At 40.5% G+C, this 144179-nt stretch overlaps 1 protein-coding gene across 2 annotated transcripts; it reads left to right on the forward strand.

The window, feature by feature from the left end:
- The first annotated feature begins 539 nt into the window (after positions 1-539).
- Positions 540-71676, forward strand: ston2 (stonin 2). Of its 2 annotated transcripts, XM_063007413.1 has the most exons (7): positions 540-570; positions 20406-20550; positions 22715-22876; positions 34077-34250; positions 59699-61546; positions 67937-68139; positions 71368-71676. In XM_063007413.1, exons 2-7 carry the CDS (start codon positions 20472-20474, stop codon positions 71443-71445), a joined length of 2544 nt encoding a protein of 847 aa, XP_062863483.1. In that variant the 5' UTR covers positions 540-570; positions 20406-20471; the 3' UTR covers positions 71446-71676. The 2 variants fall into 2 exon arrangements, with proteins under 2 accessions (XP_062863483.1, XP_062863484.1); XM_063007414.1 differs by lacking the exons at positions 540-570; positions 20406-20550 and having other exon boundaries at positions 22797-22869.
- Positions 71677-144179: the final 72503 nt, after the last annotated feature.

Raw genomic sequence — 144179 nt, forward strand, 5'->3', positions numbered from 1 at the left:
TGCAAGTGAGGTGAATTGGAGATACTAGAAGATTTACTTTATTTGTCATATATACATATACAGGTGTACAGTACAATGAAATTCTTTCTTCACATATCCCAGCTTGTTTGAAAGCTGGGGTCAGAGCGCAGGGTCAGCCGTTGTATGGCGCCCCTGGAGCAGAGAGGGTTAAGGGCCTCGCTCAAGGACCCAACAGTGACTGCACAGCAGAGCCTGGATTTGAACCACCAATCTTCCGGTTGATAGCTATTACTAATTTGCTAATACTAAATTGTCCATGACTGTGTTTGACATTAAACTTGTGAACTGATGAATCTTGTGTAACGAAAAACTACCGTTTACGTCATGAATGTAAACAAAAATCCTAATAAATGAATGAATGAATGACCACACTCTCAGCTCATGCAAAATAGCCCGAAATGAATAAAAATAATCAATCTGGCAACATGGTGGGAACTCGCAACTTAAAGTAGCGCTCTTGGAGCTGACCAATCAGAGGTCAGTGGGCGGAGCTTCGGCATAGATTTATTGCTAAAGCACAGAAAGCTGCTCGAGCTGCGTCTTGTTTAGGTAAGAACTAAAACCTAAAGTTAATTATTATTAATATAGTTTTAATGGTTTTATTTCTATATTTCTCTTTACTTTACCGGATTACATGGTATTAACCTGTGTATGTGTGAATAATGTGTAAAGTTAGTGCGTGGCGGTTTATTGTAAGTGTAAGTTTGTGTAACAGGTTGCTGCTGCTGCTGCTGCTGTGCACTTTGTTTACTGTTCATCATTCTCACCGCTGTTCTGTTTTAAAACGTTTATTTTTAATAGTATGACGTACTGCTTTCTTACACTGATGTTTTCATTTATTTGTTATTTTCACTGAGTTTTACTTACGCGCGTCATCTTGGTCAGGGTCGTGGTGGGCACGGCGCCACCCAGAAACAACAAGCGCTGGGCTGGGATACATCCTGGACAAAGCCTACAGACCCTTAGAAGCAATTTAGATCAATCAGTTGAGCTTTTTCATGTTTTCGAATGGGAAGGGGGTGTATGGAGAACATACAAAACTTCTAACTGACAGTCAGGGCCCATGTTGCTCTACCAGATGTGCCACTGTCCCCTCCCTGTACTGATAGACACTATGATATGCATTTATTCTGGTTCTTGTTATACATTTAGATGACCTTACATGTAGATGACTTACAGCCAAGCAATTAGGGGTTAAGGGCCTTTCTCAAGGGCCCAACAGTGGCAGGTTGGTAGCAGTGGGGCTTGAACTAGTGCCCTTCCGACTACTAGTCCAGTTTCTTAACCACTGAGCTACAACTACCCTGTAAGAATGTAGGCTGTTCGTTTTATTTTCATCTACTGCTTTCTCCTGGTCAGGGTCAAAGCAGGTCCGGTTCCACCTGGACACACTGGGTGCAAAGCAGCCTCCCCCAGTGTGTCACTAAAATACGAATTAAATTTAACCTTGATCATAGTATAGTGTACATTTTAATTTACATTTTCAGTGTTTAGCAGATGCCTTTATCCAAAGTGACTTACAGTTGTGACAGTATACAATTAAGCAATTGAAGGGTTAAGGGCCTTGCTCAAGGGCCCAGCAGTGGAAACCTGGCAGTGGTGGGGCTTATACCAGCAACCCTCTGATCACTAGTGAAGTATCTTAACCACTGAGCTACCCCTGCCAGTGTGTGTTATTGCATTGTGCCCAATGTGTTCATGTCTGTATGTTCTGTAAACACTAGAGATGCATGAGTACCGATACTGGTGTCGGGTATTTGCCCGATACCGCGCTCATTAACTTGTACTCATACTAGCAAACGAGGCTCCGATACTAAGCATCCGATACCGTGTACCTAGTGCACGTTGCTGCGTTATGCCTGGTTCACACTACACGATTTTTGCCCTGATTTTCGCTCGCCGACTGGTCTGCGCTAGATTTGCCGGCTCGGGAGCGACTCGGCGTTCGCTCGCCGATCAAAACTCGGCTCTCGATCGCTAAGTGTGAACCATCCAACAACTCGATCCGACCGGCTAGCCGAGCGCTCGGCGACCGGATCGAGTTTTCTAGCATGTCAGATATCTGATCCAATAGGTATTGGTATCGGTATCGGTATCGGCAAGTACAAAAATACATGTACTTGTTCTATGTTGGGAAAAAATGGTATTGATGCATCCCTAGTAAATACATAAACAAAAAATTCTATAGCCATCTGTGTCTGGGAGTCCAAATGGTCCTCGGTCTCTTGCTCCTGTACGTTAGGAGAAAAGTGAGATGAATAAAAATAAACAATTCAGTTAATTACACTGGATCAGCAGCTGCATTAGGAGCGAGTGCTCTCTTGGAAGCCATAAACACCATTCAGTCTGGATAGGAAACAGTTAGGTCAGATACTAAGAGCAATGACAGCAATTTTTTTTTTTAAACAAAATGAAACTGAAGACAAATTATGACGAAGTTTCCTTTTATTATTTCTCTTAAAAAAATGAAATCTTTTATTTATCTAAAAAATGAATGCCCTTTTATTATTGAGGTAGGTACAAACTATGCAAAACAATGCTGCACATTTTCCTTTTTGTGTAAAAAAAAAAGACAAATGAAAATTTAAAACAAATCCCACATTATATAAATAAATGAATAATACAAATAAAGAAAGTATCCTCACATAAATAAATTTGGCTGGAAAATCCCGTACAACTCTGTGTAGTGATGTCAACCAGGCGAGCAGTGCCCTCTGCTGTTTAAAGTGAATATCGATTCATTTTACATGAATTACCGATTCGAACCGTGGCACTTGTGCACCGATTTTTAACTGTCTTGTGGAGCATCGTTACATCCCTTCACCTGACGATGCTCACAATATTCAGCAAGGTCTTGTATCGCCCAGTGCTTTTAGACTGACTGCTATTATTCCTAGTATCTCTTTCAGCCCTTATTTCCTACTCGTTTTCCTCTCAGTACATGTCTGGCAGAAAAAAAGATAATAAAAGTGTTATTAATGAAATTAAACAGCAGGGATGTGTTAGTGTCGCTTTTATACATTTGTAAAACTGCTAAATAATTGATTTGGTTGTTCTGATTCAGTAATGATTTTGCACTAGGAAGTTATTTTTTTTCTTTAATGTCAGTGTTTATACGTTGTTTGGAGGTATATTATTGTTTTTCTCAGCAGGGGTAACTAGAGTAAATCACTAGTTACACGGCTATGATTAAATTAGGTGCTTAATGTGAGGAATGCAGCCCACATTTTTCTTTCATCAACCAGAACCTTGGTGAAGGAGGAATTTACACTGATCAGCCATAACATTAAAACCACCTCCTTGTGTCTTTATTTATTTATTAGGATTTGATGGTCATGTTTTACACTTTGGTTCCGTTCATGACAGGACAGGTAGTTACATGTTACCCATGATTCATCAGTTCAAGTTCAACGTCAAACACCATCACAGAAAATCTGGTATCTCCAGTTTACCTAACCTGCATGCTTTTGGACTGTGGGAGAAAATCGGAGGTCCTGGAGTAAAACCCACGCCGGAAGAACATGCAAACTCACAGAGCGGATGTGCTTAGAGTTTGGAGTGTCTGTATGAGTTTGCTCCTGGTATTTTACATCCCAAAACATGCAAAATGTGGATTTTTGAAGAGTTTGAATCCCAGCTCTGCCATGCAGCCACGTTTGGGCCCTTAACCCTCTCTGCTCCAGGGGTCTGATGTCTGACCCTGTGCTCTGACCCCAACTTCCAAACAAGCTGGAATACGCAAAGAAAGAATTTCATTGTATTGCACACTGTATATGTACATATGACAGATAAATTCATTCTATTCTAGGGTGTGCCCAATCCCCACCTGTGTAAAGCTTAGTGCACTTCATTGTTCTGCTGTCAGATGTGCATTAGGTTTGTGTCTATAAAGAGAGGTCAAAAGGCATATTCTGTGATTTTCGACTGATGACCACAGTAGGTCTTGTCTTTCTGTTTTGCTTTTTAAAATATGTGGCCAGAACTACTTTTTCTTTTTTTCTTTTGGCTGCTCCCATATTTACTGATTGCCACCTTTTTAAATGCTGGATGCCCTTGCTGATGAACTACTAATTTTTTATCCAGGCTTGGGACCTGCACTGAGAGGCACTTCTTAATAGCTAGACTATTCGGCCACCCACCTCCCAGACATAGCCAATCATGTCTGTTTAGACGACCGACTGGCCAATAGCATCGCTGAGATCCGGGGTTTGTAGTGGGTGAGTTTATATGACCAGAATTCCAGTGATTGATGATATTTGAGAGCTTGTAGCAGGCTATTTATAGCTCATGGATTAATTGTACATTTCAATTATTAGTCTTGTTTTTTTTGTACTTGTTTTTATTAGTAAATCTTTAGATGCTGCATAGGACACAGCAAACTCACCCATACCTACCTGCTAAAAGAAGACCAGGCCCTCGCTTTACCCCTCTGTGGATCAGTGGCGGCTGCTGGTCTTTCAAAGAGGGGAAGCTCATTGTCGGCTTACATCATAACATTTTTCAATTTATTTATACATAAATTCTGCCCTCCATTCCTTTTCTAGAAAATGGCCTGTGATCCTATCGAAGAAATGGGTTGCAGTTTGTCTTTCGACTTCACTTGCAAAATCCGCGATGGGACTGAAGCTCCCAGTGATTAAGTGAAGGTGTAGAGATCAAAATAGCTGTCAATCAAAACGGGATTCAGCCTTTCGACTGATCCTCCAATCTTGCAGAAGCTCCGCGTCCAGACCCGCCCACAGCTCCATTCACCCCCAGAGACGCTCAGCGTCCGGGGGCGGGACAAATCGTGGCATTTATCCAATGACCGTTCCATGCAGTCCCGTTGAAGTGAATAGACGCTCAGCTTTTACGGGTAAATGAATTGACGCTACGCGAATGTATGAGAAGTTAACAAAATCGAGTCAGTCGATTTGTGATAAGTAGCTGATTCTGAACGAACTCGTCTTTGAGATGAACGTGTTCTAACGCATTTGTAGTCAATTACATTATAACACAACTGTACATATTTGACAATTTAAATTTTTGACATTTTAGGGGAAATTTTAGAGAAATCGCCACTGCTGTGGATCAAGAACTTCTATCAAACACGTGCTCTATTCATGCCAAAATATGAACACCACCAGAACAAATGCTATCATACAAACAACAACAAGTAAATCTTCACCTAAAAAGTGCTTGAATTCTTATGTCAAGTTCACACTACACGACTTTATGATTTGTCGGGTCGCTGTACAGTTCACATTACACGACTGAATCTCCTGCACTCAGGAGTCTTTTAGTGTATTTTTCACACTACACGACTGATCGGCGATCAGGAGTTTCACACTACACCATCTATCACCAACTGGAATCTCAGACAAGCTTCTCTGGTCTCCCTTATTAAAGAAAAAAAATTATACCACGTCCAAAAATGCACGTCAACAAGTAGCGAGAGATCAAAGTGTTTGTGCGCTGACGTGCTGCGTGAAATCAAGGGGGGGAAATAAATGAATGAATCTGAGTGGATCTGGCAACACGAACAGCATGGATTGTGCAAGTTAATTAATACTTTTGTAATGCAGCATGGGTATTATGTTTTGTAGAGGATGATCAAATCAGAAATACTGTAAAACGTGTGTGTGCCGGTGTATTCTGATATAAACTATATTAATTAAGCTCCTGTCCCACCTGTTTACACTCGAGATTCGGGCCAGTGATAGCTCAGTGGTTAAGGTACTGGACTAGTAAACAGAAGGTTGCCGGTTCAAGCCCGCCACCACCAAGTTGCCACTGTTGGGTCCCTGAGCGAGGCCCTTAACCCTCAATTGCTCATCGTGTTCCGCTCATTGTGTAAGTCGCTTTGGATAAAAAATGTACACTCCTCACCTGCATTTCCCCTCACGCTGTATCCTGCGTTCTCATTGGCTGTTCGACATGTCACTCATTCCCAGTCGTACATCTCGGATCAGATATCTGACGTGCTAGAAAATTGAATCCAGTCGCCGAGCGCTCGGCGAGCTGGTCGGATCGAGTTGTTGGGTAGTTCACACTTAGCGATTAAGAGCCGAGTTTTGATCGAACGCAGAGTTGCTCCCGAGCCGGAAAATTTTGCGCCGAGCGAAATCTGGGCAAAAATCATGTAGTGTGAACTAGGCATTAGATGCACTAGCACTTAAAACGCCATATAAGTTATGAAAAAACAATTAAACCCTACACTCTAGTAAAGAAAGCAAATCGACCCCCTGCTATCTATTCAGCCATGATAATAGCCATAGCAGCTTACATGGCATTAAGAATTAGACAAACAAACAATAACTCTTTTGACTTTCTCTACTTGTAGTGACTTGCTCACTACTGCATGTAAATATCAGAACTGTTTGATGAACAGTTAAGCACCTCATGTTATTAAGATAAATAATAAAGTACAAGGCTTTCCAGGGTTTGTTTCAGGCTGCTCTCAGACACACCTCTGAGGAAGCACGTCTCAGTCCTAAATGATGCAGTGGAGAATAGTGCACTTGCAGTGTTGTGCATGTGAGCACAGATCTATAAAGAGGTCATCGCTGATAATCTCGGTTAATCAGTCTCCATCACCTGAGGGGAAACCGAGCAGCTGGTGAAAATCTCTTTTATCTGCTTCAGTCGTCCAGCGTGAAGCTCACCGGCCTGGTACAGCTCACCTGCATGATTACAAGTCTGTATTAGGCTGGGCATTAACCCTAAATCCATTAACATGGGCACCTACCATATATGGCCAATTATGCCCGCTAGATGGCACCCAGCTGATCGGAGGCAACACCGAGTTTCGAACTGAGGAGTTCAGAAAAAGCGGAATATCACACCTGAGCACCTGACATTAAAGTCTTAATAAAATAAATAAATACAATAAAACTGCTGCATATTATTTTAACTCGCTATAAAATTCCTTAATGCCTTTTAAACTAATGTAAACCCAAGTACGGTTCTTGTGAAGCTTTATGAATTAGGTTTCAATTGCCAAGAAACCACAAACAAGCCTAAGATCACCACGTGCAATGCCAAGCGTCAGCTGAATTTGTGTAAAGCACACCACCATTAGACTTTGGATCACTTTATCACTGAAAAGTATGACCGGTTTCAGTTTGGCAGATGCCAGCAGGACACATCCTGCCTGAATGCATAACCCCAACTGTAGGGTTTGGCAGGTAGGGGAGCTCAAAGGGGTTAATGTACTGGACTAGTTATTAAACCATTTCAAGTTCAAGACCCATCACCTCCAAGTGAAGGTCCTGGGTTCAATCCCTAGGTGGGGAGGTCCGGGTCATTTCTGTGTGGAGTTTGCATGTTCTCCCCGTGTCTGCGTGGGTTTCTTCCGGGTGCTCCGGTTTCCTTCCACAGGCCGAAGACATGCAAGTGAGGTAAATTGGAGATACAAAATTGTCCATGACTGTGTTGGATATAACCTTGTGAACTGATGAATCTTGTGTAATGAGTAACTACCGGTCCTGTCATTAATGTAACCAAAGGGTGTAAAACATGACGTTAAAATCCTAATAAACAACAACAACCCCTTTGTGAGTGAGTGAATGTGTGATGCCCCGCGATAAAGTGGCACCTCAAGTGTGCACTCCAGCCTTGTGTCTAGTGTTTCTGAAATAATCCTAATAAACTTTAGTGTCCACTTTTGAGTCCCTGAGCAAGGCCTTCACTCTTAGTTGCTCAAATTGTATTCAGTCATCATTAGACGGTTTTCCATCCACCAACTTTTTGCGAATTTTGAAAATGCGCATTAAAAAACCTGGATGGAAAAGCTCAAAATTCGAAAGAAGACCCAAATATCGCAAAAAAAGTTAGAATATCGCATCGCCGAAATGCAAAAAAAGGGGATGGAAACGGGTTTTGCGAATAAACGATGACGTTTCAAGCTCTAAGTCACACACACACACACACACGTGTATATATATATATAGTATATACACACTCTACAGGAAGGGCCAAAGTCGGCTCTATTTTTTGAGGCGCCTGAGGTCCTTCAACATCTGCCGGACTATGCTCAAGATCTTCTATGAGTCTGTGGTAGCAAGTGCTATCCTCTATGCTGTTGCATGCTGGGGAAGCAGGCTGAGGGTGGCAGATGCCAACAGACTCAACAAATTGATCCGCAAGGCCGGTGATGATGTTGGTGTGGAGCTGGACTCTCTCACTGCAGTGTTGGAGAGGAGGACGCTGTCTAAGCTGCAGGTTATTATGAACAATGGCTCCCACCCACTTTATGACACGGTGATGAGACAAAGAAGCACATTCAGTGCATGACTCATCATACCAAAATGCACCACAGAGCGCCACAGGAAGTCTTTTCTACCTGTGGCCATCAAACTCTATAATTCCTCCCTTAATGTGTGACACTTCAGTTTTCATATGTGCAATATTCAGTTTTCATATGTGCAATAATAATAACGTAAGCATTTTAATTATTTAATTGTGTGTATATAACTTTTTAACTTTAACTTTAAATTTTTTTAATTTAAAACTTTGTTTTAAGAGAGTAGAGTGTTTATTATTTTTACATAAATGGGTGCTACTGTAAAAAACTGCAATTTCCCTCTGGGATCAATAAAGTATTCTGATTCTGATATATATATATATATATATATATATATATATATATATACGTATATGGTGTGGTATGTGGTGCGCTGCGTAATTACGCTGTTCTATTTCTTCTGCCACCTGCGCATTTGGTAATACGACGTAATGTTTCATTCGTTTTGATGTCTTTGCTTGGCATACAGCGTATACACTACGGTGAACTATTGTTACGCCGAACGTCTCGCCCACTACTCTGTACTCCGCACAAGTGGCCGGCTTGTACAAGGCAATAGCAATCCTCTTTTCAGTTGGCACGGGTGGCCGGTGACTGTAAACTTTTGGCTCTACAGATGACCCGATCATGGTGCATAGCTCATCAAAGGCTGATTTTGACATTCTGAAATTCTAGATCCAAAGCTCGTTTGAAAAATGGTTCTGCACAATGTGCTCCCAAAATTGTTTAGTGCGTTTACGTTCCTAGATGCGAGGTGAACGTCGCCGTGGCACGGAGATTTGAGCCCACATTAGACGGGCCATTGCTCGTTCTGCCCGACGTCTCTCACGTGATGTAAAGGTTTTTTCGCATAACTGTAGTTGATGGAAACGCAACATTTTCCGCTTTTTTTTCTGCTGATATTTCATAAATGCGCACTACACTTGCGAAACGTTTGGATGGAAACCCGGTCATTGTGTGACTCATTGGATAAAAATGTCTGCTACATGCCGTGAAAGTAAAAGTGAGGTTTGATCTGCTGCTGTTTTTGATTGTTTGAGATGCACCACTTAGTTCCAGTGAAAGAGAAATCCTACAGCTGCAGCTTGTACTTCCATTCTAGTGAGTTATTTCCCTTTAGCTTTGTAGCAACAGTTCAGGAAGGACTTTTTACTGGCCTGTTCAGTGCCCTGACCTCAACCCCGTTCATTTTTAGGATAAGTTGAAACATCCGCTCCAAGCAGGCTGTATTACCCACAATCAGGGTTTAAACTTTAGTGCTCTTGTGAGTCGGTAGAAGAGAATCTTTCCAGGCATGTGCACTAATCTGTAGTTACAGCCGTTCTATAAGAGGGAAAGTTGCTGATGAAAGAGGGACAAACACCACAGTAAAGCTTATAGTGGTCCTCAAACATGGATTTCCACACGTTTTATAAATGATTAGCAAAATGTCAGTCGTACTTTATGCTGTTTGTTTGTTTATTAGGATTTTAACATCATGTTTTACACTTTGGTTACATTCATGACAGGAACGGTAGTTACTCATTACATAAGATTCATTAGTTTGCAAGTTTATATCAAACTCAGTCGTGGACAATTTTGTATCTCCAATTCACCTCACTTGCACGTCTTTTGACTGTGGGAGGAAACCCACGCGGACACGGGGAGAACATGCAAACTCCACACTGAAAGGACCCGGACCGTCCCACCTGGGGATCGAACCCAGGACCTTCTTGCTATGAGGCAGCAGTGCTACCCACTAAGCCACCGTGCCGCCCCGAACTTGATGCACACTGGGAAGCTGCAAAATTTAAGCACTGCATTACTACATTTTTGCCATTTCGGCCTCATTTAAGTAAACAAACATAACAGTTGTCTGAAGAGTGAGTGTCTTGTACTGCAGGGAAACCCTGGGTTGTGACCCTTGGGTGGGTTGCGAGCCAAAAACATCAGTCACAGAGACAAATAATAATGATTTAAATAAATTAATTTTAACATAAACGTGAAATAAACTTGTTAATGAGTGCCTTCTTGTGGATGCTTTTACGTTACATTTTGTAAACCACAGTAGGACCAGATAGCCAGCAAAAAGTATATTTTGTGTTTTGTTTTAGTGAATTGTGAACGCCTTTATTTGTCATGTATACATGTGCAGCTGTGCAGTACAACTAAATTCTCTTTGCTTATCCCAACTTGTTTGGAAGCTGGGGTCAGAGCGCAGGGTCAGCCATCGTACGATGCCCCTCTAGCAGAGAGGGTTAAGGGCCCAACAGTGGCTGCATGGCAGAGCTGGGATTCGAACTCTCAACCTTTCAATTGATAGCCCAAAGCCCTACCCACTAGGGCTGCAACTAACGATTATTTTAGTAGTCGACTAATCTGACGATTATTTTTTCGATTAGTCGACTAGTCAACGATTATTTATGTCATACCCTCCATCTCTGCCTTAACATAAAACCCTGTTATGTTATTTAAGTTCCAATATCAAATTAAAATAATGACCCATGGAACATGAATATGAAACTTAAGCTTGATAGTTTCATTAAATATATTTGAAACATTAATACACAATCACAATAAAAAAATTCAATGAAATAAGAAATCTTTGGACAGCATTAGAAACTGTTATGTTTCAGAAGTTATCACTCTGGAAGTCAAAAAACATTTATAACATGTCGTTGAGAAACTTCTCTTCTCATCCACACTCCACTGCTTAGTGCTATTAATAGAAAGAGCAAAAGAGAAAGCTGTATTAATTATCACAAACTGAAGGCTATGTGTCATAGTTTATTACAAATAGTGTACTGGCTATGCCAACTAAACCATAACAGGTTAAATATCTTAACTGAATTATCTGCTGAGCTAACTAGCTATCATTAAGTGGGTGAGGCTTATTATTTAGAATGAATGCTCTCATTAACGAGAGCAAAAAATATGGAAGACGAGGCAGGGTAACGTTAGGCTATAATGTTAAGTTATATAACGTTACTCATATAAATGACTGATTAACTATTGCACTTAATGCGTTAGCTAGCTAACAAACCTGAAAAATAGCGAACTCTTAGGAAGTCATCACGGCTGCAGGGTGCTCGCGTTTCACCATAATGCTGGCGTGAAACCATAACTCTGCTCTGTAGTGTCGGCGTCCAGCTCGTTTCTTTGGGTTATTTTGGCTGAAATGCTCCTGAAATACTTTAGAAAGTTTCGGTCTCTCTATCTTTGCGTCTCTGTCTTCATAAACTCCCCGCTGCGCCATGGAAGCGATGCTGCGCCCCCTGCAGTTCCTTTAGTGCGTTGCAATAATAACGACGCGTCGACAATGAAATTCCACGTCTACAAATTTTTATAGTCGACGTTATCGATTATGTCAACTAATCGTTGCAGCCCTACTTCCCACTAGGCTACCAGTGTCCCTAATGCACAGAATGGTTCCACATTAGGTTCAGGAACTGGAACAGAACCGGTTTCACTGTGTTATGATGCATTGTTTGTGTCGCCTGGGTCGCAGTAAAAATAATGAACAAAATGTGGATCACTTAAAAAAAAGTAGCGGTTAAGGTACAGTACTACCCCACCGTTGCCAGGCTGTTTGAGCAAGACCCTTAACCCTCAATTGCTTAGACAATATACTCTCACAGTACTGTAAGTCACTTTGGATAAAAAGCACATGTTAAATGCTGAAAATGTAAATGTAGTGTTGTATTGCTGTGTTGTATTCCGTTCTGGAGAGGTGTGGTGTTTTTATCTTGGCTGAACTGGCTGAGGGAGGATGAAACACTCCTGTTATTATGCAAACAGCATTAGGATAACGATCAGTGTGAACGTCTCTAAGATTCAGCTCTGAACAATGCCAAGTCCAAAAATGCTTTGTGTGGAATACACACGCAAGTTCTAACGGGTGTAGAAACGACTGATTCAGTTGAAGATAGTTGAAGAAAGACGACTGAAGACCCACCTCTTTACTAAGCACCTAGGCTGAGCAATAACATGCATACTATAATAACTAACATACTATAGCAGATTATTAAAAACACCTTTGTTCTAACAGAGTTTCAGCAGATTTATATCATTGGACTGTTGTCTACTTAAACTACTTAAAGTGGGTGGCACGGTGGCTAAGTGGGTAGCACTGTCGCCTCACAGCAAGAAGGTCCTGGGTTCGATCCCCAGGTGGGGCGGTCCAGGTCCTTTCTGTGTGGAGTTTGCATGTTGTCCTCGTAGGTTTACTCCGGGTGATCCGGTTTCCTCCCACAGTCCAAAGACGTGCAAGTGAGGTAAATTGGAGATACAAAATTGTCCATGACTGTGTTTGATATTAAACTGATGAATCTTGTGTATCGAGTAACTGTCGTTCCTGTCATGAATGTAACCAAAGTGTAAAACATGACGTTCAAATCCTAATAAACAAACAAAAACTACTTAAAGTAGGAAATGCCAGGCTGCCACTGTTAGGCCCTTGAGCAAGGCCCTTAACCATCAATTGCTAAGACATAATACTGTCACAGTACTGTAAGTTGCTTTGGATAAAAGTGTCTGCTAAATGCTGAAAAATGTTAATGTAATGTAGTTGGGAACAGCTGAATATCTGCTAAAACCCACTCCAGCTAGTGATAACTTTCAGTTCCTGGACATTAGGTAGTGTGAGGCTGGAGGCGTTTATGTTGTTTATATGGAGTGTAAACATACTTGCTTGCTTGGGCAATGCGTTCATGGAGAAGTGAAACTTTTTTTAGAGCTGGGATCTAAACTCTGGCAGGAACATGGGGGAGTCTGTTACTGCCTCAAAACAACACTAGGACTTCTGTGTCACCTTAAAGTTTAAGAAGAGCAACAGGTTGATGTATTAATGCAGATTATTTAGTTATAAGCTTAAACATTGTGTGAGTAGTTGGACGAATTCAAGAATTAAGTTTGTTATTAATCTACTTTAGCAAAACCTTTTTATGTTAGCTTCTCCTGTATTTAAGGGTTGTCACAGCAGATCTGGTCCTCAGACCAGACCTGGCACAGTACCCTCCTAATGCCAAGTTCACACTACACCACTTTCCAAGTCGTCAGGTCGCTGTACAGTTCCCAGTACACGACTGAATCTCTTGTAATCGGGAGTCTTTCAAGTCGGTGTGTATTTCACACTACACGACTGATCGGCGATAGGGGGTTTCACACTACACCATCTATCACCGACTGGAATCGCAGGCGAGCTTCTCTGGTCTCCCAAACTACGTTTAGTCACGAAAACAAAAGTGAGAAGTGACGAGAGGTTTAATGATACCACGTCCAGAAATGCACGTCAACAGTGGATTTGGGCTATGTGGCCAGCATGGATTGTTCTGTAGTGAATTGGAGGGTAATAAATATTTTTCGCAATGCAGCGTTGGTGTTATGTTTTGTAGAGAACAATAAGGTCAGAAATACTGTAAAACTCGAGTGTGTGCCCCTATCCTTTTGCTGTCATTTTTACAACTCCTCCCCTGCGTTTCCCCTCACCCCGTATCTTGCGTTCTCATTGGCTGTTCGACACTGCACTCATTGCCAGTCGGGCGACTCGTATCCAGATATCTAGCAAGCTAGATATTTATCTTCAGTCGCTGAGCGCTCGGCGAGCTGCTTGGATCGAGTTGTTGAACAGTTCACACATAGCGATTAAGAGCCGAGTTTCAATCACCGAGCGAACACTGAGTTGCTCCCGGCGAGCGAAAATCAGGGCAGAAATCATGTAGTGTGAACTAGGCATAAGTTTATCTGGGCTTTGGACCAGCACTGGGGGGAACAGTGACTGGTGCACCTGCAGGTGACAACCCCTAAATACAGGAGCACCTGAACTAAAAATATTGCCAAAGTAGATTTATAACCAACATAATAGACTTCTTTGGCCATTCCCCTTCTCTTGGACATTAGCCAATCATGTCTGTGCACACACCAATCCAGCCAATAGCATCGCTGAGATTCTAAATGTTACAAATTGTAGGATCTGTTGTTTTTTGTTTTTTTTTACCTCCCTGACCAAGGCTGGTCTTGCTCAGATACCCAGTTAGGACAGTCTGCCGATTTTAGAAGGGTTTAAGGTTGTGCTGAAGTCAGGGAACACTTAAAGTCTTAGATACGATTAAGCAATATCACACGAGAGGGAGTGCTGCTCTACTAAATATCAGCACGCTGTGATTACCTAATAATCGGTGTGGTTACCTAATCACAGTGTGCTGATATCCAGTAGAACAGCACTCCCTCTTGTGTATTATCGCTTTTATATAGCAGTTTTACAAGTGCCATTTATTTAGCATTTAGCAGTAATAAGTGACAACCGATTATTGTAATTTCCTTCTTTAATTGTTTATTTCACTCCGCCAACACAGATAGTCCTGGACTGTATACAGGCAACACAACAAATATATTTCTGCACTGTAGATACTCCTACTTGGTTTGACAGTCGCTTTGGTGGCGTGCTTGATTCTGATGAGTCAGCATAATCACACAGTACATTGGGCGTCATTTCCTGCTCTCCATGGATGGTTCCAGTAACTTTTTAGGCTTCTCGCCTAAAAAACATTCATAGGTAAATGAATTCATAGTTATTTGTTGAAGTGAGTTCATCATTGCAGTGCAATCTAAGCAGTAATGATCATTAATGTATCTAATTAACTGTTATTACACCTGTAAAGCAGAATGATATATAAAGTCCCCGTGCTTTTATACTGTACATCACCAGGACGCCTCCTGTCCACTCAGATTACTTGGTCAGATCTAACTGTTGTATATTGTTTTATATCCCAGCCCTGATCTATGACAATTTGACCATAAAGGTCCACAGACAGTTCCATGGACTTCATGGCTTGTTTTTTTTGCATCCTGGCAATGCAGTCAATCGTGGGCCCATAGGGTGCATTCACATGGAAGCCACTAGCCTCTGCTCAGATCGCTGCTTTGCTTGGCATGAGCGGTGCGGTAAAACGTCATCAAAGTGTGAATATAAGACGAATCTGCATTTGTGTGGAATAACAGTCAGATCTACTTTAAAGCTCCACATGTATCTGTGTTTAGCTGTATTTTTCTCCTGTTTCACTTTTAAACCTGTTACAGCTCGAGGTTCTGAGAAATTGTGAGAATCAGATTTTCCAAGAGTCTAAAACGCTTATTATTAAAAAAGCTTAACATGGTTTAATGTATTACATTTAAATTTAATTTAATGTAAAAAAAAAAACTAACGGTCAGAGTTTACAAGATTCATCAGTTCAGAGTATCTTTCCAAAGTCAAGTCAAGTCAACTTTATTTATATAGCGCTTTTTACAATATACATTGTCTCAAAGCAACTTTACAAAATCCAGGACCAACAGATACAAAAACCCCTGTTGAGCAAGCCGAGGGCGACTGTGGCAAGGAAAAACTCCCTGAAAATTACAGGAAGAAACCTTGAGAGGAACCAGACTCAGCAGGGCCCATCCTTCTTGGGTGGCCTGGAGGATACTTTAAATAAATACACGATTTACACAAATCATACAAACACAGAATTAAATGATCTAAAAGTCATAACTGGTAATAAATAGATAAATAAACAATTAAATAATAATAGAGTTGTTATCCGCTCTAGTCTTCAATAAAGTCTGTAGTGATTTCTTGTCGTTGCAATTACTCCAGACCCGTCACATCTGACAGGAGCAGCATCGTTGTCCCGGCAGTCTCGACTTTAATCCTTAACCTCGGCGGGTAAACAGGTTTCCATCAGAATGCCCTCGGGGTAAAACAACAGAGAATGTAGTTAATAATGTACAATGCTAGTTGACAAACAGTTTTACAGAGAGTTTTAGACTCCGGCAGCCCTAATTATTACAGCATAACTAAAAGGGAGAGCGAGCAGGTAACAAGGTCATGAAGGCTTTCACAGGACATCAGCGCCCACCTCCCACACCGTCATCAAACCTGAGTGATCGGACAAGAGAGGCAGGACGACAGCAACCCAACATCCCTGATCACCACAAGTTTCTATGACCAAGAACCCCCAAGCCCTGCGCCTTTGTCTATATTAATCAAAAGCCTGAGAAAATAAATATGTTTTCAGTCTAGACTTAAACATTGAGACTGTGTCCGAATCCCGAACAGTGGCAGGAAGATTATTCCAGAGTTGTGGAGCTTTGTAAGAAAACGCTCTTCCACCAGCTGTGGTCTTTTTAATTTTAGGAACTATAAGTAACCCTGCATCTTGTGAACGAAGTGGACGCGCTGGGCTGTAGTAATTAATAAACTCACTCAGATACTGTGGAGCCAGACCATGTAGCGCTTTATAAGTTAGTAAAAGTATTTTGTAATCAATGCGAAATTTAACTGGCAGCCAGTGTAGAGATGATAGAACAGGAGTAATATGGTCAAATTTTTTTCCAAACTATTTTCAATCAATTCAGATCGCAACAGTTGGACACCAGTTAAGATCTACTTACATCTTAAAGATAATTGAAACAAACAGGATACATCTGAGTGCCACATCAAGGGGGCTGAATACTATAGTGAATAAGACAGTTTCTTACTTTCTCATTACTGGTGATTAGGTGTAGCTTGAAGGGTAAAGATTACATTTATATCAGTTTAAAATGAAAATTTCTAAGTGGCCCAACAGTGACAACTTAGTGGTGGTGGGGACCAGCAACCTTCAGATTACTAGTCCAATACCTTAACCACTGAGCTACCACTGCCCAGTCCTACTTAGGCAGCTGCACAGCGGTTAAGGTACTGGACTAGTAATCAGAAGGTCGCTGGTTCAAGCCCCACCACTGCCATGGTTGCTGCTGTTGGGCCCTTGATCAAGGCCCTTAACCCTCAATTGCTCAGACTGTATACTGTAGCTGTACTGTAAGTCGCTTTGAATAAAGGTGTCTGCTAAATGCCGAAAATGTAAATGCACTTCTGTAGACTCCCAGCCGGCCCATAGGACCACTGAGATTTTAGTGTTGTTTGTATATACATTTAGCTCATCAGAATAATTACATTACTGCTCTAAAGTGATCAGTTCAAGCTTTTTCTCTTCACCCTTGAAGCTCTTGGCTTTAGTTTCTGGGTGTATTTTCACAGCAAACAAACCGCTAGACTCTTTCAATCAATAGTAGGTGTGAAGTGTTTCCTTATGAAGTTGACTTAACTCCTCATAAACAGAGAAGGACTCGCTTTGTGTCCACAGAGCCGGAGCAGGGGCCTGTGTTATAGCATGTGGCTGAATTACAGGAAGAACATCTCCCAGAATTCTGATTATCAACACACATTACTTAAGGAAACACAACATGACACTTTGAACTGTGTTTCCGGTAGGATCTTTTTGTGTTTCGGAGAGAGGACAGCTGCCTTTCTCCTCCTCCCTGGAATGTAAGAAGATTGATAAGAGAGGTTGTCAGACTGCTTACAGGATGTTTTTACTGTCTTTAAACTTTCTGGAGCTTCAGTAGCCATGAGACCAGAAACTTTGCTGGTTCTCAGAGAATTCTGATGGTGGTTTGCACTGGAGACCAGGGCGATTTAAGCTTGCATTTGAAGAGAAGGGTTCTGGGTAGAATTATCAGTCTGCACAATAGTAATGTAGCAAATTGCATTGTGTTAGGTTCGTATCAGACAATGCAGGCTCTTCTGTGTGGGTTATGATGAGTTTCAGCAGTTTTGGCAGTGTAACGGGCTCTGTCTGGACACGCTCCGTGCTGACTCAAGCATCAGACACATTTGCACAGCTCTGATGTTTTGACTGCCGTTGCTAACTGCTAGAATTCCTCTCTGTTCTGGGACTCGAGCTGAGGAAACCTTTTGGCAGTAAAATAAAAGTCAGACTGGCTGAAAAAAATGTCCAGCAAATGTTTGTACTTGTACTTTGTTTAATGATCAAATGTTAGCTTTTAGCAGGGTAGTGTAAAAATGCACCACAAGACTCATGTCTTATAAACAAGGCTGCAAAATGCTAATGATGGGCATTTAATTTAGAGTCCTTTTAATGCTTGTTTTTTTGTAATATATAATAATCGCTCTCACTCATGCCCCTTTTCCACCAACGCGGAACGGTTCCGGTTCTGGTTCGCGAACTTGATTTTGAACCGGTTCCGCGTGTTTTCACCGAAAAAAGAGGTTCCAGACAGCGAACTAGCATTCTAATCTGGCAACTAGGGCTGCAACTAACGATTATTTTAGTAGTCGACTAATCTGACGATTATTTTTTCGATTAGTCGACTAGTCAGCGATTATTTATGTCATACCCTCCATCTCTGCCTTAACATAAAACCCTGTTATGTTATTTAAGTTCCAATATCAAATTAAAATAATGACCCATGGAACATGAATATGAAACTTAAGCTTGATAGTTTAATTAAATATATTTGAAACATTAATACACAATCACAATAAAAAAAATTCAATGAAATAAGAAAGCTTTGGACAGCATTAGAAACTGTTATGTTTCAGAAGTTATCACTCTGGAAGTCAAAAACATGTATAACGTGGTTGAGAAACATGTAAATGCTGTCTGTGAAGACCTCAGCCATCTGAGGGGAGCATGAAACTCTTCTCTTCTCATCCACACTCCACTGCTTAGTGCTATTAATAGAAAGCACAAAAGAGAAAGCTGTATTAATTATCACAAACTGAAGGCTATGTGTCATAGTTTATTACAAATAGTGTACTGGCTATGCCAACTAAACCATAACAGGTTAAATATCGTAACTGAATTATCTGCTGAGCTAACTAGCTATCATTAAGTGGAGGAGGCTTATTATTTAGAATGAATGCTCTCATTAACGAGAGCAAAAAATATGGAAGACGAGACAGGGTAACGTTAGGCTATAATGTTAAGTTATATAACGTTACTCATATAAATGACTGATTAACTATTGCACTTAATGCGTTAGCTAGCAAACAAACCTGAAAAATAGCGAACTCTTAGGAAGTTTTCCTAGTCGCTAAGTTGGCAACACTGGCAACACAGAATACTGGGTTTTTCAGTGCGAACCGTGACGTAATCGGTGGGCGTGTCAAAGAGTAGATGTTTGGGTGCTTTGCTAAACCACTGTGCTGCTGTTTTTTATGGAGCTTAATGCTGCACTTTTATCTTTTAAAGTTGACCTGATTAAATTTTGAGCCAGTTTGCAGCTGATATTTTCAAAGCGCCTTAAAAAAGATGAACTGTGTGATATGACGTGGTAAAAGTGACCCGGACAGAACGAATAACGCTTAACGTGAAACATAAAGTGTAATTTGGCTTGCTGTACTAAAACAACGACCAATGAATTTGGGCAGTACATAGCACTTATAAACAGTACGTAGCACTTATAACCAGTAATAACGGTGAGAAATGTAGTGTTTCTATGTCGTACTTTTAGTACATTCAGCCACGTTACGCTTTATTTTTTACGTGAAGCTTTTTCGACTCTCCCGAGAAGATTTAAAGATTCAAAACGCTTCTCACATAAATGAACTAAAGAAAACAACAACTGGGACAAACATGTCAACATCTTCTTATCACCAATAGCTGATCGATGCTTTTTACATAAAAACGAACATCTGTAACAACAGCACAAATGCTCGCACATAACCTACACGCTCCGCCATGATATTACTACTCTTAACTTTCGTTAAGTAACGCCCACCGTTGATGATGCAGACTTGGTTCCCAAAAACTGGTGGAAACGCGGGTCGGTTCTCTACAGAACACCAAGGTTCCAAGAAACCTGAACAGAACCGGTTCAAGAACCATGGTTCTTTTGGTGGAAAAGTGCTATCAGAAGCCACACTGCAACATTTTTATTTATTCTTATGTATATAAACTGACTTAATTCCCACCCCACATGGGTGACCTCATAAATGCTCGTTTCACTGATTAAACAGATCAAACTTGCACAAAGTCTTATGGTAGGCCTTCCCAAAAGGTTGAGGGCTGTTATAGCTGTAAAGGGGAGGTAAACTTCATATTAATGTCCACAGTTTTGGAATGGTACGAACACGTCATTAACACGTCCACATACTTTTGACCGTATAGTGTATTTTGTAATATTAATGTTATATTGTCATATTACTCAGATCTACATTCTGTTTGATTCCAGTATGTTAAAAGAATGTGTTTAAAAAGCCGATGTTAGAACTTCTGTTTCCATCTCAATTCTCCAGCACTGATGGACCTGGAGGGTTTGAAGGACTAAGGAAGCGACTCTGAAGCAGCTGGGCATCATCTTTATGGCGACCACAGCCAGCAGTGGAGCCGTCACTGCCCGTTCAGGTTGGGTGGCATTCACCAATGAGCCTGGGCACACAGGTACGTGAGACATGTTAAAAGGCTCGTAGCATTTCTTGGAGATTGCCGTAGACTTGCTGACACACACCAAACATGTTTCAAACTTTTAAAACATTGCAAGTGAGGAGACCTCACATAACCTTTTACTTTTTTACAGTGAGTGTTATTAATGTGTTTGAGCATGCAGGGTTTTTGTTTTTGATGATGATTCCTGAAGCATGCCTTTTGGATATGAGCAATTACACATGAAATCATTTTCTTTCGGCTTCTACCTATGATCTGTGTCTTCTTGGAGAGAGAGAGAAAGAAAGAGAGAGAGAGAGGTTTCTACTGTGTGAGTTTTGCAGGGGGTGTGTGTGTCTGCCACTAGCCTTGGTCAGATATGGAAGAAGATAAAGTCTAGGAATTGGATATGACCTAATTGGGGCAAAAAGTGGAAAATACAAAAGAATAAAAGTCAAGCTCAATTTTCATGTTCTGTTTCTGTTAATTGGTTGGCATGGTGGCTGGGTGGGTAGCTGTGTCTCCTCAAAGCAAGAAGGTCTTGGGTTCGATCCCCAGGTGGGGCAGTCTGGGTCCTTTCTGTGCTGAGTTTGCATGTTCTCCCCGTGTCTGCGTGGGTTTCCTCCACGAGCTCCGGTTTCTTCCCACAGTCCAAAGACTTGCAGTCAGGTTAATTGCAGACAATGAATTACCCTATAGGTGAATGTGTGTGTGTATGAGTGTCTGCCCTGCCATGGACTGGCACCAGGGTCCTGGTCCAGGGTGTTACCGTGTGTCTTGTGCGCATTGAAAAGCTGGGATTGGCTCCAGCACCCCCTGTGACCCTGATTGGATAAGCGGTTACGAAAGTGAGTGAGTTTCTGTTAATTTGTACACCCTTATAAGTAGAGAATTCAAGTACTTGCACATTAAAAAAGTAACCATATCAAAAATAAGTCAGTTAAATAACAGACAGACTGACCCAGTTAAGCTCTTAGGTTGTTAACTTCCCAGCTGGCTAGGTGCTCTCCCACTGTACTGCAACAAATGTGTGTTGCCACCTGTGTGAGGAAGCCAAACATGTTAATAACAGCACCACCTCTCAAACTGTGGTGTGACTAATAGGTTCACGTTCAAGAGGCTTTATTGTCATTTCAGCCAATACAAGTACTTACCTTGTGTACGTTGTGAATTGGTTGGCTAATACACCCGTCAGAGGGGGCGTTTGTTATGTTCAAGGTTCTTCTCGTTCAGGGTAGGGGTCTGCAGCAGTGGAGGAGAGTTACATCTGTGTAATTGTATATGACTCGATTGGAAAATTAATAAATAAAATAAAAACATTCAACTGGTACTTTAGTATTTTCTAATTGTCTCAGAAAATTGTCATATAACTGAGCTCTACATTCTGTTTGATTCCAATATTTGCGGGTAGCACTGTTGCCTCAGGTGGGGCGGTCCGGGTCCTTTCTGTGTGGAGTTTGAATGTTCTCCTTCGTGTCTGTGTGGGTTTCCTCTGGGAGCTCCTGTTTCCTCCCACAGTCTAAAGATGTGCAAGTGAGGTGAATTGGAGATACAAAATTGTCCATGACTGTGTTGAACGTTAAACTTGAACTGATTAATCTTGTGTAACCAGTAACTACCGTTTCTGTCATCAATGTAACCAAAGTGTAAAACATGACGGTAAAATCCTAATTTAAAAAAATAAAAAATCACCCGCACAGCGTGGTTTATATTGATATATACGTATGCATGCATCGATATCCGTAATACTTCGTCTTGTAATTGCAGCAATCATGAGGAATCCCCTCGGCATTCTCACCCTAAGCTGAGCCAGTTGTTGTCCGTATAAGCGCCCGGCCTGCTGGTAGCAGATCTGAAATTCATACTCGCAAGTTCAAGATGCTAGCATATGTGATATATAATGCAAAAGCAACTGATGCACAAAGCCTGCCTGACTCAACCTCAGCATACGGAAGCCTTTTATTAGCCTCTTATGTCCAGTAAAGTAGAATATGGGCGTTTATAGGGCATTTGGTGAGTGAGTGTATCGTCAGCTTGCTGTGAAACTCCCACTGTTCGAGCTCAGTGTACCATAGAGACGAGACTGTGTGGGAACATCAGAATACACTCTGCTGGATGTAACACCAAACTTCAGCAGTCTGTTTACCCTCTTCTCACTCTTTCACCCCTCCCCTCTTCCCAGACAAGCACAGCGGCATGCAGATGACCGGTGTGACTGAGCCTGTTCTGGACTCATCTGAGCGGGGAGACTCTCCCACCAGGCTTGTGATGCAGCAGAGCGGCTGGGTACAGTTTGATGACAAGCCGTGGTCCTCGTCCTCTTCTCCCTCTCTCCAGGTAAAAGGTATGATGCCTCCAAAACTGCACTGAAGTTTTTTCTAGTTGACAATTGCTTTAAACTTCTTTGCTAGGTACATTAAAAGTCTAGATATTAATGCTGCAAAGTGAAAATGTCCTTTAATGCTTGCAACAAGGATTCATGGTAAACAATATTGCCTTAGTTTGATTATGCATTGATTAGGAAAAAAATAATATTGAGGATGCTTGAGCTTCCTGGAGTTCTGTAAGTTCTGGAAGACAGAATTACTAAATAAATAAGGAATGCTTACTCATAAATAATGAAAAAAGCCACTAAGCCACAGCGAATACCTTAAGCATACCTGTCAGTACCACTGGCTGAATGTTGCGCAAGTCGTAAGTTAATAAAGCCCCAAATCATCCTTAAAAAGGTGTGTCACACAATATTTCCCAACATGCTCTCAGCCTGTTCATAAGGAAGAGAAACCCAGCTCTGGGGTTCCAATCTCGGCTCTGCTACCGGTCGGCTGGGCGCCATGTAGCGGACACAATTGGCAGAGCCTGCAGAAGACAAAGTTGGCCATCGAGTTTGCTGTGTGGGAAAAGACCAGAGTAATAAGTGGGTGGGGTCTTCAAACGCTTTGCAAGGACCCTGGTTAGCAGCCCGAGGCATCTGTGCAGAAGTGGATGAGCCTCATGTGCGAATCCACCGGGGCACAGGTGAAAAAGTAGGGGTCAAGGGACTGCGCATGTGTCGGGGGGCGTGGAGCAGGTGAGATAATTGAAAAAGCCTCTAAGCCACAGCGGATACCTTAAGCATACCTGTCAGTACCACTGGCTTGATGTTGTGCAAGTGGAAAGTTAATAAAGCCACACATTGTCCCTAAAATGGTGTGTCACATAAAATTTCCCAACATGCTCTCAGCCTGTTCATAAGGAAGAGAAGCCAGCAGTCAGTTAAAAAGAGTTGAAGGGGGTTTGAATCTCCGCTGTGCTACCGGTTGGCTGGGCGCCATCTAGCGGGCACAATTGGCAGTGCCTGCAGCAGACAAAATTGGCCATCGAGTCTGCTGGGTAAAAAAGGACTGGACTTATTAGTGGGTGGGGTCTTAGGGTGCCTTGAAAGGCCAGAGTCGTCTGTACAGAAGTGGAGGAGCCTCGTGTCCAAATCCGTGGGGGTGTGGAGCAGGCGAATATACCCTCCTCGATCGCGATCGGGGCTCTCCAGCAGCGGAAGACTAATTGGCTACACTAAATTGGAAGAGAAAGGGAGAAAATACATGAATAAATAGAAAAAAAAACTACAGAGTTGAAGGATGACCTGAAAACAACAGGAACAACAGTTACATTATGGGCTACAGGCAATACACTGCACTGGGGGGGGGGGGACTAGTTGGAAAAGAAGAAACATTCAGAGAACACTGACTCCTCTAAACTGATTGAATGTGTGAGTAAGTGTGTGTAGCCCTACAAAGGTCAGGTGAGTGTATTCCTGCCCCATGCTTAGTGTTATCTTCTACCCTGATTAGGAGTAATAATTTAGTCTGAATGAATGAATTGACTGACATTTTCATTCACATGCGCATTCACATGAGAAGCGGCAAAACCACTTTTGCGCCGTTTTTTGCGCTTGCTCTACGTTTACCCTAGTGAACTTTGACTCAGTTTGCTGTTGACCTTTCCAAAGCACCTCCAATGAGATGAACTGCTTCATGTGACATAGTAAAAGTGACTCGGACAGGGCGAACAAAGCTTAACGTGAACAAAACTAAACATGACTTATTGTATTCAAACAACAACCGAGGAATTTCATCAGTGGAGAGAACTTATGAGCAGTGATAATTAAGAGAAGTTTAGTGCTCCTGTCTACTTCTTTTAGTACATTAAACCTTTAAAGCTTTTTTAATGATAAAGTTTTAGACTCTTAGAAAATCTGATTCTCACAATTTCTTAGAACCTTGAGCCGTAACACAAGTTTAAAAGTGAAACAGTGAGGAAGATCCAGCTAAACTCAAATACATGTGGAGCTTTCAGACTGGATTTGACGATTATTCCACACAAATGCAGATTCGTCTCATATTCACGCTTTGATGACGTTTTACTGCACCGCTCAAGCTGAGCGCTGAACAAAACAGCAGTTTGTGCAAAACACTTCTCATGTGTGTGCACCCTCAGCCTTATGAGGGTCCAGCACCCTGTATTCCTGTCCCATGATTAGTGTTTTATCTGCTACCCTGATCAGCAGTAAGCATTTAGCCAAAATGAATGAATGAATTGACTGACATTTTCATTACAGTCAAACCAAGACGCTAAGAATTAGGTTTGTAACCAAAAGCCCGTGGGCCGTTTGGTTTCCCTCAAGATAAAGAAAAGGTTGAGAACCACTGGCCTCAAGGTTCACAAAGATCTTGTTAAAAAACCACAGCTGTTTGAACACACACCCAGATCAACAGACAGATATAATTCAGCCCTCACTAGCGGTGGTAGTGTCGGTTCACTCTCAAACTCGCTCTTATGAGAGCGCCAAGAGCAACAGTACAGCCAAACCCTTCTAATTAAAGTCACACTGAGTTTATCTCTCTGCCTGCACTTGCTTTTGAGCCGCCTGAGGGAGAGTGATGGTGCATCAGAGCTCTTTACGACCAACTCGTTGCATGATCGTGCTGAATTCGAACTGGTTCCTCATTTCTGTTTTAGAGCTTTATTGATTTAGAGTGAATTGAACTTTTATTGTGTGTTTTATTATAAAGTATGTGAGATGAACTACCAACTGTCTGAGTTTGGTAAACAAACTGTTTTAACCTATTTTAACGTCCTGTCTTGCAAATAGAAAATGAATTTTTCAGTAGGACTCAATAGTTAAAATTATTGACATAAAAACTTTAGTTGACTAGTCAGTCGTCTTAATATCTAAAGTTAAGGGCAAGTGTTTATACATTTCATTACACTTGTAAGGTACATTTATGTAGTGACAGTCTTGAAATTGTAAGTATTTTAACTAAAAACTTAAATGTAATTGGTTTAATTGGTTCATAAAGTTAAATATTTTTTAATCTGAATTTGTGGGTCAATTGTAGGTCTCTTAGCTCAGTCCATTAACTACTTTTATATGTACAGTGAAGCCCGAAATTACTCATACCCCTGGCAAATTTTGACTTAAAGTTACTTTTATTCAACCAGCAATTTTTTTTTTGGACCGGAAATGACACAGGCGTCTCCCAGAAGATAATAAGACGATGTACAAGAGGCATCATTATGGAAAAAAATATTTCTCAGCTTTTATTTACATTTGAACAAAAAGTGGCATGTCCAAAATTATTCATACCCTTCTCAATAATTAATAGAAAAGCCTTTATTGGCTATTACAGCAATCAAACGCTTCCTATAATTGCTGACCAGCTTTTTGCATGTCTCCACTGGTATTTTTGCCCATTCATCTTTAGCGATGAGCTCCAACTCTTTCAGGTTGGAGGGTCTCCTTGCCATCACCCTGATCTTTAGCTCCCTCCACAGATTCTCAATTGGATTCAAGTCAGGACTCTGGCTGGGCCACTGCAAAATGTTAATGTTTTTGTCCGCTAACCATTTCTTCACCACTTTTGCTGTGTGTTTTGGGTCGTTGTCGTGCTGAAATGTCCACTGGTGCCCAAGGCCAAGTTTCTCTGCAGACTGCCTGATGATGTTGTTGAGAATCTTGATGTATTGATCTTTTTTCATGATGCTGTTTACTGTGATTAGGTTCCCTGGTCCATTGGCTGAAAAACACCCCCAAATCATTAGGTTCCCACCACCATGTTTGACAGTGGGGATGGTGTTCTTAGGGTTGAAGGCTTCTCCTTTTTTACGCCAAATGAAGGATACATCATTGTGGCCAAACAATTAAATTTTTGTTTCATCTGACCATAAAACAGAAGACCAGAAGTCTTCTTCTTTGTCCAGATGAGCATTTGCAAAGGCCAAGCGAGCTTTTGTGTGCCTTTTCTGGAGAAGTGGCGTCCTCCTTGGTCTGCGTCCGTGGAACCCAGCAGTGTGCAGTGTCCGTTGGACTGTCTGCCTTGAGACGTTGCCACCAGCAGAGCCCAGATTCACCAGGATGGCCTTGGTGGTGATCCTTGGATTCTTTTTCACCTCTCTCACTATCCTCCTGGCCAGCACAGGTGTCACTTTTGGCTTCCGACCACGTCCTCTGAGATTTTCCACAGTGCGGAATGTCTTGTATTTTTTAATAATACTTTGCACTGTAGCCACTGGAACTTGAAAACATTTAGATATGGCCTTATAGCCCTTTCCTGACTTGTGAGCTGCCACAATGCACAGCCGCAGGTCCTTAGTGAGCTCCTTTGTCTTAGCCATGACTGTCCACAAACCAACTGCAGAGAGTTGCTGTTTTTCACCTGTTGAGTTGATTAAAACAGCTGTTCCCAATGAATCATGGTAATTAGGATGCTTTAGAACAGCTTGGACTATTTGGAATGGTATAGAACTTTGGATTTTCCCATAGACTGTGACAGTTTGAAAAGGGTATGAATAATTTTGGACATGCCACTTTTTGTTCAAATGTAAATAAAAGCTGGGAAATATTTTTTTCCATAATGATGCCTCTTGTACATCGTCTTATTATCTTCTGGAAGACACCTGTGTCATTTCTGGTCAAAAAAAAAAATTGCTGGTTGAATAAAAGTAACTTTAAGTCAAAATTTGCCAGGGGTATGAATAATTTCGGGCTTCACTGTACATACATACATTGGTCACTGAATACTGTACATACATACACACATGCACACAAATACTGTACATACATACAACCCCTGGCAAAAATTATGGAATCACCACTCTTGGAAGATGTTCTTTCAAATGTTTAATTTTGTAGAAAAAAAATAAATCACAGACATGCCACAAAACTATCATTTCTCAAACTGTCAACCCTCTGGCATTAAGAAACAATAAAAAAAGAAACAAATATAATAGTTGTGGTCAGTCACAATTGCTTTTTTTTTTAGATCAAGTAGAGGAAAAAAATATGGAATCACTCAAATCTGAGGAAAAAATTATGGAATCATTAGAAAACACTGCACCATTATTACTTTGTTGCACCACCTCTGGCTTTTATAATGGTTTAAACTCTATGAGGCATGGAGTTAACTAATGACAAACAGTATTCTTCATCAATCTGCCTTCAACTGTCTCTTGCTGTTGCCAGATCAGCTTTGCAGGTTGGAACCTTGTCATTGACCATTTTCTTCAATTTCCACCAGAGATTTTCAAATGGATTGAGATCCGGACTATTTGCAGGCCATGCCATTGACATTATATGTTTTCTTGAAGGAAAGTTTTCACGTCCTTTGCCCTATGGCAAGATGCATTATCATCTTGAAAAATGAAGTCATCATCACCAAACATCCTTTCAACTAATGGAATAAGAAAAGCGTCCAAAATTTCAATGTGGACTTTGGCATTTATTGAAGACCATCTCCCCTGTGCCTTTACCCGACATGCAGGCCCATATCATCAACAACTGTGGAAATTAACATGTTTTCTTTAGGCAGTTATCTTCATAAATTTCACTGGACAGACACCAAACAAAAGTTCCAGCATCATCACCTTGCCCAATGCAGATTCGTGATTCATCACTGAAGATCACTTTTATCCAGTCACCCACAGTCCACGATTGCTTTTCTTTAGCCTACTTTAACCTTGTTCTTTTCTTTTTAGGTGTTAATGATGGCTTTTGTTTGGCTTTTCTGTATGTAAATCCCATTTCTTTTAGGTGATTTCTTACAGTTCAGTCACAGACATTGACTCCACTTTCCGGCCACTTGTTTCTCATTTGTTTTGTTGTGCATTTTCTGTTTTCAAGACATATTGCTTTAAGTTTTCTATCTTGATGCTTTGATGTCTTACTTGGTCTACCAGTGCTTCCCTTTTACAACCTTCCCATTTTGTTTGTACTTGGTCCAGATTTTAAACACAGCTTACTGGGAACAACCAACATCTTTTGCGACATTCCACAATGATTTATCTTCTTGAAGGAGTTTTATAATCCTCTCATTTGTTTCAACTGACATATCTTGTGTTGGAACCATGATTCATGACAATCTGCTTTGTGCAACAGCTCTCCGAGGTGTAAGTACTCTTTTTAAACTGAAGAATAATTAGCAAATCTAATCTGCTGCAGATGTTTTGTTTTTAAACTGCAAATTACAGAGTGATTCCATAATTTTTTCCTCAGATTTGAGTGATTCCATTTATTTTTCCTCTACTTGATCTAAAAAAAGCAATTGTGACTGACCACAACTATTATATTTGTTTCTTTTTTTTATTGTTTCTTAATGCCAGAAGGTTGACATTTTGAAAAATGATAGTTTTGTGGCATGTCTGTGATTTATTTTTTTTCTACAAAATTAAACAATTGACAGAACATCTTCCAAGAGTGGTGATTCCATAATTTTTGCCAGGGGTTGTACATGCACACGTCCATACATTGTCTATAAATAGCCAGTATATAGTCTTATAGTTTGTATAATTTCCCCAGGTTCCCAGCTGGAGCGGTTCGGATCCATTCTGTGTGAATGTTTGCATGTTCTCCCCGTGTCTGCGTGGGTTTCCTCCGGGTGCTCCGGTTTCCTCCCACAGTACAAAGGCGTGCAAGTGAGGTGAACTGGAGATACTAAATTGTCCATGACTGTGTTTGATATAACCTTGTGAACTGATGAATCTTGTGTAATGAGTAACTACCGTTTCTGTCATGAATGTAACCAAAGTGTAAAACATGATGTTAAAATCCTAATAAACAATTATTTGACCACAAAACTCCTCCAGAAGGCTCGCCATCAAATAATCAAAAACTAACTTTAGTAGCCATGGCTTTTTTCTTTTATTGAAGGTACTGAGGCTATAATTATATAAAGCTTGATTGACTGTGATTGATGACTAATGTGTTCAAACAGCTGACATGTTTTAGACCTGTTTTTGATTTTGAGTTTTATAACATATTGGCAGCATGGTGTCTCAGTGAATAGCACTGATGCCTCACAGCAGAAAGGTCCTGGGTTCGATTCCCAGGTGGAGCGGTTCAGATCCATTCTGTGTGGATTTTGCATGTTCTGTCCGTGTCTGTGTGGGTTTCCTCCGAGAGCTCCGGTTTCCTCTCACAGTACAAAGACGTGCAAGTGAGGTGAATTGGAGATACAAAATTGTCCATGACTGTGTTTAATATTAAAAACTTGAGCTGATGAATCTTGTGTAACCAGTAATTATCTGTCCTGTCATAAACGTAACCAAAGTGTGTAAAACATCACTTTAAAATCCATATAATAAATGGCAGTACCAAACTTTTATGTGATTTGTATGTGCAGACAATAATTGGCTCTTGTATTGGGAGCTGAAGTGTACAAATGCCTCACAGATTGTTACAATCTCTTGTTTGCGTTTTGTTTGTGTGCACTTTGGAGGCTACACTTTATATGCAACACATATTTAACCCACTGTGTCGTTTATTTTCTGCTGTATAGTTGGAAGCATAATTATGTTGACAAATTTTTTTTTTTTTAAGGTTCATGCTTGAAAACAGTGAACTACTTTTGTTTTAAACTGTTTAACTAGTCACTCCAAATAACAGAGCAGTGCTGTGTGTCAGAATATTAATCACACTGTTAGTAATGAAATGCTGCATGCTGTATAGAAATGTATTTATGTATATTTTATGCTCCCAGTTTTTCTGGATTGCCTTCACCGCTAAGAAAGCATCAGATGGTCCCTCATTATTCAGTCAGATTATTGCTTTGAATTAAGGCACCTAAGTAGGAGCATTTTAAGGCATCTAAGAATTCGAACAGCCTGTGACTCAGGAGTGTAGGATGACATAAAATGCATCTATGTAGAAAGATCACTAGTTTTTCAGACAGACCCTAGCTATCCTAGTTATATTGCTAATAACTCACACCTATGTATTTGTGTATGCCTGGATTGCAGCATCAGTACCAGTGTTCCAGGTACAGCAGTGATTTTTTTTTTTTTTTTTTTTTTTTTCACTGCTGGCCGAACGAAAAGCTCCAACCAACAGCATCCTGTGCTCAGAAACGGACTCGTCTCTTTGAAATGAATGTATTGATTTTAGCAGTGCTGAGACGTTGATCTCTAACTCTATTTCCTGCAGCACTTACAAATTTAGTCAAGTGTGGGACGCCAGAGATGCCACGTTACCATGGTGATCGGAGTTAGTCACTCCATTTACTGAGGCTTTTATATGAGGAAATGCAGCGCATCTTCATGTGAAAGTGGAAGAGACCAAGTGATTATTCTGTTAGAGACTAATGGAGGAAAATTATCCATCTGAGATACTGCTGAAATTTTTTTTTTAGCATTTTAACATCATGTTTTACACACTTCATGACAGGACATGTAGTTACTTGTTACATATACACAAGATTCATCAGTTTTTAAATATCAAACACAGTCATGGACAGTTTTGTATCTCTAATTCACCCTCTTGCACGTCTTTGGACTGTGGGAGAAAACCGGAGCTCATAAACCTTTTCATTTTCTGTCCATTGATTTCTGTGGAGGAGTCGGGCACAGTGACTCCACCACAAACTGCTATATTCAACCCCCAGCCACCACCAGCTAATGTCTCAATGCGGTAAAAGAAATGGATATGTCCAGAATATGTGGGCATCTGGCCTCAAGGTGGTCCAACATCCCGTTTTAAAACCATTAGGCACCCAAACGATGGGAATTCATGTGCTGGAACAGGTCCAGGCCACAAAGTTTATTTTCCACTCCGAGAGTTTCACCACTAGCCCTTTCAGACCAAAATTAGGTGAGCAAACTGGAATGAAACACGTTACATGTTGAACCATTCGGCACATTTTCACCAAAAACAAATAGGTTCAGAACAAGGAATGTTTGTGTTAGTTGGAACCGAAAAAAACCGTGATGACATCTGTGGGTGTGTGAAGTTGTATAGGAAAGAGAAACCAACAATGTTATTGCAGTATACTCAGTTGATGACACATCCTTGGTTCCAATTAAAACTGCTGCAAAAGTGGGTCGTTTCTCTGAATAGCATCAAGGTCCTAAAAAGCCTGAACACAACCAGTTTAGGATCCAGACTTATATTGGTCAAAAGGGACAGCATGGTGGCTTAGTGGGTAGCACTGTCTCCTCACAGCAAGAAGGTCCTGGGTTCGATCCCCAGGTTTGGCAGTCTGGGTCCTTTCTGTGTGGAGTTTGTATGTTCTCCCCATGTCTGTGTGGGTTTTCGCCAGGCGCTTCGGTTTCCTCCCACAGTCCAAAGACGTGCATTAAACTTGTGAACTGATGAATCTTGTGTAATGAGTAATTACCTGTTCTGTCATGAATGTAACCAAGGTGTGTAAAACATGACGTTAAAATCCTAATAAATAAATAAAGAAATATATTGGTCAAAAAGAGCAATCAGTTCACTGTTATTCTTCTGGTATTTAGCTGTGTACAGGCGACGGCATGCACGTTTGAACATTTAGTTGATGATAAATGGAGCGTGTGTTGGTTTGCTGAAGTTGCTGTATCATATTTGACTCCTGAAATGAAGTCAGCCTGTGAGATTGTGCTCTGTAACAGTAATTTAGAACAAAAGTGCTCTTGTGTGATGAAATTTAGCAGGGCTAATTAAGCGCGCTGAGCTGATTGATTGCGACGAGGTTTAATCCGCTGATACCCATCAGCACACTCTCGCTCATCCATGAGGTGTAATCCGTTTGCTAAAACACGCATCTCTCCACTGTGAATATTTATTAGTCTCTGTCTGTAATTCAGTGATTGCACCTGCTCATTACGGAAACACACACGTGTATGTACTGTGTATGAGTGTGTATGTGTGCTTTTTGTGTTGGGTTGACAAATGCGTCTCTCTTAGATTAAATTTTTAGGTACAGTGGTACCTTGTTACTCAACATCCCCTAAAATCGAAATCTTTGAAACTCGACGTGTGTGTGCTTCTGCCGCTTTGTTCAGCGCTTGACTTGAGCGGTGCGGTAAAACTTCATCAAAGTGTGAATATGAGGCCAATCTGCATTTGTCTAAAAGAACTGTCAAATTCACTCTGAAAGCTCCACATGTATGTGGTTTAATGTACTAAAAAATGACACAGGAACACTCTTAAGATTAGATTAGATTCAACTTTATTATCATTGTGCAGAGTACAAGAACAGAGCCAACGAAATACAGTAGCATCTAACCAGAAGTTCAAGATAGAGATTATTTACATATAATACAGTTAAAGTGCAGTAGTGACCAGGTAAGTAAAAATGAAGAGGCATATATTAAGAACAGTAAACAATGATTGTCCAGTGTAAAGACTAGTGTATCCAACAGCGTCTGTCTGTCGTATATGTAGTTCGCACGAGTGATTCGAGCGAAAACGCAGTAAATTGCCAAGTAAATAAACACTATATTGCTAAAACTGGTGAGACGCAGAGCCTCGCGATGTACACGCGCCGCCATCTTGCCATCTGTTACTGCTCATAAGTTCTCTCCACTAATTAAATTCCTCACTCGTTGTTTTAGTACAAGTCACGTTAAGCCACACTCCATAGGAAACAATGGCACAGTCAGCGCAAAAGTGGTTTTTGACACTTCTCATGTGAATGCGCCCTTACTAAACTTGCTAAGGAACACGGTATTCCAAGGAAACAATAAAGAAGTAAAGTGCAGGTTTTATTGTATTTTAATTTATTTCTTTTTGTTTTCAATTATATTTGTTTTTTCATATTATATTTGTGTTATTTTCAGTAAGTGTCAAAAACAACCCCATTATTTTACATTAGCCTAAAATATATGCAGTTCCACGGGACCCTGGAACGCATTTACAGGTTTTCCAAACGTCCTTATGGAAAAAAATACGTTGAAACTCAACGCCACTCTCAGAACCAACTGACGTTGAGTTTCAAGGTACCACTGTAGTATGTATGGGTCGGGGCCTGAATCTACTCTGCCAACACTGGATGCAAGACAGAAATGCACCCTGTGTAGGGCACCACACAAGTTTTCCCCATCAGACTTTACTGGCCTTTTGTAACTGTCTGTGTTAAATTCAGAGTAATGGTGCTTCCAATGCAACTTTTATGTCAACTTTTATGTTATCAAACTTGATTGTACTTATAGATATTGAGACCATCTTGTGTATAGAATTGAATGAAAATATACAACATTACCATAATACATTTTCATGTATTATCTTCACTAAGGTCTACCCTCATGTCTTGCAGGTCACAGACACTCCGTATGTTCCTCAGCCAGTTTTTGGAGCACAGCGGGTGTCTCTGAGAGCATAGAGTCTGAAGAACAGAGCTCAGTAAGCATGGACGCCTCATCCTATGATCTCCCACCTCTCACTTTGGAGGAGCCACCCAACCACAGCTCGTCCACTCTGCATTCACCCAGTGAGTATACTCAAGTATAATTATGATGCACACACACTCTATGCTATGACTCTTCTTCTTCCTCAGCCTTTGTCCCGTTCGGTTGCGGGGTCGGCTCGTCTGGATCGCAGTCGCCATTTTTCTCGGTCATGAGCTTGGTCTGGGTGGAGTCGTGCAGCGGCGAGGTCAATGTGCAGCGTGTCTGTCCAGCGCTGCTTTGGGCGGCCTTTTGGGCGCTTTCCGGGCACTTCAAGGCTGAAGCCGATGTGTGCAAGTGAAACGGCATCTGAACGAAGTACGTGGCCGTACCATCGGAGGCGTGCTTCACGCATCTTCTCTGTGATGTGAACGACGCCGTAACGCCGGCGAATGTCGTCGTTTCTGACGTGGTCGAAGCGCGTGTTGCCACTAATCCAGCGCAGCATCTTTGTCTCCATGACGGCAAGGCGGCACTCGATCTCCTTAGTGGTGGGCCAGCACTCTGAGCCGTAGAGAGCGACTGGGCGGATGACTGCGCGGTAGATCTTTGACTTTAGGCGATCCTTCGTGCGGTGGTCACAGAGCACCCCGGTAGTGGAGCGCCACTTCAGCCAAGCAGCATTGACCCGCGCGTTGGCTTCATGCTTCAGGCTACCATCAGCCGAGATCGACGAGCCAAGATATTTAAAGTGCTCTGTGCGGGTCAGATCAACACCGCTGACCTTGATTGTGCCGTATACGTTCACATCTGTTGTCAGGTACTCGGTCTTTTTGAGGTTCAGTCGGAGCCCGTTTTGTGCGAGGCGATCGTGCCAGGTCTGGACGAGCAGCTGCAGGTCGGTCTTGTCGTGGGTGGCGAGGAGCACATCATCTGCATAGAGCATAGTATAGGGCGGCGTTCGTTGGAGGTCACGAGTGATGGTGTCCATGACGAGTATGAACAGCAAGGGTGAGAGGGCAGAGCCTTGGTGCACGCCTACAGAGATGTGCAGTGGCTTTGACGTTCCGGCAGCGCTTCGAACTCGAGTCTTTGGGTCGCGGTAGAGGAGCTGGACCCAGGTGACGAGTTCCTCAGGCACTTGGTGCTGGCGCAGCGCATGCCAGATCAGTTTGTGTGGGACCCGGTCGAAAGCTTTCTCAAGGTCAAGGAATGCGACGTGAAGCGGCCTCTGCTTCTCGCGATGCTTCTCAATGAGCAGTCGGGCAGCATGGATCGCGTCGGTCGTTCCGCAGCCTTTCACAAAGCCAGCCTGGTTAACTGTCAGCTGGATGAGATCACGGATCCGCTTGTCAAGGATGCGCTCAAACACCTTCATGGTATGTGAGAGGAGGCGAATCGGCCTATAGTTGGCGCAATCAGCGGGGCAGCCTTTTCGCTTCCAGATGGGCACTGTCATGCTTTGCTGCCAGTCGGCAGGTATTTTCCGCTCCTCGACGATGCGGTTAAACAACTTGGCAAGCCAAGGGGCGGGGTTCCAACTCCTGGATTTCCAGAGCTCTGCCACGATGTCATCAGGTCCTGCTGCCTTGCCGGACTTCATCCGCTGGAGTGCTTCAGCGACTTCTTCAGCATTGATGGGCAGGACAGGACCGGGAACAGGATGTAGCTGGGGGATTGGCGGGTGCGGGAACTCCTCGGTGAAGATCTTTTCGAAGTGCTGTCGCCATCGCTCCACAGCGGCCTTCTTGTTGACGATCAGCTTGCCGTTCTCATCATTAACACAGTGGAACTGTTCGATATCCTGTGTTTGCTGATGTCGGCGCTTGACGAGACGGAAGAGGTCGCGTTCGCCCTCTCGCGTGTCGAGCTTCTCATAGATCTCGGTATAGTGAGCGGCCTTCTTCTTGGCAACGGCTTTCTTTGCTGCCTTCCTGGCTTCGCAGTAGGCCATCCACTTCGCAGCAGTCCTGTCATTGAGGAAAGCATGGTAGGTCCACTTCTTCTCTCGGACCTTGGCCATTACATCCTCCGTCCACAGCCACGTATCACGTTTGATGAAGCGGGTGCCAGGCTTGGTGTTGCCGAGAGTAGCGCGGGCTGCTGTGTGGATTGCGTTCTTTGTCTTCTGCCATGTTTCCTCGACAGTCGTCACATCTGGCAGGCGAGTTTGTAAAATCATCTGCGTCTCCTTCTCACGCATTCGCCACCACTTGATGCGGGCAGGGCCTGTTCGTTCTTCTCGTGTCAGCTTTGGCGGCTTGATGCGGAGCGTTGCAATGATTGGCCGATGCTGTGTTGTTACCGTTTCGTAGGGCACGGCCTTCGCATCAGTGACGATCTTCAGGTCACGTCGTCGCACAAGGATGTAGTCGATTTGTGACTTTGTGCCGCCGCTGTAGTATGAGATGAGGTGGGAGGACCGCTTCTGGAACCAGGTGTTGGTGATGACGAGGTCATGGGCGTTGGCAAAGTCGAGGGCGCGGTTGCCATCGTCGTTGCGTAGGCCATAGCCCTTGCCGCCGTGGCTGCGGTTGCCGTCTGCTGTCTCGCCGACATGGCCGTTGAAGTCACCGGCGAGGATGATGAGTGCGTCGGCGGGCACTTCACGGACCTCCTTGTCAAGCATCTTCCAAAAGGCGTCCTTCTCGGAGTTGCTGCGACCGGTCTGCGGGGCATAGGCCGAGAAGAAGTGAATTGTCTGCTCGGATGTGACAAGCACAATCTTCATCAGCCGGTCGTCATTGTGACTGGTTTCTTGGACGCAGTTGCGGAAACGTTTCGACACGACGATGTCGACGCCGTTACGGGTTCGTGGGCTGCCAGTATAAATCAGCTTGTAGCCATCATTGCCTTCCTGGTCGTCAAGATTTCGGGACTTTTTGCCGCTCCATCGCGTCTCCTGCAGCGCACAGAGATCGATCCGCCGTTGGTGAAGAGCCTTAGTCAGGTCACCGCTTTTTGCATTCATTGTACCAACGTTGAGCGTCGCGACCCGGATCGTGTTGTGTTGTTTGGGGACTCGCTTGCTTGCGTCCCGGCGTCGTCCTTGCGTCGGGAGCCCTTGCACACTTGTCGACAGGGTCGGGCCAGACCCTGCCGCGTCGATTCGGGTGGACGCCCTAGCTTTATCCCGGGAATTCTTTTGACTGTGAGCCATAGGATAACGACGGTTTATTAATTAATACACCTTCCGGCCGGCCTGTCGTGAGGGCCTGTCATCCGAGAGGCGGTCCGTGTTTAGCTCGCCCTGTTTTGGCAGGGAGTTTCCAGGGGCACCACGAGGAGGAGCGGACATCACCCCCACACTCTATGCTATGACTAATTGCACAAATTAGAGACTGTACACCATGTGATAATGCCACGTGTTGAGTCTAGCTTGATCCAAATTGCTATGTAAACCAGGATGGTGTTACACACGTATTTGCATTTGACAGCAATGATTCATTGACATGTATAATGTGTGTGTGTGTGTTTTAATTTGCAGCTCAAATACAACGTCATTTAGTCCAGTAAAAACAAACAAAAAAATATATAGGTACAGCTCAGCTTACTTTAAAGTAAGAAAGACACACAGAAGGAATCATGCAGGCCTTTAGCTGTTTATTTGTACTAATCGGTGTCAATGCTTTTAAGAATCCTCCCAGAATTAGAAACACGCAGACAAGGCATATAGGAAGTTAGGGCACCAAGTTACAGTTCATCCACAGCTGGAATATAAGGTTTGTTTTTTTTTGTTTTACTTTGGTTGTTGGTCATGTTTCAGTTTTTAAACACCTCACTGTCACTGCTGGACTGAGAATAGTCCACCAACCAAAAATATTCAGCCAACAGCGTGCTGTGGGCAGCGTCCTGTGATCACTAATGAAAGTCTACTCAAACTCAAACAGCAGCAATAGATGAGCGATCGTCTCTGACTTTACATCTACAAGGTGGACCAACTAGGTAGGAGTGTCTAATAGAGTGGGCAATGACTGGACTCTGTATTTAAAAACTCCAGCAGCGCTGCTGTGTCTGATCCACTCAAACCAGCACAACACACACTAACACACCACCACCATGTCAGTGTCACTGCAGTGCTGAGAATCATCCACCACCTAAATAATACCTGTGAGAAAGTCCTGACCATGGAAGAACAGGGTGAAAGCAGGTTTAAAAAGCATGTAAAGAAACAGATGGACTACAGTCAGTAATTGTAGAACTACAAAGTGCTTCTATATGGTAAGTGGAGCTGATAAAATGGACAGTGAGTGTAGAAACAAGGAGGTGGTTTTAATGTTATGGCTGATCGGTATATATCTACATATACAGTGTATCACAAAAGTGAGTACACCCCTCACATTTCTGCAGATATTTAAGTATATCTTTTCATGGGACAACACTGACAAAATGACACTTTGACACAATGAAAAGTAGTCTGTGTGCAGCTTATATAACAGTGTAAATGTATTCTTCCCTCAAAATAACTCAATATACAGCCATTAATGTCTAAACCACCGGCAACAAAAGTGAGTACACCCCTTAGTGAAAGTTCCTGAAGTGTCAATATTTTGTGTGGCCACCATTATTTCCCAGAACTGCCTTAACTCTCCTGGGCATGGAGTTTACCAGAGCTTCACAGGTTGCCACTGGAATGCTTTTCCACTCCTCCATGACGACATCACGGAGCTGGCGGATATTCGAGACTTTGCGCTCCTTCACCTTCCGCTTGAGGATGCCCCAAAGATGTTCTATTGGGTTTAGGTCTGGAGACATGCTTGGCCAGTCCATCACCTTTACCCTCAGCCTCTTCAATAAAGCAGTGGTCGTCTTAGAGGTGTGTTTGGGGTCATTATCATGCTGGAACACTTCCCTGCGACCCAGTTTCCGGAGGGAGGGGATCATGCTCTGCTTCAGTATTTCACAGTACATATTGGAGTTCATGTGTCCCTCAATGAAATGTAACTCCCCAACACCTGCTGCACTCATGCAGCCCCAGACCATGGCATTCCCACCACCATGCTTGACTGTAGGCATGACACACTTATCTTTGTACTCCTCACCTGATTGCCGCCACACATGCTTGAGACCATCTGAACCAAACAAATTAATCTTGGTCTCATCAGACCATAGGACATGGTTCCAGTAATCCATGTCCTTTGTTGACATGTCTTCAGCAAACTGTTTGCGGGCTTTCTTGTGTAGAGACTTCAGAAGAGGCTTCCTTCTGGGGTGACAGCCATGCAGACCAATTTGATGTAGTGTGCGGCGTATGGTCTGAGCACTGACAGGCTGACCCCCCACCTTTTCAATCTCTGCAGCAATGCTGACAGCACTCCTGCGCCTATCTTTCAAAGACAGCAGTTGGATGTGACGCTGAGCACGTGCACTCAGCTTCTTTGGACGACCAACGCGAGGTCTGTTCTGAGTGGACCCTGCTCTTTTAAAACGCTGGATGATCTTGGCCACTGTGCTGCAGCTCAGTTTCAGGGTGTTGGCAATCTTCATGTAGCGCAACAATTCGTCTTTTAAGATCCTCAGAGAGTTCTTTGCCATGAGGTGCCATGTTGGAACTTTCAGTGACCAGTATGAGAGAGTGTGAGAGCTGTACTACTAAATTGAACACACCTGCTCCCTATGCACACCTGAGACCTAGTAACACTAACAAATCACATGACATTTTGGATGGAAAATGACAAGCAGTGCTCAATTTGGACATTTAGGGGTGTAGTCTCTTAGGGGTGTACTCACTTTTGTTGCCGGTGGTTTAGACATTAATGGCTGTATATGGAGTTATTTTGAGGGAAGAATAAATTTACACTGTTATATAAGCTGCACACAGACTACTTTTCATTGTGTCAAAGTGTCATTTTGTCAGTGTTGTCCCATGAAAAGATATACTTAAATATCTGCAGAAATGTGAGGGGTGTACTCACTTTTGTGATACACTGTATATGTTTATACATTATGCAAACTATCTCCATCAGACGTAAAACCACCAATCACAGCCTAAATTAAAAATATGTGCAGAATTATTGGGAAATGGAGACCAAAAACAAGCTCCACAACATCCACCCCAACATCCAGGCTCGACCAAAGTCGCTACCTGGAAAGCAGGTTGAACAGACAGCATATACAGGAGGTCTCACTCATCTGACACATGCACATCTGGTGAAGGAGGAGTGCCCACTGATCTGTGACCACTGTAAAATCAAAGTGCCCCAAGTACCACAAAAATGCTGAAAACTAGCGATATCACACACAATGGATGAAATATTTAACAAAAGCAGATACGTTTAAAAAAGAAACTGACAGTACATGGATAGCATCATGGTATCCTAACTACCTGTCTTGTCATGAATGTAACCAAAGTGTACCAAAGCCACCACCTCAGAGCTAATAAGATGGAATGTGTGAGGCAGAAAGAAACCCATACTATCCAGAAATTCACTGTGTGTGTTCTGAAAATCATCTGATTAGTGCCGTGTTAGTGCAAAACTGGTTTTGGAATTTTTATAAAAAATATGCTGACCGTATTAAACAGTCAAGTCTGAGCCAGCCGACAGATATGATTAAACTTTGCAAATTCTGTCAGGATTGCTGATCAAATATCTGACACAAGAAGTGCCAAAAGTTTTTAAATGTTTAATTAAAAGTGGCTGATTAAGGTAACAGGAGCAAAGAGACAGAATCAAACATAAGGTGGGCTGCATGTATATTTTTGACCCAGCAGATTTTGATATGTTTTTGAAAACCCTACTACAACCCTTACAATTAAACATATTTTGTTAGAATGTCCTAGAATTTCAGCCATTAGAGACAACTTTTATAGGACTGAGAACATGAAAGACTTGTTCAGAAGATACTTCCAATTAAAATTCTGAACTTTTAAGACAGACTTGATATTAGGGCCACCGCGATTGGTTGACCTAGTCGACGACGTCGACGCTTATTTTAAGTCGATGCAACGTTTTTAAAACTATGCTTATAAATGATCCTTTTTAATTTTTTATAACGTTTCCATTTATATAACCGTTCATATGATTCCCTCAGCACTACTTGCTGCATGCATGACCTAAGTCGTATTTGGTCCAGTCACTGGTTTCTGCATTAAGTGCAGTCATAAAAAAAAAAGCGATCAAAACGCAAAAAGCTTTTCATATGAATGCGCCTTAACGCTAACCACTGTTTTTTGAGTGAATGTGCAAATTAGAATCTGCGCTCAATCTGTCTTTACTGCACGTTGGACTTAATGAGACGTGCCCACCTCTATTTTATTTCTGCTATAAGTTTAAGCACTTGAGAATTTAATTATATGGACATAAACCCTGTTTACATTTAGTTTTGTGCCATATTATTATGTCATACAGTTTGTTGTTAAAATAAAAGAAGCGTAAATGAGATTCTGAATTAAATCTTTTGAAGGAAATTTAATCGTTAGATTAATCGACTAATCGATAAAAGTCTAAAGATTAATCGATAGAAAAATTGTCGTTAGTGGCAGCCCTACTTGATATAAAACAAATGATCTGAACAAATAATGTTGTGCAGTTTCAATATCTGTCTGCCATAAATATAGCCAGTATGTTGCTAATATGGCAATAAACCCAAACAAACGAACAAAAACCCTAAATAAACTGGAATTCTTACCCTATCATGGCGTAGATGTCTCTTACAAGTAAATGTTAATCTTTGACTACAACTGTAAATATTTTGGGTGCAGGGTGGCGCAGTGGTAGTTGCAAGAAGGGCCTTGGTTCGATTTCCTGGCCAGACGACCAGGGTCCTTTTTATAGGACTTCTAAAATTCATGTATTTTTTCAACTCGTATTGTTCTGCTGACTAAAATAATTGTTATACAAAAAAATACCCATATTATTTATGGGGGGAAAAAAGCAAAGTAAAAACACTACTCAAACTCAAAGGTAGCTTTATTGGCATGACAAATAAGGACATTTGTATTGCCAAAGCTCAATTACAGTTTTAGGAAAAAGTAGAAGAAAAACAATAAAATAGTACAATGTATACAAAACAATATATATAATAATAATAAAAAAAACTGTGCAAATAGTAACAACAATAAAAATGGTAACAGTGACAGTAATATTTTATAGTATTACTGTGTGTGAGACATACTTGTCTCAGACTTTTGGCCCCCACTGTATATGAGTAGCAATTGTCTTAAATGCTGAGCCCATTTCTAGGCCAAAGCTGTACCACAAGCTATTTATGAACTGCTTTGAAAAGCACACAGTGATACACAAAACTAAAAAGCCGCCACACTCCATAGGAAACGACGGCACAGCCAGCACAAAAGCGGTTTTGGCGCTTCTCATGTGATGTGCGCCCTCACTTCCTCTCAGTGACTCAGAGGTGTGTGAGTGTCCTCCAGCTCTCCTTCATGGTCTGTAAGTCTAAAGAAAACCACAACACCCAGGCAAACACAACATCCACTGCACTAAAAGTGTGTGTGAAATGAACTATAAGTGTGTGTGAAACTGCCACCCGGGCCCAACAACAGGCCGTCAGCTTGATGGGGAAATGATAGATGATCTGGGAGGCACAAATTCCGGCAGCCCCTGACGCGTGTTCCTCAGGCACTCTCCCTGACTGAGTAATGAGCGGCGTAGAGCGGCGCCCGGCTGATTGCAGGCAGAAATCTTCCTCTCTCCGTAGCTCAGGTAATTCACCGCAGAGCCGTTAGCGGCGAGAACCGATCCATCTCTCCTCACCTCAGCTGCCTGCCACGCGCTCGCTCCGAACGAGGTTTCTATGGAGACCGGGGCCGGGCACGGCGCAATGACAAGTTTTATTTATTAAAGCGCAGACGGCCTCTTTCCTTCTCACGTCTGAGAGAGAACGCTGAGCCATCAGCACAGATTTGTGAGTGGGTGAAGAAGTGACCTTGAGAAGAACGAACACTGGTGCAGTACAGGAATGGAGTCATTATTTAATGCAAGTTACAGAAAATATTGTCGCACCATATGGCCAAATATATGTGGACACCATATATTTCTAAGTTTTATCCTTACTGATTGGTAATAGCTTTAAATTTTAGCTTTGTAGCAACAGTTAAGGGAAGGCCCTTTTCTGTTTAAACACAACCTGTACTCCTATATAAATGTGTAAAGCGAGGTCCCTAAACACATGGTTTGACAAGTTTGGTTGAAGGGTTTTGACCTCAAACCCACTTAACACCTTTTTTGATCAGTTGGTACATTAATTACAAGCTGTTCAGTAAAGCATGTTAATAAAGAGCACTGGGGGCGGCACGGTGGCTCGGTGAGTATCACTGCCACCTCACAGCAAGAAGGTCCTGGGTTCGATCCCCAGGTGAAGCGGTCCAGGTCCTTTTTGTGTGAAGTTTGCATGTTCTCGCCGTGTGTGTGTGGGTTTTCTCCAGGAGCTCTGGTTTCCTCCCACAGTCCAAAGACACACAAGTGAGGTGAATTGAAGATACAAAATTATCCATGATTGTGTTTGACATTAAACTTGTGAACTGATGAATCTTGTGTAAACAGTAACTACCTGTCCTGTCATAAGTGTGTAAAACATGACCTTAAAAATCCTAATAAATAATAAACAAACATTAATTGCAAGCCGTTCAGTAAAGCATGTTAATAAAGAGCACTGGGGGCGGCACGGTGGCTCGGTGGGTATCACTGTCGCCTCACAGCAAGAAGGTCCTGGGTTCGATCCCCAGGTGAAGCGGTCCAGGTCTTTTCTGTGTGAAGTTTGCATGTTCTCCCCGTGTCTGTGTGGGTTTCCTCCGGGAGCTCCGGTTTCCTCCCACAGTACAAAGATGTGCAAGTGAGGTGAACTGGAGATACAAAATTGTTTATGATGAACTGATGAACCTTGTGTAATGAGTAACTACCTGTCCTGTCATAAATGTAAGCAAAGTGTGTAAAACATGACATTAAAAATCCTAATAAATAATAATAAATAACCAAGCGCTTTATCCAGATCAAGGTCGCAGGATGGCCAAGTTCCACCGGAAAATACTGGGCGCAAGGCAGGAATAACCTGGACAGGGTGCCAATCCATCGCATCCCCTGTCCACAACGACGTAAACGGTCACGTCTGCGTAGACGATCCGTCGGCCAATAACACTGCTTTTAATCTCAGAGGTGATGGGCTAGTGTAATAGACATAATAATCACTGTAGCATCACTGCCAGTGGTCACTTATTTTTTTCAACATATCAAAAAGACCTCCCATTTACTTTCAAATTCATTGATCAAACCCTGTAAAATTTTATGAACCAAGAACTTTAGTGTGAGTGAGTCAGGTAGGGGGTTATGTTTACTGACTTTTAGCAAAGAGAAAGGTGACACAAATTTGTCCTCTTTTGTGGAGGACAGACAAGCCCCAAAATCGTCCAATAATTCAGCAGTAAAGTCTGATCAAAAGTATTAAGACACCCCTTCTAATTATTGAATTCATGTGTTTCAGCCACAGGAATTGCTAACAGGTGTAATAAATAAATTACATGAAGGAAAGTCTTGTGAGAGAGAAGTCTTTTTAGGCAGTGGTAGCTCAGCAGTTAAGTTACAGGGCTAGTAATCAGAAGGTTGCTGGGTCAAGGCCCACATCTGCCAGGTTGCCACTGTTGGGCCCTTGAGCAAGGCCCTTAACCCTCAATTGCTTACAATGTACTGTATGTGTTCACAATTGTAAGTTGTTTTGGATAAAAGATTTTGCTAAATGCTGTTAATGGGATAAAGGAGTGTTCAACAAGCTTGTGGACAGCTGTCTAAATACTTTAAGGTTGAAATAAAAATGACATTTATCACAGACTGGGGAAAAGTATGTGGACACGCCTCCTAATTATTGAGTTTAGGTTTCTGTCTCACATTGCTAAACGGTTTCTAAAAATAAAAAATATGGTTCCAAAGTTGAGGCAAAAGATTAGGGAAGATCATCGTCCTCTTCCTGTATAAATTTGTCAGTGTACATTAAGTGACATCCATAAAGACAAGCTTTAATGAGTTTGGTGTCAGTTTAGTATTTTGCTGAACTGTTGCTGTTATAAATCCTGATTTTGTAATGACTGTGGATTTACACAGAGCTGATTTGGTGTGAGGGTGGATCAGTCTAAGGAAATGGTGTATGTGCTGGTGTTTGCTTTGTTGGGTGAAGTGTGTTTATACACACGTCATTTTAACACACACACGGTGTGATATGAGGCCGCCTCTGTTTGCTGTTGGTTTATGACCAGTGTAATAGCTGCTGTGACTCTGAAGTAGCTTTGTGTGTGTGTGTGTGTTTGTGTGTGTGTGTTTGTGTGTGTTGTTCTGTCCATTCACTGTCTGAATGCTTTGTCCAAAAAGAAACTTTTCAATTCAGCCCTAATGTAAACAGTCGAACAGGAAATGTTTCTCATGTGAAAATTACTTAATAATTTTTTAGTTTTCCACCAAAATTGCAAGTGTCATTGTGGTAATATCACAATTACATTTTAAATGTATCATTCTAGACAGTTATATGTTTAGGAACTAAACTGTATTCATTCATTCATTCATTTATTGTTTGATTTACAACCAGTGTGTCCTGGTCAGGGTCGTGTTGGGATTAATTAATTGGGTAAAATGCAGCAAACACCTCAGACAGGTCAGCAGTCCATCACAGGCCATAAGCTGTATTCACTTACTGTAAAACAAATGTATACATGTAGAGGTTACATATATCAACATTTAGATTTTAATACTGACACAGTGGATGGGAGCAATTCTTTATAAAAGTTCATGGTTTTAGAATGAACTGTCAGGTGTCCACATACTTTTGGCCATATATTGCTTTGCTAGAATGTTCTGAGACAGTAAAAAGAGCCACAACCCACACCCGATTTTAGCACCACTTTTCCCAGATACCAGATCTCATGAGAGAGCGACAGCAGGGCGAGGCCGAGCTCTGTGAAACTTTTACAGTAAATATATTCAGACAATGTATTCAGACAATGCTACGTTTGTCCTTTGTCTTCTTTCCTCGGAGTTTGGTGGCTCCTTTCACTGTTTTCACTGTGAACAAATGACTGAATGAATGTGTGTTATTGTTATTGTGTGTGTGAGATTGTACAGTGTGTTGTTGCAGCGGTGCAGTTGTGAAGGAGAGCATTGCTCTATGCTGACGTGCTGCATGGGACTGATAAAAGCATGCAGACGTCCAGCTGTTTCCTTAACACACAGAGCGCGGAAGAGCAGCCCTGACCAGACACACAGCTAGTGACATTTTAGGCTGCATAACTGACAGAAATAAAACACAATAAAACAAGTGTTGCAGACCAAGAAAATGTCATTCAGCAACAGTGCATTATTTTTTACCCCAATTTTCTTCCCAATGTAGTCGTATCCAATTACACAATTGCATTTTGCCTCCTCTCTACTGCTGCCGACCTAGGGGGCACAGTGGCTCAGTGAGTAGTGCTGTCGCCTCACAGCAAGAAGGTCCTGCGTTTGATTCTTGGGTGGAGCAGTCCGGGTCCTTTCTGTGTGGAGTTTGCATGTTCTCCCTGTGTCTGTGTGGATTTCCTCCCACAGTCCAAAGACATGCATGCAAGTCTAGTGCAAGTGAGGTAAATTGGAGACACAAAATTGTCCATGACTCTGTTTGACATTAAAGACTTGAACGGCTGAAATTGTCTTGTGGGAAACCTACTCAGAAGAGTTTTATACCCATTAAGGGGGAGGTGGTGTTAATATATTAACTCCCATGGTTTAAGAACAAGATGTCCAGCAATCCCAAGGTCATGTGTCCACATGCTTTTGGCTTCATCATGTACCTCCGTTTCATATTCATTTTATTTATGGAATTTAGTACCCTGGATAGGATGCCAATCCATCGTAGTGCTTTGGCCATCACACACACCCTCAGACATAGCCAATCAGGTCTGTGTAGACACCTAGAAGGCTGATGGCACAGCAGAGATTTGAACCCAGGTCTCAGCAGTGGTAGGCTGGCGTAATAGATCACGCTTCCAGTGCATTTATCAACTTTAACTTATTCTATCACCATACAAGTATACATTTATCATCCTAGACAATGTTATGTTTAGGAACTAAACTGTAGTAAGTAATTAATTAATTTATTTGATCCTGTCATGAATGTAACCAAAGTGTGTAAAACATGACGTTAAAATCCTAATAAATAAAATAAATAATTAAATAATGCTGTCGACCTCTAATGTTTTTCTAAGAGAGCCGTGTGTAACACACGCCCCTCTGTGTGCAGTAGCCGACTGCTTATTTTTACCTTCACAAGGTGAGATCACACGGTGCTCAGTATTGTACGCTGATCTCCATTATCCCCCGTCTCTGCAGGCGGCATCCAGCAGAGGTCATAATTGCACTTTAGCAATCCCACCCATGGACGAGCCAATCATTGTCCGTATAGGTGCCTGGCCTGCTGGTAGCAGAGCTGAGATTCAGACGAGTATTTTTGTATTTGGGACAGAGCCTCGCTCTGTCGCTGGATGTTCTAGGTTTACATTAACCGTTAAGGCTGGCTGTGTATTGTAGCTTCCATTTATTCTATCATTTAATTTATTAGTGTTATTAATGACTGCTGTGACATGTGAATGTAGTAGGGCCCTAATTATAAAGCATTTAACCTGTTTAATAATACAATTCTTACATTCGTAATATCTAGGGCTGGCACCGATCTGATACTCTGATATTGGCCCAAATCACTGGATTGGATATAATCTACTACAGTCACACCTAGAAACACTGTTTAAACACAATAAAAATCACTTTATAAATGATAAATCGCTCACCTTTATAAATGATAAATCGCTCACCTTTATAAATGATAAATCGAGTCCTGGCTTGTAGATCTCTCACATCCTCAACGATTATGTTTGTTTATTATTTGTTTATTAGAATTTTAACGTCATGTTTTACACTTTGGTTACATTCATGACATGGTAGTTACTCATTACACAAGGGGTTCATCAGTTCACAAGGTTATATCAAACACAGTCATGGACAATTTTGCATCTCCAATTCACCTCACTTGCACGTCTTTTGGACTGTGGGAGGAAACCGGAGCACCCGGAGGAAACCCACGCAGACACAGGGAGAACATGCAAACTCCACACAGAAAGGACCCAGACCGCCCCACCTGGGGATCGAACCCAGGACCTTCTTGCTGTGAGGCGACAGTGCTACCCACTTAGCTACCGTGATGCCCCCTCAACGATTAATCCATTAGTGTTATGAAATAAAAACGAACTACACTGTTTTCCGTTTAGCCACAGACTAAACTTGACTAAATGTTCTGTGTGTGAAAGTTAAAATATAAATAGCAGTTTTGCATAAGTGTGATGTTGTAGGTTCTGTATTTAGTCCTTTAGAATATTTGTTTCACAGTCTGAGCATTGTTATTTAGATAGCTAGTTTAACCATGGTGCATTGAGACATGTATTATTACTGCTTAGTTGTTTGAGAGGAGAAATGACGGTATCGGATTGGTATCGGCAGATACTCAATTTGCAGTATCGGTATCGGACATAAAAAAGTGGTATCCAGCCAGTCCTAATAATATCATACATAAACACAATAAACATTAAATTAATAAATAACATGTGTGACACCAGATTTCATTTGTTGTTTCCTGTCTCTTTGCACCACTAAGCATTTTCACACCTTTTGCAACACCAGCTCCCTTGATCTCTTTATTTTTGTAGGACGGTGCTGTTTGTAGAGTTCGCCATTCCGAGCTGTGCAGCAATATCAGATATGCTAATGCCACTTTTTTACCTCTATTGTGGTTCTTACAACTTTCAACTTTCCTTTTTGCTGTCACTTTCTTTGTTTGGTTTCGCAATTGTATCTCACGGTTGGACTGCTGCAACTCCCTCCTGACAGGTGCTCACATGTCCACTATTAAACCCTTGCAGCTCATTCAAAATGCAGCTGCCCGTCTGGTTTTTAACCAACCTAAACACTGCCACATCACCCCACTGCTGTGTTCTCTTCACTGGCTTCCTGTAGCTGCACGCATTTAGTTTGAAACACTGATGCTCACCTACAAAGCCAGAAATGGACCAGCCCCAAGCTACCCTCGAGGTCTAATCAAACCCCGCTCTGTACCACGCAACCTCCGAGCCACTAGTCTCGCTCGACTTGATCCTCCACCCAGGACTAGAGGAAGACAAGCATCAAGGCTCTTCTCTGTACTGGCACCCAAGTGGTGGAACGAACTTCCCCTGTCTGTCCGAACATCTGAGTCTCTCACTGTCTTTAAAAAATTATTAAAAACCTTCATCACCTCTTTACTAAACACTTAAGCTGAGATGTACTTACTTACTAACACTCACTAATACTAATTATATATATATATTTATATATTGGTTCTAACAAGTTTTAGCAGATTTGTGTTCTTGGACTGTTGTCTACTTTAACTAGAGTAAGTTAATGTTCACTATGGAAGCACTTTTGTACGTCGCTCTGGATAAGAGCTTCTGCTAAATGCTGAAAATGTAATTGTAAATGTTTAATAAGAATATTTTAAGAATTGTCAATCTGTGCACACTTCAGCTAAAATTTACAGAAACTGGACACAATCCATCTAAAGCGAATTGTTGTATCTTAAAACTGAATAAGCTACTAAAATAAACTGTTTTTTTATTTGCTCCAACATTAGCTGGGTCTGATGACTTTAGTATTACTTCAGATTTGTGATGTTTAAGTATTTTACCACAGAGATTCTGCCTGCGTGAGTGGTGTGATGAGCAGTGGGCAGTGTGTTTACCCAGCAGCATCTGTTTAAATGAGAGCTCATCCTACTATGCGTGTGACATGTTTCTTCTCTAGCTGTGACCTCTGACCCTTATAAATCCACTTACTCCTGAAGAGTCTCACCTGCCGCTCTCCTTCAGTGGAGGTTTTCTGTGGGAACGTGAGTCAGTGGTGCTGTAGGTTTTGTTTTTCTGCTTCCTTTAGATTGCTTTAGAATAGCCACAAGAGTTGGACTTATATATTTTAAATTACAATCACTAATTCCTGCAAAATAGTGTTGTAAGGATCAGGAAATTAAGTTAATCCTCAGGTAACTGTGTGTGTGTGTGCTGTATGGCCAAGTATTTGGATACCTGACCATGAACTTGTTGGCCCGCTGTGTGATGTTTTTAGCTTTAACAAAGGCTTCTTACTAGATCTTGAAGTATGTCTGTGGGAATTTGTGCTCATTCATTCAAAAGAGGGGGCGGCACGGTGGCTAAGTGGGTAGCACTGTCGCCTCACAGCAAGAAGGTCCTGGGTTCGATCCCCAGGTGAGGCGGTCTGGGTCCTTTCTGTGTGGAGTTTGCATGTTCTCCCCGTGTCCGCGTGGGTTTCCTCCGGGTGCTCCGGTTTCCTCCCACAGTCCAAAGACATGCAAGTGAGGTAAATTGGAGACACTAAATTGTCCATGACTGTGTCTGATATAGCCTTGTGAGCTGATGAATCTTGTGTAATGAGTAACTACCGTTCCTTTCATTAATGTAACCAAAAGTGTAAAACATGACGTTAAAATCCTAATAAACAAACAAACATTCAAAAGAGCGTTTGTATGGCTGGGCACTGATGTTGGTCAAGAAACCCTCAGTCGATGTTCCAGTTAATTCCAAAGCTGTTCAGTGGGGCTAAGGTCAGGGCTCTGTGCAGGACACTGTGCCCATAAAGACATAAAGAAAAGCTCAGTTTAGAGAAACTCCAGTCCTGCTGGAACAGGAAAAGGCCTTAAACTGTTGCTTCAAAGTTGGAAGCATATCATTTCCTTTATATAATAGATTTATTACACCTGTTAGCAGCTGTTGTGACTGTGTATTGTGTTGTGTTGTTTGTGTGTGTGTGTGTGTGTAATAGTGGGTGCACCACTGTGTTTATAGATCATAGGAAATGAGTGTGACATATGTAGGTGCACCCATCTACCGCCGAAATCTCTGCTCACATTGTGTCTGATATTATCGTCCAGTCAAACGGCGAAAACACTTTAATGAATAAAAGATATAAAAGCTTATGAATAAGCTGATTATTAATACATGTTTCTAATTGTATACAGAAAAAAATTATGTAATATGAAAAGATAGGACTACATCTAAACACACACACTTTAACAAATCTTTAATCTTTACAAAAAACTATGTTGTCTATCTGGGTATTTGTAATATAATATATTATTTTTGCATATATTTGCAAAACTAACGAACATTTATGAGAATAAATAGAACAGACTTTTATGTTCGAGGTAACACAATGATACTGGTACCTGTTGGAGTTCAGACTGTCTGTGGCTGAAGAGAATAGAGAGAGAGAGAGAGAGAGAGAGAGAGAGAGAGAGAGAGAGAGACTAAGCAAAGAAAGCAAGAGAGTGAGACAGAGTGAAGGAAAGGCAGAGAGAGTGAGAGAGTGCGACTTAGACAGTGAGAGAGCGAGGCTGAGAGAGACAGACATATAGAGAGAAACACATGAATTAACAGAGACAGACAGACAGGACTGAACACGACAGAGACTTAGTGCTCGCTGGTTCTTTTGATCTGATTTAAACTGCTGCAGTGTGGGATTTTACTCTCACAGCTTCTGAACCGTCTACTGCTAATAATCTACTGCTGCTTACCGGTGAGTCTCTCACCATCACACACCGGCTCACATGAACTTTTACTGGTTCTAGATTGCTTAAGGGAAACGTGTATATACAGTGTATCACAAAAGTGAGTACACCCCTCACATTTCTGCAGATATTTAAGTATATCTTTTCATGGGACAACACTGACAAAATGACACTTTGACACAATGAAAAGTAGTCTGTGTGCAGCTTATATAACAGTGTAAATTTATTCTTCCCTCAAAATAACTCAATATACAGCCATTAATGTCTAAACCACCGGCAACAAAAGTGAGTACACCCCTTAGTGAAAGTTCCTGAAGTGTCAATATTTTGTGTGGCCACCATTATTTCCCAGAACTGCCTTAACTCTCCTGGGCATGGAGTTTACCAGAGCTTCACAGGTTGCCACTGGAATGCTTTTCCACTCCTCCATGACGACATCACGGAGCTGGCGGATATTCGAGACTTTGCGCTCCTCCACCTTCCGCTTGAGGATGCCCCAAAGATGTTCTATTGGGTTTAGGTCTGGAGACATGCTTGGCCAGTTCATCACCTTTACCCTCAGCCTCTTCAATAAAGCAGTGGTCGTCTTAGAGGTGTGTTTGGGGTCATTATCATGCTGGAACACTGCCCTGCGACCCAGTTTCCGGAGGGAGGGGATCATGCTCTGCTTCAGTATTTCACAGTACATATTGGAGTTCATGTGTCCCTCAATGAAATGTAACTCCCCAACACCTGCTGCACTCATGCAGCCCCACACCATGGCATTCCCACCACCATGCTTGACTGTAGGCATGACACACTTATCTTTGTACTCCTCACCTGATTGCTGCCACACATGCTTGAGACCATCTGAACCAAACAAATTAATCTTGGTCTCATCAGACCATAGGACATGGTTCCAGTAATCCATGTCCTTTGTTGACATGTCTTCAGCAAACTGTTTGCGGGCTTTCTTGTGTAGAGACTTCAGAAGAGGCTTCCTTCTGGGGTGACAGCCATGCAGACCAATTTGATGTAGTGTGCGGCGTATGGTCTGAGCACTGACAGGCTGACCCCCCACCTTTTCAATCTCTGCAGCAATGCTGACAGCACTCCTGCGCCTATCTTTCAAAGACAGCAGTTGGATGTGACGCTGAGCACGTGCACTCAGCTTCTTTGGACGACCAACGCGAGTTCTGTTCTGAGTGGACCCTGCTCTTTTAAAACGCTGGATGATCTTGGCCACTGTGCTGCAGCTCAGTTTCAGGGTGTTGGCAATCTTCTTGTAGCCTTGGCCATCTTCATGTAGCGCAACAATTCGTCTTTTAGGATCCTCAGAGAGTTCTTTGCCATGAGGTGCCATGTTGGAACTTTCAGTGACCAGTATGAGAGAGTGTGAGAGCTGTACTACTAAATTGAACACACCTGCTCCCTATGCACACCTGAGACCTAGTAACACTAACAAATCACATGACATTTTGGAAGGAAAATGACAAGCAGTGCTCAATTTGGACATTTAGGGGTGTAGTCTCTTAGGGGTGTACTCACTTTTGTTGCCGGTGGTTTAGACATTAATGGCTGTATATTGAGTTATTTTGAGGGAAGAATAAATTTACACTGTTATATAAGCTGCACACAGACTACTTTTCATTGTGTCAAAGTGTCATTTTGTCAGTGTTGTCCCATGAAAAGATATACTTAAATATCTGCAGAAATGTGAGGGGTGTACTCACTTTTGTGATACACTGTATATATATAAAATATCTTGTTGTTTTTGCTGTTCTGTTAGTGAAGAAGTAGAAAAGAGAAGTTTTAGTTTCCATATATCATTATTCCTCTTTCTCTGTAAAAATTGTAAGAAATGTTAACAGTGCATTAGTTATGTTTTAAAACCAAAACTCTGATTTAAAAAAATGATAAAATAATAAAGTTTGTTAATTTAATTTTTAAATTTTTTAATGTAATTTCCAAGAATTACAGATTTATTTAGTGTTTATGTTGGTATTAAAAAAATACAGTTTAGCTAATTTTTTTAGGTTTGTTAAAAGACAGTACTCCGATTTAAAACATTTTGAAAAGAAAACAATTAGTATTTTGTTTGCTCTTTTCTAATTAGTTCATTTTTGGGCCTTTTGTTTCATTTAATTGTGCATTTTATTTACAATTTTATTAATTGCTATTTATAGTTTATTTGCTTTATTTTTGGATTATTTTGGACACCGTTTTATGGTAAACTGTAATCTTTGATTTAGTTTTTGTGCTCTAGTATTTTTAGTATGTCTAGGATTTTTTTGTATTTGAGGCAATATTTCCGTTCTTGTTTAAATGCTAATTTTTTATATTATTGATTATAGCTCAGTATTTCACTTTTGATACCTTTGTCTAGTTTTAGTTTTTGTTACCTAAATCATTTGTTACTTAATTCAGTTAGAAACCAAACTTAATAATAACTTAATAATAATAATAATAATAATAATGATAATAATAATAATAATAATGAAACTAATAATAGTAATTATACTAAAAATAATAATGTTCTTAATAATAATAATAAATAATAATACTAATAATAGCAATAATAATAATGTTCTTAATAATAATAATAATAAATAATAATACTAATAATAACAATAATAATAATGTTCTTAATAATAGTAATAATGATAATAATAAATAATAATACTAATAATATTAATAATGATAATAATAATAACAATGTTAATAATAATAATAATACATAATAACACTGATAATAGTAATAATAACAATAATAATAATAAGGTTCTTAATAATAATAATAACAGTAGTAGTAATTTTAGTACATCAGTATTATTTACTTATATTTTAGTTTTACTTTACTATTAATTATGGAACTCTAATGGAGTTAAATGGTAACTTATCTAAAGCACATTACAATTGTGATTGTATACAGTGTAAAGAATTCAGCATTAAGGGCCTTGCTCAAGAGCCCAACTCTGGCAACTTGTCAGATATGGGACTTGAACCTTTTAACCATCTATTTTTTTATTACTAGTAGCTAAGTATTTCACTTTTGGTACTTTTGTCTAGTTTTAGTTTTGTTGGAATACAAAATGTTTAGCATGCGTGTGTAGTATTTTATGTTAGCTTAGTTTAGAATGATGTGGATTGTGCAGTAGCTGAAGGTTGACGTTCTCTCTTCATTAGTGGTTCTGTAAGTGTTTCCAGACTGAGCTCATGCTAAATGGTACTTTATTAGCATAATGATAATACAAACCCAGTGTAGACGGTGCTTAGGAACATTTGGTTGCTGAGGGATTAGCAGGGTGATAAAGCCTCTCTGTTCAGCATCCGCTCGGTCCTCCAGAAGAGAAGCAAAACAAAGTTTAAACAAGCACGGGCAGAAGCTCGGGCAGAAGCGGGGGAATTCAGGTTCGTTTGCTGTATAAACTGGTTCAATCTCTGAAGTTTGTGCTGATCGAGCTGTAGATCTGTAGAGCCTCGGGCTCTGCTGCTCACGCTTGTTTCAACATGAAATGACCCGATAGAGGCGGGTTGAGAAATGATTTTCCCATCTGCTGACACACAAATTAGAACTTTATAACTCCAACCATTACTTTAACTTTAATGTTCTTAAAAATTTGATTTGTTCATGTTTTTCACACACACTTTAGATTTACTTGATCGTACTGCTTTTCAGGTTTGTTTGTTTAAGGGACAAACTCAAAGCTGTAAGGTTATTTATTAAGACTACTTGATAACACTGTGAACAAGGCATGAACACCCCGGACAGGGAGCTGCTCAGTTAAAAGCTGGATACACACACTCGCACCTTCACGCACTCATTCACACTTAATGGTACCATGTTGCTGTGAGGCACCCACTCCACCAACTGCACCACTGCCACCGCCAGGCTTTTTATTTATCTATTTATTGAAGGAGAAAGTGACTTGCATAGAAAATGATTCTAAAATAAATAAATCATGTGCATGGGGGAGCTCAGTTTTTCTGCATTGATGATATTTTGTTCTCCCGTTACTTAATTTTGGTTTGTTTCTGATTATTTTTTGCACTCAAAGTTTTAATTTTCATTTAATTTTTGTAAAATGTTGTTAAATATACTTAATGATTAATAATAATAATAATAATAAATTGGCTGCTCCTATTAGGGATCAACGCAGTGCAAATGCAGATTATTTGTTTGCACATTTGATTTGGCACAGTTTTTACTCTGAATGGTCTTCCTGATTTATCCAGGACTGGGACCAGCACTAAACCCCCACTGGCTAGATGCACATAACGCCTTTTTGTGTATTTGTGAGTCCAGCCTGGAATTGAAACTCAGCCACTTCTGTTAGTAGCAGCATGGCTCTTATCAATACAGCATACAGGCTCATAATAATAACAACAATAATAATAACAATAATAATAATAATAATAATAATAATTTTAGTACACTTATTGTTTACTGAAAACATGTATTTAATGCAAAACAAATAAAACACTGCATCGATTCCTGTCATGAATATTATAAATATGACAGCGCTGTAAAAACAAAGAACAACTTTACTATTAAACATATGTGAATCTATTGGAGTTTAAAGGTGGATCATGCTCATTTTATTTTGTAACTTACATTCATATTTATGGTATTTAGCAGATGCTTTTATCTAAAGCAACTTACAACTGTAATATTATGCAGGGCAAGCAATTGAGGTTTAAGAGCCTTGCTCAAGAGCCCAACAGTGGCAACTACATTTTAATTACTAGTCTAGTACCTTAAGTGCTGAGCTATTACTGCAAATTACACAAAGTACACATGCCTTTCAGAGACCTGTCCGGATGTCTATTTACAGTTTTTGACTAAAAGTTGGGACATGCACAGACAATTTGGGGGGCAAGTGAAATAATAAGGGCACCTCTTTTCATAATTATTTATTAAAAATACCTACAGTACCACATTTTATCATATTTATTAATGCAGCCATTTAATACTCAACACATTCAAGTGTAAAATCTAAAATAAGATTATATTTAGCTTACATTTTCTGAATAGGTCAGGTGCTTGAATGCTACCTAGGGTCTGTGCTTGTGCCTGTTTACAAGCATAAATAAGGCTGTCAATAAGCTTGTTAAATGGACACACCATTCGCTACAGCAGCCTTCACTCTTTTAAGAAGGTTTTGCACAATATTTTGGAGGGTGCTTGTGGGAATTTGTGCCTGTTCAGTCAAAAGAGCATTCTTGAGGACAGACATTAATGTTGAAAGAGAATACCTGGCTTACAGTCATCATTCCAATTCATCCCAAAAGCTGCCCAGAATCCCCAGGACTCATGTTGCTGTGTAGCACCCACACCAGCTGTGCTACTGCACCTTTTGCTCCTGTGTATGGTTATATCATGTCTCACTGATGTGGTTGTGATGTGTATATGATAAATTCTTTCTTTATTCTTTACTCTGCGAGTTGATGAAAGTTACCACACCTGCCCACACACAGTGTAAAATACTGACTAGAGCAGGTGAAGGTCGTGATTTGTTGTGTGTGCACGCCTGCGTATGAGTTCAGCCGCTGCCTTAGTGCGGTGGAAGTGGGTCTAAAGTACAAAGCGCTGGTGCCTAGCAACAGGTAAAGTCGTGTTTATATATATAATTTCCTGTGGGTGCCGGAATGGACGAGAAGTTTTGTAAAATTTTAGTCACTGGCTGCATTTACAGGCGAAGATTTTTCCGACCAGTTGAATTTACTCCGATTTTAAATTAAGACTGAGATGTTTATATTTACACTCTTCTTAACAATGTGCTGATAAATCTGTTTACATGCGTGCAAAAAGTAATTAGATTAAAAAAGATGCACATGTGTAAGGTACCATTTAGTGTACAGGTTGCCACAACAAGCATCACGTCAGTCCAGTGGGTTTGTTCATTTTTTAATTGCTTTAACATTATAGCAGACTCAGGAAAATATCCTGCGATTGAGCCACAAACTGGATACCAGTCCCACAGCCGATGATGCGAAACCTCTAGATGTGAATGCACAGTAAAGACTGGTGGGAGAAAGTTATACTGAAGGAATTTACTGATTTTGAGTGGACCTGACAGTCATTCATGATTTTATGGTACTTGAAAGATTATCTCGCCTCTGCACAACATTCTGTAAGAGTATGACGCAATGCACATGTGCAGAACGTACTTAAACTTTCTGAGTGGGAATGTAATTAGATACAGGTGTTATTTCATCAGATAGAAACTGTATTTGTAATGGCATCAATCAGACATGGTGGGGCGGCACGGTGGCTAAGTGTGTAGCACTGTCGCCTCACAGCAAGAAGGTCCTGTGTTTGATCCCCAGGTGGGGCGGTCTGGGTCCTTTCTGTGTGGAGTTTGCATGTTCTCCCCGTGTTCGTGTGGGTTTCCTCCGGGTGCTCACCTCACCAGGGAAAATACATAATTACTTAACACAGGTCAAACTAGTACACCTTATGTAATAAAGGAAATGATGGGAGTACCAAGCCGTACCCCGCCCTCTAAAAACATTGTCACCATTATATGAACCAGAAACTTGAAATAAATCCCAGCTATCATCATCCTCCGAGTGCTCCGGTTTCTTCCCACAGTCCAAAGACATGCAAGTGAGGTGAATTGGAGACGCTAAATTGTCCAGGACTGTGTTTGATATAACCTTGAGAAGTGATGAACCTTGTGTAATGAGTAATAATATGAGTTATTTGAACTCCTATGTTTATTTCATAATTAAAGGCAGTAGAATTAAAATAGGTTACTTTTATTTCTTATTAGAGAAAAGATCTTTGCATGAAGGTTTGGTTTCTAATGCATAAAATAAGGATCTATCCTATGGATGACTGAGGTCTAAGCCCCTTGGCATATTGTTGTGGATTGCGTAAAGCCTTTGAGTCAGCAGTCCATTGTGGCTGAAACCAAAACTAGTTTACTGAGAGCTGAACATTGCATAACGTTCAGACTAATGAATCAGCATATTAGCTTCCTTCCTCTGATAATCATTAAACGTTTGCATCTTTGTGTGTATGTTTAAACTGTTTTTAAATAGTCTCAATGGGTCTGTCCGAAAACCTAGTGATCTCTCTACACAGACTGTACAAATTCTTAGATGCCTTTAAATGCTTCCTACTAAGGTGCCTTATTTTAAAGTGATAATTTGACTGAATAAGCAGTGAGCATCCGATGCTTTCTTAGCGGGGAAGGCAATCCCAGCATTCAGTGCCGCACAACTATTCTCACAAAAAGATTACAAATATGGTGAACGAATGCGGAGCAACGAAGTTCCTTTCAAATGTTTCTTTCAAAGGCTAACTGTTGCTTAGTAAGCGTAAACTGTGGTGACGTAATTGTCGTAATCGCTGTCTAAGTAGTACGTCTAAATAATCTGCCTTATGAGTTCAATGCCTCTACTCAGGCAGCTGCACAGGTAGGCAGTAGGCAGCAAGGCAGCTCAATAGGTTTTCGAACAGACCTATTGTAAGTATCTTAAAAAGTAGAGAAAGTTGGCTACAAATGGTTAGCATTGGCACATTTATCTGGGACGGGTTAGTGTATCCTGTCAAGATTGTAAAGAACAAAGATTGCTTTGAGATCGGGTGGCATGGTGGCTCGGTGGGTAGCACTGTTCCCTCACAGGTTCGATCCCCAAGCGGGGTGGTCCGGGTTCTTTCTGTGCGGAGTTTGCATGTTCTCCCTGTGTCTGCATGGGTTTTCTCTGGGAGCTCCGGTTTCCTCCCACAGTCCAAAAACATGCAGGCAGGTTAATTGAAGACAGTGAATTGCCCTATAGGTGAATGGGTGTGTATGTATGTGTGTCTGCCCTGCGATGGACTGGCGCCCCATCCAGGGTGTTACTGTGTGCCTTGCGCCCATTGAAAAGCTGGGATAGGCGCTCCAGCAAGCCCCCCCCCCCCACCCCCCACGACCCTAATTGGTTAAGAAAGTGAGTGAGTGCTTTGAGATCCACTATTCCAAAAAACTAAGCTTATTTTCTTGCTTTGCAGATTCATCCATTTGTCAAGAGGATGAAGGAGTGAACATGGATACTCTCAACTGGACTTCCAACAACTCCCATACAAACAGGCAATCGCACGTCGGCACCAGCCGCTTTTCCAGCTGGGTAACTTTTGACGACGATGACTTTGAGTTGCCAGGCTTCCAACCTGCTCCAAAACCTTCCAACCTCAAGCTCGACAATCTCAGCAACCTCCCGCTACAGGATGCCAACAGCAACTTTGTGTCCTCTATACAGAACCAGAAGACGGAAAGACACATACTGGATTTAACCCCAGATGGAACAGATTCCGTGTTTGGTTTTGCGAGTCCGGCGGTAAACAACAGCTCTCCTTATACCAAAAAGAATCCGTTCCTGCATGATGATTACTCAAGCATCCAGCCATCACCTATTAACCCTTTTAGTGCCTACTTTAATAAGACCGAGTCCAACTCGTCTGAAAGCCATGATGTGGAGACTCCTGGTTTCTCTGTCAGCTCCACTGCCTCTGATACTAACTTCAAGCCGAAATCGATCTTTCTGTTCTCCACTACAGATGAGACTAACGCTTACCCCTCAGGTCCTTCTAAAGATGACCTGGATCAGTTCAAAAACTTGCAGATCTCTGACCCTGATCAGTTAGGAAGTCCGTCTTTACCCGATGACTCTGTCGATGGCGAAGACGAGGAAGAGACCCTGTACAAACCAGCTCACATGTCTCCGCAGGATGGCTGGCCCATGCTTCTGCGCATCCCTGAGAAGAAGAACATCATGTCCTCTCGGCACTGGGGGCCAATCTTTGTAAGACTGGGTGACTCCGGTAAACTGCAGCTGTTCTACGAGAAAGGCCTGGATAAACCCTTCAAGGAGTTCCAGCTAAATGCTCAGCTCGAGCTATCCGAGCACAAGCTGCAGAACTACGAGGAGAACAGTCGAGTGCACAGTCTGAGCCTGGACCACGTGGTGTACAAGGAGAAGCGAAAAATCCAGCCCAAAGTAAGTGTAGTTCATGTACCTATCAAGGAGCAACTGGTGAAGCTTGGTACCATCGATTACCAGGATTTTCTCAGCTTTAGGCATGCTCTGAAGGAAAAGCTGGTGGGCATATCGCCAGAGGCGGACTCCATCACCTCACCTGTGACTTATTCTGAGGAGGAGGTACAGGTTGAAGTTGTGGATAACTTTTATGGAGTCATGTCAAAAGGCGACAACCGTATTCTACAACAACTAGTAACGACCCGTGTATCCATGCTTGCCTTTTTGACAGGCTCGCCGACTTGTCGTCTTGGCCTCAACGACATCCAGGTCAAAGGAAAAGAGGTGGTGTCTCGGCATGACATCATTCCCAACACTACAACACGCTGGATACGTCTGCGAGACTGTCGCCTGCATGACTGCGCAGACCAGTCGGAGTTTAAAGAATCCAGTACCATCACGTTTGAACCCCCATCTGGACGTCGATTCGAGCTGCTGCACTTTAGGACTGCGTATGCCGAAAAGACTTTGCCATTTATTTTGAGAACAGTCGTCAGCGTTCAAGGCGCGGAGGTGGAACTCCAATCCTGGCTGGTGATGTCAACGGGATTCTCGTCAAATAGAGACCCGCTAACATTAATACCATGTGAAAACGTGGTTATTCGTTACCCCATCCCTGAAATATGGGCTAAAAACTTCCGCAGAGAGAGCGTGACTGGAGAGAAGTCCCTAAAGGCACGGTTCAATAAAGGAGCCAGTTTTGGTTCTGTAAGCAGTTCAGGGTCAGAACCAGCCATGAGGATAACACTGGGCACTGCTAAGTATGAACAAGCCTTCAAGTCTGTGGTGTGGAGAATCGGCCGTCTGCCAGACAAAAACTCAGGTAGGAACGAACAGCTTTATTCCGGCCTCTTGCTGGAAGGTAATTACAGCTGCTGTGCTGCACAGTTGGTATCAGAGGACACATTCTTCAAAGGTGCCAATCCTGGTTGCCAGTCAAAGGAAACTGAGGTGTAGGAGAGTAAAAATATAACTTGTTTCATAAAATAGGAGCTCAGTATGTACACTGCTAGGGAGTTATTATTCTAGAAAGTTCAGTTGGCTTGTTAGAATGATTTACTTCTTTCTCACTTTCTCACACAAATTTATTAACCCTTTATTAGCCTAACCAAGTATTTACACTTACTTTGAGTCTAAATACTTGGTTAAAAATGAGCTGTATTTAAACAGTCTTGTTTGGGCCGTATCTACTTCTTGGTTGACATGTAATATACTGGTAGATGACACTGTGGTTTTAAAAAAACAGCATTTCTAATCTATATGTCAACTTGAAGCTAACAGCTAAAAAAAATCATCCATGAAATTAATCTCAACTGTTTGGTAGAGGCTTATTAAAAACACTGAGTGCACTATTAAAAATAAGAAGTATTTGTTGTTGGTTTAGTCCCAAGAAACTAAGAAATGCAAAGAAATAAATTTTTAAACATTATTTTCTTGGTAAGACCCTTAAAGGGTTAACAGGCATGTGACCATTACTGCCAGAACATTAACTGGGAACTGGGTGTCAAACTCATTTTCACAGAGGGCCACATCTGCATTATGGTGGTCCTCAAAGGGCCGATTGTAACGTATCCTGCTATGATTGCAGTCTTGGACAATTTGTTGTTTTTCTTGGAGGCTAAATTCTGTGTTTGGTGTCAATATGCCAAATTTATTTTATATATTTATAATGTACAGTATATCTACATTTATATTGTACTCCTTTACCACAGACATGGCCTCATAACACAAGAGACTTACCGGTTTGTCTTCTTGAAGCACAAACTTTCCCATCTTTCATTTAATTTCATTCCTTCTGCTTCAGTTTTCTCTTCTTGTACATTTTGGGATTATTTGTAAATATTTCTCAACGTCACTTGTTGGAAAACCACCTCAGTTAAACAGCTGATGTGGAAACACTGGATACGGTCACTTTGCGGGTCACAAAATTGGCATGCATTGTTGTAGATGCAGTTTATGTACGATTTTACAGTGTAATTTAAGACAATCACACATCTTTTAAGCTCTCGCGGGCCACATAAAATGACGTGGCGGGCCGGATTTGGCCCATGGACCTAGTTTGACATGTGCTCTACACCATTATGACTGCTCTTTTCCCAGTACAATAGCAGTTTCAGAGCTGAGACTTTTGGCTACTTGATATTTGCTTGTAGGGCACCCAAAGAGGATGGAGGATTGTTTTTTGGAACTGGATTCAGTAAAGTAGCTTTAATACATTATCTGTTGTAAAAAGCAGTTTGTGTTTAATACATTAAACACTGATGGCAGACACACTCTGAGTACAGATTGCAGTGTTGTAAGGGTGTTCTTCATGTTGGATTAAATTATTAGTTTTTTTTGTTGAAGTAAAAATGTTTCTTTTAAGTTTCTCCAACACTATACAAGCTATGCTTTCTGCTTTATTACTACTCTGGCTAGTAATATTCCTCAAGGACTAAATGGAAAATTATTATTTTCATTAGTATTATAGGTCTTGTCCCTTCCAAAGAATGTGCGCTGGGACTCATTATACAATACGTAGCTTTTCTGCACTCCCAGTTTTCAATAGCTTGTGCTGTGTCAATAGCCAACGCTCCAAACCTTTCAGTGCCTCATCAGCAGGGTTCCCCCAGTGCTCGCTGGATTGGTTGGACTAAACCTCAGCTGTCATTATTCATCAGGTCACAGAGCCACAGGCTTTCTTTTCACTTTTTGTCTCCAAAACTTTCTCAGACCCCTGCACATTTACTGCGCCATACACACCCAGCTTCTCTCCAGCATCTGTTCTGTTGTGTTTCCTTTCTCATGTGATGTGTTTCTCATTTGATATTTACCCACCCTCCATCACGAAAGGCTTTTCTAGCCACCAGTTTAAAACATATTTTGGTATTTTATTCTTTGGACTTATTCACAGGATTTAGGTTTTTAAAATTGTGTCAAAGTAGACGTAAAAGAAGACGCCCCAATGTCACCTAGACAATGACTAATCAGTGCCCAGGAAGTTAGCCAGCATCGTAACGTCCTGCTGAGGCTGAAACTTGCACTCGCATTTTCTGCACCTGTCTCAGGGGAACACCGCAGTGCAGATTTTTTAGCTTTTCTTGCACTGACGGACCTGCTCCAGCTCTGGAAGGGCTGGGTAGTTATCAAATGAGCTGAATCAGGGTGGAGGAGAAGAAAAACTGGACATGCTGTGGTGTGAAGGTCTCCAGGTGCAGTGCACTAGAACAAAGTAATAAAAGAAAGACTAAAGTGAAAAGACTATATATATATATATATATATATATATATATATATATACAGTGTATCACAAAAGTGAGTACACCCCTCACATTTCTGCAAATATTTTATTATATCTTTTCATGGGACAACACTATAGACATGAAACTTGGATATAACTTAGAGTAGTCAGTGTACAACTTGTATAGCAGTGTAGATTTACTGTCGTCTGAAAATAACTCAACACACAGCCATTAATGTCTAAATGGCTGGCAACATAAGTGAATACACCCCACAGTGAACATGTCCAAATTGTGCTCAAAGTGTCAATATTTTGTGTGACCACTATTATTATCCAGCACTGCCTTAACCCTCCTGGGCATGGAATTCACCAGAGCTGCACAGGTTGCTACTGGAATCCTCTTCCACTCCTCCATGATGACATCACGGAGCTGGTGGATGTTAGACACCTTGAACTCCTCCACCTTCCACTTGAGAATGCACCACAGGTGCTCAATTGGGTTTAGTCCATCACCTTTACCTTCAGCTTCCTCAGCAAGGCAGTTGTCATCTTGGAGGTTGTGTTTGGGGTCGTTATCCTGTTGGAAAACTGCCATGAGGCCCAGTTTTCGAAGGGAGGGGATCATGCTCTGTTTCAGAATGTCACAGTACATGTTGGAATTCATGTTTCCCTCAATGAACTGCAGCTCCCCAGTGCCAGCAACACTCATGCAGCCCAAGACCATGATGCTACCACCACCATGCTTGACCGTAGGCAAGATACAGTTGTCTTGGTACTTCTCACCAGGGCGCCGCCACACATGCTGGACACCATCTGAGCCAAACAAGTTTATCTTGGTCTCGTCAGACCACAGGGCATTCCAGTAATCCATGTTCTTGGACTGCTTGTCTTCAGCAAACTGTTTGCGGGCTTTCTTGTGCGTCAGCTTCCTTCTGGGATGACGACCATGCAGACCGAGTTGATGCAGTGTGCGGCGTATGGTCTGAGCACTGACAGGCTGACCTCCCACGTCTTCAACTTCTGCAGCAATGCTGGCAGCACTCATGTGTCTATTTTTTAAAGCCAACCTCTGGATATGACGCCGAACACGTGGACTCAACTTCTTTGGTCGACCCTGGCGAAGCCTGTTCCGAGTGGAACCTGTCCTGGAAAACCGCTGTATGACCTTGGCCACCATGCTGTAGCTCAGTTTCAGGGTGTTAGCAATCTTCTTATAGCCCAGGCCATCTTTGTGGAGAGCAACAATTCTATTTCTCACATCCTCAGAGAGTTCTTTGCCATGAGGTGCCATGTTGAATATCCAGTGGCCAGTATGAGAGAATTGTACCCAAAACACCAAATTTAACAGCCCTGCTCCCCATTTACACCTGGGACCTTGACACATGACACCAGGGAGGGACAACGACACATTTGGGCACAATTTGGACATGTTCACTGTGGGGTGTACTCACTTATGTTGCCAGCTATTTAGACATTAATGGCTGTGTGTTGAGTTATTTTCAGAAGACAGTAAATCTACACTGCTATACAAGTTGTACACTGACTACTCTAAGTTATATCCAAGTTTTATTTCTATAGTGTTGTCCCATGAAAAGATATAATGAAATATTTGCAGAAATGTGAGGGGTGTACTCACTTTTGTGATACACTGTATATATATATATATTTGGATCTTTATTGCTGTTAATGTGTGTTCCAAAAGGTCTAAATTTGGTTAAAAATATTATGTTTTAAATGTATCACAATATGTTTCTTGCAGACAAAAATTTCGACATACTAACAACTCTTCTACTTTTTATACTGGGTAAAATGATCATCAAAAGCAAGTCAGATTTCGATTGCCAACGTTTTCACTTTAATACTTTGGCTTCTGACAAATTCCAGAGGATAGGAGAAAACACTCCCTCTGTTTGTGGTATATCTTCACCCACAGGTCACGTGAGTGACTGTAGTACAGGTCTAACAATGTTATCAGTGATGTACTTTAAACAAACATTCCAGGTTCAAAGCTAGTGCTTTTATATTGAAAAAGTAAGGCAGGGCGACGTCTGGATCAACTCCGTATGTAGAACAACAGTTTGAGCTACAGCAGCTCGTCTGTTGGATCAGACCACATGGGCCAGCCTTTGCTTCCCACGTGCATTAATGAGCCTTGGCCACCCATGATCCTGTCGCCGGTTTACCACTGTTCCTTCCTTGGACCACTTTTGATAGATACTGACCACTGCAGACCAGGAACACCCCACAAGAGCTGCAGTTTTGGAGATGCTCTGACCCAGTCATCTAGCCATCAAAATTTGGCCCTTGTCAAACTCGCTTAAATCCTTACGCTCGCCCATTTTTCCTGTTTCTAACATCAACTTTGAGGATAAATTTATCATTACTATGGATCTCCCAAAGAGGAGACACATCTAGAGCTGTCCATCTTCAATGCTATCAGAAGTAACTTTGATCAACGATTAGAATTTAAGTGTTAATAGCATGTTAAACGTTGGTAACAACCTCTTCAAGTTGTCTGACCATGCCAATAATTAAACCCTATCTATGCCAAGTTGCCAGTGTAGGGCCCCTGAGCAAGGCCCTCAACCCTCAGTTGCTTGCATTGTATCACTCAACATTGTAAGTTGCTTTGGATAGAAGTGTCTAATGCTGTAAATCTGAATATAGATAGATTGATAGATAGACGGACAGACAGACAGACAGACAGACAGACAGACAGACAGACAGACGGATGAATGATGATAGATAGATAGATAGATAGATAGATAGATAGATAGATAGATAGATAGATAGATAGGTGGATGGATAGGTGGATGGATAGATGGATGGATGGATAGATGGATGGATAGATTGGTGGGTGGATGGATGGATAGATTGGTGGATAGATTGGTGGGTGGATGGATGGATAGATTGGTGGGTGGATGGATGGATAAATGGATAGATGGATGGATAGATGGATTGGTGGATGGATAGATTGGTGGATGGATGGATGAGTAGGTGGATAGATGGATGGATGGATGGATGGATGAGTAGGTGGATAGATGGATGGATGGATGGATGGATGGGTAGGTGGATAGATGGATGGATGGATGGATAGATAGATGGATGGATAAATGGATAGATAGATGGATGGATTGGTGGGTGGGTGGATGGATGGATGGATGGATGGATGGATGGATAAATGGATGGATGGATGGATGGATGGATGGATAAATGGATAGATAGATGGATGGATTGGTGGGTGGATGGATGGATGGATGGATGGATGAATGGATGGATGGATAAATGAATAGATGGATGGATAAATGAATAGATGGATGGATAGATGGATGGATGGATAGATGAATGGATAAATGAATAGATGGATGAATGGATGGATAGATGAATGGATAAATGAATAGATGGATGGATGGATGGATAGATGGATGGATGGATGGATAGATAGATGGATGGATGGATGGATTGGTGGATGGATAGATAGATGAATGGATTGGTGGATGGATAAATGAATAGATGGATGGATGGATGGATGGATAAATAGACGCCCTTTTTTGACCCATGGTGACCAGCTTTTTTTTTTTTTCTTTCGGTTGTTTCAGTATGTAGGGGTCACTACAAGGATCATCCTGCTCTGCATACCTGATTTGGCACAGTTTTTACACTGGCTGCCCTTCCGAATGCAGCCCTCTTTATTTGTATCTGCCGCACTGATAAGTGCACCTCACAATGGCTAGACTGTTCAACCACCTTCTTAAAATTGAGACTGTGAAAGTAAAGTCTGGCTGTCTGGAAAATGAAATGCCAACAGCTTCATTATCAGAAAGAATTGTACAAAGGAAACTGTTGGTTCTTCTAAGTGTCTCCTGTATTTGATAAAAAACGAGCAAGATTCTGAGTCTAAACGTAGAGAACACACAAGCCCCCCGCCTCCTTAAGATAAATAAATAAGTTATTAATGCATTATTTGTTTGTTTGTTTTTTCCTGTGGTTCAGCACTTGGTCACCCTCACACCTTCTTCTGCCATTTGGAGCTGGGCTCAGACTGGGAGGTACCACAGATGTTCCAGTGCCGGGTGGAGGTGGAGTTCGACATGCCTTCTGCTTCTGCCTCCAAAACTTCTGTTCGCTCGCTGTCTGTGGGCGATCAGGCCGAGCTGAAGAAGTGGATCACTTATAAAGCGCACTACTTCTATCAGGTACTCGTTTCTTGGTCTGATGTTTATTCTGTAAACAAGACTGTGTTTATTCTGCCACTTTACCCTGAAGGTACTGACCGGTCTGCCACTATAACCGATACAACCTGTGGTTTGTGCTGCACTTGCTGCACATTTGGCCGCATTATAGCGATCTGCGTGTCTTTTGGGAACGAGTCAGGTTCTGTTTGAGATCATCAGGTCTGTGACAGTCAGTGAACGGCAGGCCGTCACCCTCCAGCAAGTCGCTGTCTCAGCTGTCAGAGCTGTTTTCCCTGCTGCAATCCAAACATGTCATTAAGGTGGCTGGAGCTGTCGCCCACTAGCAGCTGCTCCCATTACTCCTCATCAGGATTACAGAGGAGAACAAGGGGCGTCACAGGAGCAGCAGAGGCGCATGAGAAAGGGTCGCAGCGTTGGATGAGTAGAGAGAGAAAACAAAAACAGTTTTTAGTGTGTTGATGTGGCATTCTTAAACTTGTGGTTGATATTGGTTGTGGCAGCTGATGATTTTCATCTTAGTGTTAAATTTTTTGTCATGCTGGAAGCAGAAACCAGGTAGTTATGGGATGTGTTCAGTGTTTAGGTTTGCTTCTGGAGTAAAAGTAAACTAGCTAGTGCAACTGTTAGGGCGTATTCACATGAGAAGCGGCAAAACCACTTTTGCGCCGGCTCTGCCGTTATTTCCTATGGAGTGTTGCTTCCCTAAGCGGCGCACCGCACACTTTTGTCACGTTGGGCTCGCCTTTTGCACTTGCTGCGGTGCTCAAGGTTCACCTGATTTGAACTTTAACCCAGTTTGCTGCTGATCTTTTCAAACACCTCCAATGAGACAAACTGTTTCATTTGACGCGGGAGAAGTGACTCAGACCAGATGAACAAAGCTTAACGTGACCTATTGTACTAAAACAACGAGCAAGGAATTTCACTAGTGGAGAGAACTATTTATGAGTAGTTTTAATTAAGGAAAGTTTAGTGTTCCTGTGTCGTTCTTTTAATGCATTAAGTCACATTAAGCATTTTGAACAATAATCATTTTAGACTCTCTAGGAAAAGCTGATTCTTACAGTTTCTCAGAACCTCGAGCTGTAACGCAAGTTTAAAAGTGAAACAGTGAGGGAAATACAGCTAAACACAGATACATGTGGAGCTATTAGACTGGATTTGGTTATTCCACACTAATGCAGATTCGTCTCATATTCACACTGATGATGTTTTACCACACCGCTCAAGCCAAGAGCTGAACAAAGCGATGATTTGTGCCAAGGCTCATGGTTTTGTCGCTTCTCATGTGAATGCGCCCATACACATAATAAATACAGAATTGTGCAAGTCTCAGGGCACCACAAGCTTTCATTTTATGTTAAATGTGATTCATCGTTGTTCTTATACATATTATCAAGCTTTCAATGACTTAACTTTATACAAGGTGTGTATGTAATGCTCAAGCATGTCTTGTACAAACCTGTCATGTCATTTTGACATGAAATTGTAGAACAAATAAAGGCATTAGCAATGGCATTAAATAGGGTTCTGTTCCATTTAGGTTTAAGAAAGCCGGGTTTCTGCTTTTGCTCAAATGTAAGGGGAGGTCACAGTAAACACTTAATTTTCTGGTAAAGGTTTGCAGTACATTTAATAATTACGAAGCATGTAAAATGTAAATAAAAACACTGTAAATTCTTGTTGACAGTATTCCAATTCTTATTTTTATTTATTTTGATAAATGTACAGAATTTATTAATTTAATGACTGCAAAATGTCAACAAAGTCTTGTAACAGCACATACAAATAGTTTGAAAACTAAAGAAATTGAATTCATTTGATCTCCTCAGGCAGTCTGAGGTTTTTAGCTGCACAACCATACAGGCATATAATGCATCACACGTTGTCAGTAGTAGACAGGTCTTATGCATTCAGGCCAGTCTAGTACACGGACTCTCTGATTATGTATTCATGCTGTTTTAACAGGGGTGTGATTTCAAGGCAGCACATGGAGGTTTGTTTTGTTTATTAGGATCTTAATGTCATGTTTTACACTTTGGTTACATTCATGACAGGACAGATAGTTACTCAGATAGATCCATCAGTTCACACAAGGTTATATCAAACACAGTCATGGACAATTTTGTATCTCCAATTCATCTCACTTGCACGTCTTTGGACTGTGGACGGAAACCGGAAGCAAACTCCACACAGAAAGGACCCCTGGGAATCGAACCCAGGATCTTCTTGCTGTGAGGCGACAGTGCTACCCACTTAGCCACCGTGCCGTGCTGCCCGGCAGCACATGGAGGAGGGGGAGAAATTTTTTTAGAGTGTTGATGTTGAAATGGCATTATTAAACGTGTTCTCTGGAGTGACGAATCAAGCTTCCCCGTCTGGCAATCCGATGGACGAGTCTGGGTTTGGCGGTTGCCAGGAGAACGGTACCTGTCTGACTGCATTGTGCCAAGTTTGGTGGAGGGAGGATTATGGTGTGGGGATGTTTTTCAGGAGTTGGAAGGAACAAAGGGTGGGCCTTAGTTCCAGTGAAAGGAACTCTTAATGCTTCAACATACCAAGAGATTTTGGGCAATTTCTTGCTCCCAACTTTGTGGGAACAGTTTGGGGATGGCCCCTTCCTGTTCCAACATGACTGTGCACCAGTGCACAAAGCACAAGGTCCATAAAGACATGGATGAGCGAGTTTGGTGTGGAAGAACTTGACTGGCCTGCACAGAGTCCTGACCTCAACCCGATAGAACACCTTTGGGATGAATTAGAGCGGAGACTGGGAGCCAGGTCTTCTCATGCAACATCAGTGTCTGACCTCACAAATGCGCTTCTGGAAGAATGGTCAAAAATTCCCATAAACACACTCCTAAACCTTGTGGAAAGCCTTCCCAGAAGAGTTGAAGCTGTTATAGCTGCAAAGGGTGGGCCGACATCATATTAAACCCTATGGATTAAGAATGGGAGTCACTCAAGTTCAAATGCGTGTGAAAGCAGACGAGCGAATACTTTTGGCAATATAGTGTAGATAGACTTGTTTTTTATTGTTTTACATTTGAAGGATTGTACAATTTGGCTTTTTAAATGACCTGCCCCAAATATCTATCTATACAAATCCTTTGTATTTGGATTTAACCAGTAGTTTCTAAACATGCAGTTGCGTTTCCTTTGAAGTGATCGCCCTCAGGTGGCAGCAGCTTGTCATTACAATTCTGTTATGTTTGCATTTTGCTGTAGGTGGAGATGGAGCAGAAGAATGAGGGAGCCACGGAGAACCTGGAGCAGGATCAGCCAGGGATGTGCACTCAGCAATGAGAAAATACACACATACATGGTTCTTTCAACAGTTGCATTTAAAAATAGAAAACACTGATCCTCTCCATTAAATGAATGGCTAATGGATTTTTGGTTATTCCATTTTTTTTGTACTTTTCAGTACGCACAACTTTATTGGGAGGAATCACAGTGTACCTGAAAATAATATACTGTATATATGAGTTGTAAAACCTACTGCCCAGATTTATCCTATTAAGCAAAACAATTCATAACTATTTCAAAACATCTTTATTTGTAAAGATTGGTGTTTATATTCATAAACATGAATTAATAAAAAAATAAAGATAGAATAACGTCAACCTGTAATGTCAGTGTCCTTGTAAAAAAACAGGGGAGGAACTTCATGTTTTACTTACTGTTCCCAAAAATGTGTCTGATGCAGGACTGGCTGCTCTAAATGACCTCTAGGTGCAAGTCAGTAAATAGGTGACTTAATGTATTGATACCCTGTCCAGGGTGTAATCCTGTCCTGTGTTTAGGGTTTCTAGGTGACACCCTGACCCACTGCCATTAGGAATAAACGCTATATAAACGCCTTGTCATGATGCTTATTCAGTATTTAGTACTGAAGTTTAAAATGGAATTGATGGTGAATTTGTGAATAGAGGAACGCTCTGTAATGCTTTATAAATCTAAATCTAATGGTGTCACTAAATGTGTAGAAATATTTTGACACCTTTTGAGCAGTATTTGGAAGAAATTAAGAAAATAAAACATCTTCAATATTAATATTTAATATTGAGCTGTTGAGTGTGCAGATGTAATTTTTTCAGAATACAGTGTGTGTGATATATATATATATATATATATATATATATATATATATATATACACACATACACACATACATGAGAGATCTTCAAAAAGTTTCTGCACTTTTATATTTTGGTTATAAATGGTGAGGGGTGGGAGGAATAGTAATTGGTCGTTTCTGAGAGACTGAGAGATGTTTATAGTCAGGATTTAGCTCCGACTGATTTCCACCTTTTGGATGCTCAAAGAAGCTTTAAGGGGAAGAAGATTTTCATGTGAAAGCAGCGCTGCATCAGTGGCTACACGCTCAACCAAAATCATTTTTTGCCGATGGCATTAAAAAGTTGGTACGACGCTGTAAAGGTGACTGTGTAGAAAAGTGATGTCATTTGTTTTTGAAATGTGTAATGAATGGAGTTTATGCAGAAAAAAGTGTGGAAACTTTTTGAAGAACCCTCGTATATATAGATAACTGATTAATAGTTCAATAAAAGTACAGTTATACCACAAATGTACTGCTGGAAAGTAAATTTAACAGCTTTACAACCTGTCAAAACACTAATGAAAGAAATCTGATTATGACTTATCAGATTAATAACACCCGTGTAAATCCGGATGTCAAATTATTGCTGTTTATTTTGTGTGTGTGTAAATGCACAGTTTTTATGTTTTTTGTACAGAAAGGCTGTAGGGAGGAAACTCAACTGTCAGAATTGTTTACATGTAATTCCTGGTGAATACACTGTGTGTTATTTAAAGTTTTAATGTGAACATTATCATCATTTACAGACTCTATTTTTCCACATTTTATAAATTGTAAAGTCAAACATTTTGTACACTGGAAAGTATTGGCATGACAGAAGCAAACATCTTAAAGTGCTCTTGTTGATGCACTGAAAGGGAGTTTTTATATTTGATTTATTTCATTTTTTATTAGCTACTTCAACTAATACTACTGTGTTTTAGTGTCAGGCACTGTGGGTGTATTGTTATCCATTTGTGTTAACGTTCTTTATTTTATAAGATGTAAGTACAATTTCTACTACTAATGTAACTCTTATGAATGTTGGAGATCTTGAGGTGTTTTGCACTATTGTTATTTTTTCTTTAAATAGTTTCCATTAGGCTGTGGTTCTTGTAATGATATTGACAAAAATGTGACATGGACATTTTCATCATCGGGAAATAAATTTCTTGTTCTTATTTTAATTCAGTATCAGTTATGGGAACGATGTGCTTTTGGATGTGTATTTTTTTCTCTCTCTTTTTTTTTTAAATTTTCCCCAATTTTCTCCCCTAATCTAGTCCTATCCAATTACCCTGAGTGCGTTACGCTTCACCTCTACCAATACAACCCTCCACTGCTGACTGAGGAGCCTCGCAAATGACACGCCCCCTCCGACACATGTGCAGTACCGACTGCATCTTTTCACCTGCGTGAGGCGAGTTCATATGTGAATCATATGTGTACAGAGAGCCACACCCTGATCCCCATTATCCCTCGCTCCTGTGCAGGTGCCATCAATCAGCCAGCAGAGGTCGTAATTGCACCAGTTATGAGGAACCCTGGTCTGGCTCATCCCACCCTGTGAACAACAGTCAATCGTTGTTCATGAAGCCGCTCAGCCCAGCTGGATGGCAGAGCTGAGATTTGATATGATGTATTAGAAATCCCAGCTCTGGTGTGCTGGATGTGTATTTCACATTATTATTATTATGCTGTAACTATTTACTGTTAAAGAGAATTTATGGCTCACAGTTTTGGGTTTAAACATGCACTATATGGACGCAAGTATTGGGACACCCATATATTTTTTGTAATTTATGTGTTTCAACCACAACATCTGCTAACAGGTGCAATAAATCAATTATATAAAGCAAATTATAAGCTCCCAACTTTCAAGCAACAGTTCAGGGAAGACCCTATCCTGTTCCAGCATGACTGTGCCTCTGTGCTTAAAGCAAGCTCTATGACGACATGAAGAAAAGCTCAGTTTAAAGAAACCCCTGTGTCCTGCACAGAGCCCTGACCTCAGCCCCAACAAACAGCTTTGAAATGAACTGGAACATCAATGTCCAGCCATACAAGCTCTCGTCTTTTGACAAAATGTCCACAAATTCCCACAGGCACATTTCAAAGTTTTGTGAGAAGCGCTCTAAGTAGAGTGGCTGTTGTTATAGCTGAAAAGATCACATAGGGGTCACTTTATTTTAAAACCATGTCCATTAGGCTCATGTTCAGGTGTCTAAATACTTTTGACCATATGGTGTATTTTGCAATATGTTGCATTAAACATCTTAAAATTAAATATTGTTTTCATAACAACAACAAACTATTCATTTTTACATTTATGTGAAGACTCCTGAAAAGTTAGGACAGTAGTTAATATGACAATAAAATGGAAAGTAGTCACTTGTAAGTCCAGTTTTACTTGCATTAATTTTTTATGTATATAATTATTTTATGTATGTACACTTCAATGAAAATGATGCCTGAAGGACCTAAGGATCAAGGACCATCATCAGATTGAAACTAGACTACAGGTGCATCTTTATGGCTCAACAAGAAAATCATACTTGAGCAGCCTAAACGCTTTGCAACCACCAAGGCATCAGATCGGCTCTGAGAGCATACCAAACTTACCTCATACAGAACTCATACGTGGAAGCCCATGAACCATCTCTGGAACACAAGTGACTAAAACTGGCCCTCCAATATCCCATCAGACTCAAAAATAACCCAGCAACCCAGAGTTTACCTACACATATTACCCTTCTCTGTACAATGCTAGGCCCAAACATACCCTAAGAAGTTTCATGGTATCAAAGAACGATTTCCAACCTATGCCCTCATACACAGATGGTTTCAAAACCATGAACCAGGTATCAACAGCTGTAGTTACTGCCCAACATGCAGTGTTAATCTACCTTAACACAGCTCAATATATACAGCTAAAGCCTAAACCCTTCTATTGGCACTGAAATATGCAGATCTAACATGGCATGGAGACCTGATATGCACCAGTACTGGAAAACCTCACTACCAACCACCCTTATATAAATAACATTCTAGTGTAACCGAGCATCTTTAAAGATTGCTGAGTTTATAAAGGAGGAAATAAACTGTACATAGACAAACTATTAGGAGCAGCACAGAGATGATCACGTGTAGAGAAGCACACTTTTCCATTGATTATGGAATATAAAAATGCACTAAAAACGTAAACACATCAAACATTGTCAGCACACTACACCACAGAAAAGTCTGTTACATGAAATTTATTATGATGCTGTATTATTGCTAGGACCGCCTCATACTGCATATTGCGGCTCATATTTCATACTGTACGTGAATGAAAAACGTTAAATCGTGTTGCACGAGAACGGCTAATTTCACGGTCAGTGAAGTGATTTTCATGGCCGTGAATTAGGTAGGGCCTTAGACATAAGACTTTGTTGGGTCCCAGGCTACTGTGGCATCACTAGCAATAAGGAAGCAGACCAACTAGTAAAAATGACAAGAGGGTCAAAGGCAGCAGACTGCAAGCCACCAGTAGACTCAAGCCTCTAGTAACCTCCTACAAATGGAATGGAGCACGCAGACCACAAACAAACTATATGAAATATGCCCCAGCATGGGTATTAAATAAAAAACAACATACCAAAAAAACTGAGAAGACCAAGTAGTGTACACCAGATGTCATATCGGATACACTAGGCTTACACACTCACACTCTAAAGAGTGGAGAAACCCCCACTAAACCTAACCCAAAAAACGCTGAAAATCTTTAACCAAGACAAAGCAAGAACAGTTCTTAGCTGTCTCACAGTCATAAAAATGGAAACACTAATCTAAGATCAGGGTGGCACGGTGGCTCGGTGGGTAGCACTGTCTGCCCTGCGATGGACTGGTGCCCTGTCCAGGGTGTTACTGTGTGCCTTGCACCTGTTGAAAAGCTGGGATAGGCTCCAGCGACCCTAATTGGATAAGCGGTGAGTGAGTGAGTGAGTGAGTGAGTAATCCAAGATCAACATAACTTTATCTGGAAGTAATACGTACAATGAACTAATATGCCATGAATAAAGTGGCAACCTTTCCTGTCATATTATAGCCAACAAGCAAACACAAAAATCAGAGAGTTTAATTCCTTCAGACCATTTGTGGTTCAAAGAGTTTGAGTCAGACCCATTAATTTTTCTGAGTCTGAGTTGGATTATTATTCAGCAATTCTTTCAGGTGATCTAGAGCTGAATAGCTTTTAAATCTAAGTAAGTACCTATTGGAGCCTCTTTACATGCAGCGAGGAGCAATTTGGTCCTTTAAGAATCATTGGAGAGAATAATTAGCCTACTTCAAATCTGAGAAAGTCTTATTTAAAAGTTAAAAGTTAAAAATAGTCAATAAAAAGGTATTTAAGTAAGATCCTAATGTGCTGTCTACACGTACTTTGATAAAGTTTCTCAGAGCAGGACCCTTGGAAAGGAAGCAGGCAGGAAGTACAAGGTGTTTATATCAAGAGTTTCTGAGAGACGATTGTTTTGTACAAGGTTCTTCTAAATTAGTTTGAAGTAAAACTGTTTAGGCAGAGACTTTGCTGACTCATTGTTCTAACTATAGGATTATGTACAACTCCCATCCACAAGAGGGCAGCGTTTTACAATTTATACTGTTTCACAGCTTCAATAACGCCAGACATCTGTGAGTCCTAAAGATTAGACGTTTTAATAGGGAAATACTACACTCTGTTTTGTACGTCTGTACGTAAGTTACCATAATAAGCCTCTCACATACCAGTTCAAGGTATAAGGTTTAAGGTCGTTTTTGGTGGGGAAAAACTACCAAACATTAAAGGTGAACTATAAAGCTGAAGTTTACATACATCTGTAGTGAATATGTACAGCAGGCCATGACAGTCTTGGAATTATAATGACTTTTAAAAGCTTTTTTTCTCTGCTACTGAATGATAAGAACACACACATTTTTCAACAAACAAACAAAAAAACCATTGATTCCATGTTGGTAATTGATAATTTAATGCTACATGATGACAAGGAATATGGTTCTGGGGCAGCAAAGTGGCTTGGTGGGTAGCACTGTCGCCTCACAGCAAGAAGGTCCTGGGTTTGATCCCCATGGTCTGGGTCCTTTCTGTGTGGAGTTTGCATGTTCTGTGTCTGTGTGGGTTTCCTCTGGGAGCTCTGGTTTCCTCCCACAGTCCAAAGTCTTGCAAGTGAGGTGAATTGGAGATACTAAACTGTCCATGACTGTGTTTGATATTAAACATGTGAACTGATGAATCTTGTGTAAGCAGTAACTACCGTTTCTGTCATGAATGTAACCAAAGTGTAAAACATGGCGTTAAAATCCTAATAAAGAAATATGGTTCTGCACATTCAGCACCTTAAAGCTTTACTGAAGTTTGTTGTCTATCACATGGACAAAATAAAGCTGGAGCAGAAGCTTCATTCTTACACTGATTCCACTTGTTCCAGCAGCGTTGAATATATTAATGGTGGGCTTTTTTCCTTTTTTGGTTGGGAGATCAGGTTCAGGAGACCACTGTTCCATGCATCTTTTTTAACAGCCAAACTAGCCATGTTTATTCAGGTACATAGAAGTCATCAGCTGTAGTCAAGCATAATTGCTAAAAGTATTAAAAGGTAATTCTAAATGAATACTAACCTACTTAGATCAAATGTGATCAACTAATTAATTAAACCAACAAGAAATCTATAAAAACTTGAATGAATGGAGATAGACAAAAATAGTTCTAGTGATCACAGAAAGATGACATGGCATACTTGTACCTTCTAGGTGGATATAAACTTTTGACACTATCAAGTACAACAAAAATTTAGCAAACAAACAGAGATAAGGAATTAATGTCTTGAGGTATAGTACAGCACCAGGGTGTTCACAATTGCAGTGTGTTGCCTCCAGTAGAGGGTCCCTCCCAATAATGGTTCAAGAAATATGACTCAAACACAGCTGTTGGCCTACATTTTCCCCACACAAGCAAAGATGCTTATCTTATTTTTTATTCTTGCTAGAAGTTTATAGTGGTGAAAGTTATATATCATCTCTGCTCTGCATAATGCCAACACAGAGTCAGCAGGTTCTTGTTAGTGTAGTTTGCTACGACCTATAGAATCTAATACCTGCCTCTGAATGTAAAGACTTGTTTGGGTGTTTGTGTTTGATCTTCCTATTAAAAATGGATGTGAATTTATATAAAACACACACACACACACACACACATATATATAATATGTTTTCATACAAACTCTCCCACAGAACAGCCTGTCCTGTTTTATCTGGTGATGAAATGGACATGAGGTAAAAGAGATTTATAGTTACACAATGTGACATTGAAGGTGGAAGCATGAGCAGGAATTGTACCACCAGCATTCACTTTAAGCAGATTTTAAACAAATCCAACATTAAACTATTTAATAAAATGTAGTGACGGTTAACAGTATTTTAAGAGTCTGGATTGAGTTGTGTAATGAGATTAATGTTTGTGCTTTTAATTATTTACAGGTGCCGGGTTGGACAAATTGGCAAACAAAGCAGACTGCTAACAAACTCCCAATGCTAATCTGGTAAGGACAGTAGTTTAATCTATGAATTAAGGCAGGTGTATATTAGCTGGGGCACCTTGGCATTATTTTGTGTGCAAAATAACTGCTCAAGAAGACTAGGGGTCATTTTTTAGCCTAGAAATAATAGATTGGATATGTTTTTACAGCCACTCGATTTCCATTTACTTCACAAACATGCAAAAGGTTCATTTGAATTGCGTAGGTATGAATAAATAAATGGGTGGCACGGTGGCTCGGTGGGTAGCACTGTCACCTCACAGCAAGAAGGTCCTGAGTTTGATCCCAGGTGGGGAGGTCAGGGTCCTTTCTGTGCTGAGTTTGCATGTTCTCCCCGTGTCTGTGTGGGTTTCCTCCGGGAGCTCCAGTTTACTCCCACAGTCCAAAAACATGCAGTCAGGTTGATTGGAGACACTGAATTGCCCTATAAGTGAATGAGTGTGTGGGTGTGTGTGTGTGTGTGTGTGTTTGTGTGTGTCTGCCCTGCGATGGACTGGTGCCCCATCCAGGGTGTTACTGTGTGCCTTTGCGCCCATTGAAAAGCTGAGGTAGGCTCCAGCACCGAGAGAGTGAGTGAATAAATAAATTTGTGTTGCTCTGTGACAGATTGGTCAGTTCAGGGCGTGTTCTGATATCGAACCCCACTGTTTCTAGGTGACGCTGGACTTACTATGACCCTTACAAAAATAAATAAATGAGTTTATAAATGCAATAAAGTTTATTTAACTGTAGTATTGCCAATAAGTGTTACTCGCCAGCTTAATCCTTTTATCACATATGTTATTGCTGATAAGTTTGCTGTCTGTTTTTATCTCACCCACTTGGCAGTGAGACGGGTACTAGTGTACTGTGTGGTGCGGGTGATTCACCGTAGGTTCTGTCAGATTTAACCTGCAGTGTATGAGCAGGCATGTCCGGAACCAATCCAAGTGTGTTCAGATATCAGGTGTCTCGTCATCTGTCCTTCTGTCTGGCTGTTTATCTTTATTGAGTTTCCATCTCTCGTTTGCTCTTTGTCTGGTGCGCTGTTTGTGAAGGTCGGAAAAGGTGGCAAACTTGACCAATAAGGTGGCAGAAAAAAAGTCGCCCATGGATCAAAGATTGCTGTGAACATTAGATGTGAAATGACCCTTTATTTTACACTTTAATGTCTTTAAATCAATTATTTTTTTCTGTTTTACTCATTCCACACAGTCATATTGATACAGACTGGTGATACATTTTAAAAACAATCGTAACTATCTAAGCAACCAGATTAGCTTCAGTCTTTGGCATTGATGGAACATGATAAGTGCTTAAAATGATCTCATAACTGGTGGCTTTACATCTATCCAATATTTTTATAGATATTCATTTGGATTAATGTGTATTGACTGCAAATCCCACAGCAAATTACAGAGTTGATTCATTTATTTATTCATGTCTGTTTTTTCCACCGCTTCATCCCACCCGAAGTCGCAGAGGGCCCGACCCACCAGGTGAAGGACCCACCGGGTGATGGCAGTTGTAGCCTAGTGGTTAAGGTAATAAACTAGCAATCAAAAGGTTGCTGGTTCAAGCCTCACCACTGCCAGGTTGCCTCTGTTGGGCCCTTGAGCAAGGCCCTTAACCCTCAATTGCTTTGACAACATACTCTCACGGTACTTTGGATAAAAGCGTCTGGTAAATGCCAAAAAATATAAATGTAATGTAAATGGGTGAAAGGCAGGAAACACCCCACCACAGGGCACGGGAACACACACCCATACCCAGGGGGACTTGAGTATCTCCAATTAACATGACTGTATCACTGTTGGAGGAAACCCATGCGGACAATGTGAGAACATGCAAACTCCAATCAAAAAAGATTTCCCACCTAAAAGGGCCATGGAATGTAATAATTCCATGTGACATTTACATTTACATTTTTGGCATTTAGCAGATGCTTTTATCCAAAGCGACTTACAGTACTGTGACAGTATGCAATCTAAGCAATTGAGGGTTAAGGACCTTGCTCAATAGCCCAACAGTGGCAGCCTGGCAGTGGTGGGGCTTGAACCTTCTGATTACTAGTCCAGTACTTTAACCACTAGGCTACAATTGCCCTATTTTCTTTCATTCCATCCTAACGTGGATCCCTATGATCAGGAAATAAATACTCTCTTTGTCTTTAAATTAATAGTCTATTTTCCAACCATTCAGGGTAACGGTCGCAACAGGGCAAACAAAGCAGCCTGTCCCTTGCAACTTTAACCAGCTCCTCCGGTGGGATCCTCAGTCTTTTACAGGCCAGCCGGGAGGTATAATCCCTCCACAGGGTTCTGGGTCTGACTTTGGGCCTCCTCCCCAAATGCCTGGTATACCACAAATGGAAGACAACCAGGAGGCATCCTTATAAGATGCCCAAACCAGCTCAACTGGCTCTATCTAGAATATCTTTATATAAATGTATTCTTTCATAGTAGCCCTTTCCTCTCAGAAGTAAAGTGGACTCTTACCCTTAAAGTATAAATAGAGCCACTGGACCTTTAATGCAGTCGAGGTCCAGCCTGCAATAAACACTACACATGGACTTGGCTGCTTTTCAAAGAATATGAAACACTAGCTAACTAAGCAGTCTTTGTGAGTGAAGCTCCTGACATGTATGCCCCAGTTGCTCAGATCTTTTTCTCTTGACAGATCGATCCAAACTCAAGGTAAATAGGACTTGCTCAGCAAATTTAGAAATGTCACAGAACTTAGAAAGGTCATCTGCACTTATTATGTTTCTCTAATCAGTTGTCGAGACTTTGTTATGTCTGTTTATTTACAACCCCAAATCAGAAAAAGTTGGGACGGCATGGAAAAAGCAAATAATAAAAAAACCACAGAGTTTCTTACATTTACTTTGATAAGTATTTGATTGCAGACAGGATGAACCTGAGATATTGCATGTTTTTTCTGCTCAACTTCATTTCATTTATTAATAAACATCCATTCCTGCATTTCAGGCCTGCAACACATTCCAAAAAAGTTGGGACGGTAAAGCATTTACCACTTTGTAATGTTGCTATTCCTTTTCACCACACTTAAAAGACGTTTTGGCACCGAGGAGCTCAAGTGATTTAGTGTTTCAGCTTTGATTTTGTCCCATTCTTTCTGTGTCTTTCTCTGTTGGGGACAGGTCAGAACTGCAGGCAGGCCAGTCCAGTACCCGTACCCTCTTCTTCCGCAGCCATGTCTTTGTAATGTGTGCAGCAGGGGGTTTTGCATTGTCTTGTTGAAAAATGCTGGATGTCCTTGTAAAATACGACATCTTGAAGGCAGCACATGTTGCTCTAAGATCTCAATGTACTTTTCTGCATTAATGCTGCCATCACAGAAGTGTAAATGACCTTTGCCAAGGGCACTGATACAGCCCCATACCATGACAGACCTTTTGGACTTGTTGCTGATAACAGTCTGGATGCTCCTTTTCATCTTTGGTTCGGAGCACACAGCGTCAATTTTTTTCCAAAAAAGACCTGGAATGCTGATTCATCTGACCACAATACACGTTTCCATTGTGTGATGGTCCATCCTAAATGCCTCCCAGCCCAGAGAAGTCGATGCCGCTTCTGGACATGGTTAACATAAGGCTTGTTTTGTGCACAGTAAAGTTTTAAGTGGCATTTGTGCATATAACTCTGTATTGTACTGTAGTGCTTGACCAAGGTTTGCCAAAGTAATCCCTCACCCATGTGGTTATATCAGCTATTGCTGAGTGGAGGTTCTTGATGCGGCGCCATCTGAGGGATCAGTTCATCCTCTCTGCAATCAAATAAAAGTCAAAGTAAATGGAAAGAAACACTGCATTTTTATTTTATTTGCATTTAATACTGTCTCAACCTTTTCTGATTTGGGGTTGTATAAGAAACATCCCTTTAAAGACACTCTCCAAAGTGTGAGTGTGGTATAGTTTAGAAGTTTATAGAAGGGTATAGTTTGGATGGGGAACGGGAGACTTTAAAAAACCCTGACTTTAATTATGTGATTCGCACTTTCAGACGACTATAAACACCAGTCTTTGTTAATTATATACGTTAGATTAAACATATAGCCTCCAGTAAACTGAGGTTCATCCCTGACTCTAAATTTCTTTACTGCTCTCTGGTTTAATTGGCCATTGCGAAGCTTCCATTGATTTGTTTTTATTGCAGGCAGCACCAGACATGTTAGAAATGTAGCTGGTGACCAGCGTATATATCATGAGGAGCAACAATGCTGCTAATGTGAATGCAGTCAGAACAGTTCTACATTACTCTTTCTAAAGTAAGCAGTTTGGTTAGACTTTGTTACATTTGTAAACCACCTGTAGAAAAATATTTAGCATGCAGTATGTGTTTTGGGAAGTAAAGTGCACTTAGCCATGTTTGCTGGCACACACCTGCTGGCATGAAACTGCTGGACAAAAATGAGCTACGCCTCCTGGCCCAGGTAGTGTACACATGCATATTTTAAGTAAGCTGACCATAACATCCTATTCCAAAACCACAGGCATTTACACCAACAAGGCATAACATTATGACCACTGAGAGGTGAAGAGGTGAAACACTGATTATCTCTCCATCACGGCACCCGTTAGTGGGTGGGATATATTAGTGAACATTTTATCCTCAAAGTTGATGTGTTAGAAGCAGGAAAACTGGGCGAGCGTAAGGATTTGAGCGAGTTTGACAAGGGCTAGACGACTGGGTCAGAGCATCTCCAAAACTGCAGCGGTCTGCAATGGTCAGTATCTATCAAAAGTGGTCCAAGGAAGGAACAGTGGTAAAAGAGCGACAGGGTCATGGACATCCAAGGCTCATTGATGCACGTGGGGAGCGAAGGCTGACCCGTGTGGTCCGATCCAACAGACGAGCTACTGTAGCTCCGATTGCTGAAGAAGTTAATGCTGGTTCTGATAGAAAGGTGTCAGAATACACAGTGCATCACAGTTGCAGGGCTGTTTGGGCAGCAAAAGGGGGACCAACACAATATTAGGATATAATGTTATGCCTGATCTGTGTAAATTGAATTGCTCCCTTATTCCTTTGTAGCTGTAATATTATCAGTTCTTCTAGGAAGCCTTTTTACAAGACTTTGGATTGTGTCTGTGGGATTTTGTGCCCATTCAGTCAGTTGAGTCAGTAAGGTCAGGTGCTGATGTTGGAGGAGAGGGCTTGGCTCCCAATCCAAATTTAATTCATCCCAAAGGTGTTGAGTTAGGTTGAGACCAGGGCTCTGTGTAGGCAGCTGGAGCCCTTCAGCACACTACTAGTCAAACCATGTCTTTATAGAGCCTTGCTTTGTGCTCAGGGGCATAATTATGCTGGAAAGGAAAGAGGAAATCCAACTGTTGTCACAATGTTAAAAGCACATTATTTACCTTATAGAATGTTTATACACCTGATAGTAATGCAGTAGGATGCAGCAGAAACAACTAAATTGTACCATTAGGTGGGTGTATTACTAGACATTTCAGTTGAATCAAGACATTAAGATAATGTAAACGGAACATGTATCAGAATGAAAAGACAGACACCGGACAGAGCTGTTACTTATTCCTGGAGATCAATCTCCAACCCAGGACCTAGTCATCTCTCTTAATGACTCCCAGATCAGACCGTCTGATAATGTAAGGAGCCTCAGTGTTGTCCTGGATAACCAGCTGTAGCCAACATGACGAGAGCATGTCGGTTCCTCCTCCACAACATCAGGAAGATTCTGCCATTTCTCTCCATGGAAGCCACTTAGATTCTTGTCCAGTCACTTATAAACTCACGGTTGGACTACTGCAACTCCCTTCTGGCTGGTGCTCCCATGTCCAATATAAAACCCTTGCTACTCATTCAAAATGCAGCTGCCCGTCTGGTTTTTAACCAACCTAAACACTGCCACATCACCCCACTGCTGTGTTCTCTTCACTGATGCTCGCCTACAAAGCCAGAAATGGACCAGCCCCAAGCTACCTTCGAGGTCTAATCAAACCCCGCTCTGTACCACGCAACCTCCGAGCCACCAGTCTCGCTCGACTTGATCCTCCACCCAGAACTTGAGGAAGACAAGCATCAAGGATCTTCTCTGTACTTGCACCCAAGTGGTGAAACGAACTTCTTCTGTCTGTCCGAACATCTGAGTCTCTCGCTGTCTTCAAAAGACGATTAAAAACCTTCATCACCTCTTTACTAAACACTTAAGCTGAGATGTACTTACTTACTAACACTCTTATTCATTTCTTGCAAAAAAAAAAAAAAAAAAAAGGTTCTAACAGGGTTTAGAACACAGTCATGGACAATTTTGTATCTCCAATTCACCTCACTTGCATGTCTTTGGACTGTGGGAGGAAACCGGAGCTCCCTGAGAAAACCCACACAGGCACGGGGAGAACATGCAAACTCCACACAGAAAGGACCCAGACCGCCCCACCTGGGGATTGAACCCAGGACCTTCTTGCTGTGAGGCGACAGTGCTACCCACTTAGCCACCGTGCTGCCCTCTATTTATTAAGAATTTTAAAAACTAATTTTTCTTTGAGCGTCCAAATAAGTGGAAATCAGATGGCGCTAAATCAGGACTATAAGCGTCTCTCTCAGTCTCTCAAACACGGCCGATTACTACTCCTCCCACCCTCACCACTTCCAACCACAATATAAAAGTGCAGCAACTTTTGAAGATCCCTCGTATAATTTATAGTAGCTAAATAGGGTTTTATAATGTTTATCTGGCAACACAATTACGTATATTCTTCTATACTTGGATTTAATTTTATAACAACAACAGTAGTAATAATAAATAATACACTCCTAGATAGATGTTAAACTGTTAGTAACTGACTTCACGTGACAGACAGGGCAGCACAGTGGCTAAGTGAGTAGCACTGTCGCCTCACAGCAAGAAGGTCCTGGGTCCTTTCTGTGTGGAGTTTGCATGTTCTCCCCATGTCTGCGTGGGTTTCCTCTGGGTGCTCCGGTTTCCTCCCACAGTCCAAAGACATGCAAGTGAGGTGAACAAAATTGTCAATGACTGTATTTGACGTTGTAAACTGATTAACCTTGTGTAATGAGTAACTACAGTTTCCTGTCAGGAATGTAACCAAAAAGTGTGAAACAAGACGTTAAAATCCTAAAAACAAACAAACAAACATGACAGACAAAGGCTCTATTTGGACTGACATCTGTCTCTCAGATTTTATTGTTATAATTATTTGTGCAGAACACAACACCTGGTGGGCTTGATGGCACAGTTGGTGGAGGAGTGCAGCATAACAACAAGAGTTCTGATGACCTGGATTTGACTCGCCTCTAATCACTGTCTGTGAGGAGTTTTCTGTTTTCATTGTGTCTACATAGGCTTCCTCCAGGTACTCCCATTTCCTTCCACCTTTAAAAACAAGCAGAAGGTGTACGAGTGAGTGAGGGAGGGAACTTGCAGGTGTGTTGCCCTGTGATTAATTGCTACCCTGTCCGGAGTGTTTTCCTACCATGAACCTTCCAATGCGGGTTGATTAATCAAATCTCCAAGATGCACTGGACCTGGTTTATAGCTATAAATAGTGCTGACCACTTGTGATCAGATTAGCCAAAATGCTTCGTAAGCCAGGTGTAAACAGGGCTGTAAAACACCCCCTCACTAGGGTTGGGCGATATTGCCGATTTTCATACCGTCATACCGTCTTGGGGGGGGGACAAACTTTCGCGGACAAACTTTACAGTGTACACACGAGTGTAATTACAATATTTCAATGTTTTATTATAAAAAGATTTAACAATCTGAACGTCAAACATTGCTTATCTTATCTGATCTATAATAAATACGCATAAGTATAAATGCATGTGTATCAATTACACTTTAACACAAACATTAACACATAACATTTTGGCATTGTAATCTCTCTCTGCCCACACAAAACAGAATAATAGCAGCTACACAGTTCAATATATTTCAAAAGTTAACTGCTTACTTTATAGTTACAGATATTTCTTAAAAGTGTATGAACGTGTACGATTAGTTATGCCTGTAATCCAGAATTAAGTTCTATACCGTAACAAAAAATATGAATGTAAATGTTCATGTTGCGATGACGGTGATGTAAAATAATGTTAAAATAATTCAAAGTCCAAACATTTGAGTGGTTAACGAGAACGCTACTTTACATGTCACACAAGCTCAGTGCAAAACACGAGCACGGAAACGGTACAAATCCGATCTCTTCCCTACACACTCGCTCCCTACGCCCTATAGTGCGCTTCACTTTCTTAAAGGGCCAGACAATATATTTTATAATTCACATTACACGACAGGTGAGACATTCTTTTTTTCTTAATATAGCCCTTTTATTTAGGAAAAAATAGTTCTTACATAGGCAGGGAAATCTATGGCAGACAAGAGTCAGAACAGCGGATTGGGCGTAACGTTATTATTACTGTTTGCTCCTTTTTCTCAACACTTGTGCTCGATTTACACTGAAGATATATTTAGTAAATAAGTACATGTCCGCGCATGCACGCGCTCGTGTTCATTTCCGGTTGAACTGATAAAAAATGTTGATTTTGAAAAATTAAAAGACGAGCCGTTTTTCAGTTTCTGCTTGTTAGCTCACAGCTAACGCTAGCCAGTGTGGCTCTTCACTCGTCTCTCTGTGTTATCAGCTTACACCAGTGAGCACCCCACAGCCAATCAGCGAGCTCCAACCGCCTACCCCTCCCACCCCTCCCTCACCGTGGATGCACGCATGTCCTAAAGTCTCAGTTTTCAAGGTAAACCTGAAGCAGAAATTTGGCGCTTCACATTTAAAAAATACCGTCACCATTTTTGAATACCGCGGTATACGGTAATATCGTCATACCGCCCAACCCTACCCCTCACACACACACACACACACACACACACACACACACACACACACACACACACACTGCATCTTTCACCATTAAACCAACACCACACCAACACTTTACTCACTGTGGTACTGTATAGAGTCAGATGCCTTCATGCTTCACTGTGGTACTGTATAGAGTCAGATGCCTTCATGCTTCACTGTGGTACTGTATAGAGTCAGATGCCTTCATGCTTCACTGTGGTACTGTATAGAGTCAGATGCCTTCATGCTTCACTGTGGTACTGTATAGAGTCAGATGCCTTCATGCTGCACTGTGTGTATCTACAACTTGTGAGAGATGTTTGCACTTTATTTATTCATGTATGTGAAATCTAGAGAATCTTAATTCTCTGAAATAAACAGCCAGAAAAGTCTCGATCTATTATATAAACACATCTTCCATTTCCTGTGAACAGACCTCAGCACTCTTTCTGCACCAATATTTACATACTATGGAGCAAACATGATGCTCTTAATAGCAATTGAAGAGCTGATAATGACCTGCTGGATTTGACTCAGAGTAAAGGAAAAATGTGCACTGAATGAAAAGCTGCCCTCGCCCTCTCTGTCTTTGAACACGATGACCCCTCGATGGCCAGGTGTGGTGCTCGAATTCGGACGAATTCGGGAGCCAGTGTTTTTGATGGTTGACTGCAGGCCAGACAATAATCCACCCACCGAATGCAATTGTTACTTCAGAAAAGAGCGGGTTTTATATTGTGCCGTTAAGCTCAACAGTTCATATTTTGGAGTGGCAGCTATTGTGTAAAGGTCACTCTGGTCCTCTTCACTCCCGTGCAGCACATTGAAGTGTGACAAAAGCTCCTGTGATTGAGTTTTAGCTCTCAGCAAGGTAATCTAAGAAGCTCTCCATCCTTTCACAGGAGGTCAGAGTTTATCTTTGGCTTTTTTACGACTGTGGAAAAAGTGGAATTTTCAATCTGTATTAAGCCTTTTTTTCTATTTTACCTTTTTTATTATGTTCATTCAGTCTGATGACTTGGCTCATGCAGGCAGGGACTTGTGTTCCAGAGAAATTCAATACAGGAAGATCTTTATTAAATACACAGTAATTTAATGAGGCAGATCGTTATCAAGTACACCGTAATTATATTAATCATCTTAAAAAATATATAGATCTTAGGTCTTTATTGTTTAACCCAGTCCATTATCAAGCCCGGTGGGATGATTTGTAAAGATCAGAGCAACATTGAAGATAAATATAGGAAGTAAATATCTTAACAGTGAAATTTCTGGATCATTTATTTTGTTATTTTTATGATAAACGAACAGACCAAGTTATCTACACTAGATGTAGAATAGGCCGTTCCAGATTGACACACCAACATTTAATACTAGGAGAAGAATGTCAGACACCCATCACCATAAAACACATCCTGAATAAATGCCCAAAGTACAACAGAGAAAGACAAAGACTACATTTGACCAATACATTAAAAAAAATCCTTACCCAAGATAATACAGAAATAATCCTCAAATTCCTCAATCTTCAAAAGGTTTCCACACTTTTATATTTTGGTTGGAAGCAGTGAGGGTGGGAGGAGTAGTAACTGGTCGTGTCTGAGAGACAGAGAGATGCTTATAGTCCAGATTTAGTGCCATGTGACTTCCACCTTTTGGGACGCCCAAAGAAGCTTTAAGGGAAAGAAGATTTTCATGTGATGACAAAGTGAAAGCAACGCTGCATCAGTGGCTACAAGCTCAACCAAAAACATTTCTTGCTGATGGCATTAAAAAGTTGGTACGACGCTGGAAAAATGCATCGGAAGGTGACTGTATAGAAAAGTGATGTTATTTGTTTTTGAAATTCTTAATAAATATAGTTAAAAAGCAAAAACTTTTTGAAGAACCTTGATAGACTTTCTCACATGTTTACCTTCATAGTCAGTTTCTAATTGCCAATCTACTTTATGAAGCTATTTAGAACCACTTACACTGTCTGCAGCACCACTAAGCCACAAGTTTGCTGAAAAAGCTTCATAATGTTGCAGCTAGTTTGTTTCCCAAGACAAAGACTAGCTACTTTTTCTCCTACAAATGTACAACAGTGGTTCTCAATTATTCACCTTAAATGCAGTGATGTGTAAAGTACCCAATACTCATACTGGAATGAATGTGCTGATTACTTTTAAAACCGGGTTACACAATATATCCGCCCCAATTGTCTTAACTTCTACTCTGTCTGTTAAATTTGATTGCCCCTACTGGCAGGGTACAAGGAATACCAAACAGGCAAACGGGGCATTAATGGAACTGTAAATAGTGTGGACTATTGATTGATGGCATGCTGGTCTTACAGAGCAAGGTGTGATCTCATAAATATGATTTCAACAATTAGGATGTAAATAAAGGAGAATGTGAGTGCAAAAAAATAAATATAAACCAAAACAAAACATGGGGTGTGTTTTGCTTTAATTTGTCACTTTAATCTTTCTCCAAAGTTACTTATTAAGCTGTTGAGCCACCAGATGCTGCCAGAACATCCACCGTGCGTCCTGATATATTGATTAATTGCTGTGAGACTTTTCTAAGGTGACATTTGGACCTTAATTATGCGAGATAAATGTTCCAACAAAGCCACCGTACACCCCTGCTATAGGGGTCAAACATTCAGGCCTGTACTATTCCCTTGGTGTATGGCATATTAGGACTCACACACTTGTTTAGAATATTGAACAGCATTAAAAAAAAAAAACAATCAAATTAAGCTTTTGTAAATGAAGGTGCTGCCATTCTAATTAATAATACACCAGATTGGATTGTTTTGTCTTGCTGATTTTTTACAAAGGCCTTATCTGGGCATGTCCAACATTTTTACATGTCACATGATATGATGTTAATTGTTCAGGTGAAGTGTGCAGTATACTTTTGGTTCCAGTTCTGCGTGGTTTCTCCACTCATATGTTAAAGGTTGTGTTTTTTTTTGTTTGTCATCACTTGTAAGATTAATTATTTTCAGTTGTTTAGCATCCTTGGAAAAGATGCTTATTTTTACTATATATGTTTTAATCCATTTAAAATGTATTTGTATATCACTTCATCAACAGACATTGTCTCAAAGCAGCTTTACAGATTCTAGGACAACAATTGAAATCTTTTATTTGTCCTTGTGTCAGTAAAATAAACATTGAACTGGTCGGTTCGAAACTCAGCTCTGCCATCTGGCTTGGCTGGGCAGCTATATGAACAACGATTGGCTTGTTGTTCATACAGGGAGGGAAAAGCCAGATAGGGACCTAATACCTGATGCAGTTACAACCTCTGCTGTCAAAAAGTTCAGTATTTTCCCTGGTGGTGCGATCAGGGTGTGGCTCCAGGACGTACACAAAGCTGATCGACATATGAACTCACCTTGCAGGTGAAAAGATGCAGTCGGCTACTGCACACGTGTCGGAGGGGACATGTGTCAGTTCGCTCTCCTCAATCGGGGCAGGGGTCAGCACCAGTAGAGAGGAAGCATAATGCAATTGGGTAAAAATTGGAAGCGCTACAAATCGTGAGAAAAAGGGAAAAAATGCATAAAAAAGATTAAATGTTTACACCACTGACAGCTATTTAAACAATGTTTGAAATGGATTTGTCTGATTATTTTCCTTGTATAACATTTGAGTAAAAGTAATAGAACATTTTAGGTTGTGTATAATTCCACCAAACTGTAATTCCGTTTATTGACTTTTGAATGTGTTAAATTTTGTTACTGGATTATGCCTTGTCCCACAAAATAGTCACATTTAGTCATCACAGATTCATTTACATTTGTGGTATTTAGCTTTTGCTTTTATCCAAAGCGACTTACAGTTATGACTGAATACAATTTGAGCAACTGAAGGTTAAGGGCCTTGCTCAAGGGCCCGGCAGTGGCAACTTGGTGGTGACGGGGCTTGAAGTGGGAACTTTCTGATTACTAGTCCAGTAGCATAACCACTAAGCTACAACTGCTCCCTTCAGCAGAAACTGGCTGTCAGTTATCACATCCTTTGTTTGGAGCTAGATTATCCAACTCCAGGTGAATCTGTGATGACTGCATGTGGCTATTTTGTTATTTTTAATGTATTTATTTTGAGGCGAGCAACCTTTCCCACACAGCAAACTTTCTATAACTATGACTTACTGTCAGAAATACAGCCTCCATGTCCCATCCTGGAATCATCAGAATGAAGTCTGACAGATGATGGAATTCACAAATGTGAACAAGTTAATTCATTAATTAACAGAGAGAAACAGTGATCAATTTAAACAACTGATCTGTGTAATGAATACAGTGAATATTCCATGTAATTATAGCATTAGTGAGTTACTGTTCCAGATAATGACTTAATTGTTCTATTAATGTAGATGATGAATTGATAGATTAGATTTATTCTGTCTGTCAGTTAGCTATAATAAGTCTTGATTAGGTTTTATATATAGAAAAAATAAGATCTTTATTTACAGTTATTTATTCTTTTTTTTTATCACATTCATTCTGTTTCGGTCTGTCCTGAGTTTACTTTCTTTTTAACAAGATTAAAGATATAAGAAAAGATTTTGGCTTTAAAAGTGGGGTGGAAATAAGAAATAATTAGGGCCAGAACAATCTCTCATTAAATTTTACTACCCAATTGTGTAGAAAACGCTGAATATAGCTTAAACAAGAATTTGCACGTCTGCTTGAACACTGTCCAGCCAGCAACAAGTGTGTGTTTAGGGTGATGTTAGCGGCTGCAGCTGTGTGTAGTGTTTGTGGCTAGCACATTACTAAACTTGACTACACAAGGTTTGTCTGAAAACCTAGTGTGATGCCTTGCTGCCTACCTGGGCAGCTGCTTAAGTAGATTGGATTCTAATAAGACATAGAATTTATAAGGCAGGTTTTTTAAATGCACTACTTAGACAGAGAATACGCCGATTACGTAACCGCAGTTTTAGCTTACTAAGCTAACACAGTTAGCCTGAGGCCATTCAAACCGATGGGCTGAGGCGGCACAATTCCTATATAAGTAATAAGTGACACTTGTGCACTTTTATACAAATGATAAATTAATGAAAATTTATTTACATTTAAAAAGAACTCTGTTGGTTTCTCTGCATACGTCAGCCATGTTTGTAATGTTTTGTGAATGCTGGGATTGCCTTCACCGCTGAAGAAGTGACGGATGCTCCCTCGTTATTCAGTTAGATTATCACTTAGAATTAAGGCACCTCAGTAGGAGGGGTGGCACGGTGGCTTAGTGGGTGGCACGGTGGCTTAGTGGGTAGCACTGTCACCTTACAGCAAGAAGGTCCTGGGTTCGATCCCCAGGTGTGGCAGTCCAGGTCCTTTCTGTGTGGAGTTTGCATGTTCTCCCCATGCCTGTGTGGGTTTCCTCCAGGAGCTCCGGTTTCCTCCCACAGTCAGGTTAATTTTGTCCATGACTGTGTTTGTCATTAAACTTGTGAACTGATGAATCTTGTGTAACCTGTCCTGTCATGAATGTTACCAAAGTGTGTAAAACATGATGTTAAAATCCTAATAAAATAAATAAAACACCTCAGTAGGAGCATTTTAAGGTATCTAAGAATTGCCTTCTTTTTGGGAGCACATAGGATGAAATGTGTTTATGTAGAGAGATCACTAGGTTTTCAGACAGACCCGTTGTTACTTTAGCAAAAATGCTAGTTCTTAGGCCTCTGGAGTGGGCCTAGACACACTTGTTTTTAGTACCATTCATTGCCAACTTTTCTAATGACTTTGTTCAGCAAGTTTTTAAACGATGGTGGATGGCCTTGCGAGATTAGGTTTGGGCTTGTTTAAAAAGACACTAATCACACTGACTACATCCTGTTAGAAATCTAGAGGAGTTCAAATGTTACATTAATGCACATAATGTTTTATAACTGCTTTAAAACATAATGCCTCTTCTTTTGTACTGTAAAGGAAAAATGTCTTGAAAGTGTAAATAAATGCCAGGCTTTGCCCATCAGTACATTTTGCCCATCTCTGCCAGGGTCTAAGTGCCATAGTTTATATTCTGTAGGGTTACCCCTCATGTTTATCTAGTTATTCTTGGAGTTGGAGGAAGAGCCTGGGGCGAGGCTAGAATTACTGAAAAGCGCTTCAGAACACACCTGTATTCTGAATGGCCCCTTTTCACCACCACTCTTAGCTCAAATATGCTCTAGTTAACTCCTGATAACTTCTGTAAGCAAATATGGTAGGTTCAGCTTTTTACTGTATGAATATAATTTGTATAAATTGTTTTTAAAGTCTGAGGAGGATTATAATTTCTTGTAAATTTATGCGGGTTATTCAGTCCTTAAAAAAATGAAAATTTTTACTTTGATTTAGCTCCGATGTGGCTAACAGTTAGGGTTACAGATAAGGCTTAATTATGACTGACAACATAAATAAGCATTTTAACACATTTACTTAATAAAAATGAGGAATGAAGAATTTACTTAAAATATAAATCTAAGGGCAACTGTTGGAATGGGGTGGCACAGCGGCTCCGTGTGTATTACTGCCAGAAGGTCCTGTGTTCGATTCCCAGGTGGAGTGGTCTGGGTCGTTTCGGTGTGGAGTTTGCATGTTCTCCTTGTGTCTGTGTGAGTTTTTTCTGGGAGCTCCGGTTTTCTCCCACAGTCCAAAGACATGCAACTGAGGTGAATTGGAGATACAAAATTGTCCATGACTGTATGTGAGATTAAAACTTGAACTGTGATAAATGTAACCAAAGTGTGTAAAACATTATGTTAAATAATCTTAATAAAATAAAAAAGGAACAATTGTTGAAATAATCAGTAAATATATAAACTATACAGCCAAAAATATGTGGACACACGACCATGAGCTTGTTTCACATTGCGGACTATTATAATATTAAGACCCCCGCCATTCTTGTTGGCTATAACAGCCTTTACTTTTGACGAGATTTTGGAGTGTGCCTGTGATATTAGTGCCGATCCAGTAAAAACAGCATTACTAGGGTCAGGCACTGATGTTAAATGCAGGTGCCTAGCTCACAATCAGTATTCATTTTATCTTTAGAGTGCTTAGGAGGGTTGGGATCAGGGCTCTGTACAGGCCACTGAAGTTCCTCCACACCAGATTAATCAAAGAATGTCTTTATGTTAGCAGTGGTTATGGCCTAAACATTCGAGATTGTTAATTGAGTAGTGTGCACACCGTTTTGGACTTATAGTGGACATATACAGTACCTTTGTGTACATGTATATGGGAAGGTCAAACTTTTGGAAACCACTGCCTCAGATTGTAATGAGTGTGTAAAGTGATTTATGAAGCTAAATGATGCTTCATGAATGTTTCCGTTTAACCTGATATGCAAATTACAAGAGTTTTTTTCAGTTAATAATTAATAATCTAAAATGATACAGAATAAATGGGTAATAATAGATGCAAACTGGGAATACAGTGTCGACCATAAAACTATTCATCAGCAGAGCCTGAGAACCTCCCGATTTGATAAAAAATAAAGATCTGGACACATTCCATATTTAGGTCAGGAGGACTGTAAAAGGAATGGGTGGAAGAGCCGCTGTGTGCCCATTGAAGTCGGCTGCAGGGGCTTTGCAGGGCAGTCTCTGCATCGGATGCTCAGCCTCCTTGGGATTAGAGGATTGCAGGAGAGGAAAGCCACCAAAAACATCACTGATGCAGCTGAAAAGACATCAAGGTGGCTGTGGATCAAAAGGGATGATCCATGGTGTAGCTCGCTACATGGACACAAGTCGAGGACTGATCAAAACCCGACTGGGTCGCCCAGGTGAGGGTGTCTGATGATCTAAGACCCAAAACACCCTATGACCCTGGGTTCATCACTGAAGATGTGTCCAAGTTGCACCATACAGTGTTTTCAGAACTAAATGGAAGGCAAAGACAAAGGTTTAATGTGTCTTTGTTGGAAAGTATTTACTTTCTCTAAATTTAGTTTTGGCTCAGGTCCTTTATGATGTTCCTGAAGCACTTTAGATTGTCCAGCTGAGTGGAAACTGGAAATGGGTTAAAAAACAAAAAGTCTTTCATCATCTGTATGTTGGGATCAAACATACTAAGACGCTCACTGAATGAGCCGGTACACTAGCTTGGGACTAAACAGTTATTTGTATGGTTGTGTATTATCAGGTCATGAGGACCCCATTCCATTGGTGTATCAAGTAAAGTGATGGTGACAAATGATACATAAAGAAGAATGGACTACAGTTAGTAATTGTAGACTAGACTTGTTTATTAGGATTTTAACGTCATGTTTTACACTTTGGTTACATTCATGACAGGAATGGTAGTTACTTATTACACAAGATTCATCAGAACACAGTCATGGACAATTATGTATCTCCAATTCACCTCACTTGCACATCTTTGGACTGTGGGAGGAAACCCACACAGACACGGGGAGAACATGCAAACTCCACACAGAAAGGACCCAAACCGTCCCACCGGGGATCGAACCCAGGACCTTCTTGCTGTGAGGTGACAGTGCTACCCATTTAGCCACCGTGCCGCCCGACTAGACTTGTAGATAAATACATTTTGGTCAAAACTCTGCATTTTAAGTGATATTGTAGCTTTGGGATTTCAATCAATAATTTTTCAAAACAACAAAGGGCGGGGATGGGGTTTACATCTTTCCTGATTTTATTGTGGCTTCTCTAAGAAACAAATAAACAAACAAAAAACAATTCTGGGTCAAAAATACACTCAAATTAACTGTATATCACTATCATTTCAGTGGTTTAGAAAGCACGATTCATTACAGCATTGTGGCATGGCCTCCTACATCATTATTACTATTTATAATACAGTATTTATAATTGATTTTACCTGGTGGCTTTTCTGTGCACATATGAATACATTTAGTTTAATTGCATCCATGAAACTTTGCTAGTTATAAAAAAAAAAAAAAAGAAAACACAAAATGTCACTTTCTGCAGAGAGCCAATTATTCCAGATGGTCAAATATAATCTATGAACCACTAAAAAACAGGTCTGTCATAAATTAGATGCTGCTGTGGACGGTGTCACCAATGTTCCTGCAGCGTCTAATTTACCGCCAGGACAAAATGCATTGGGTAACAGCTTAGGTTTTTTTCCTGACCTGTTAAGGACAGTGTCCACTATAAAATTACTGTGTGTGTGTGTCTGTGTGTGTCTGTGTGTGTGTGTGTGTGTGTGTGTGTGTGTGTTGGCATCTCTTAAGAAAGCAGGAATTCACCTTTTAGTGAATTAGCTTGATCTCAGACTGAAAATATGAGAAAAAAATCCATATAACACCCTACATATAATACCTTGTACAGCCTCCCTTTGCAGATAAAAACAGCACTCAGTCTTCTCCTTTAATGTCTTATGAGGTTAAAGTATCCAAAGCAGGAATTTAAAACCATTCGTCTTTTCTTTCAGAATCTATACAGATTGTTCTCTGCACTCTCCTCTTTAGCTCATCCCACAGGTTTCCTGCGAGGTTTAGAACAGGGGACGGAGATGGTCATCACACGAGCTTGATTTTAGGTTCACTAAACCATTTTCAACCGTTTTGGACTCACCGTCCTGCAGGAGGATTCACTAACAACCCAGATTTAGCTTCTTGGCAGGTCAGGCAGATTTTGCTTTAAATGCTTAAGTATTTCATGTCCTTGATACCGTGTGTCCCTACAAGAATCCCAAGGCCTTTGGAGAAAAAAAATAGCCCTATAACGTCACAGACCCTACACCTAAACCTATATATCCTCCTTCTTTCACTAAAGTCACCTTCAGTCTTTACTGCCAGAAACCTCAAATTTTGTTTCAGCTGACCATAGAACATGATTCCAGTCAGTCCCAGTATCATTTAGTAAACTCGAGGCTCTTGCATTTGTGGTTAGATGACAAGAAAGCCTTTATCCTAGCAAGACTTTCAAATGATCTGTTGGCACAGAGATGGTGTCTGCTGGTAGTTTTAGAGAGGTAGTTACCTGAAGATTTTTCTGTTATTCTTTAACAGTGACCCTTGGATAGATATGTTCCTGACTAATTAAGGTCAAAAGAGCAGGTATTATTTAGGTGGTGGATGATTCTTAGCACTGCAGTGACACTGACATGGTGGTGGTGTGTTAGTGTGTGTTGTGCTGGTTTGAGTGGATCAGACACAGCAGCGCTGCTGGAGTTTTTAAATACTGTGTCCACTCACTGTCAACTCTATTAGACACTCCTACCTAGCTGGTCCACCTTGTAGATGCTCATCTATTGCTGCTGTTTGAGTTGGTCATCTTCGAGACCTTCATCAGTGGTTACAGGACGCTGCCTACAGGGTGCTGTTGGCTGAATGTTTTTGGTTGGTGGACTTTTCTCAGTTCAGCAGTGACAGTGAGGTGTTTAAAAACTCCAGCAGCACGGCTGTGTCTTATCCACTCATACCAGCACAACACACACTAACACACCACCACCATGTCAGCGTCACTGCAGTGCTGAGAATGATCCACCACCCAAATAATACCTGCTCTGTGGGGGTCCTGTGGTGGTCCTGACCATTGAAGAACAGAGTGAAAGCAGGCTAAAAAAGTATGTAGAGAAACAGATGAACTACAGTCAGTAATTGTAGAACTACAAAGTGCTTCTATATGGTTAGTGTAGCTGATAAAATGGACAGTGAGTGTAGAAACAAGGAGGTGGTCATAATATTATGGCTGATCAGTGTACTTTAAATATTAATTGTAATTTCTGTATATCTAACCCAGTGGAACAGGAAGTAACGAATCACTGCTTAAATATTCCTAGACACTCTTATCATCTTATAAAAGTAACGCATGGGGAAAATGGGAAAAATCCCTTTAGCCCTTTTCTCCATTTAATGACACTATTTAAAATACAAAAGGGAAAAAAACTAAACACATTTGTTTGACATTCATCATCACTTTGATCTTTGACAATGAGGGGGGACAAAAGAGACACGTGATGGTCCTCAGTCATTCTGGGAATTCTTCTATTCCAGAAACAGTGAATAGAGCCGAATTCAAACACATAAAACACACAATAAGGCCAATTAGTCCAGGCATCCGTGAAAATTCTGAGAACTGAGCATGATATAAACGTTTAGAAATGAAGATGACTAAACGGGTGGGGCAGACTTGGGTAATATCAAAGAGTTTTCAGCAGATGGGTATGAATTGTTCTACTGACTGCTGTCATGGAAATAAAACATATTACAAACATCTACAGTAGAACAAATACCAGGAACAGCAGGGATAAGACAGAAACATCAGGATTAGGGTAATTACACTGTAATGGTGACTTTCTGACTTTTACACTGGATTAATGCAGACAAAACTTATTATTCCAATAATTTCAATACTGTATTAGTCAGTTCCATGCAACAGTAGTGTGAGGCAAGAACTGGTTTTAGATTTTTATATTCACCGTCATAACTTTATGACCACTGATTATCTCTTCATCACGGCACCTATTAGTGGGTGGGATATACGTATTAGGCAGCAAGTACACATTTTATCCTCAAAGTTGATGTTAGAAGCAGAAAAAATGGGCGAGTCTAAGAATTTGAGCGAGTTTGACAAGGGCCAAATTGTGATGGCTAGACGACTGGGTCAGAGCATCTCCAAAACTACAGCTCTTGTGGGGTGTTCCCGGTCTGCAGTGGTCAGTATCTATCAAAAGTGATCCAAGGAAAAAACAGTCGTAAACCGCTGACAGGGTCATTGATGCATGTGGGGAGCGAAGGCTGGCCCGTGTGATCCGATCCAACAGACGAGCTACTGTAGCTCAAACTGCTGAAGGAGTTAATGCTGGTTCTGATAGAAAGGTGTCAGAATACACAGTGCATCACAGTTTGTTGTGTATGGGCCAGCAAAAGGGGTACGAAGCAATATTATAAAGGTGGTCATAATGTTATGCCTAATCGGTGTACATTTATATAGACAAAATTATTTGGACATCTGACCATGAGTTTGTTGCACATCGCTTTTCAAAAACATGGTATTAAAACAGAGTGACCTCTTTGTGATCTTTTCAGCTATAACGACCACTTTTTTGAAAAGACTTTGTAGTATGTCTGTGGGATTTTGTGCCCGCTCTGTCAAAGAGCATTTGTAAAGCTGGGCACAGATGTCCACATAAAGACCGGACCAATTAGTAGGTGGGGTATTCAAACGCTGGGTTAGTAGCCTGAGGCAAAAATAAATATAAAAATAGAAAGACAGAAAAACAACTTACCACATCTAAATACTAAATATTACAATTAGTTTCAAAACCATTCAATCCAAAAAAATTGGAATTTCACAGTCCTAAAGCTGTCAAAAAATATGCCAGTTTTACTGATTTTTAATACAACTCCTCTAGTGAACTTATTTGGTTAACGGTTTCTAGTGGTTTTTGTTGGTGCACTTTTGCCATGGACACTGCTGGCCTAGATCCTGTCTCTAATGAAGGACTGGGCTGTATGCAGAGACAATGGCACCAGCACTGGCACATAAAGGAAAGCTCATGCACACGCTCATTACTACAGTGACACAAAAAAACTGGAACAAGTGAATGATTCATGGCTGGAGTGGTCCAGGCAATAGCATTCATCATTTTATTCCCATGGCTGGCACAGAGGGGTATTGTGACAATGAAATTGCTGCAAAAGAACCTAGCGGGTATTGAGGAGAACGTCGACTTGGATGCTTTTCAAAACTGATACATACATCAACAGTTTTGGCACAATAATGTCTGGCCCAGCTACCCTTTGTTCACCATCAGATTATTATTAGGTTTCTGTTTACTGTGTATGGTAGAAATGACAAAAAAAAACACTGTGTGTCATACAAAACTAATAATGACTACAAGTGAGAGGATCGGAAGACTTGATTTGGTCAAATGTGATTTGACTTTTATTTACAATGCCCTACAAAATATTCACCTCTTAGATTTTCTCCACAATAGTTATAAGCACAACCTTTGAGTTTGAATCCCAGCTGTGGTATCGACCGGAAGCACTTCTGTAAGTCGCTCTGGATAAGAGCGTCTGCTAAATGCCGAAAATGTAAATGCTATTTGTTAGTCTGAACGAAGCTTTGAGGTATGTAACATGCCTTTGAGATGGTCTTTGATCGTTCTCCAAATTTGTGTTTTTGTCTGCGAATTAATGCCTTGCTTGGTTTGAATGAATTCATTTTGATTTTATCTATAAACTGTCTTTACCATAATGATAGACTGTACAAAGTAAATTTTATTTGAAAGCAAAGTATAAACAGCTGATTAACAATTTTTAACACAGCTGTTAGACTAATCAGAATTGAGTTGGCTACGCAATGTGTTGCAGTGAATGAACGCTTGTCCTAAATTACACAGGTTACAATAAAATGTAAAATAAATAATATTTTATAGGTTATTAATCTCTTAATTGGGGTCAGTGTTTGTGCTTGATTCAAAGCCACCAATTTAATTATGGCATGGTTGTGGGAGCGGCACGGTGGGTCGGTGGGTAGCACTGTCGCCTTACAGCAGGAAGATTCTGGGTTCGATTCCCAGGTGGAGCGGTCCGGGTCCTTTCTGTGTGGTTTGCATGTTCTCCCTATGTCTGTGTAAGTTTCCTACCACAGTCCCAAGACAGGTTAATACTGGAGATACTAAATTGCCCCAAGTATGAGCGTGTGTGAGTGTGTCGACCTGTCCAGTGTGTTTTCTACTATTCACCCAGTGAATTGTACCCACCGTGACCCTTAATAGGCTATTTTGTGGGAAATGGAAGGGATCTGGAGCAGGCTTAATACTTGTTTTAGGTTCTATACACAGATCAGCCATAACATTAAAACCACCTACTTGTTTCTACACTCATTGTCATTTTATCAGCTCCACTTACCATATAGAAGCACAATTACTGACTGTAGTCTATCTGTTTCTCTGAATGCTTTGTTAGCCCCCTTTCATGCTGTTCTTCAATGGTCAGGACTCTCCCAGGACCACCATAGAGCAGGTATTATTTAGGTGGTGGATCATTCTCAGCACTGCAGTGACACTGACATGGTGGTGATGTGTTAGTGTATGTTGTGCTGGTATGAGTGGATCAGACACAGCAGCGCTGTGTCACTGCTGGACTGAGAATAGTCCACCAACCAAAAATATCCAGCCAACAGCACCCTGTAGGCAGCGTCCTGTGACCACTAATAGTCTAGAAGATGACCAACTCAAACAGCAGCAATAGATGAGCGATCGTCTCTTACTTTACATCTACAAGGTGGACCAACTAGGTAGGAGTGTCTAATAGAGTGGACAGTGAGTGGACACGGTATTTAAAAACTCCAGCAGCGCTGCTGTGTCTGATCCACTCATACCAGCACAACACTGTGCAGTGTCACTGCAGTGCTGAGAATGACCCAACACCTAAATAATACCTGCTCTGTGGTGGTCCTGGGAGAGTCCTGACCATTGAAGAACAGGGTGAAAACAGGCTAAAAAAAGAATGCAGAGAAACAGATGGACTACAGTCAGTAATTGTAGAACTACAAAGTGCTTCTATATGGTAAGTGGAGCTGATAAAATGGAAAGTGATTGTAAAAACAGAGGTGGTTTTAATGTTATGGCTGATCAGTGTATATCTCAGCATCTCAGTTTCAGTGGTGTACTGGGGTGAATCATGCGCTTTTGAATGATGTTTTTAAAATGTTTAAGTGCCTGCAAACATAAATAAAACTGCCTACAAAGTTAATAGTTCCTACAAATAACAGATTTAAAAAATGTAGGCTAACATTTATAGGCTAATATTAAAGAGAATTATTCATTATAAAACGCCACTCAGCACTGACATTTCCCCTTTTACATTTGTTCTCGTTTGTTTGATGGCGCTATGAAACTGAACGCATGTTATTTTAATGTGCAGAATGCAAAACAGAGAGGCAAATGGATAAATCTTCATTGCCCCACAGCACCAGAGCACCTCATTATTATGCCCCCTTTGAATACATGAACTAGCGCCGTGTGGCGGGAGCATCTCTCTGTGACATATGCGGGAGGTATTTAGGTTGGAACGCTCTTTTAGTATGATCTTTCAAGCCACTGCAGGCTAGATTAACTCTAAATGAGCATTGACGTTGTTATATTATTGTTCTAAATTCCCTCTTGGAATTTATTTGAAGCAGAGATGTGATTAGAGCTAAATTTCTTTGCCCGTACAGGTTCATGGCCCATTTGTCCTCAATGACCTCTGCATGGCCTGATGGGCCTGTGAGTTTTATATAGAGATCATGCAGGGTCAGAAATGTGCATATAGCAACTTGGATCATTATTTGGTGGTCTAGTGAGAGCTATGATAAGTTGTCACGGCTGCCTAATTCCTTATTAATGACCATGATTGATTATAGTTGGTGACTTTTTTTGCACTAATGAGAAAGATCTTTACAAGGTTGGGTAGAAAACCCCAATAGTCTTCTCATGCTCAGTAAAAATATGTCTGGGTGGTCAGAAGTGTTCATGAACCTGTTAAAATGCTAGACTTTCATTATTTAGATGCTCTATGAAGATGGCTAACAGTGTGCACAGTCAAGCCAGCCTTACATCCTTATGGGTTTAGAGGATGCCATGCAAGAACGAAGCCTTCGGATACAAAACAGACTTCAGTTAACTGCTGATTACATGGACAAATAAATAGCAGAAACTGGGGCTTTGTTCTTGTATGGCAACATCAAAAACCATGGTGCTGTAAAGCTCACTCAGCTGCTAACAGTCTTGCCAGTGTTCCAGTCACTTCTAGTTCTTTAGGTCTATCAGAAGTGTTTTTTGTGATTGTGGTCATCCAGACAAATGTTCTCTTAGCATAAAGTAAGAGTTTGGGTTTACCTTCTGACCTTGGTTGAAACCACCCACTGTTCCATGTCATTTTTAGGGTGGTCAAACAACCTATTTTTTTGTAGCACAGAACATTTAGCAGCTACAGTCTCTCATAATTACTAGCAAGGAATTAAGACATCATGTCAAGTTTAAAATGATATTACAGAACTTATTGATCTATGTTAAAATATGAATATTTTTTATTAAAACTTCCTGTAGTTTTAAGGGAGTTTTTCCTTGCCACTGTCACCCTTGGCTTGCTCAACAGGGGTTTTTGTATCTGTTGGTCCTGGATTTTGTAAAGTTGCTTTGAGACAATGTCTATTGTAAAAAGCGCTATATAAATAAATTTGACTTGACTTGAATTAAAGAACTTAAATTTGTGAACGTTTTCAGAAAAAGAACAAACACATCTGTATATTAGGGGCCGGTGGGGCCAGGCCCCACCAGATGTGTCACTGTGGATCAGTGCACAACATTGTCAATAAATGTTTTATATATAGTATATATTTTTCCCTATATAACCACTAATAATGGTGCGCCTTTATTACATATGACCGACACATTCTAAAAATATTTCTGTACCTGTTACATAAAAGCCAGTATTTCTTATTTCTTCATGAACAACCTATGTAAAGCTAGTTTGACGTTGGACGTTTGATATTCGTTGTTTGTGTTGCGAATCAAATCTGATTCAAATCTGATTACAAGGAGCTGTTGTTCAACCAGCGTTCAATGAACTGTGGGGCACAATCACATTGGCCCTATGCCTGGAGCAGCAAGTAAACAATAGATTTACACAGGCCCACGTCAAGGGGTTTAGATGTTTTGGTATTGGCGTTACCACATAGCTGGTCATAGTCATCACAGTTCTGTTAGCCACTACTAATAGCAATGCAATATAATGAATCAAGTCGACAATTTAATACAAATTGAAAAACATTAATTTAGGGATTGGTGGATTTCAACAGAAAAGTTATCAACAAGTTTGCCCAGATAAAAGATTGTTGTGCATCTTTTCTTTATGAGCAATAAATGTCACTGGTGAGACGTCACTGGTGAGTCTTCACTGATGCTTTGCATCAGTGATTACTAGCAAGGAATTAAGAAGCCATGTCAAGTTTAAAATGACATTACAGAACTTATTGATCTATGTTAAAATATGAAAATATGCATTATTAGGTGTGTTATTTTGGCTGTAGGTTAAGGGCACAGAAAGCTTTGGCTTTCCCTGCTCAGAAATGTTGCTTTGGACGTGTTATTACAGTTACCACAGTGATCATTACTGCTTGAGAACTTATATACCAGGTAATAAACCAGTTGTGTGAGATCAAATGCTGTTATTGCTGATTTCACTCATATTTCACTCATATCTCTCTCATATCCACTTCTGCTTTACATTAATGTGTGCATTTGTGAATTCATTGATAAGATACATTTGTGTTTGGATTCATTAAGCAAGTAGGTTTGTGTGTAGTTTAATTGACGAGTCAGATTTTTTTTTGTGCCCCACCAGACGTTTTGTGCCAGATACGCCACTGACAGAAGCATGTGGTTCAGTCACAGAAACAGCTGGCTGGGTGCCCCCAACAGGTACTATTACTAATTGGCCACTAGTCCACTGGGTGGGATAAGACTGGACTAATAAGGGGGTGGGGTCTTCAACGCTGTGTGAGGACCCTGGTTAGTAGCCAAGAGTGTGGCTGCGTCCAAATTTGCAAACTTACACAGTACGTACTAAATTCAAGGCAGTCTACCATCTTAATAATGTCACATGATGCGTGATGTCACAACGCCACAGTTAAAGCCCCAGTATTTATTAAAAGCCCCACTCACCAAAATTTCATTATATTTTTTTATTTTATTTAGGGTTGTACACAATCATAACATTTTTAATTTTTGTCCTACACTTGTAAACAGCCAACTCTTTGCTGTGCATGTGAACTTTTAACTTAAAGCTGGTTCTGTCTGCATATCTATTTATTTTTCTGTCAATCTGTTCATCTGTCTGTCCTGCTGTTTGTTTTTTATCTTTATTTTTGTTTGATTCATCTTTGTCTGTCTGTGTAATTGTTGATCTGTCTGTCAATTTAATAACTGCCTGATCTGTCTGTAGATTTTTCTTTGTCTGTCTGTAGATCTGTCACTTTGCCTGTCTGTTAAACTCCATTCCTCAATCCATCCGTCCACCCCCGTGTCCCTGCCTGTTCTTCAGTCTGTTCCTCAGTCTGTATATGCGTCTCTCCACACAGTTAATAGGCTAAGAAGTAGAAAGCTAACCTGATGATATCAGTAATGATGAAGTGCCGGCGGTTAAGCACCGTTGACCTGGATTCTGCACTTGGTCTGATCTCCAAGATTCTCCACGCTAGCTAATGTGCTCATTCAGCAGGGAACCTTATGTTCTGCTCTGTTTTAGTTCTCTGTAGTGCTGAGCAAAGCCGTTTCGCTCTGTACCCTGCATGACAATTACGCAGGGGTGCTGATTTTCAATTAATCCCTGCAGCAGAAAAGAACCCAAGAAATGAAAGAGGCAGAACCAGAGCGGCTTGACCGGTCACTTAGTCTTGCAGTGCAGGGCTCGGCAGACCCCCAAAGACAAGGTTATATGCTAATCTAAAAACCTGGCCTGAAGGAAGGCCTCAAATCCACTGCTGGACAGAGGCTGAGATGCAAATGTATTCTGCATTCGGTCTGTTATTTCAGCTTATCATAGTGGAGTGATAGATCTTTTGGGTAGAGTACAAGCATCAAATTAGGCTGATTACACACAAACAGTCATTCATTCATTAATTCACTGACTGTTTATCACACGGCACAGACACATATATCCACACAGGGAGGATGAAGGTCCCTGCTGAGTCTGGTTCCTCTCAAGGTTTCTTTTGCCTTGCTGCTGTTGCCCTTGGTTTGCTCAACTGGGGTTTTTGGTCTGTCTGTCTGTCCTGTATTCTTTTGTAAAGTTGCTTTGAGACAATTTCTCTTGTAAATAGTGTTATAAATTTGACTTGACACACACATTCACAGTTTTTAGGAGCTCCAATTGGCCTGACTGCATATTTTTGGACTGTGGGAGGAAACCAGAGCACCAGGAGGAAAACCATGCAGACACAGGGAGAACATGCAAACAGAAAGGACCCTGACCACCCAGCCAGGAAATCTAACCCAGGCCCTTCTTGCTGTACGGCGACAGAGCTACCCACCGCACCATCGTGCCACTTACACTAAAACATGAACGAAAAATTAGGAAACGTGTGTTCTTTTATTTACCTATTTATTTATCTTTAGTAATTATTTCATTTTAGTAAGAATTGTAGTATGTCCTGATCCGATCCTAGAACCATTGGGCGTGAAATGAGAATACATCCTGGACAGGGGACCAATTTAGCCAGTCCATCTAATACCCTGTTTTGAAAGGTACAAGTACCCAGAAAAAAAGCACCTGGATTCAGGGGGAAAATACAAACTGTACACAGTTACATAAGGTAGGTACTGAACCTGGTTCCCTGAAGTTCTACAGCCCCATCACTACCTGTTGTGCTTTTTTCTTGCTTGGATTTCATTCATACTTTTTAGTGCAGGTTTTAAAAAAGTCAAAACGGACAGAACAAACCTTATACACAAGATGCCGCATCGAACACACCCAACTCACACATTCATATTTGATAAGAAGAGAGGAGCCCCCCTGTATGCAACCTATGTCAAGCCATCATTACTATAAAACACATTTTCATAGAATTGTTAAATATAACAAAGAGAGAGAGAGAGAGAGACTGAAAACAACTGACTCTATAAGCAATATCTTTACCAGAAACAATGCAAACATGATCATAAACTTTCTTACAAATACAAACTTGAGGACTTTTTTTAAAACGCAATAAATTCCTGCCCCGAATAACCAGTCCTGCCTTGAAAATAACTCGACAGAGTAAACAAGGCATTATAAAAACCAAATAAACAAATAAACAAACATTAAAAAAGTCAAAGAAAATGTACGCGTATCTGCATCCCAATTACCTTGTTATGAAAACTCAGTGATCACTTTATCCTGGTCAGGGTTGCGATGGATCATGACTGTTCTGAAAACAGTGACCCGTGATAGATTAATTTCATTTTCAGCATTTAGCAGACGCCTTTATCCAAGGTGACTTACAGTACAGTTACAGTCTGAGCAACTGAGGGTTAAGGGCCTTGCTCATGGGCCCAAAAGCAGCAACCTAGCAGTGGTGGGGCTTGAACCAGCAACCTTTGGATTACTAGTCCTGTGCCTTAACCACTAGGCTACGGCTTGCCCTTTAATTCCACACAGGTTGAATTCTTAGTTCAGAATCAGCTGGTAAAATAGAAACATTAAATGAAAAAAATACAAACTTTACCACATCAGTTAAACATTAATATACACCGATCAGCCATAACATTAAAACCACCTCCTTGTTTCTACACTCACTGTCCATTTTATCAGCTCCAGTTACCATATAGAAGCACTTTGTAGTTCCACAATTACTGACTGAAAACATGACATTAAAATCCTAATAAACAAACAAACAATTACTGACTGTAGTCCATCTGTTTCTCTGCATGCTTTGTTGGCCTCCTTTCATGCTGCTCTTCAATGGTCAGGACTCTCCCAGGACCACCACAGAGCAGGTATTATTTGTGTGGTGGATCATTCTCAGCACTGGGTGGCTGTGTGTTAGTGTGTGTTGTGCTGGTATGAGTGGATAAGACACAGCAATGCTGATGGAGTTTTTAAACACCTCACTGTCACTGCTGGACTGAGAAAAGTCCACCAACCAAAAACATTCAGCCAACAGCACCCTGTTACCACTGATGAAGATCTAGAAGATGACCAACTCAAACAGCAGCAATAGATGAGCGCTCGTCTCTGACTTTACATCTACAAGGTGGACCAACTAGGTAGGAGTGTCTAATAGAGTGGACAGTGAGTGGACAAGGTATTTAAAAACTCCAGCAGCGCTGCTGTGTCTGATCCACTCATACCAGCACGTCACACACTAACACACCACCACCATGTCAGTGTCACTGCAGTGCTGAGAATGATCCACCACCTAAATAATACCTGCTCTGTGGTGGTCCTGGCCATTGAAGAACAGGGTGAAAGCAGTCTTAAAAGGTATGTAGAGAAACATATGGACTACAGTCAGTAATTGTAGAACTACAAAGTACTTCTATAAGGTAAGTGGAGCAAATTAAATGGACAGTGAGTGTATAAACAAGGACGTGGTTTTAATGTTATGGCTGATCAGTGTAAATATCTATGTATAAAATCTTTTATATCTGTGTGTAAAACCAGACCCCACCTAAAACACCTGCAGTTAAAGTATTCCCTGGATAAGGTGCCAATCCAATGCAGGGCAACACGCTTTTATTCATTCAGTCACACCAAGAGGTGATTTGAGGATCAAACCCAGATCCCAGGAGTCCCATGCCTAAAGCTGTGCTCTACCACACCACTCGTAAGCTTACATTACAAAACTGCTGGCCAAAAATATGGTGTAATTGAAGAAACGTACATGAGTTTCAGGACAGTGTATATTGGCAGAGTTATAATGTGTTATAGTATCACACATGAGTTGAAAGCTGTAATGTTTTACATGGCTCATGTGTTTCACCTCCTGCTATTGTTTTAATATGCTAAAGCTTGTGGTATATTAAACATGTTACTGCAACTATTTAGCATAATGCAGAGCTATAAAAAAGGATTAGCCCTTAGTCTTTAAACTGCATTTTGTATAAGACCAAACCAACCTGAGAAACTTACTTATTTTACCAATTTACTGAGGGTTAAACAGTACTTCAACACCAACCGGCCCAGTGTGAAAAATAATTTTGCCTTCTTAACACCTGGTTTTGCCACTTTTGCCAGCAACAACTGCAACCAAATGCTTTAATCTATCTTTCACATCACTGTGAAAAATTCTTAGCTAATTGCTCTTTAATTTAGCCCCAATTAAAAGCTTTCAAGCATGAGCAGCCCATTTGAAGTCTCAGCATCTCAACAAATAAACTAGGCCAAATCAAACCCATAATTTTGTTTCTTTTAGACCATTTTGATAAGAACTTGCTGTTGTGCCTTGGATTGTTTACTTGTTACGTAATCTAATTGCATTTAAGATATTACAGACTGATGACTGAACAGGATTTTGTGGTAGAGAGCAGAATTCATGCAGTTTCTTCAGTAAAAGCCAGTTTTTACTAAGCCATTTTTCGCTAATGGTAAAATCATAAACGCTGAAGCTTTAGAAGTAAGCAAAGCCTACAGTTCTTTAAATGTTTCTCTCAGTTTACTTGTGACGGGCGGCACGGTGGTTCGGTGGGTAGCACTGTCGCCTCACAGCAAGAAGGTCCTGGGTTCGATCCCCAGGTGGGGCGGTCCGGGTCCTTTCTGTGTGGAGTTTGCATGTTCTTCCTGTGTCTGTGTGGGTTCTCCTCCCACAGTCCAAAAACATGCAGTCAAGTTAATTGGAGACACTAAATTGCCCTATGTGAATGGGTGTGTGTGTGTATATGTATGTGTGTATGTATGTGTGTGTGATGGACTGGCACCTTGTCCAGGATGTTACTGTGTGCCTTGCGCCCATTGAAAAGCTGGGATAGGCTCCAGCACCCCCCTGCGACCATAATTGGATAAGCGGTTAAGAGAGTGAGTGAGAGTTTATTTGTGACTCCCTGCACTCTAAAAGGAATATTGATTGGCCATTTCTGTAAAAAATCATCAAGATTATTAATTCAGCTCATCTGTGAGGACTTTTACTTCTTATCACAGTGTTTGCATGGGTGTCCTCTCGTTACTTGTTGCTATTGAGATGAACAAGTAAGTTTGCTGTGATGGATTGGGACCATGTTAAAGGAAATATTTGAGCTTAGTGTTACAGCCTTTGGCACCCAAAGTGAATTACAGTTCAAATAAGAGACACTCCAAGAAACTGAAGGTTAAGGGCCTTGCTCAAGAGCACAACTGAGGCAGTTTGGTAGTGGTGGAGCGTAAACCTTCAACCTTTTGATTAATAATTTAGTCCAATACAATTTAGTTCCCCTAACTACTGTACTGAGCCAACTGTTCATGTTGACCATGACCCATTAGAGTGATATTGCTGATTATACAGTACATATGAGGGACTTGGGAAATGTTGGGATGTTGAGAGAGTGTGTCATAAACTGGTAACGTCATACAGTTTACATCATGCAGGTTACTTGATAGATGTTAATGCAACACCACTGCTGCGTAATAACCACATGTGATATTTTATTTCTTCTCCACATGTGTGTTTTTAAGTCACTGAAAAAACCTTTTTTCGGCTTTTTGCTGGCTAAATATCACCTAAATGTGCCCTTGTTTGGAAACACATATGTATACCAACATATGCTAACAGCCAAGGTTAGGTTTTTTTTTTCCCCTGCTTGGCTTTCATTCATTTTTTTTTTTAAATGCATTTTCTCCCTTTTTTCTCCTGACTTTAGCACATCCAATTTTGCCCGATTGCGTCATGCTTCCTCTCCACTTCTCATCTGATTGAGGAGAATGAAGCTAACCCACGCCCCCTCCGACACGTGGGGAGCAGCCGTATGCATTTTGTCACCCACACCAGACGAGATCAGCCGCGGACCAGCTCTGTGTAAGGAGAGACACACCCTGATCCGCACTCTTTCCCTGTCTCTGTGCAGGCGCCATCAATCAGCCAGCACAGGTCGTAGTGCATCAGTTATGAGAGAGTCCCTATACCACCCCTATAAGAACAGCAGGCCAATCGTTGTTCATCCGGCTGCTCAGCCCAGCCTGAGCGGCCCGCCAAGGTTAGTTTTTGAAGTGGAGTAAGAGTCTCGCTATAGGAAATCAGCACATAGAATGCGATTTTTAAAGTAGCCCAGCCATTGGCTAACACTTAAATACACTTAAATTTTGTATGACATTATACTGCAATGGTATAAATTGAGGCTTTTGCTTTACCCTTTAACTTGGATTTGTAATCATTAGCTAGAAGAGTCAGAGGCTGCTGGTTTGTAATAATAAATGCCATTTTATTTACATATATTTATATATTTTGAATTGTATTTATTGTATTTATTCATTATGTCCATGTAAGTCATGAGTGTGAGAGAGGAACAGACAGAGAGAGTCTTTATGTTGTTACTGTTGTAGAAATTTACTTTACATTCCAGTTTTGTATGTTTATATTTGCTTAAAATTCAGAAAGCCGAGCCTGTTGGAATGTTTATCTGAGACATTAATGTCAAATTGTGTTGCAATAATGGATCTAATTATCTAAAGTGCTTATACGGGGGAAACTGAACATTTTAAGAGAGAAATATGAGGCTTGTATAGGCATTGTGAAATGCCTCTTATTTCGGATAAACATTTTACTCAATTAATTTATATAAATCTTGCATAAACTCCTTTTGTGTTTGTAAATGTCTAACACATCCAACTTTTAAAGAAGTCATTCAACCTTGCATGTTTTTCAGAGGTGAACGGAATTTGGACTTCCCAGAGAAAATCCACTTGGATTCAGGGTGAATAAAGTGACCCGAGGCAAATATCAAACCCCGGACCCATACTGCCGTAAGGTAAACTTTTATTTTACTCTTAAAAAGACCAAAGCTTTTGGAACTCTGTTTGAATGACAGTTTGACTTTTTCTTACCTCCCTGACCAAGGCTCTTCTTGCCTGAATGCTTAATTTGACCAGACAGCCAATTCTAGAAAGACCCAGGGTTGTACCAAGCTTCCTCCATTTCAGAATTACTGAGGTCCCTGTGGTCTTGGGAACACTCAGAGTCTTACCTATTGTTTTATATCTTATCCCTGATCTGTGCTCTGCCACAATTTGATCGTAAAGGTCCACAGACAGTTCCTTGGACTTCATGGCTTGTTTTTGTCCTGACAATGCAGTGTAAATTGTGGGCCCGTATTGACCAGGTGTATCTTTACAAACTATGTCTAATCAATACAAATTGCAACAGGTGGACTCGAGTTAAGATCTACTGACATCTTAAAGATAATTAAAGCAAACAGGTTGCACCTGACCACAAATCAGGGTGCCACAGCAAATGGTCTGAATACTTGGACTAGTAATCCGAAGGTCAGGCTGTTGGGCTCATTCACAAGGACCTCAATTGCTTAAATTGTATTTGATCTATACTGTTAGTCACTTTAAATAGAATACAGCTAAATGGGTTTGGGCTATCAATCTTAAAATTGTGGGTAGGAATCCCGGCTCTGCCATACAGCCACTTTTGGGCTCTTCAGCAAGGCCCTTGACCCTCTCGGCTCCAGGGGTGCCGGTCAGTGGCTAATCCTGCGCTCTGACCCCAGCTTCCAAAAAAGCTAAAATATGAGAAAAAAGAGTTTAATTGTACTGTATATGCGTTTATTGTATAAATGACCAATAAATGTGTTCTATTCTGTTCTGAACGTAAAAACATATTGACTCAACATTATTGGAAATAAAGTGTACTGTAGATTGATTAGTAAAAATTATATTTATTTAAAATCAAATTCAAAACCAAATAAAGGGTGCAAAAAGTCCAGGGGTCCGAATTTTGTGTGTGTGTGTGTGTGTGTGTGTGTGTGTGTGTGTGTGTGTGTGTGTGCCGATCAGCCATAACATTAAAACCACCTCCATGTTTCTACACTTACTGTCCATTTTATCAGCTCCACTTACCATATAAAAGCACTTTGTAGTTTTACAATTACTGACTGTATTTCATATGTTTCTCTGCATGCTTTGTTAGCCCCCTTTCACCCTGTTCTTCAATGGTCAGGACCACCACAGAGCAGGTATTATTTAGGTGGTGGATCATTCTCAGTACTGCAGTGACAATGACATGGTGGTGGTGTGTTAGTGTGTGTTGTGCTGGTATGAGTGGATCAGACACAGCAGCGCTGCTGGAGTTTTTAAATACCATGTCCACTCACTGTCCACTCTATTAGACACTCCTACCTAGTTGGTCCAGCTAGTAGATGTAAAGTCAGAGACGATCGCTCATCTATTGCTGCTGCTTGAGTTGGTCATCTTCTATACCTTCATCAGTGGTCACAGGACGCTGCCCACGGCGCGCTTTCGGCTGGATGTTTTTGGTTGGTGGACTACATTCTCAGTCCAGCAGTGACAGTGAGGTGTTTAAAAACTTCATCAACGCTGCTGTGTCTGATCCACTCATACCAGCACAACACACACTAACACACCACCACCATGTCACTATCACTGCAGATCTGAGAATGATCCACCTCCTAAATAATACCTGCTCTGTGGTGGTCCTGGGAGAGTCCTGACCATTGAAGAACAGCATGAAAGGGGGCTAACAAGGCATGCAGAGTAACAGATGGACTACAGTCAGTAATTAACTACGAAGTGCTTCTATATAGTAAGTGGAGCTGATAAAATGGACAGTGTGTGTAGAAACAAGGAGGTGGTTTTAATGTTATGGCTAATCAGTGTATGTGTGTGTGTGTACGTTCACCTTTTTTAGATAGAGGTTGTTACAGAGATTGTATTTATATTTGCATTAGCGTGTAAAGACTAATCGTGCACATCATAGATTAAAAGCACCCAAAAACACTTCAGCTATAAAACAACGATAATTCATAATTGAAATTCGTTTCATGACCTGGTCTAATTATAAGTCTTTTGTTATCTCAGCAGGGAACAATTTTGGTATTCTGAAGCAACCTCCCACATGGTGACATGCTGTGTGTTCCCTTGCAAATGCCAGCAGTGGTGCTGATTAATGATTTCATGACCTCTTGTAGACATAGTGATCTGACTTTCTGTCATTACTGACTATCAAAGCTGGCAGACCTCCTCGTCCTCCTCATTCACACGCAACAATTTTTTACGTTCGTGCACTCCACAAGGTTGGGAGGAAATTTGGATGACTCATGGAGGAAAGTTGGCACTGGCTGGCCATGGCTCTGCAGTACCACCGTGTTATAGTGAACCGGTATGTTGGTTTGGTACACAGTCAAAAGTGTGACGCTGGTTTGTTCATGAGACCGTTTCTGTTAAACTTAAATCCGTTCACAGAAGCTGTCAGATTCCCTGAAGTTCAGTGATTCTTGGTAATCAGTCTGGGTTTGATCTGTGTGTGTGCATTATGCCTCATAACTGATAGAGAGATTTAGTCGCAGAGTGATAAGGACTGACCCTGGTCTATATTTACACTACTCAATGAACAGTTACGTCAGAATGGAGGTTACCTAACAATGCTGTAACATCATGTAACGTGTCAAAATCCTCAAAGTTCGCTTACACAAATATACACGTAATTTAAAACAACTCTAAATTTGTCATTTTTACCACTACAAATAAACCTCGATTCTAAAAAGTTGGTCAATTTTCCTTGATTTGTATTACAATGAAAACAGTACCAGACCTTATAATTGATATTTTGCCTGTTTAATATTCATAATAAATATTTATGTTACATTTGCACTGGTTCATTTATGTAACTATCCAATTAGCCAGTTACTCACAGATAGTCCAGGGAAATGTGCTTTTTTATATTGCATCTTAACTGTATAGGCTATACAGACTTCAGTCTAGGGCCATGCAGTTGCTGGGAGGCTAATAGGGCAGTGATAGCTCAGTGGTTAAGGTACTGGACTAGTAAACAGAAGGTTGCCGGTTCAAGCCCTACCACCACCAAGTTGCCACTGTTGGGTCTTTGAGCAAGCCCTTAACCCTCAGTTGCTCATTGTGTAAGTCGCTTTGGATAAAAGCGTCCGCTAAATGCTGTAAATGTAATATCAGCTGTTATCAAATATTTTGTGTTATTTATTTATTTATTTATTTATTTATTGTTCATTACACCCACATTTGTCATGCCATTTTAAAATAGGGTTGGGATGGGGCATATAAATAAGGCTAAACTGGCTGCACTTTTTGCCCACAATCAGATGTATCCAAGAACCACCCAAAAACAAGACTGCAATTGCTGGAGCACACAACCGAGATTAACAATATCATGGCTGTCATAACAGATGTTTTTTAAATTTTTTTTAATTCTTAAATCTGTGTACATGAGTAAGTTTCTAAATTGTAAAAACGCAACTTTGTCCTGATTGGTTTGATGTTGATGGTCTGCATCAAGTGTTTTTTTTTCTTCTCCTCTTCATGGGACCTGGGGCGCCACCGAGACTGGAGTTTTTTTAGGATTAAATTTGTGTCCTGTAACTATGAGAGTCCAAAAAAGGCTGTGTTTACTCACTTTTGCTAAATCATCCATTCTACAGTGGAATGATGCTGATCTGTACAACGTACTACATTCTTTTAGAATGTGATTCAGGGTCATGTGAAGATTCAGATGTAAATAAATGTGTGTGGTTATCATGCAGACCAAACATACGTCCTCCTGGGTGATCAAAACTATAAATAATACATAGCATAGTACATAAATATTGCATAGGTGTAGATAACCCCCCTCTGCAGTCTGAAAGCTGTTTACTCTGGTAAAGTTGAAACGTCAGTGTCGTGTTCGAGAGCTTGTCTGTCCACATTATTGAAACTTTCTAAAGGCCACTGTCAGTCAGTCATTTGAAAGTCTGCCAAGACGACATGGCGTACGCAGTTCTATTTGTATTCGTGTTAGGTGATTTTTGACCAGACAGTGTTTGTTCACCTAGCATGGAGCAGGATGAAGTTCATTGATTGGACATTAGGGCAAAGTGTTTTATTTCATCTAATGTAAATCCACCTCAGCACTCTCACATCCACACGCCCACAACATGATCAAGGTTCTGAACAAACAATGTGTTTTTTTTCCTCTTTAGGTGTGGATATCAGGGTCACAGAGTGTGTTTGTGACAATAATGTTCCGGCAATACAATAGTACATTTACACTTTGCAGCAGTGATCAATAGATATACTAGAAGCTGTTGGCGCTGTTTAGGTCAGAGGCAAGACAACCTTACTGGATATATAGTTTACTCCACTGTTACATCCATGTTGGCTAGTTAGATGTAATAGAACCCACTTCTTTTCTGTATCTATTGCTTTTCTGTTCTTTAAGCTTTAAGCTTTAAGCTTCATATGAACCTTACACGTCAGCATATGTGGCCACAATGTGGGTTATTATTGAGGCCAAAATAGGTTAAACATGGGGTCCATGTGGGTCAGTGATGTATGATCCCTAAATGTGTTAGCCAATCTAGGCCACAAATGGAGTCATTGTTAAATAGAATTGAGACCAGTGTAGACCATCATATACTGACTCCATATTGGCTCAAAGTGCGTCAGCTCATGTGAGCCACTAATGAGGCCAAGGTGGGCTAAAAGTAGGGTGAATAAGAGTGATCTTCTGGTCTCACTAGGCTCCTTATTTTGCTTTCTTTCTGTAAAGGTGTATATGTAGGGCCCTTATGGGCAAGATTTGTGGAATATCCAGACAAGAAGTTAATAATGGAATTCAAATCTATCATAGAAAGTGGGTACACATTTACAGTGGTACCTTGAAACTTGACTTTAGTTGGTTCTGGGAGTGGCGTTGAGTATAAAAGACGTTAATGTGTCCCATGGTCTTGTTGAACTGCATATATTTTAGGCTAATGTAAAATAATGAGGTTGTTTTTGACACTTATACACTGAAAATAACACAAATACTGTATAATATAAAAACACTGAAATACAGTTAAAAATTTATAAAAAATACAATAAAAGCTGCACTTTAGCTTTACTTCTTTATTGTTTCCTTATGCTTTTAAATTGTGGAGATGCTTGATCTTGGAATACCGAATTCCTTAGCGAAGTTCAGTAAGGGTGCATTCAAATGAGAAGCAGCAAAATTGGTTTGCGCTGCTGTGTTGTTATTTCCTATGTAGTGTGCCGGTGCACAAAGCTTAACGTGACTTATTGTACTAAAACAACGAGCGAGGAATTTTATCAGTGGAGAGAACTTATGAGCAGTAATACTGTAACTAAGAGAAGTTTAGTGTTTCTATGTCGTTCTTTTAGTACATTACATTAAACCACATCAAGCTTTTTTTTTTACGATAAGCGTTTTAGACTCTCGGAAAAGCTGATTCTTACAATTTCTCAGAACTTCGAGCTGTAACACAAGTTTAAAAGTGAAACAGGAAAAAAATCCAGATAAACACACATACATGTGGAGCTTTCATTCTGGATTTGACGGTTATTCCACACCAATGCGAATTTGTCTCATATTCGCACTTTGATGATGTTTTACTGCACCGCTCAAGCCGAGCATTGAGCAAAGCGACAGTCACACACACGTAGAGTTTAAGGGTACAAATTTCTCGACAAAGGGGGTTGAATTTCAAGGTACCACTGTATTAATTTATTTACAAATTTTTACTAACCACTTTATCCTTGTCATGTCTGGACCGGTTTACCTGAAAACAACGAACACAAAACAACAACAACAAGGCAACACATACAAATTCAAATTTCTTTGCTCACTAAGACCTAGGGACAATTAGTAGTGGCCAATCCACCTGCTGCTGTATGTTTAAGATGAATAAAAACAGTGTGCCTGGAAAGATTCCATATAGACACCTTGAATGGGCCTCACCCATGACTATTTTTTAATAGAACATAATTGTTTACTATGCCTGGAAAGCTACTACACTGTTCAATCCATCAATTTACAGCCTCATTAAATCCTTTTTAAAAAATTAGCCGAGTGCATGTACAGCTGTGGCACAAACACAGAAGCGATTACTGTTTTCCATTTTCACATTTTCCACCGGCGAGCAGCATGGCTGGGTTTGGTGGAAACATCTGCACTGGAGTCACTGCACCTGCCAAGTCGGTCAGTATAATTAATTGTTCCTACACAACACTGACTTGGATTTTAATCAAGAAAAATAAGCCAGTGCGAGGCAGGCCAAGAAAGTCAGTAATTGTAATTATGTGCCTGGTGCAGAATTTTCGCAGGTGTGTCTGAATGGCAGAGAAGAGACCGCATGTTTGACAGCTCTTGTGCATAATTAGAAGAAGAGCATCATTCACAGTATAAAAATGTTTCTGTAAATAAGAGCTGTCGGGTTTATCTGTCGTTACTGTCTCATACTGTAATCATGTCGGTTTTTCTAAGCCAAATTTTACAAATTCTTTGAACGGTGTAATTTTTACAGTCAGTGATTTTGCATTACTGCATTTAACCCAAATACATTTTACAAGGAAAATGATATACAAAATTTGATCTTTTTTTTACCTGTGATTTTACATTATCAATCTTTGGCAGAACTGTTACGCTGTGTTGATAGAGGTGTCAAACTCATTTTCACTGAGGGCCACATCTGCATTATGGTGGCCCTCAAAGGGCCAATTGTAACGTTTACTGCTGTGATTGCAGTTTGTCTTTTAAGACAATTTGTTGTTTTTCTTGGAGGCTAAATTCTGTTTTGTGTCAGAATGCCAAATTTATACTGTATATTTATAATGTATATCTACATTTATATTGTACTCCTTTACCACAGACACGGCCTCATAACACAAGAGACGTATCGGTTTTTCTTCTTGAAGCACAAACCTGTATTCACTTTCCCATCTTCCACTACATTTTCTTCCTTCTGCTTCAATTTTCTCTTCTTGTACATTTTGGGATTATTTGTAAATATTTCTCAACATCACTTGTTGGAAAACCGCCTCAGTTAAACGCTGATGTGAAAACACTGCCATCTATTGACAGGATGTGGTCACTTTGCGGGTCACAAAATCGGCATGTATTGTGGGAGATGCAGTTTATGTACGATTTTACAGTGTAATTTAAGACAATTACGCATCTTTTAAGCTCTTGCCCTGCCACATAAAATGACTTGGTGGGCCGGATTTGGTCTGTGGGCCTTGAGTATGACACATGTTTTACAGCCAATCGAGTGATGATTTTGCACTGCAACTATGACTCTCAGGAGAGCTGGAAAATGTTGGTATCCAATAATACCAACAGACATTTTATATGTACAAAATAGGCACATATCCACAGTTTTAGCTAAACATATTTACCTATACAATTGTCTATATCAGATGTACACATGTACAGTACAATGAAAAAAAATCTGCGTATCACAGCTCTTTTGGAATATTGTATTGCGCCCCTGGAGTTGAGAGGATTAAAGGCCTTGCTCAAGGGCCCAACGGTGACTGCATTGCAGAGACAAAAGTCAAATAATATTAGTTGGGCTCTATTTAATATAAACAAAGTGCTGATTTAATATAACACCTAGAAATATAAATATCTCTTCATTTCTGTTAAATATTCAGAATAGCTACTAGGACAGATATGTGGAATATGTACTAGTGGAGTTATACTAGTGGAGTTATCATTTGTAGTCTTTTAAGAAGCTAAATCAGATGTTGTTAGTGGGTGTGATGTGTGTATGTGTTTTTTTTTACTGTTTATGGTTGGCAAGCAATGTAGACTTCCAAAACCCCTTTATTTACATTTACATTTTTGGCATTTAGCAGACGCTTTTATCCAAAGCTACTAACAGTACTGTGACAGTATATAGTCTAAGCAATTGAGGGTAAAGGGTCTAGCTCAAGGGCCCAACAGTGGAAACCTGGCAGTGGTGGGGCTTGAACCAGCGACCTTTTGGTTACTAGTCCAGTACCATAACCACTAGACTACAACTGCCCTGCATATTTAAAAATGAGTGTACACGTAGGACATAGATTAATTTTTTTTAAGTTACAAATAAATTTACGAAGCTGGCTCAATTTTACAAATTGATGCAAACAGCAAATTTGTGGTGTGACCTTAAAGTAGTGGTGGCCTAGTGGGTAGAGCTTTGGGCTATCAACCGGAAGATTGGTGGTTCAAATCCAGGCTCTGCTATGCAGCCACTGTTGGGTCCTTGAGCAAGGCCCTTAACCCTGTCTGCTTCAGGGGTGCCGTACGATGGCTGACCCTGCGCTCTGACCCCAGCTTCCAAACTAACTAGAATATGTGAAGAAAAATTTCATTGTACTGTATATGTATATATGACAAATAAAGTAAATCTTCTTCTTCTTAATGTGAATACAATTCCTGACTTAAACATGCTTGGTTAAGTTTAACCTGTGGCGTTTGTGTGGCGCAGCAGTGAAACATGCAGGCACACCAGAACTGACGTCTTGAACTTGTGAATCTCAGCTCTCCTACCAACAGGCCAGAAGTTTACACAGACAATCATTGGCTTGTCTGAAGGGTGGAAGTTATGAGGGGATTCATTAGAACTGCTGGCTGATTGATGGTGCCTACACAATGAGACTGGGAATAATGGAGAACGATGCATCTCCACATTAACAGAAGCAACATGGTAGTGCACATGTGTCAATGGGGGTTAGTCGCAGCTTTTCTTGGTCAGGATGGGACGTCTGCAGCAGTAGAGGAAGCGAAATGTAATCGGGTAATTGGATATAACAAGATTGGGAGGAAAATTGTGAAAAATGCTATTAATGCTAAAAAAGGGTAAAATAATATGGTACTCAGACAGACTTCTTTATTTTCATTGCCAGGTGTTGCCTTTACATTTTCCTGAAAATCCACGCTGGGGGTCAACCAGCACAGATTTAGCCTGACCGGGAACCACTGTTATAATTGAAGTGAAGGATTTATTTCTTCCATATACTCAATGTGATATGAGAACTTAAAATGCAAAGAAATCTATGAAAAGTGTGTTTGTGTGTGTGTGTGCCATGAGATCTGCTACTCCAGGCATGTTGTTGTAAAACCAAAACACTTGACCTGGTTTTAAAGATCAGGTTGCTTCGTCTCCTTCTCGGTCCTCCTCATTGATTTGGCTGAAAGCGAAGACACCTGTCCAGTACATAATCAACAATACACTAACTCAATTAAAGTCTCCATTACACCAAAAGGTCACTGATGTGAACAATACACTGAACAGGCATGTGTTTAGCTATACTCAAACTCACCTGCTGATTGTATCTTGTAACATCCTGCATTATTTCTGACTAAATCCTGAACCACATGATTATTCAAGCCACAGAACCAATGGATAAGCATTAGCTGAATCAATACAGGAAGACCTATCTGATTCTAGGTTCAGATCAATCGGCTGAGCTAATTCATTTTGTTCCAAGCATAATATTTAGAGAGATTAAGTGCAGGTACATGAACTCTGAGGGTTTGCATGAGTGCCATTCATATGGATTTGTCTGATTTGCCTTTCCTGTCTTTTAAGTAATCATTTCTATTACTTTATTGCTTTTTGTTTTTTGTAGTAATCCTAAACTGGAATTAAAAATGAAATTAGTTCCTTAAAAATTCATACAGCTTCTGCCATCCTGTGATGGCAAGCTGGCTAGCTAAACAAGTGGGATTTTGTCACATCATTATAGTCTTTGTTTAATTAGAGCAAAACTTATAGATAATTGCAAAATAAACTAGAACACTTACCATTTTGCTGCATCCAAAAATGGTGTTAAATAGAATAGAGGGTGGCACGGTGTCGCCTCACAGCAAGAAGGTCCTGGGTTTGATCCCCAGGTGGGGCGGTCCGGGTCCTTTCTGTGTGGAGTTTGCATGTTCTCCCCGTGTCTGCATGGGTTTCCTATGGATGCTCCGGTTTCCTCCCACAGTCCAAAGACATGCAAGTGAGGTAAATTGGAGATACAAAATTGTCCATGACTGTGTTCGATATAACCTTGTGAACTGATGAACCTTGTGTAATGAGAAACTACCGTTCCTGTCATGAATGTAACCAAAGTGTAAAACATGACGTTAAAATCCTAATAAACAAATAATAAACAAACAAATAGAATAGAACAAATATAGTGTTTGTGTTCTTGTAGTACACTATGTAGTAAATTGTTATTTGGGACACAGCCAAAATCATGATTATGGTTATTGTTCATGATGCAGCGTAGTAGGACAATTATTCATTTGCTGGTCCTGCATTGATTCGAGCTGTACTGTATAAACGACCCCATACTCACTAGAGTAAATAACAGTACATTCCAAATAAATAACTCAATTGAAAGTACATATAGTAAAATATAATACATACGACTAAGAAAGAATGAAACAAAAAAACAGTCATAAAATGAATGTGGATACAATTGCTTTTATTAACAAACTAAAAGTAAATGTGTACAATATTTGATTAAATGATGCTGGTACTCGGTGTAAACAATATAAAAAACAAACCTGTAAAAATACATAGAACCGTTTTGTTTCATATTTATGGCCCAAATCACTTTACAATTTCTTAGTAGCCTGTTCAGTACACTGATGATCCATCCATTAATGGAATCAAATTTTGTTAAAACTTGTTCATCATACTTGGAGCAAGCAAGTTATTCTGCATCATGTTTGACTTAGGAATGAATCGCCACACTGGTACATTGAGGTTTTAGTTATTTTAAGGTTCCATCATGACCAGTAATCTTTTGGCAACCTTCAACACTTGCATGTTCTTGTACCTCCACCACTAACAGAATCTGAATAAAGTGGTATTTTTGTTGTAACATAATAACAATTGATCGTAAATTATTTTTTTGAAATTTAATATAATTCTTAAACCAATTATGCACAAGTGAACACTGTGTACAGTCTGTTCTATAACACTTCAATTCTGTTAAGCTTGAATTATTCATTACAAAACAAAACCATAATGCCATCCTCCCAGTTTACTAAAACACTGGCAGCAGGTAGATTGGCTAAAACAAATTACTCACAGATGCAAGTGATTGTAAAATAAAATTATGTGAGAGTGCAGGGATAGGCTGAATTATAAGTGAATAAAGCAATTGAGGTTTGGAGGGCAGGTGTTTGCCCCATGACCAGACCAGCATGTTTACACAGACTGTCTAGCAGATAAGACTGGAAATCTTTAAAAACATCTGATAATGTCTGAGAGCATTCTGAATCTGGATAATGTTTTAAATCTGATAAATGTGTTAATTCATTTTCTTATTCTTCTTTATTATTATTATGTCTATCAAAGTAACAAAAAAGTGTTTAAACTTTCATTTTTACCTTAATCAGCAATAACATTAAAACCACCTCCTTGTTTGTACTGTCCATTTTATCAGCTCCACTTACCATATAGAAACACTTTGTAGTTCTACAATTACTGACTGTAGTCCATCTGTTCCTCTGCATGCTTTGTTAGCCCCTGTTTATGCTGTTCTTCAATGGCCAGGACCCCCACAGAGAAGGTATTATTTGGGTGGTGGATCATTCTAAGCACTGCATTGACACTGACATGGTGGTGGTGTGTCAGTGTGTTGTGCTGGTATGAGTGGATCAGACACAGCAGCGCTGCTGGAGTTTTTAAATACCGTGTCCACTCACTGTCCACTCTATTAGACACTTCTACCTAGTTGGTAAACCTTGTAGATGTAAAGTCAGAGACGATCGCTCATCTATTGTTGCTGTTTGAGTCGGTCATCTTCTACACCTTCATCAGTGGTCACAGGAACGCTTTTCCACTCATACCAGCACAACACACACTAACACACCACCACCATGTCAGTGTCAATGCAGTGCTTAGAATGATCCACCACCTAAATAATACCTGCTCTGTAGTGGTCCTGTGGGGGTCCTGACCATTGAAGAACAGCATGAAAGGGGGGTTACAAAGCATGCAGAGAAACAGATGGACTACAGTCAGTAATTGTAGAAATATAAAGTTCTTCTATATGGTAAGTGGAGCTGATAAAATGGACAGTGAGTGTAGAAACAAGGAGGTGGTTTTAATGTTATGGCTGATCAGTGTATATCTTTACTATCCCCAGTATCATCAGTAATGAAGTCCTCTCACTGTAGCCTTACCCAAGAAATATTTAAGCAGGAAACATTTGGCCTCAGTCCGTTCATATGTTCTGTTTGAGTCCTGTATGAACAAAATCTCACTTTTACTTACTAACCTTTCTTTTTTGCTCTGTTTTGTGAAAAGCTCTAATGATCAGGTTGTAGTACAGTTTGAACACTTTAGTGATGGACAAACAAAGCAAAGCAAAAATGTGGGATGGGAATCTTAGCAGTAATTTCACCTCAGAGAGCCATAGTCATTTTAGATAATGAGGACACCCCATAAACTAGTGCTTTTTATCTGGCTGCTATGCTTATGCAATGCTAATAGTGGTTAGTGCACAGCCTCTTATTAGTTTATATTTAAAAACATTTTGGCCGACAATATACACTGATCAGCCATAACATTAAAACCACCTCCTTGTTAAAACCACCAGACATTGTCCATTTTATCAGCTCTACTTACCATATAAAAGCACTTTATAGTTCTACAATTACTGACTGTAGTTCATCTGTTTTTCTGCATGCTTTGTTAGTCCCCCTTCGTGCTGTTCTTTAATAGCCAGGACCCACACAGGACCACCACAGAGCAGGTATTATTTGGGTGGTGGGTCATTCTCAGCACTGCAGTGACACTGACATGGTGGTGGTGTGTTAGTGTGTGTTGTGCTGGTATGAGTGGATCAGACACAGCAGCGCTGCTGGAGTTTTTAAACACCTCACTGTCACTGCTGGACTGAGAATAGTCCACCAACTAAAAAAATTCAGCTAACAGCAGTGTCCTGTGACCACTGATGAAGGTCTAGAAGATGACCGACTCAAACAGCAGCAATAGATGAGCGATCGTCTCTGACTTTACATCTACAAGGTGGACCAACTAGGTAGGAGTGTCTAATAGAGTAGACAGTGAGTGGACACGGTATTTAAAAACTCCAGCAGCGCTGCTGTGTCTGATCCACTCATACCAGCACAACACACACTAACACACCACCACCATGTCAGTGTCACTGCAGTGCTGAGAATCATCCTCCACCCAAATAATACCTGCTCTGTGGTGGTCCTGTGGGGGTCCTGACCATTGAAGAACAGGGTGAAAGCAGGCTAAAAGTTCTTCTGTATGGTAAGTGGAGCTGATAAAATGGACAGTAAGTGTAGAAACAAGGAGGTGGTTTTAATGTTATGGCTGATCAGTGTATAATCTCTCTAGATAATTGATGTCCTGTATGAAAAGACAAATATTAATTCTGATCATCATTATTATAATTTTATGATATAATTACTATCAAATCCACTTTGGATAATCAACATCCAGCCTCAGTGAATACGTGCTGCTGTGGTACTGAATGTCTCTTCTGCTTAGTGGATTGTACTTGTAGCTTTATTATGAAAACAGCTCCACCTTACACAGAGTTGAGCAAAAATATGTTCATAACCTTGATGTAGACATCTTAAACAAACTGGCTATATCATGGATCTAAATCAGCCTGTTTGAAAGTCTTTTGGAATGCTGTTGTGAACCCATTGACTTTATAAAGTCTGAGACTACATTAATAACTAAAGCACGCCTGGCTTTAACTAATCAGGAATATATTTTACAGTTTCCCAGTGTCAACCCACATCCATTACTGCTTTAATAAACAAGCTAGTCATTTCTGTATGATTTTATCACCGTCCTAATGTAGTAATGATTTGTTTTGAGCCATGTAGGTCCCAGTTCTATTGCTGAGCAGAACTACCATGGGGAAATTCTTTTACATGTCTATTTAAACTCTGGTGTACCCTCACCTACAACACATGACAAAGTATGTTGTTACAGCGCTGTCCATAGCTTATTGTAAATTCAGATCACTTTGCTCAGTTGATCTTTTGTGTTGCTTATAATGCACTTAATGCTTTTGTGGTGTGGTCCTCCTAATAAAAAAAACATTCGGATCAAGTGAGCAAAGTGATCTGACTTTACAATAAGCTATGGACTGCTGTGTAACTACTTTTTGCCATGTGTTGTAGGTGCAGGGTACACATACATACATACATACATACATACATGGATATATAAAAAAGTGTTCTTCAATACCTTTCCAACAGTGAGTGTAGAAACAAGGAGGTGGTTTTAATGTTATGGCTGATCAGTGTATATATGTGTGTGTGTATATATATATATATATACAAAATTTTCTCCACATCTGAAGCATGTAGCAAATGAGCATTTTTTACAGACAATAACAATACATGACAATTTTAACTGTAAACAATAAAATGTCAGTTTATGACTAAATTTAACATCGATTATCTCTTATGGTAAGGAGGTGCATCAGCATGGATATATGTGAAGGTACCATTGATGTGGAGGTGCGTATTGGGATTTTTGAGAGACACATCCTGCCACTAGGGCAACATCTTTTCTCGTGAAGTCCAAAGTCTTAATTTGCACTTACTACAACATTATGGCTTAATAGACACATATTATGTTTGCATGTGTCTAGGACTGGGTTTATCACACCATGCACAAAGTTAAGTCTGATACATGTTGGCATTAGGAGTCTAGGGCACACATCTGACCTGCTGCTAACATTTGGTATAACAAAACATGGACTTCCTGGTATTGCTCCTCTTACATAAGAATCTGTTCTGACATTTCTTGGTATGAGAGTAAAGTACGTGATCAAAACCAGTACAAACGGTATGATTAAAAAACTTTAACTGTGCCACTCCACGATTTTACTACACTTCAGTCAATTCTTCCTGGGGGAATTAATGTGGGTTCACAGATGAACAAAGTTAAACGGTTATAAAATACAACTCATGGCGACATGGTAGAACAGCTGCTAGAGTTAATAGCACACAGTAACACTGACTTTGAGAACCTGGGTTTAGTCTTTACCTCTGCTCATTGTCTTTAAGAAGTTTCAAATGTTGTTCCTGTGTTTACATGGGTTTTCTGTGGGGACTCTGGATTTCTTCCACCTTTCTTCATTCTTTTTGGCAACTTTATATTGCCTCCAGGTATGAATGAGTAAGTGACTGCTCTGCAATGGATTAGTGCATTATTCAGGGTTTTACTCTGCATTATTCCCAAAGTTTTCAGGTGGTGTGGGAGCTATGGCTGACCAGACTTTTTTTCTGACATGTTTGTGACATATATGTGACATATTTCTGAGTAAAACATCTCATCATCTTGCTTAATAATAGCTGGATGTATAGGACAAAAGGTGTTTGTTTAGTATGATTTTAAGGTGATGTCCCAATACTTTCGACTTTATAATTCTCTAAACAAGGTAACTTAGGGGCACTTAAAATGTTCAGGCTACTCTGGACAGGAATCTGAAATTCAAGCTCTCGAGGGACGCAGGCAAAAAAGAAACCCCGGACAGACCACCAGTCCATCGCAGGGCAGTCACACAAACACATTTGCACACCCCATTCACCTTCTCCATGTTTTATTATGTTAAAGACTCATTCTATAATAGATTAAGTTCTTTTTTGCCTCAAACACACAATTGCCAATAAATACGAAGTGAAAACAGGATTTACAAAATATGCAATTTTATTTTACTCACAAAAATCATTTATTTAGGGGTTACATACTGTATCTGTACAGACCCTTAGCCTAAAACTTGGTTGACGCACCTTACCACAGGTGAACTCAAATTAAATTGTAGAAACATCTCAAGCTGTATCAGTGAAAACTAAATGCACCTCTTAACAAGGTAACTTTTGAAGACTTAAAATGTTCAGGCTACTCTGGACAGATACCTGACATTCAAGCTCGTAATGGACGCGAGGGCATTGCAGGGCAGACAGTCACACAAACACATTTGCACCTTCAGGCAGTTTTGTATCTCCAATTTACCTGAAATTCAGTCAAGCCAGAAAGTCTGCACACATTCACCTTCTCCATGTTTTATTATGTTACAGACTCATTCTATAATAGATTGAATTAATTTTTTGCCTCAAAAATCTACACACAATTGCCAATAATTACAAAGTAAAAACAGGGTTTAGAGTTTATTTAGGGGTTACATATCTGTACAGACCCTTAGCCTAATACTTGGTTGATGAACCTTACCACAGGTGAACTCAAATTAAATTGTAGAAACATCTCAAGCAGTATTAGTGAAAACTAAATGCAGCTCAGCTCACTTTTGGGTGTCATATCAAAGGGTGTGCACACTTGTGTACATATGATATATTACCTTTAGATTTTTAATAAATTAGCACACGTCTAAAAACCTGCTTTCACTTTGTCATTGTGGCTATTTTGTGTAGAATTTTTTGACAAAAAATGAACTCAATCTATTATAGAATGAGTCTGTAATGTAATAAAACCTGTGAAGAGTGAAAGGGGTGTGCAGACTTTCTGGCTGGACTGTCCATTTGTGTTCGAAAACCTAGTGAGCTCTCTATATAGACGGCATTTCACGTCGTCCTGTGCACGCTAAACGGTATTTTGAGTGGAGAACGAGGGAGTGTACGAGGCTTCCTTAGCAGTGAAGACAATCCCAGCATTCAGTGCGGCACGACTTTTCTCACAAAAAATAAAAAATATGGCGGACGATGCAAAGCAAAGAACAAACTTATTTTGAAACGTAAATAAATGATTATTGATTTTTAATTTGTATAAACGTGTACAACTATTTATATGCAAGTTTGGGCTTGTTAGGGACAGTTTAACCATTTTTGGTACACAAAGGGAGATGTTATTTGACATGCTAGTGTGTTGTGCCACCTCATCCCATTGGTTTGAATGGCATGATGCTAACTGTGTACCAATGTTATCACTGTCTAAGTAGTGCGAATAACCTGCCTTATAAGTCGATGACTTATTAGAATCCTCTCTACTAAGGCAGCTGCTTATGTAGACAGTAAGACAGCAAGGCAGCTCCCTAGGTTTTCGAACACACCCTATGTGTTTTTGGATTCCTAAAGGAAACTCACACAGTGCCCCTACAGAGTTTAGTGCACATTTTGTTCTATTTGTTGAATTTAACGTACTTGGGGAATACACTTAATATTAGTTGCATATGCTACATATGTTTTTTTTATATTCTTATTATGGTAAATTCAGCAAATAACCAGAACCTGTGTGCTAAAATATGCAGCCGTTTGTTTCCTAAAGAAAATGCAGTAAAAAAAATCTGCGTAAGACTGCATGTGTTCTATTTCTGGCTGACCTAGAAGTTACCTTTAATTTCCATTTATATAAACATTTAAGAGTGTTACTTTTATAAATTCCACATCTGACTGAATGAGACTACACTGCCGGATTACTCTATTTATAAATCTGTATAAAGCCAAGGACTTTGGGGAATGCAGAAACAGCTTAAGAATGTGTTCACTTGTTTGCATTTCTTCTACAGGCCATAATGGCATTCTTGGTTAATTTCCCAACATACATTGTTCTGCATAAACAGAGCAAATACGGAGATCTGCGTTTGCAATAATGGAGAACATTTCTCTCTCGGCTTTGGAGCTGCTTGTATAGTGGAGATGAGGGTAAATACTTGGCAGGAGCAGTCATAGGACACTGTTTACAGTGGAGACTTATTTAATCTCCTTTAAATTAATAGCACTTACACAATAAACAGAAATCTTTATTTGTGACTCTCAGCTAAAGCTTCTTGTTATTCTTGCTAAACGATGAGCAGCAGTGTTTACAACCTTCATCCAGCTGCAGTCAAAACATCACATACACTTGTAAAGGATGTGAGACACGGCATTCAATATGTATTGATTTCCACAACTCTTCATTGTCTGGGACTGAATGAAAGACACATTTCTTTAAGTTTGTTATGGGTTTTCTGACAATATGACAAAAGTAGTCAAAACTATTTTTACCTCAGACACTTTTGACTGGCATCAACAAGCTCAAGTTAATGATTTGGTTTTCTGGCATCAAATATTTAGTTTAGTCAGGTAGACAACTCCAAACACCAGTTCAAAACCAGTTTTAAAATGTATTTTGGGTTACTATCCTTTTGAAACACCTAGTTGCATATATTTTTATTTTTTTTATTTTTTTTTAAGTTTCTGGCTTTTGTTTGAGGTTGTGCCAAAGACTTTTGAGAAAATATTTATTGTATAATATACTGTACACATTTTACAGTGAACCAGTTCCACTGTCAGCAAAACAGACCCTGAGTACAACACTACGATGACTATGCTTAAGAGTAGATTTAAAGAGGCGCTTGGGTGGCACAGTGGTAAAACACACTAGCCCACCAGTGCTAAGTCCTGAAATTCAAGGTTGAATCTCAGCTCTGCTATCAGCCGACCAGGCTCCTACACAGACAAGAACAATGGCTGAACAGGGTTTTCTCATAGCCGCTTCAATTATGGCCTCTGCTGGATGAGCGATGGTGCCTGCACAGTGAGATGGTGAATAATCAGTAAGTGACTCTGTGTGTGCAATACGGATCCCCATATGAACCCACCTTGTGGAGGTGAATGGGACAACTGTTGCAGACTTTTCCGGTCATGAGTGAAGGTCTGCAGCAGCAGAGGCAGAGAGTCAAGGGCAATTTTGTGATAACAGCTGAAAAGTGATCCAACGGAGGATCAGAGGAGCCAGCAACACTAAGAAATAAACCAGTATTAAATACACATCAGTACACCTGAAGTAAATTAACCCTCAACAAGGTTAAGAGTAACTGGCATGGGCATGCCTTCATGATTCTGTAAGTTGTGCCCCCCTGCCGAGGTGAGGTAAGCCTATTACACTCCTTCCTTTGTTCTTTAACTGTCCTCCTAATAGAACATTTTAGAAGACATGAGTCCTGTTACATCTGGCATAAAGCTAAGGTTGCAATCCACCATAGAAACACCATACTAACAGTCATATAGGACAAAGAACACTTCTATCAGAAATCCTTGAAGAAGAACATTCGTCCATCAGTTCAAAGATTTAGAGTGGCCAAGTCAGTGTCATTAAGATGCATGACTTTAAACGAACAGTATATGCTTTAAAACTCTCCAGAGTAGCCACATTAAAGCAATTCTACAAAGAAGCATGGACCAGAATTCCAAATGTTTGATCACAGTTGTTACTGGCAGGGCTGGCACAATCAGTTATTAGGTTTGGGGGGCAATTACTTTTTCACATGGGTGATTTCACATAAAAGCTGCATTTGTGTTGTATTTTTCTAATGTTAAAATTAGTTACAAAATTTTGACAAAATAGCAAAAAATAGTAGAAATCAGGTGGGATTAATATTTCTTTTTCCACAGTACTGTAGATCTGAGATGATATTTTGCTCCTCTGCATTTTACGAATCCTATTTGCACATCTGGCAAATTCTTTCAATGCAAGTGTCTCGTCTGAGAAGAATAATCTTCAGCATAATGTTTCTGGTGTGTGATATGAGAAAGATTGTATGATCGCTTGAACACTTCTTGTTTTTTTTTCTTTGGTTGTGGGATATAAACTGACCTCTGCCAGCCATTAAGAGGTTTTCCAGATTTGTTAGCATAGTTTCTTTTTTGGTAGGGATCTCAGGGCCTGTCTGACTTTATCTTCAAGCACCGAAGCTTCCTCTGTGTAGTTGAGATCAACAAAAGTGTCCTGCTAACTGAAGTCCTGTTTGTAGAGATCTTCTGTGTATTACTTCAATGTCTTCACACATGTTGTAGTTCTGGTCCTCGTCCTTCCTTAAAATTCAGGGTTTAGATCTCTTAAAACATATTTGTCTTTCTTGATTTTGGATTTTGATTTCTTCTTCATTTAAATTCTTTAAAGGGTTTTCTTCTATTCTTCTTTGATGACCTTTGAGTACCAGCCATAGCTCCATTGGTTCTCTGCTTCTAGAGATCGTTGTTTTCAATGAAGGCAAGTGGTTTGTTCTTCAGGTGACATGAAAGTCTGATGGTGTGGTTGTTTTTTTTTTTTTCTTAGTGGTCTGTACCACAATCAGCTCCAGGCCGTGTGTTTACAACGAAGTTTTTTACGTCTTTTGACATACACTGATTAGCCATAACATTAAAACCACCTCCTTGTTTCTACACTCACTGTCCATTTTATCAGTTTCACTTACCATATACAGTGTATCACAAAAGTGAGTACACCCCTCACATTTCTGCAAATATTTCATTATATCTTTTCATGGGACAACACTATAGACATGAAACTTGGATATAACTTAGAGTAGTCAGTGTACAACTTGTATAGCAGTGTAGATTTACTGTCTTCTAAAAATAACTCAACACACAGCCATTAATGTCTAAATGGCTGGCAACATAAGTGAGTACACCCCACAGTGAACATGTCCAAATTGTGCCCAAAGTGTCAATATTTTGTGTGACCACCATTATTATCCAGCACTGCCTTAACCCTCCTGGGCAGTTTTCGAAGAAAGTTGTTTCAGAATGTCACAGTACATGTTGGAATTCATGTTTCCCTCAATGAACTGCAGCTCCCCAGTGCCAGCAACACTCATGCAGCCCAAGACCATGATGCTACCACCACCATGCTTGACTGTAGGCAAGATACAGTTGTCTTGGTACTTCTCACCAGGGCGCTGCCACACATGCTGGACACCATCTGAGCCAAACAAGTTTATCTTGGTCTCGTCAGACCACAGGGCATTCCAGTAATCCATGTTCTTGGACTGCTTGTCTTCAGCAAACTGTTTGCGGGCTTTCTTGTGCGTCAGCTTCCTTCTGGGATGACGACCATGCAGACCGAGTTGATGCAGTGTGCGGCGTATGGTCTGAGCACTGACAGGCTGACCTCCCACGTCTTCAATTTCTGCAGCAATGCTGGCAGCACTCATGTGTCTATTTTTTAAAGCCAACCTCTGGATATGACGCCGAACACGTGGACTCAACTTCTTTGGTCGACCCTGGCGAAGCCTGTTCCGAGTGGAACCTGTCCTGGAAAACCGCTGTATGACCTTGGCCACCATGCTGTAGCTCAGTTTCAAGGTGTTAGCAATCTTCTTATAGCCCAGGCCATCTTTGTGGAGAGCAACAATTCTATTTCTCACATCCTCAGAGAGTTCTTTGCCATGAGGTGCCATGTTGAATATCCAGTGGCCAGTATGAGAGAATTGTACCCAAAACACCAAATTTAACAGCCCTGCTCCCCATTTACACCTGGGACCTTGACACATGACACCAGGGAGGGACAACGACACATTTGGGCACAATTTGGACATGTTCACTGTGGGGTGTACTCACTTATGTTGCCAGCTATTTAGACATTAATGGCTGTGTGTTGAGTTATTTTCAGAAGACAGTAAATCTACTCTGCTATACAAGTTGTACACTGACTACTCAAAGTTATATCCAAGTTTTATTTCTATAGTGTTGTCCCATGAAAAGATATAATGAAATATTTGCAGAAATGTGAGGGGTGTACTCACTTTTGTGATACACTGTAGAAGCACTTTGTAGTTCTACAATTACTGACTGTAGTCCATCTGTTTCTCTACATACTTTTTTAGCCTGTGTTCACCCTGTTCTTCAATGATCAGGATCACCACAGAGAAAGGGTTATTTGGTGGTGGATCATTCTCAGCACTGCAGTGACACTGACATGGTGGTGGTGTGTTAGTGTGTGTTGTGCTGGTATGAGTGGATCAGACACAGCAGCGCTGCTGGAGTTTTTAAATACCGTGTCCACTCACTGTCCACTCTATTAGACACTCCTACCTAGTTGGTCCACCCTGTAGATGTAAAGTCAGAGACGATCGCTCATCTATTGCTGCTGTTTGAGTTGATCATCTTCTAGATACCCACGGGACGCTGTTGGCTGGATATATTTTTGGTTGGTGGACTATTCTCAGTCCAGCAGTGACAGTGAGGTGTTTAAAACTCAAGTCAGTGTCATTGCAGTGCTGAGAATGATCCACCACCCAAATAATACCTTCTCTGTGGTGGTCCTGACCATTGAAGAACAGCATGAAAGGGGGCTAAGAAAGCATGCAGAGAGACAGATGGACTACAGTCAGTAATTGTAGAACTACAAAGTGCTTCTATATGGTAAGTGGAGCTGATAAAATAGACAATGTGTGTAGAAACAAGGAGGTGGTTCTAATGTTATGGCTGATTGGTGTATACAGTATATTCTAGTCAATTTAGTTTTGTTTAACCCCATTAGATATTTCCTGGTGTAAAGACATTGTTATGGTTTATTGGGGATTTAGATTTACATTTGCAGCATTTAGCAGACGCAACTTACAGTTATGACTGATAAAATGCAAGCAATGGAGGGCTAAGGGCATTGCTCAGGGGCCCAACAGTGGCAACTTGGTGGTGATGGAGCTTGAACCAACAACTATCTGATTACTAGTCTAATATTTTAACCACTGAGTTACTACTTCTCACTCAGTATAGGTAATACATGATTAACAATAAAACAGTCATTGTGCTCACAAAAATTCATATGATTCTCTGGCTTCATTCCAGTTTCCAAGGCTGTGTTGTATTTCCTTCCTTCCAACTTTGGTGTTCTTGTCTCTCATAATCAGCAGGACATCTTGTTTGTAGCTCTTGTCAATTTCAGTTTTAACTTCTTCGCTGACATCTGTTGCTGGGCCTTAAACCAGGATGACAGTAATGTTGAATGGTTGCACATGAAATCAGATTAACTTAAGTCGATCAATCACAGCATTGTATCCAATATAGGTCTTGTTGACATCCTTGTTGATGATGAAGGCTATTACATTTCTTTTTTGTTGTTAATGACCTGAAATGCAGACAGTGTGTTGTACTTAATAAAAGTGTCCTAATCCTGTCTTAGTTCACGGATTCCAAGGATCTTGATGTGTAGAAGATCTATTACCATCTTAACGACAACCAGCCTGCCATGATTCATCATTCAAACGCTCCAAGTTCAGATTGTTTCCTTATTTGTCAACATCAGCAAATAGGCACCCAGAAGTCTTTGACCCAGCCATTCCATTCATGCAAGCTGTATTCAGAGGAATCTTCAGCTCTTCCTCAGTCACAAGCTGAGCACCTTTTAACCTAAAGGTCCCTTCAACTTGCAAATACACTGATCAGCCATAACATTAAAACCACCTCCTTGTTTCTGCACTCACTGTCCATTTTATCAGCTCCACTTGCCATATAGGAGCAGGACCCCCACAGGACCACTACAGAGTAGGTATTATTTGGGTGGTGGATCATTCTCAGCACTGACATGGTGGTGGTGTGTTATTGTGTGTTGTGCTGGTATGAGTGGATCAGACATAGCAGCGCTGCTGGAGTTTTTAAAAACCGTTTCCACTGTCCACTCTATTAAACACTCCTACCTAGTTGGTCCACCTTGTAGATGTAAAGTCAGAGACGATCGCTCATCTATTGCTGCTGTTTGAGTTAATCATCTTCTAGACCTTCATTAGTTGTCACAGGACGCTGGCCGGGTGCTGTTGGCTGAATATTTTAGGTTGGTGGACTAATCCCAGTCCAGCAGTGACAGTGCGGTGTCCATCAGCATTGCTGTGTCTTATCCACTCATACCAGCACAACACACACTAACACACCACCACCATGTCAGTGTCACTGCAGTGCTGAGAATGATTCACCACCTAAATAATACCTGCTCTGTGGGGGTCCTGGGGAGTCCTGCCCATTGAAGAACAGCATAAAAGGGGGCTAACAAAACATGCAGAGAAACAGATGGACTACAGTCAGTACTACAAAGTGCTTCTATATGGTAAATGAACAGTGAGTGTAGAAACAAGGAGGTGGTTTTAATGTTATGGCTGATCAGTGTATGTGCACATATTCAACTTGCATATTGTCATTCTGTTGTTCTTTTGTCTGCAGTTGAATTCATGTTATTGCTGTTGTCACCCTTGTGATCATCCACCTATGACATCCTATTTTGCCACTGCCCAGTATAGTGGGTAGTACAGGTTTAGTCGGCACCACTGCTATAACCTTTCTGCCATGGAAACCTTCTCTATAATCTTCCCTGATGCATGCATGTCTTCTCGCATCAACAAGACACCATACCAAAAAAAAAAAAAGGCAGCTATTAATCATTTTCCCCTTAATTAGCATTTTAGCAAATTAGCAACGTGGTGTCACATTTTCTGCCTGTCATGTTTATTCATACTTTTCATCCAGGCTTCAATTTTAGCCTGTTATCTGGTTGTATGATTATAATATGGACTATTTAGTTGTTATGCTGTCTCTGTGTTTTGACAAATGTCACAGACTTTGACTACAATTACTAGAAAGCCCTTATTAAAATAATTACTAAGATTACACACTTGCAACCTGCCTCATCTTGCTCAGTATTACAAGATTTAAAAAAAGGTTTTTTTTCTTCTAAATATTTTATTAGCATAAATGTGTCATTAGCCACATTCACATGCATTTTAATAATCCATTAATAATCTGACTGAAGAGTTCATACTAAATAGAATACATCATGTACATGCCTCAGTCGGAATATACTATTCCTATTATTGTCATTCTGAGTACAATTTCTATCTGATTAAACGAGGAGGGTAATTCTTTAAATAATCAGTTAAACAGAAGTATTATAGCCATGTAAACACTTGTATCTGATTACATTCCCAATTGGGAAGTGTAAGTTTGTTCTGTGCATGTGCATTTCGTCATAGTGGAAGTTTACAAAGTTCAACATGGCGGGATGGAAAAACTCTTCTGCAGTTTATCTTGTGAACTTTAAAAGACTTAAGAATGATTTTAATAAATGAATGTACATTTCCTGAGTCTGCTAGAATTTTATAGCAGTTAAAAAACATACAGACCAACTGAAAACTCAGATAAAGTACCGCTGCTCCTCTTACTGTGACTGAACTAACGTGATGCTTGTTGGCATGATAACATGTACACTAAGTGGTACTCTACACATGCACGTCATTTTGGATGAGACTACTTGTAGTATTGATGAGAAAGATTTTCATCAGTACACTCGATGCAAAAGATCTGATTTTGTAACATGGCGGCTTCAAAATGAGTTCAGCAGTGAGTATCCACTTTCACCATTGTGGGTAGTGGATATTTTTGTGATTGTGCCCTGTTTTTCCTAGTGCCTTTTATGCCAAAGTGTTGTTCTACCCTGGTTCTATCTTGCACTTGGGTTCTATTTCATTCTTGCAGGTGCGGGGCTTCACCTCGTACTTCATTCATACAGAAGGAGCTGGCCAGCATGTAAATCCAGAAGTGTTTAACCAATATGAGCTGCTAACTTTCTATCTTGTGAGCAATTTTCTTTTTTTTCCTTTTCTTTTTCTTTCTTTTGTTTGGCCGCAATTTGTGTTCAGCCTGAGGCAAATAAATGTCTTCTTCAATAGCCCCAACCTGTCAGGATGGGCACTTGGAGGGTGGAGTTTTTAGCTTCCAGAGAATTTTTTAAAAAGGAAAAAAAAAACTCAATTAGTGAATTGGGAACTTCTGGAGCAGAGATGTTCACAAGTCACAAAATACGAGTCTGAGTCAATTTACGAGTCTTCATGTCTAAATGTAGTGTAGAAACGAATAAATATATAAGTTCAGATAAAAAACAACAGATTAACAACTCTATTTCGCCATTTTTATTTTTCTAGGTACCAGTTAAAAGCTTAAACTGATACGTTTTGTTTTCAATGCAAAAAAAAAAAAGAGCGTGATAAATTATGGCACAGCGGCCAAAATCCAAACCACAGCAAAAAAATCCATAACCAATGCTTACCTTAACCTTTGTACTTCCAGATGCTATTAAATTCATAAGCGTGTGTCCCATTAGGAATATAATCCGTTATTTTGTAAATGTCTGCTTATAATTAAAAACCTCCAAACTTTTCCCGGTTGTGAAATAAAACACGAACTCATTAGAAAGCCAATCAAGCTTTTCATTGACAATTATCTGTGTGACGCTGGAGACTAAATAAATACAAATAACAGCATTTCTTACTAACAATTAAAATCAAAAGGTCTGATTTGTTCAGAAAGCGGTTCGTCCAACCATTAGCGCCAATTCTGTAGGAGCGTTTCATTCACACCAGCTGTACCAGAGAAGTGAACTACGTAGGGTATTCCACCATTTTAAGTGAGATTTCAATCCAAAGGATCCAAACGCTTCATCACTATGCCGGAAGCTGGCTGGAACATTTACCAATTGCGTGCGTTGCGGGTTAAAGTGGCTGGAGCGTTATTAGAGAGCAGAAAATGACACGATCAGAATTATGTCGGATCAGATATTTATATATATATATATATATATATAATTGTCACACGTAACTAATGTTAACACATGCTGCTGACTTTTGTTGTCTACAAGTAATTTTTTGTGAGTCACGAGTCGAGTCCGATTCATTTGCTCTGTGTGTCGCTGTGTGTGACTTACGTGCGACTCGACTCGAGTCTCAGACTCGAGTCCCCATCTCTGTTCTGGAGCCATTCCTTCTAAGACATTAATCATCTACACCTCCGTGCCTCCTATGCCAGCCAAAATAGCAACACAGATGGACACGAACTCACAAACTTCAGCAGCTGCCACATAACAGTTACCAGTTAATATTATGTTCTTCACTTTCAATCATAAACAAAGTCATTGGATGTTTAAATTTATTGGAGCAGGTCCTCCTTCCTCACTCCTCATTATTAGAGATCCATGGCCTCTGATTTGAAGGTGCTGATTTTTATCTCTGCTTTACACTGTGCAATGTTCAAGTTCAAAATGAAGCAAAATTACAGAAATGTTCCAGTTCCAAAAAAGAAATAAAAAAATAATAATCGAGTTCCCCATGCTGTACAGTTTTCAAACAGATCTTGCTCCTCATTATTCTATCAATGGAGTATCAACAGGTGTAAAGATAAGATGTAAAATGCACCCTTTAAGACTAACACCAACTTTTAATGACTTTGAACAATTGATACAAAAGCCAAAACAACTATTACAGCTACCTCAGTACCTCCCACGGTATAAAGTACCTCTCACAGGAACAGGGCGGATGCAGACTTCAAAGAGTTGTTAAAACAGCAGAGAATATCATTGGTGCTTCTACACAACAAGAACCAGAAACCAGGCAGAAAAAAATTATCACAATTTTTTGCACAGGGATGTAAAAGGCCATGAGATCATGCCAGTGCAAACCACATGTGTTTTGTGGACATGGAAAATTTGTGATTGTGTGCCTCAGCACAACAACAGGTATGTCTGCACACACAAGGAATTTGTTTCTGGCTGTTGGTAGCTCAGCACAGACGAAACATCAAGCAAAAATTTACATACAGTAGACCCTTGAGTTCCGAACGGTTTACCATACGAATATTTTGGGTTCCGAACGAACTGTTTCAACTTAATGTACGAACAAATTTCAGATTACGAACCGAAATTCGTGAAACACGTGACGTCACGAACAAGTTGACTCCGAGCATCTCCCTCTCTCTCTTTATATATAAATATATGTATATATACCGTGAGCACACATTCGGACAGCGGACAATGTTTTTTCGGTGTTGTCTTTATATTTTGTAAAATTCAATATTAAAATGGCCTCAAATATGGTGCAGAGAAAGCTTAGTGGTGAGAAAATGAACAAATCTATTACATTTGTTGTTGTATAATTACTCCTGCCAGTAGCTGTCACTGTGTATCAGACAGCGGGGACAGTGAGTGAGAGAGAAGAAGGAAGTCTGCTGAGTAAAGTATTCTTTCTTTCATGCAATTACACCTACAAAATACAACATTATTGAAATAAAGAAGGAAATAATAGAGAAATATGAGAGTTATTGTTGTTTCTGGTAGATACATTTTATAAAAAAGAAGGAAACATTACGGTGTATGGTACAGCACACGTACTGTACTGAAATGTGATGTGTTTTTTATGTACAGTACTACTGTGTATTGTTGTTTATTATTGTTTATTACAGTAATGTCTATTCTATAATTTAAGATTAAGGGAAAATATACTTGTATTTATAACAAAAAAGACCATTTAAGACATTAGAAAGGTTATGTAAGGGGGTGCTTTGGGAGGTCTGGCACGAATTAATTATATTTACATTATTTCTTATGGGAAAAATAGGTTTAACTAACGAACATTTTGACTTAAGAACAGCCATTCGGAACCAATTAAATTCGTAAGTCAAGGGTCCACTGTATATACAAAAAAAAAAAATCACAAGATAAATAATAAAAATGAAATAATAATGAAATTATATATATTTATTTTATTATTTAAAATATGCACATGGTCTGCATGTTGTTTTGTCTGTGTACTGTATTGTCTGTATATTGTAGAGAGCTACCAACAGCTGGAAACAAATTCCTTGTGTGCAGACATACCTGTTGTTGTGCTGAGGCACACAATCACAAATTTTCCATGTCCACAAAACACATGTGGTTTGCATTGGCATGATCTCATGGCCTTTTACATCCTTGTGCAAAAAAATGCTGGACCAGTTTTCCTCTGCTAGGATGAAACTTGTAATTCCGAAATGTGTGATTCCCCTGTAACTGAAATATACCTTCGGTTAACTTTATCACAACCTTGGTTTGCTAGTCTAAAAAGCATTTCTGTGTAATATTAAACAGGCATTTTAACCACACAACCCCAGCTCTGTTTAGTGCCTTCGAATCATATCCACACCTTCAGCCATACCACCCAAGAGGCTAAACCACCACAATAACCTCAGCTTTAATGCTGAACTTGAATTATTCTAGTGATATCTCATAGGCACTGCCTCCTGAGAAAAGCCCTATCAGCTTGGTTGAGGAGTTTCTCAAAAATTTTATTCCACTGCTCAACTGTATTCTCAGTAATGGTAACAATTTCCCATACTTGCTTTGCACAGCTTAAGGCACCAGGCCATTTGCCAGAACATCTAAGGGGCCACATGAAAGTATTTTTACATGCCCAAGCTTTCACTTCTGCAACTACTTTAGCAGCATCCTTTTTGGCCTTCGTGCATTCTACTGAATATGGAAAACCTTTCGTGAGCATTACTCAGAAGGCCTGCTACTTCAGCTTGGCAGCTTCCTTATGACGACTCAGACTCTTGCTATGCAACACATTACTTGAATTGATATGACACACACAATCGATTGATCAAATCAATTCTTACACATGAACAACAGCCAGCTATTTCTTTCCGTAAACTTAATGCTTTATAGTAACCACTGTTTTATGGCTATCAGCCAGGGGGGTGTAAGTTTCCAATAACTGCCTGTGGCTTTACTCTTGGGCAGCTCCAGAGTAGGAGAAAGACCATTCTCCATCAAGGAGTTTGATCAAAACTAAAACCCATAGTTTATGTGGACATCAGGGTAATTATAACTAGCACATACCTTTTTATATTATGCATTTCTTTATACTTTTTCCATCCATTAAAGTCACACTTTATTTTCCCAATAAGGTCAGGTGATGAGCCCAAGATAGTGCCACATGGCACATCCATGCACACTCCTCCCAGAACTAGCTTCAGGTATGAGTACTGGTAAAAGTTATTTAGTCAGGGTGTACATATTTCTTTTTACCTTTTAATGAGGGTCTTTAGGATTGCTCATTGTCTGGTCTGTAGCCTTAGCAGGGATGACCCTATTAAAAAATATTCAGCTCCGAGCATTCAGCGAGGCCCAGTGATAGCTCAGTGGTTAAGGCACTGGACTAGTAAACAGAAGGTTGCCGGTTCAAGCCCCGCCACCACCAAGTTGCCACTGTTGGGTCCCTGAGCAAGGCCCTTAACCCTCAATTGCTCATTGTGTAAGTCGCTTTGGATAAAAGCGTCTGCTAAATGCTGAAAATGTAAATGTAAATGTAAAACACACGAGCACACTAGAGCTGACATCTCAAACTCGTCGGTTCAAATCTCAGCTCTGCCACCCGGCAGGCTGGGTGCCTACAGGATCAACAATTGGCTTGTTGTTCCAGGGGAACGTGCCAGGTGATTGATAGTGGCTGCGCAGAGACGAGGGATAATGGGGATCAGGGTGTGTCTCTCCTTACACCAAGCTGATCCGCATATGAAGTCACCTTGTGCAGGTGAAAAAAATGCAGTTGGCTACTGAGCACGTGTCTGAGGGGGCGTGTGTTAGTCAGGGCTCTCCTCAGTCAGAGGTTAACATCAGTAGAGAGGAAGCGTAATGCAATTGGGTAATTGTATATGACTAGGGAAATATATATATACAGTGTATCACAAAAGTGAGTACACCCCTCACATTTCTGCAGATATTTAAGTATATCTTTTCATGGGACAACACTGACAAAATGACACTTTGACACAATGAAAAGTAGTCTGTGTGCAGCTTATATAACAGTGTAAATTTATTCTTCCCTCAAAATAACTCAATATACAGCCATTAATGTCTAAACCACCAGCAACAAAAGTGAGTACACCCCTTAGTGAAAGTTCCTGAAGTGTCAATATTTTGTGTGGCCACCATTATTTCCCAGAACTGCCTTAACTCTCCTGGGCATGGAGTTTACCAGAGCTTCACAGGTTGCCACTGGAATGCTTTTCCACTCCTCCATGATGACATCACGGAGCTGGCGGATATTCGAGACTTTGCGCTCCTCCACCTTCCGCTTGAGGATGCCCCAAAGATGTTCTATTGGGTTTAGGTCTGGAGACATGCTTGGCCAGTCCATCACCTTTACCCTCAGCCTCTTCAATAAAGCAGTGGTCGTCTTAGAGGTGTGTTTGGGGTCATTATCATGCTGAAACACTGCCCTGCGACCCAGTTTCCAGAGGGAGGGGATCATGCTCTGCTTCAGTATTTCACAGTACATATTGGAGTTCATGTGTCCCTCAATGAAATGTAACTCCCCAACACCTGCTGCACTCATGCAGCCCCAGACCATGGCATTCCCACCACCATGCTTGACTGTAGGCATGACACACTTATCTTTGTACTCCTCACCTGATTGCCGCCACACATGCTTGAGACCATCTGAACCAAACAAATTAATCTTGGTCTCATCAGACCATAGGACATGGTTCCAGTAATCCATGTCCTTTGTTGACATGTCTTCAGCAAACTGTTTGCGGGCTTTCTTGTGTAGAGACTTCAGAAGAGGCTTCCTTCTGGGGTGACAGCCATGCAGACCAATTTGATGTAGTGTGCGGCGTATGGTCTGAGCACTGACAGGCTGACCCCCCACCTTTTCAATCTCTGCAGCAATGCTGACAGCACTCCTGCGCCTATCTTTCAAAGACAGCAGTTGGTTGTGACGCTGAGCATGTGCACTCAGCTTCTTTGGACGACCAACGCGAGGTCTGTTCTGAGTGGACCCTGCTCTTTTAAAACGCTGGATGATCTTGGCCACTGTGCTTCAGCTCAGTTTCAGGGTGTTGGCAATCTTCTTGTAGCCTTGGCCATCTTCATGTAGCGCAACAATTCGTCTTTTAAGATCCTCAGAGAGTTTTTTGCCATGAGGTGCCATGTTGGAACTTTCAGTGACCAGTATGAGAGAGTGTGAGAGCTGTACTACTAAATTGAACACACCTGCTCCCTATGCACACCTGAGACCTAGTAACACTAACAAATCACATGACATTTTGGAGGGAAAATGACAAGCAGTGCTCAATTTGGACATTTAGGGGTGTAGTCTCTTAGGGGTGTACTCACTTTTGTTGCCGGTGGTTTAGACATTAATGGCTGTATATTGAGTTATTTTGAGGGAAGAATAAATTTACACTGTTATATAAGCTGCACACAGACTACTTTTCATTGTGTCAAAGTGTCATTTTGTCAGTGTTGTCCCATGAAAAGATATACTTAAATATCTGCAGAAATGTGAGGGGTGTACTCACTTTTGTGATACACTGTATATATATATATATATATATATATATATATATATATATATATATATAGCTCCTTAGCTCCTAGTAACATAGCCTTAAAGTTCACTAAAGTACAAAAGCACCTTTAATACAACAACACAAAAGAACCAGATCCATAAAGGAGAATATTAGTACCAGTTTATTATTGATCCCTGTCATGGGTTCTCTGTGCTATTATTTTGTATTTGTGGTATAATGATCATGTGTAAGCATGTAGTATGGACTGGGATAA

Source organism: Trichomycterus rosablanca, chromosome 13 (genome assembly GCF_030014385.1).
Source record: "Trichomycterus rosablanca isolate fTriRos1 chromosome 13, fTriRos1.hap1, whole genome shotgun sequence".
Lineage (NCBI taxonomy): Eukaryota > Metazoa > Chordata > Actinopteri > Siluriformes > Trichomycteridae > Trichomycterus > Trichomycterus rosablanca.

Bases quoted from the DNA above. Each gene is read 5' to 3' on its own strand.
- ston2 (XM_063007413.1), top strand. From the start codon at position 20,472: ATGGCGACCACAGCCAGCAGTGGAGCCGTCACTGCCCGTTCAGGTTGG. The intron at 34,251-59,698 runs GTGAGTATACTC...CTTGCTTTGCAG, and splicing joins GTCCACTCTGCATTCACCCA to ATTCATCCATTTGTCAAGAG. The intron at 68,140-71,367 runs GTACTCGTTTCT...ATTTTGCTGTAG, and splicing joins AAGCGCACTACTTCTATCAG to GTGGAGATGGAGCAGAAGAA.